The 128,621-nt window shown below is 44.6% G+C and overlaps 13 protein-coding genes and 1 long non-coding RNA gene across 21 annotated transcripts; 5 read left to right on the plus strand and 9 right to left on the minus strand.

The window, feature by feature from the left end:
- Nucleotides 1-4,983: 4,983 nt before the first annotated feature.
- riok1 (RIO kinase 1 (yeast)) lies at nt 4,984-11,048 on the minus strand. 2 transcript variants are annotated; one of them, XM_062403962.1, is made up of 18 exons: nt 10,916-11,048; nt 10,595-10,824; nt 10,126-10,315; nt 9,926-10,016; nt 9,750-9,819; nt 9,627-9,669; nt 9,353-9,445; nt 8,818-8,930; nt 8,458-8,538; nt 7,278-7,364; nt 7,052-7,189; nt 6,692-6,795; nt 6,504-6,610; nt 6,179-6,244; nt 5,882-5,989; nt 5,748-5,801; nt 5,499-5,663; nt 4,984-5,431 (listed from the first exon to the last, which is right to left on the minus strand). In XM_062403962.1, the coding sequence occupies exons 2-18, from the start codon at nt 10,645-10,647 to the stop codon at nt 5,321-5,323; spliced, it is 1,674 nt and encodes a 557-aa protein (XP_062259946.1). In that variant the 5' UTR covers nt 10,648-10,824; nt 10,916-11,048; the 3' UTR covers nt 4,984-5,320. The 2 variants fall into 2 exon arrangements, with proteins under 2 accessions (XP_062259946.1, XP_062259947.1); XM_062403963.1 differs by lacking the exon at nt 10,916-11,048 and having other exon boundaries at nt 10,634-10,810.
- rpp40 (ribonuclease P/MRP 40 subunit) lies at nt 11,049-15,043 on the plus strand. Its single transcript, XM_062403967.1, has 8 exons — nt 11,049-11,178; nt 11,713-11,857; nt 12,375-12,443; nt 12,572-12,667; nt 13,598-13,720; nt 13,797-13,977; nt 14,052-14,186; nt 14,297-15,043. The coding sequence occupies exons 1-8, from the start codon at nt 11,062-11,064 to the stop codon at nt 14,493-14,495; spliced, it is 1,065 nt and encodes a 354-aa protein (XP_062259951.1). The 5' UTR covers nt 11,049-11,061; the 3' UTR covers nt 14,496-15,043.
- cdyl (chromodomain protein, Y-like) lies at nt 15,040-21,914 on the minus strand. Of its 2 annotated transcripts, none has more exons than XM_062403960.1 (7): nt 21,751-21,914; nt 20,007-20,730; nt 19,551-19,798; nt 19,220-19,392; nt 18,929-19,139; nt 16,268-16,411; nt 15,040-16,174 (listed from the first exon to the last, which is right to left on the minus strand). In XM_062403960.1, the coding sequence occupies exons 1-7, from the start codon at nt 21,787-21,789 to the stop codon at nt 16,016-16,018; spliced, it is 1,698 nt and encodes a 565-aa protein (XP_062259944.1). In that variant the 5' UTR covers nt 21,790-21,914; the 3' UTR covers nt 15,040-16,015. The 2 variants fall into 2 exon arrangements, with proteins under 2 accessions (XP_062259944.1, XP_062259945.1); XM_062403961.1 differs by lacking the exon at nt 21,751-21,914 and adding an exon at nt 21,382-21,709 and having other exon boundaries at nt 20,007-21,340.
- Nucleotides 21,915-22,052: 138 nt separating this feature from the next.
- LOC133968122 (protein disulfide-isomerase TMX3-like) lies at nt 22,053-27,752 on the minus strand. Of its 2 annotated transcripts, none has more exons than XM_062403965.1 (16): nt 27,673-27,752; nt 27,085-27,136; nt 26,727-26,769; nt 26,105-26,228; nt 25,663-25,708; nt 25,460-25,540; nt 25,205-25,304; nt 25,045-25,122; nt 24,150-24,216; nt 23,908-24,003; nt 23,410-23,467; nt 23,283-23,336; nt 23,153-23,209; nt 22,901-23,030; nt 22,751-22,819; nt 22,053-22,678 (listed from the first exon to the last, which is right to left on the minus strand). In XM_062403965.1, exons 1-16 carry the CDS (start codon nt 27,704-27,706, stop codon nt 22,508-22,510), a joined length of 1,260 nt encoding a protein of 419 aa, XP_062259949.1. In that variant the 5' UTR covers nt 27,707-27,752; the 3' UTR covers nt 22,053-22,507. The 2 variants fall into 2 exon arrangements, with proteins under 2 accessions (XP_062259949.1, XP_062259948.1); XM_062403964.1 differs by having other exon boundaries at nt 22,055-22,678; nt 23,908-24,006; nt 27,673-27,750.
- Nucleotides 27,753-29,178: 1,426 nt separating this feature from the next.
- On the minus strand, nt 29,179-34,002 carry si:dkey-154p10.3 (zinc finger protein 513). The gene is made up of 8 exons (XM_062403959.1): nt 33,951-34,002; nt 32,854-33,344; nt 32,180-32,759; nt 32,039-32,099; nt 31,715-31,903; nt 30,208-30,341; nt 30,000-30,123; nt 29,179-29,466 (listed from the first exon to the last, which is right to left on the minus strand). Exons 2-8 carry the CDS (start codon nt 33,307-33,309, stop codon nt 29,265-29,267), a joined length of 1,746 nt encoding a protein of 581 aa, XP_062259943.1. The 5' UTR covers nt 33,310-33,344; nt 33,951-34,002; the 3' UTR covers nt 29,179-29,264.
- A 504-nt stretch (nt 34,003-34,506) lies between these two features.
- On the plus strand, nt 34,507-36,400 carry ccr9a (chemokine (C-C motif) receptor 9a). Its single transcript, XM_062403968.1, has 3 exons — nt 34,507-34,572; nt 34,955-35,031; nt 35,157-36,400. Exons 2-3 carry the CDS (start codon nt 34,963-34,965, stop codon nt 36,225-36,227), a joined length of 1,140 nt encoding a protein of 379 aa, XP_062259952.1. The 5' UTR covers nt 34,507-34,572; nt 34,955-34,962; the 3' UTR covers nt 36,228-36,400.
- Nucleotides 36,401-40,791: 4,391 nt separating this feature from the next.
- Nucleotides 40,792-45,022, plus strand: LOC133968125 (inositol monophosphatase 1-like). 2 transcript variants are annotated; one of them, XM_062403970.1, is made up of 10 exons: nt 40,792-41,000; nt 42,807-42,920; nt 43,016-43,149; nt 43,231-43,335; nt 43,436-43,481; nt 43,621-43,729; nt 43,856-43,964; nt 44,287-44,438; nt 44,509-44,652; nt 44,726-45,022. In XM_062403970.1, the coding sequence occupies exons 2-9, from the start codon at nt 42,858-42,860 to the stop codon at nt 44,634-44,636; spliced, it is 846 nt and encodes a 281-aa protein (XP_062259954.1). In that variant the 5' UTR covers nt 40,792-41,000; nt 42,807-42,857; the 3' UTR covers nt 44,637-44,652; nt 44,726-45,022. The 2 variants fall into 2 exon arrangements, with proteins under 2 accessions (XP_062259954.1, XP_062259953.1); XM_062403969.1 differs by having other exon boundaries at nt 40,794-41,000; nt 44,509-44,632.
- Nucleotides 45,023-45,741: 719 nt separating this feature from the next.
- Nucleotides 45,742-52,922, minus strand: si:dkey-181m9.8 (E3 ubiquitin-protein ligase RNF31). Of its 3 annotated transcripts, none has more exons than XM_062403972.1 (19): nt 52,812-52,922; nt 52,551-52,641; nt 52,265-52,330; nt 51,494-51,660; nt 50,674-50,783; nt 50,520-50,566; nt 50,096-50,227; nt 49,710-49,921; nt 49,453-49,635; nt 49,187-49,369; nt 48,964-49,062; nt 48,729-48,818; nt 48,444-48,543; nt 47,978-48,096; nt 47,702-47,815; nt 47,563-47,629; nt 47,403-47,490; nt 47,009-47,177; nt 45,742-46,195 (listed from the first exon to the last, which is right to left on the minus strand). In XM_062403972.1, exons 1-19 carry the CDS (start codon nt 52,854-52,856, stop codon nt 46,067-46,069), a joined length of 2,211 nt encoding a protein of 736 aa, XP_062259956.1. In that variant the 5' UTR covers nt 52,857-52,922; the 3' UTR covers nt 45,742-46,066. The 3 variants fall into 3 exon arrangements, with proteins under 3 accessions (XP_062259956.1, XP_062259955.1, XP_062259957.1); XM_062403971.1 differs by having other exon boundaries at nt 50,665-50,783; XM_062403973.1 differs by having other exon boundaries at nt 50,665-50,783; nt 52,551-52,617; nt 52,812-52,916.
- A 782-nt stretch (nt 52,923-53,704) lies between these two features.
- c14h7orf25 (chromosome 14 C7orf25 homolog) lies at nt 53,705-56,869 on the minus strand. Its single transcript, XM_062404888.1, has 2 exons — nt 56,714-56,869; nt 53,705-55,098 (listed from the first exon to the last, which is right to left on the minus strand). The coding sequence occupies exon 2, from the start codon at nt 55,083-55,085 to the stop codon at nt 53,841-53,843; it is 1,245 nt and encodes a 414-aa protein (XP_062260872.1). The 5' UTR covers nt 55,086-55,098; nt 56,714-56,869; the 3' UTR covers nt 53,705-53,840.
- A 4,247-nt stretch (nt 56,870-61,116) lies between these two features.
- Nucleotides 61,117-68,238, minus strand: dnajc1 (DnaJ (Hsp40) homolog, subfamily C, member 1). Its single transcript, XM_062404658.1, has 12 exons — nt 67,994-68,238; nt 67,220-67,321; nt 67,102-67,148; nt 65,692-65,857; nt 65,517-65,614; nt 65,354-65,447; nt 63,934-64,018; nt 63,609-63,778; nt 63,392-63,511; nt 62,455-62,503; nt 61,554-61,936; nt 61,117-61,460 (listed from the first exon to the last, which is right to left on the minus strand). Exons 1-12 carry the CDS (start codon nt 68,150-68,152, stop codon nt 61,392-61,394), a joined length of 1,542 nt encoding a protein of 513 aa, XP_062260642.1. The 5' UTR covers nt 68,153-68,238; the 3' UTR covers nt 61,117-61,391.
- Nucleotides 68,239-69,773: 1,535 nt separating this feature from the next.
- amph (amphiphysin) lies at nt 69,774-83,297 on the minus strand. Its single transcript, XM_062405237.1, has 22 exons — nt 83,126-83,297; nt 81,174-81,254; nt 80,986-81,040; nt 80,482-80,576; nt 79,840-79,935; nt 79,673-79,780; nt 79,494-79,579; nt 79,127-79,202; nt 78,932-79,014; nt 78,663-78,801; nt 76,390-76,509; nt 76,202-76,285; nt 76,012-76,038; nt 75,802-75,825; nt 75,393-75,629; nt 72,996-73,037; nt 72,489-72,665; nt 72,151-72,195; nt 71,651-71,701; nt 71,127-71,309; nt 70,938-71,039; nt 69,774-70,827 (listed from the first exon to the last, which is right to left on the minus strand). Exons 1-22 carry the CDS (start codon nt 83,192-83,194, stop codon nt 70,723-70,725), a joined length of 2,085 nt encoding a protein of 694 aa, XP_062261221.1. The 5' UTR covers nt 83,195-83,297; the 3' UTR covers nt 69,774-70,722.
- A 1,038-nt stretch (nt 83,298-84,335) lies between these two features.
- On the plus strand, nt 84,336-88,993 carry inhbab (inhibin subunit beta Ab). Its single transcript, XM_062404767.1, has 2 exons — nt 84,336-85,115; nt 87,295-88,993. Exons 1-2 carry the CDS (start codon nt 84,728-84,730, stop codon nt 88,080-88,082), a joined length of 1,176 nt encoding a protein of 391 aa, XP_062260751.1. The 5' UTR covers nt 84,336-84,727; the 3' UTR covers nt 88,083-88,993.
- A 7,352-nt stretch (nt 88,994-96,345) lies between these two features.
- On the plus strand, nt 96,346-97,465 carry mplkip (M-phase specific PLK1 interacting protein). Its single transcript, XM_062405369.1, has 2 exons — nt 96,346-96,754; nt 97,078-97,465. The coding sequence occupies exons 1-2, from the start codon at nt 96,428-96,430 to the stop codon at nt 97,189-97,191; spliced, it is 441 nt and encodes a 146-aa protein (XP_062261353.1). The 5' UTR covers nt 96,346-96,427; the 3' UTR covers nt 97,192-97,465.
- A 9,916-nt stretch (nt 97,466-107,381) lies between these two features.
- LOC133967859 (uncharacterized) lies at nt 107,382-109,365 on the minus strand. Of its 2 annotated transcripts, none has more exons than XR_009924072.1 (3): nt 108,954-109,365; nt 108,230-108,300; nt 107,382-107,512 (listed from the first exon to the last, which is right to left on the minus strand). It is a non-coding gene; the product is annotated as an uncharacterized LOC133967859 (long non-coding RNA). The 2 variants fall into 2 exon arrangements; XR_009924071.1 differs by having other exon boundaries at nt 108,230-108,305.
- Nucleotides 109,366-128,621: the final 19,256 nt, after the last annotated feature.

Genomic DNA, 128,621 nt, shown 5'->3' on the forward strand with positions numbered 1-128,621 from the left:
TGAGTGAAGAATCTAATGGACAAGTGGTTTGTCTGAACTTCTCTTTATAGAACAAACAGCCAATCAGAGCTCATTTCCCGCCTGCTGCCACAAATGCAACCAATAGAAACCAGGCCTGTATCAGAAAGCCCCACCCCCTCACATCTTCCTCACTCTTCATCTACTTTGTGTGTATGTGTCAAATACAACTTTGTGTGTGTGTGTCTATTACAACTTTGTGTGTGTGTGTGTGTCTGTCTAATACAACTTTGTGTGTGTGTTTGTCTAATACAACTTTGTGTGTGTGTGTGTGTGTCTAATACAACTTTGTGTGTGTTTGTGTCTAATACAACTTTGTGTGTGTGTGTGTTTGTGTCTAATGCAACTTTGTGTGTGTGTGTGTGTGTGTGTGTGTCTAATACAACTTTGTGTGTGTCTAATACAACTTTGTGTGTGTGTGTGTGTGTCTATTACAACTTTGTGTGTGTATGTGTGTGTCTAATACAACTTTGTGTGTGTGTGTGTCTAATACAACTTTGTGTGTGTGTGTGTCTAATACAATTTTGTGTGTATAATACAATTTTGTGTGTGTGTCTAATACAACTTTGTTTGTGTGTGTGTGTGTGTGTTTGTGTGTCTAATACAACTTTGTGTGTGTGTGTGTCTATTAAAACTTTATGTGTGTGTGTGTGTGTGTCTAAGACAACTTTGTGTGGGTGTGTGTGTCTAATACAACTTTGTGTGTGTGTGTGTGTGTGTCTAATACAACTTTGTGTGTGTGTCTAATACAACTGTGTATATGTCTAATACAACTTTGTGTGTGTGTGTGTGTCTAATACAACTGTGTGTGTGTCTATTACAACTTTGTGTGTGTGTGTGTCTAATACAACTTTGTGTGTGTGTGGATGTGTGTCTAATACAACTTTGTGTGTGTTTGTCTAATACAACTTTGTTTGTGTGTGTGTGTGTGTGTTTGTGTGTCTAATACAACTTTGTGTGTGTGTGTGTGTCTATTAAAACTTTATGTGTGTGTGTGTCTAATACAACTTTGTGTGGGTGTGTGTGTCTAATACAACTTTGTGTGTGTGTGTCTAATACAACTGTGTGTGTGTCTAATACAACTTTGTGTGTGTGTGTGTGTGTGTGTCTAATACAACTGTGTGTGTGTCTAATACAACTTTGTGTGTGTGTGTCTAATACAACTTTGTGTGTGTGTATGTGTGTCTAATACAACTGTGTGTGTGTCTAATACAACTTTGTGTGTGTGTGTCTAATACAACTTTGTGTGTGTGTGGATGTGTGTCTAATACAACTTTGTGTGTGTGTGTCTAATACAACTGAGTGTGTGTCTAATACAACTTTGTGTGTGTGTGTGTGTCTAATACAACTTTGTGTGTGTGTGTCTAATACAACTGTGTGTGTGTCTAATACAACTTTGTGTGTGTGTGTGTGTCTAATACAAATTGTGTGTTTGTGTGTCTAATACAACTTTGTGTGTGTCTAATACAACTTCGTGTGTGTGTGTGTGTGTCTAATACAGCAGTGTGTTTGTGTATAACCCCAAATCATAATATACATTATCTCAAGGCTCTTTGCAAAGAAGGTCAAGATCTTAAAGGTTATAGAGTATCTAGAACCAGTGTGTGTGTGTGTGTGTGTGTGTGTGTGTGTGTGAGTCAGTATCAGAACAATGTGTGTGTGATAGTCAGAATCTAAACAAACTAAATCTCCAGATTCACCGACACAGCTGATAATCCTCGTATTCTCACGAGAGGTCAGAGGTCAACTCTCATATCCAACATGTCTCAGACGTGTTTCCCAGTTTAATAAGGGTTAGGGTTAAGGGTTAAGGGTTAAGGGTTAGGGTTAAGGGTTAGGGTTAGGGTTAGTGTTCAGAGCAACAACAGTTCATTGATCTCATCTCTGATTCGTCAGTTTGATTCCAAGGAGCTGGTGCAGGCCACACCCCTTCCCTCTTCCACACCTACCTGTGTGAGACAGGACTTCCTGCAGTTGCCTCAAGACAAACTACAGATGAAAGCTGGACATTAACATGAGTGAGCGTGTCACAGCTGCATCCAGATGTGAGAAGACCACAAAACAAGTCAGTGAAACCCTAACCCTAACCCTAACCCACCACCTGTATCTTAGATCCCATTCCTACAAAGCCCCTAATTGAGAGTTCTTTACTGAATACAATCAATCTGTCGTTATCATCAGGATGTACCACAGTCCTTCTCAACCCTAACCCTAGGACAGCGGCCTACAACCTGCGGCTCCGGAGCCGCATGCAGCTCTTCAGCTCCTGTGCAGTGGCTCCTGTGCAGTGACTCCTGTTCAGTGGCTCCTGTTCAGTGGCTCCTGTTCAGTGGCTCCTGTGCAGTGGCTCCTGTGCAGTGGCTCCTGTGCAGTGACTCCTGTTCAGTGGCTCCTGTGCAGTGGCTCCTGTTCAGTGACTCCTGTGCAGTGACTCCTGTGCAGTGGCTCCTGTTCAGTGGCTCCTGTTCAGTGACTCCTGTTCAGTGGCTCCTGTGCAGTGACTCCTGTGCAGTGGCTCCTCTGCAGTGGCTCCTGTTCAGTGACTCCTGTGCAGTGACTCCTGTTCAGTGGCTCCTCTGCAGTGGCTCCTGTTCAGTGACTCCTGTTCAGTGGCTCCTCTGCAGTGGCTCCTGTGCAGTGGCTCCTCTGCAGTGGCTCCTCTGCAGTGGCTCCTGTGCAGTGGCTCCTGTTCAGTGGCTCCTGTTCAGTGGCTCCTGTTCAGTGGCTCCTCTGCAGTGGCTCCTCTGCAGTGGCTCCTGTTCAGTGGCTCCTCTGCAGTGGCTCCTGTGCAGTGGCTCCTGTGCAGTGGCTCCTGTTCAGTGGCTCCTGTTCAGTGGCTCCTGTTCAGTGGCTCCTCTGCAGTGGCTCCTCTGCAGTGACTCCTGTGCAGTGACTCCTGTGCAGTGACTCCTGTTCAGTGGCTCCTGTTCAGTGGCTCCTGTTCAGTGGCTCCTCTGCAGTGGCTCCTGTTCAGTGGCTCCTGTTCAGTGGCTCCTGTTCAGTGGCTCCTGTTCAGTGGCTCCTCTGCAGTGACTCCTGTGCAGTGGCTCCTGTTCAGTGGCTCCTGTTCAGTGCATGTTGCGCATATTTTTCGCGAACGGTGAACTTAACGAATCAGTTCTTTCATATGATGAACGTGAGTGAACGTCACGTTCACGTTCATTTTTTAAATAATCATCGTATCAGGCCGTCATGAAATACCAGGAGCGGGTGAATGTGTGTGTGTGCGCGCTCCCAGATAGTGGACACACACACAGAGCCGGGGCTCCGCCCCCCGTCCTGAGCCCCGCTCACTCGCTCAGAGAGACACAGTGAGATCGGAGCTCGTTCACGTGGAGCAGCCTCTCAGTGACTGACCGGCTGCTTCTCAACAGTGAAACAGTGAAAACACAGAGTTTCTCTGGTCTCAGCTGATCACAGATCAGCGCCTCAGCTTCTTGATCAGAGCAGAAGCTGCAGGTGGTTTGTACCGTGCTTCAGTTTCTGTGTCGGCCTCCAGTCTGACCTGCTCTCACGTTTTGTTTTAATATTTCAGCAACTAAAATATGCGTCACATCCTATTACGTCCCGGCGCGCTTCCCTGCAGGTCGCTAATCTATAGTTCCGACCCCCGGCCTCGGTAAAGAAAAGTCTGGGAGGAAAAAAGAGTTTAATTCTGCGTGGACAGATTAATTTGCTTTCACTGCCACCGATGCTGTCTTACATGTATGCTTGATATGTGGCGAGGAATTAGCAAACAATAAGAAATGTAATGTTGAAAGATATTTCCAGAGCAAGCACACAGCATCTGCTGAAAGGTATCAAGCTGGAGATGAGCAAAAAAAGCTGAGTTCTGTGTTTGATTTATCCAAAGTAGGCCTACACATGTATTTTGTTCTCCAATTCATAAGAGTTTGGTGTTTTTCTATTTTGTAACAGGTAAAAACATCAGTTAAATGTCAACAGTTTTTTTTATTGTCGTTCTATAATTTAATAAATGCAACAAACTGTAGTTTTTATATATATTGTATAACTATGTATATATATATAACTTTATAACCTGTGTTATCAAATATGTTGTGCGGCTCCAGACAGATTTAATTTGGGGGAAGAGGGGGCGAAATGGCTCTTTCAAAGTAAAGGTTGCCTACCCCTGCCCTAGGACCACCTTCTTCCACTTACGTAACATCTCAAACTTCTTGTCTGAGGAAGACTCAGAGGAACGAGTCCAGGTCTCTGTTCCATCCAGACGTGATTATTGTAATTCATGATGTAGCCGAGCGTTTGGTTCTCTTACTCTGTCGGGCCTCCGCTGGCAGAGGACACGAGAGATGGTCGTTGACTCGGGACATCACCCCCGTCACACTTCAGAACTTCTCTCTTCACAGAACCCCTTCCTTTAGAACCCCTTTCAAAACAAGAGTCCAACCAACAACCTGCTTAGAACGGGCAAACGCCTCAGTTCCCCCCCCCCACCAACAGGCAATCAGACTGCTGAACGTCTCATGTCCCCACCGGACACAACTTAGGTCTCTGTGTTTCATTTATTGATTAAATGTTAATTTTTCGATTGTTTTAATGTTGGGTTTGGAAATGACAAAAATAACTTCTAGTCAAACTAAAGTTCAGGTCAAAGCTCTGATTGGCTGACAGAGAAAATCCCTCTGACGACACACACACTTCTGACACTGAAACACAAACAGGCACACACACACTTCTGATACTGAAACACAAACACACACTTCTGATACTGAAACAAAAACACACACAAACTTCTGATACTGAAACACAAACACACACACTTCTGACACTGACACACAAACACACACACTTCTGACACTGACACACAAACACACACACACGCACCACTGAACAGTTAAGATTGTGGGATATGGTGTCGTCTCCATGGTCACTGGGTCGACTCGACACTGATAAAAGAGAAACGACGTCATGTGACATAAAAGAGTTTCTGATAAAAAGTCAGAATCACGAGAACAAAAAGTTTTATTTCATGTTTACGTTGCAGATTCTTTCTATGACCTTTGACCTCGAGTCATTCAGATTCGTGAACCCATCAGATGATTTCAGCAGCAAAAGAAACATCTGATTAAAAGTTATCGATCGTGAATCAGGGTCCGATGTCGACTGACTGAGGAGCAGGTTCACACCTGCTGCAGATGGTGATGTCATCAGGTCGTGGTTCAACCAATCAGAGCTTTCGGCCACATCTGGGTGAGTCAGTGGGCGTTGAGCTGAGACAGAGCTGAGCTGTGATTGGCTGCTTTGTGTTCAGTCGTGTTCATGTTCACTGGGATCGCATCATTCATCTGCTCTTCTTCATCTTGGTGACCTTCTCCTTCCTCTTCTTCACGTGTTTTGGGACCTTGTTTTTTCTTTTTTCTCTCTGAGCTTCTTTCACCGTCTTCTTCTTCTCCTGAAACAAACTCCCCGTTAGTTTCATTTCAAAGACTCAAAGACTCAGAGATACAAGAGTCAAACACCTTTTTGTCCATCGGAGTTTCCTCCTTCTGCTCCTGGCCTGCTGTCTCCCCCTCCTCCTCCTCCTCCTCCTCCTCCTCCTCATCCTCCTCATCCTCCTCATCCTCCTCCTCTTCTGAAGAGGAGGAGGAGGATGATGAATGCTTGTCCTCCAGGAGAGCAGGAACCTGAGCAGACGTAAAACAGTCAGGCTAAACTAAGCTAATGTAAACTAAACTAAGCTAAGCTGACACTAGTGTGAGGGGACGTACCGTCTGAACTCCTGACAGATCTTTCTTCAGTCCAGTGAGAGTCTGATACAAGATCTGAAGAAGAAAAGATCTTCATCACCATCACCATCATCATCCTCATGAGCATCATCATGAAGTGACAGAACCTGACTCACGTTGTCGTGATGGCTGGAAACAGACTCCTCCTCCTTCATCAGCTCCACGTCGCGCTCGTAGTGACTCACGTCCGTCAGCGTGCGGGGGATGTAGGTGTTCTTAAACACCTGAGAGGGGAGAGGTCAAAGGTCACAGACAGGTGGTCATTACTGTAACCACCTGTGGTGGGAGGGCGAATAAGATCACCGCCACATTAACGATGTACATGTGGGAGGAGCTTATTATGAAACTGAGTTTGACACGAGATCTTAGCGGTTGAGCTGATGAATGAAAATCGTTATAAAACATCACGTGACCTCCTCGTTCACTCGGTCCTGATCTGATCTCTGGTCAGACGTCCGGTCAGCTGCAATCTCCATCGCCTGGAGGACACACACACACACACACACACACACACACACACACACACACACACACACACACACACACACACACACACACACACACACACACACACACACACACACACACACACACACACACACACACACACACACACACACACACACACACACACACACACACACACACACACACACACACGTCAAGAGACCGACACACACATTCCTTCTTCACAATGTTACGTGGATGAAGCGGTTTTTGTGCAGGAGGATCTCAGACCTTCTCCAGGTACTGGTCGATGTTGTGGCAGGTGATGGACAGGTCGGTGATGAAGTCAAACAGCTCTCTGACCGTCATCACCGCCACACCGCGCTTCACAAAGAACTCTGGGAAACAGAAGCAGAACCGTCAGTTTCCTTCAGCGAGACATCATCTTCTGAACGAGGAGCGAAAACAGTGAAGGTCACCGTTCACGTTGCTGCAGTCCTTCCTGAGGAACTCCAGAGCGTGAGGATGATCGTGTTCCACCGACTGAGACACGTCGATGATGTAAGCGTCTCCGTCGTGATAACTGGAGACAAGACACAAACCATCTTAGTGGGACATGTTGTCCTAAAGGAGCTGGACCACATTCAGTCCAACTGCCTGGTAATCAGTAAATCTCATCCACACGTTTGTCTCTACATCTGATCAATAAAAAGATCAAAGACGTGTGGAATCTTTTTTATTTTCATGATAAGACTGTGAGAGTCCTAATTCTAGAGACATTTCACAGGAAGTTTTATTTTGAAGAGCTGTGTGTGTCCTCAGGAGGCGTGGTCTCTTACAGCATGTTGAACTCGCTGAGGTCGGCGTGGACGAGTCGAGCTTCTTGAAACATCTTCCTCATGTTCTGTAGAACCTGCAGGTAGAGCTCACGAGCCTTCGACTCCGAAAACGAAGCGTTCTTCAGCAGAGGAGCCGGCCTGATGGTCACAGGATCAGAACATAACTGTCACATGAGTCTGTTTGCACCACTGACCAACAACTGACCAACAACTGACGGGTTCTCACATGTCGTCTTTTCCAATGAAGCTCATCAGCAGCACGTGACTTCTGAGCAGCAGAGGTTCTGGACTCGGGATTCCTGCCGTCTGCAGCCTGGAACACACACACTGTTCGGTTCTACTGGGTTCTATTACACCAGGTTCTGCTGGGTTCTGTTACACCAGGTTCTGCTGGGTTCTATGACACCAGGTCCTTCTGGGTTCTATTACATCAGGTTCTGCTGGGTTCTATTGCACAGGTTCTACTGGGTTCTGTTACACCAGGTTCTGCTGGGTTCTATTACACCAGGTCCTTCTGGGTTCTATTACATCAGGTTCTGCTGGGTTCTATTGCACAGGTTCTACTGGGTTCTATTACACCAGGTTCTGCTGGGTTCTATTACACCAGGTTCTACTGGGTTTTATTACACCAGGTTCTGCGTGGTTATATTACATCAGGTTCTCCTGGGTTCTATTACACCAGGTCCTTCTGGGTTCTATTACATCAGGTTCTGCTGGGTTCTATTGCACAGGTTCTACTGGGTTCTATTACACCAGGTTCTGCTGGGTTCTATTACATCAGGTTCTGCTGGGTTCTATTACACCAGGTTCTGCTGGGTTCTATTGCACAGGTTCTACTGGGTTCTGTTACACCAGGTTCTGCTGGGTTCTATTACACCAGGTCCTTCTGGGTTCTATTACATCAGGTTCTGCTGGGTTCTATTGCACAGGTTCTACTGGGTTCTATTACACCAGGTTCTGCTGGGTTCTATTACACCAGGTTCTACTGGGTTTTATTACACCAGGTTCTGCGTGGTTATATTACATCAGGTTCTCCTGGGTTCTATTACATCAGGTTCTGCTGGGTTATTTTACATCAGGTTCTTCTGGGTTCTTTTACATCAGGTTCTCCTGGGTTATATTACATCAGGTTCTGCTGGGTTATTTTACATCAGGTTCTACTGGCTTATATTACATCAGGTTCTCCTGGGTTCTATTACACCAGGTTCTCCTGGGTTCTATTACACCAGGTTCTACTGGGTTATATAACACCAGGTTCTCCTGGGTTCTATTACACCAGGTTCTACTGGGTTCTATAACACCAGGTTCTGCTGGCCTCTTAACGCTGACATTTGGTTCGGCTGGGTTCTAAATGAAACTATACCCGTGTGTTAATGTGGATTCTACTGTGTTCTACAGGTTCTGACCTGATGAGGTTCCTCATCTCCTTCTCTGCCCAGGTCCTCACCATCTTCCTGGGGTTCCCTTTGCAGTAACCGTGACGGAACCTGGAAGCAACAGAAGAATTTAGAACCCTGTTACTGAACAGAGGGCGCGGTGATATGGCCTAAAACAAATATGTTTGATATATCTCCAACCCCGAACCGAGCGAATCAAAAAAACACAAAGTAAACTTCAACAGTTTCCCATAGTCCATTTTAAAAGTTTATCTTACTCTTGAAATGTAGAAATAAACTTGTCTCAGTTTGTGTTGTGATGCTTGTGTTAACATTCACACAAACAGTCGCACAGATTTCAAAGTGCTTCTTCTTCTGTGGTGGACTCACCTGAACTCTCCACTGACGTATTTGTCTCGGTCTTTGAACAGCAGGATGGACGTCTTGTAGATCTTGATGGCGCGGCGTTCTCCGGCCGACGTGCTGGCGTGATAAACGTTCGCCTGGAAACACAACACCTGTTTGTGACTTCCTGTTCCTGACATTCAACTGATGACCTCACGAGCGACTAGTTGAAAGACCACCATGATGAGAGCTAACATTAGGAAGCTAAGCTAACAGGTTAACTGTCTGTGGCAGACCCTAACCTGGGTGAACATTAACTCAACCCTAATGAAATTCAATGAACTGAGAACGAATGTGAAGGACTGAAGCTATGTCACATGACAGGTTTACAGGTGAGAATAATCCATCGTCCAATCACATTGCAGCTGTGGTCCACCTGATTAGGAAACATTCAGATCATGTGTTGAAGCTGAAATCTGATCAATAAATAATCAATAATAGCAATGACACATTAAAAGTATTCAGAAACGGGATATTTGAAATGTGGAAGTATGATTTTTCTTGATGAGTGACCTCTGACCTCCTTCCCGGTGCTGATGCAGCCGCTGATCTCACAGATCGCTCCACGACTCAGCATCTTGAACAGAATCATCCGAGTCCGCGGATCTAGAACCTGCAGGAGAAGAAGAGGCCATCAGTATTGATTATCGGCTGGTTACTGATCCTTCAGGTCAGAATGTTTCCTTCATTCATCCTGACGTGATCATGGTTTTAAGTGGATTTCAATTTAAAACAAATGACACTATATTTACATTCCCGAAGGCCTTTTCAAAATAAAAGCGTCTGCAGCTCACCTGTTCGACTGTGGCTCGATCTGATTTGTCCTTCACTCTGTACCTGTAGAGAGCAGCCAATCAGATGGTGAGTCAAAGTCACATGACGTGATGAAATCTACGTTCAGATAAAATCGTACGTACGTGTTAGCGTCTTTCTGTTTCTGCATCATCGTCACTTTGTTGATCACCGAGTCTGCGTAGTTCAGTTTATCTGAAACAGTCACAAAGAGATCAGAACAAACTCCTGATCCATATTTATTGATCTTCAGCAACAAACTGATTAATTCAGGTCTGACCAGGAAAACCAATCAAATCACCCAGGTTGATCTTGTGCTCGTACTTCCTTAGAGCTTTGTCTGAGGGCGTCGACGACGGCAGCATCTTATTGGACGGATTCTGTCTGTTGGACTGGAAACACACAACAAAAGAGTCAGAACCAGCAGCTGACCAGCAGCTGCTGGTTCTGACCAGCAGGTCATCAAGCACTTCACTGATCTCAGTGATCAGGTGATCAGACCTGACAGTTCAGAGACATCCTGTTGTATCTCTTGGTCAGATTTCCTCCTGCTGAATGCCATGCCCAATCTTCATCTTCATCTTCATCATAGGCCTCCTCCTCCTCCTCCTCCTCCTCGTCCTGTGGATGTGGCGGCTGCAGAGTGACATCACTGACCTCAGTCCGTACAGCGGGCACCCCGGATTGGTCGCTACAAACCAGAGGGAACAAAAAACAATATGGCTGCCAGGTGAGGAACAATCTTGACCTCTGACCTTAGACCCGGTCAACACATCCAGGATATCTTTCAGTTATGCAGCTGAATTAACAATATTCATCAGGCTTAGTGGTCACGTGGAGCCCTGGTCTACGTTAGACTAACGTGAACAACAGTAACTCTGTCAGTTCAGAGTCAATTAATAAACCGATCGATTAATCAAAGAAACGATCGAACATGTAAACACTTTCATTCCGTAACACGTGATCTCACCTGTTCTCCTCTACGTCATCAAACTGTCCAGGTACACACCCGACCGCCGACATGACGTCACACTGCACAGGTAAGACCACAAGCACGAACTGATTCGGATCCGAGTTGATCCGAAAACCAGAGCAGCGTGTTCGCCTCTTCACTTCCGGGTTTGAACAACTGACTACGCCGAGTAAAGTGGGTGGAACTTCCGGTAACTGTGCAGAATCTCACAGTTGAAATACACGAAACTAAGAAATGACACAAAGTTCAGTGGTTTCCTTTGCTGTTGGTTTAATCTTATTTAAAACATGCTTCGGTTAACGGACATGTTTAACTGACCGTTCGTTTATTTTAGCCTTAAAATCAGCAAGCAGCTTTTAACTTGAAAAGTCCTCTGGTCGTGTCGCATGGTATCCGTTAGCCCTTGTTGTTGTTTAGTGGAAGCTAACTAGCCGTTAGCTCTTGAGTCGGTTGCACGGGGAAAGATGTCTGTGGATGTGTCTCATGCTCCGCGGTCTGTGCTGGTCTGTGATCGATCCTCTTTCCTGGATGAGAAGAACCGGATCAGTTCTCAGCTGCAGCAGCTGCACTTCAACTACAAGGTTAGCATGCTAGCATTGAGCTTCGTTCGTTAACTTGTGCTAACTAGCATTAACTCACATGTCAGTGTGGTGAGTTAGCGTAAACACGTGGTGCTACGAATTTCAAAATAAAAGTCTGGTTAGTCACATTGGTATTCATGAACATCTGAGAGGAAAGTAATTTCTTTCAAAGTTCTTTTAAACCTTGAACCATTAGAGCCACAGTATTTATACTGGTACTCCCCCCCCAAAAACCAGCAGCCTTAAGAACTCTATAATTAAATATCAGAGAAAAGGAAAGAAGAAAGAACCTGAGACGAATAAACATAATTCAACAGCCGCAGATGATCCATAGAACCTCTGTCTGTGTCTGTCTCTCTCTGTCTGTGTCTGTCTCTCTCTCTCTTTCTGTCTGTGTCTGTCTCTCTGTGTCTGTGTCTCTGTCTGTGTCTCTAATCTGATAAAGTTCAATAAGTAGGTGATTTCAATGTGGTCAATGAGTAATCGTGTTAAATAAACATAAGAATTAAAAGTTGTGACTTGTTTGACCTGCAGGTGTCCCTGCTGCTGCCTGAGTGTAGCTCCGCCCCCTCTCACCTGGACTCTGTGTTAAAAAGCTTCAACAGTTTCTACCTCATCAGGAACATGCCCATATATGAACTGCTGGACAAACACTTCCTGGAGACGGCCGTGTACCAGGGTAACACCTCACACACCTGAACACCAGGGGGCATTAGGACCTGTCTCATTCTGTGAAGGAGGCGACCCCTGAACACTAGTGTAAAACAACATGGACGATATGGCACCTCCAAAAAGTGATAATCATTTTGACCGCCCCCTGGTGTCTCGATGCTGTATTGGTCATGAACCTGCTCCTCCTTGTTAGCAGATGGGACACGGACCAATCTACAAAAATAGTCGCTAAATAAATGTTTGTCGAAAAATGTCACCTCAGGACGTTCTTATCTCACGGAGGTTTGTTCAAATGTTTCTGACCAGTTTGGTTTGAATTTGTTATTTGATATGAAAACAGGCTGAGACATAATGATTGACAGCTGACACTGACTGGTCTCTTCTGTTGAATAATACTGCTCAGACAGTAATAACTCTGATTGTTATTGACGGGTTAGGGTTAGGGTTAGATGTCGTCCATCTTTGCAGTTGGTGGTTCTCATATTTTTACACGTGGCTGACATGTTTCTGTATTTGTGTTTCAGGAAGTGTGTCCGGTCTCTCGCACAGAACCAGGATTGATGAAGATAACTGTGTTGCTCTGATGCCGAATGGTAAAAACTGATGAAATCATTCCCACAACATATCGTACATTTGATCTGTAGGAGTTTTAGATTGATTGATTGATTGATTGTGTTGTGTTTGTGTGCGTCTGTTTGTTTGTGTGCATGTGTGTGTGCAGGTCGTCTGTGTCTCTCACTGGACAAACATTCCTTCCAGGTCTTGGGAGTCGAGGGGAAACCATCGAAGTTCAACCACAAAACAAAGAACAGATTCGGTCTGTTCAGGTCACAAAAATATTCATAATAATAATTTATTAATGATTGTATATTATTTACAAATGAAAAGGGTTAGGGTTAACCCAAGCAGCCTCCTCACTACTTTCATGTGCAGCATGTTCAGGACTGAACACCTGAAACCAGGTGAAGACATTGTTCAAGTATCTCGTCTGGACATTGAACAATGTAACTCTCAAACCATCTTGAACAGTAATGCTGCCTGGATGTTTTTACATTCATGATATTCTCACATATTGAGTATTGTTTTACTAACTGGTCGCTCTCTGGTGTATCAACATTCAAACCAAAACACTTTACAAGAAAGACATCAAAAATCCATCTTTATGTTCATTGTACCAATTGTTTCAAAGGATAATCTATACAGTTATGAGTCATAATTTGTTTAAAAATATGCTTTTATATTTATATATATATATAAATAAAAGCATGGTGATAGGCCTGGTGGCATGTCACTCAAAGTGCAGTCAGCCAATCAGAGGAGTGGATCAAGAAGCAGGTCTGCAGCTCCAGAGAGGACGGACAGAGGACATGGACACACTGCAGCAGTTTGTCGCCTTTAGACACTGATTCATAATCTCAGGGACCAACACCTCACATTAAATCCCAAAGTGTAAAATGAAATGATTGACAAAAGGCTGAGTGGTATTGGCACCAGGGCACCACTAGAGGGGGCTGTGAGGTGACCTACACATCTCAAAGCAGGACTGTAATCGAAGGCCGATCTTTAACTCATATTTATATTCGCTACCTGTCTCGGGACTACAGCTGTAAATTAGCAGTCATGCTAGAATCTGGCATGTTTACATGTGATGTTCTTAGACTCATGTTTACTAACATGCTCTGTCCTCATCAAATAGATACAATGGAATAATAATAATATATGTATAATATTTGTTTGTGTGTTATAGTCGTATCCGTGGATCTGACAGACAGCAGCATGGCTCCTGGTGGGCGGGGCTACGTCAGACTCCTCACAGGTCTGAGGTCACGACTTCACCTGAGGACCGACTTCCTGCTGTCACTTCATCCAGGTCAGTGACATCATTAGCTGCTGCCCTGTAGGCAACACTGTATTTCACCCATAACCCACAGCTGTCGGTCCTGCAGGGGGTGGAGCCTCTCTGCAGCACCTCCTGTCTCGTTACGATTGGTCGGAGCACAGACCTGAGATCAGCAGTCGGGTCCTGACACACCTGTCCTGTCCCGCCCTGCTGTCCTCTGACCCGCAGCCAGGGGACGCTCACAGTTTCCTGGAGTGGCTTGGAGCCGTGGACGCCGACATCAGCTGGTGACGCCCCGTCTCTTTGAAAGCTGCTCTGTGAACTTCCGCAGGAAGACGTGAACTTGTCTTCTGTGTTTCAGCGAGAACTCGTCCAGCAGCTTCATGTCCTCGTTGGTGTGTCCGGAGCCGAAGACAATGCTGGATGAAGCTCTGAGCGTCTCTGTCTGTGGACTGCTGCGTCCTCAGGACGTCCACCGGCTCGTCCAGGAGCTCAGGTGACACTTTTTTCCTGGTTGTCGTGAATCATGGATCTGTGAAGACGGGCGTCTGACATGAGGACGTACTGTTTCTTTAACTGCAGTTCTTTTCCCCCCCGGTCCTGCAGGCGTCACCTGGAGCAGCCGGGCCCGGCGCCCTGGGCGTCTCTGGCGGTTCACGGTTTCGTGGACAGTCCTGTATCTTGGGGGGACGGCGAGCACGGAGTCCTGATAGGAGGAGAGAACTTCTACAACCTGCTGATGTTCCACGACCACACTTACCACCTCCACCTGGCTACAGGGTCACATGACCCCTGTCCTCAGTGATGACGTCATCTGCCTCGATCCTTTAGCTTTAATCAGGTTTCGTTGTATAAACTTGTTTCTCTTCAACTTAACAACTTATTTAAGATAAAATTGTTTAGAAACAATATAAAACAATCGGAGGTTAAAACAAGTTAAATTGAAATATTTTTTTTTTTAGATTTTTGAAACTGAACTTTGGTTTAAATATAACAATTATAAATAGCAGCTCTGCTTTGATATCTATGTTTGTTTATGAAGGTATCTGTCTGAGTCCGAGACATTTTTTTACTGATTGATTTGAGACGTTTTCTGATATTTATTATTCGCGTTAATAACTCGCTCACAGAATGAGTTCATCTGTGAGCTAAAGATCAATTAGTACAATGACGTTTTTATTCTTCATGACTCATCAGCTGATAAATTATCTAGACACTTAGTTATTTGTCAGTAAATCTATTTCCAGTATTTTCAGTTTTGTGTTTTTCTGCAGTGATAAGAATCAGCTGATCGTTATTTACTTGAGTTTTATCATTTGATCCTTTCAAAATAAAATAACATTCATCACTTCAGACTGAACAGTTTTTTATTTCACTGCTTCAGTTGTGTTTGTATAAAAGCTTGTCCAATGACTTATAAAAATTCCTTGTTATTGTTTGTGCGGCTGGTATTTGTAATGTCAGCACAAATCAAACCTGGTTCACAAAGAGTTTAAAGGAGCAGTTCAACATTTAAGTAAATCCTCTGCTGAGCTGTTTCCAGATGGATGAGCCAGTGAGTGTATTTCAGCTTAACTTGTTGTTATGACTGTTTTCTGTGTGTAGATTACCTGTTATGAATCTACAGCAGTTTCCAATTTGAAGGTTGAACTGCTCCTTTAAAGTTATTCGTTTAAACTAAGTCATAATCTTTGACGTGTGACAGAATGGATCACAAGGCCGACAGGCCACGCCCACATTGCATCAACACAGGTTTCTTTACCCATGATTCAGCACTTTTACTGTGTGACAGTGAGCAGGAGTTAAACCTGTCATGTCCTGATGGGAGAGCTGCAGGACACTGAGGTCAAAGGTCAGTGTTAATGTCTTGCTCCTGCACGGAGACGGTCCTGTTGTCTGTTGTAGTTCAGTTTCATATCGGAATGAACAGCGTTAGCCTAGCTTAGCATTAACACTGGAAGCAGAAAGTAGTGTGTGTTATTTCCTTAGCCCTAAATAATCGAATGCAAAAAATCAGCTGTTTAGTCAGAAAGTCATAGAAACACAGGTTTGTGTTTCACCAGATGACTTCTGTCCAGTTCACACTGATTCAATGTGTTAGACCCAGAGGACTGAAACACGTCATTCTTCTATCCTGGGTTTAAAATGAAGAGCCATGCTAACAGTGTCCCCCTGCTTCCAGGCTTTGTGCTAAGCTAGGCTAAAAACATTCGGCTGAAACCATAACTTAGAGTTGAACATTAAACAAACATTCAGCCTTTCCCGCCGAGTCACTGCATCCAACTCAGAAGTGCTGAGTCACAGGTCCAGGTGGTGGGGGAGGTTCTAGCAGAGCTCGGTTCTCCGCTGCAGGAACTGCAGGATGGAGTCTGTTCCCTGTGATGATCCCCACACTCTCTTCAGGGCTTCACACTCACGCTCGTTAGCTTGCTCCAGAGCACTGCGGCTGGTGTTCCTCATCAGGGCTTTGGACTCCTTCAGAACCTGCAGACCAGGAACCAGCAGAGCCACAGCGTGAAGGAGAGGAGTGGATGTGTATTTGTGTGTATTAGTTTGTATTTGTGTTTATTGACTGACCAGCGAGTCGACTGACACCAGTTCTTTGATCCTCAGCATCACTTCCTGTGTGAAGGTTCCCGGCCACAGAACCTGAGACACCAAACCTTTACAACACGCCTCCTGAGCCGTCAACTTCCTGCCACTCAGCAACAGCTCGTTAGCCTGGAACACAGCCGACCATTAACGTGTGAGGGTGAGAGGAGCGGAGGGGTGAGAGAGAGTGAGTGGAGTGATGGGGTGAGAGAAAGTGAGTGGAGAGATGGGGTGAGAGAGGGTGAGTGGAGCGATGGAGTGAGAGAGGGTGAGTGGAGCGATGGGGTGAGAGAGAGTGAGTGGAGTGATGGGGTGAGAGAGGGTGAGTGGAGCGATGGAGTGAGAGAGGGTGAGTGGAGCGATGGGGTGAGAGAGAGTGAGTGGAGCAATGGGGTGAGAGAGGGTGAGTGAAGCGATGGGGTGAGAGAGAGGGAGTGGAGAGATGGGGTGAGTGGAGCGATGGGGTGAGAGAGAGTGAGTGGAGTGATGGGGTGAGAGAGGGTGAGAGGAGCGGAGGGGTGAGAGAGTGTGAGTGGAGCGATGGAGTGAGAGGGTGAGTGGAGCGATGGAGTGAGAGAGTGTGAGTGGAGTGATGGGGTGAGAGAGGGTGAGAGGAGCGGAGGGGTGAGAGAGGGTGAGGGGAGCGATGGAGTGAGAGAAAGTGAGTGGAGAGATGGGGGGAGAGAGGGTGAGTGAAGCGATGGGGTGAGAGAGAGTGAGTGAAGCAATGGGGTGAGAGAGAGTGAGTGGAGCGATGGGTTGAGAGAGGGAGTGAGAGGGTGAGTGAAGCGATGGGGTGAGTGAGGGTGAGTGGAGCGATGGGGTGAGAGAGAGTGAGTGGAGTGATGGGGTGAGAGAAAGTGAGTGGAGAGATGGGGTGAGAGAGGGTGAGGGGAGCGATGGAGTGAGATAGAGTGAGTGGAGCAATGGGGTGAGAGAGGGTGAGTGAAGCGATGGGGTGAGAGAGAGTGAGTGGAGAGATGGGGTGAGTGGAGCGATGGGGTGAGAGAGAGTGAGTGGAGTGATGGGGTGAGAGAGGGTGAGAGGAGCGATGGGGTGAGAGAGAGTGAGTGGAGAGATGGGGTGAGTGGAGCGATGGGGTGAGAGAGAGTGAGTGAAGCGATGGGGTGAGAGAGGGTGAGTGGAGCGATGGAGTGAGAGGGTGAGTGGAGCGATGGAGTGAGAGAGTGTGAGTGGAGTGATGGGGTGAGAGAGAGTGAGTGGAGAGATGGGGTGAGTGGAGCGATGGGGTGAGAGAGAGTGAGTGAAGCGATGGGGTGAGAGAGGGTGAGTGGAGCGATGGAGTGAGAGGGTGAGTGGAGCGATGGAGTGAGAGAGTGTGAGTGGAGTGATGGGGTGAGAGAGGGTGAGAGGAGCGGAGGGGTGAGAGAGGGTGAGGGGAGCGATGGAGTGAGAGAAAGTGAGTGGAGAGATGGGGGGAGAGAGGGTGAGTGAAGCGATGGGGTGAGAGAGAGTGAGTGAAGCAATGGGGTGAGAGAGAGTGAGTGGAGCGATGGGTTGAGAGAGGGAGTGAGAGGGTGAGTGAAGCGATGGGGTGAGTGAGGGTTAGTGAAGCGATGGGGTGAGAGAGGGAGTGAGAGGGTGAGTGAGGGTTAGTGAAGCGATGGGGTGAGAGAGGGTTAGTGAAGCGATGGGTTGAGAGAGGGAGTGAGAGGGTGAGTGAAGCGATGGGGTGAGTGAGGGTTAGTGAAGCGATGGGGTGAGAGAGGGTGAGGGGAGCGATGGAGTGAGAGAGGGAGAGAGAGGGTGAGTGAAGCGATGGGGTGAGTGAGGGTTAGTGAAGCGATGGGGTGAGAGAGGGTGAGGGGAGCGATGGAGTGAGAGAGGGAGAGAGAGGGTGAGTGAAGCGATGGGGTGAGTGAGGGTTAGTGAAGCGATGGGGTGAGAGAGGGTGAGGGGAGCGATGGAGTGAGAGAGGGTGAGTGGAGCGATGGGGTGAGAGAGGGAGAGAGAGGGTGAGTGAAGCGATGGGGTGAGAGAGGGAGTGAGAGGGTGAGTGAAGCGATGGGGTGAGAGAGGGGGTGAGGGGAGCGATGGAGTGAGAGAGGGAGAGAGAGGGTGAGTGAAGCGATGGGGTGAGTGAGGGTTAGTGAAGCGATGGGGTGAGAGAGGGTGAGGGGAGTGATGGAGTGAGATAGAGTGAGTGGAGCGATGGGGTGAGAGAGGGAGAGAGAGGGTGAGTGAAGCGATGGGGTGAGTGAGGGTTAGTGAAGCGATGGGGTGAGAGAGGGTGAGGGGAGCGATGGAGTGAGATAGAGTGAGTGGAGCGATGGGGTGAGAGAGGGAGAGAGAGGGTGAGTGAAGCGATGGGGTGAGAGAGGGTGAGGGGAGCGATGGAGTGAGATAGAGTGAGTGGAGCGATGGGGTGAGAGAGGGAGAGAGAGGGTGAGTGAAGCGATGGGGTGAGAGAGGGAGTGAGAGGGTGAGTGAAGCGATGGGGTGAGAGAGGGAGAGAGAGGGTGAGTGAAGCGATGGGGTGAGAGAGGGAGTGAGAGGGTGAGTGAAGTGATGGGGTGAGAGAGGCGGTGAGAGGGTGAGTGATAGTCAAATCAAATGAAGTGGTGAAGTGAATGAAGGTAGCTTCAGTCATGAGGGGAGTGAGGGTCACTGCAGAGGGAGACTGACCGAGGCCAGGCCCATGATGCGGGGGAAGGTGAAGGATGAGCAGGCGTCGGGCGTCTGGCCGTAGGATGTGTAGGGCGTCTGGAACCAGGCTTTCTCATTGGCCCACACCACATCACAGAGTGGCAAGATGGCAGCACCGAGGCCGAGCGCTGGCCCGTTCACTGCCGCTACGATCGGCTTCCTGAACTGGATGAAGGTGTTGACAAAGGTCCTGGAGTGGAGGGAGCGGACGTCAGAGATCGACACCTCTACCGGATGACAGGGTCACATTGTGACCTCAGTGAGCCTCACCTGATAGTTTCAGCCATTTTGATGCTCTCCTTCTTCCGGTCGTCCGTCAGCCGTCTGATGAAATACAGGAAGTCCAGGCCGCAGCAGAAGACGGCGCCGACAGCGCTGACCAGCACCAGCTTACTGTCATCTGACGCTGCAGTGGCCATGGCGCTCTGGATCTCCTTCATCACCTGATGAAGACAAGGAGAGACAACACGACCACCATGACACGTGGAGTTTAAACTGGAAGTTTGGACTTGTGATTTTAGAATTGAGGATGGCATGGTCACATCACACACTCATAGGTTAGAAGAGGATATCTGTTATTAGGATGGGGGCATGATCCCACCTCAGGGTTGAGCGTGTTGTTCTCAGAGCTCTTGGTGGAAAGCAGGATGTGGGTGAAGCCGTCCTGTTTCTTCACCACGATGTCCCGGTACCGGTAAGCACTCTCTGTCTGCCGCACACTGAACCGCAGGCGTTTGTCGAACGCCGAGCGTTGCTCCAGACGACGCTTCCCCGACACACTGGTTGCCCCGGCAGCACCACTCTGCCCAGCGGACATCCCACTGGCAGCGGCAGCCTCGATGATGTCACCTGGAAGAACCGACAGGTGGTCAGTGGTCTTCATTCACACGTCAGACCATGGTTCATTTATAAACAACAGGTTCTTCATATAAGTTCATTAAAGTCGTTTTGAACATATTTCTGTGACTAAGATTAAGATTTAGATTTCTGAGATGGCCAAACAAGCTAATTTGATAGCCAATCAGAATCATGCACACTATGTGACCTTGGACCTCACCTGTGCCACTGAGGGACCGCATGGCAGCAGGTGTGACGGGGACCCGGGGGGGGGGCAGAGGGTTTTGGCAGCGGGGTCTGGTCCCCATGCGGGCCCTCTCTTCTCCAGGCCCAAGCTGGACTCCGGACGGTTTCTCCAGAAGAGCGACCTCAGGTGGGACCTGGTGAGCTTCTTGAGGTCCGGCCTCCAGACTGTGAGCCGCCTCACTAGGAGACTCCTCCGAGTCCAGGCGGCTGTTCATCGGACTCTTAGGAACCAAGATCTTGATGCCAGTCTTGGAGAGATCCACGCTGCGGCGAGCCGAGCAGACCGGAGCCACCGACATCAGGCCACTGCTGAACCGGTCAGCCAGCAGGGGCTGGCGAGAGCCACCAGAGGCCGGACTGGTCAGTCCAGCGGGAGGCAGGTGAGCTGGACTCACCTGGTTACAGTCGGCAGTTAAAACTACACTGATGTCACTGCGACCTGTGGCGGTGACTGGCGGCCTGAAGACTGGTCTGTGGGCAGAGATGTAGTGGAGGCTCGAGCTTCGGGTGGAGCGCATCAACATACTGTCTTTTTCCCGCACTGCATTTTGACGGTTGAACTCATGGACGTGGATCATACAGGCGGACAGGTGACTCTCGGGCTCCCAGGTGTCCTCCTCTGAACCGTAACCTCTCCACCTAACCAGGTACTCCAACTTCATCTTCTTGTTCTTCCTCTTATCGATGATCCTCTCCACCTGCAGGAGGCGCCGCAGCACAGTTCATTCAAATCAACCAAAACAACAGAAGAAAAAAGATCATTAAAATCAATTATCATCAATAATCTTCAAATGGTCCTGGTGTGCCGTGGGATTTGAGAGAAATGTACAATATTATCATTGTGACACTACAACGGGGCTTCGAAGCTGTGACCCCTAACCCGAACATGTGTCTGCTGTGTCTCTGTGTTTGATTTAGTAACTCAACCTGACTCACCCAGCTAACACCAGCTAACACCCAACTGTCACCCAGCTAACACCCAGCTAATAACAGCTAACAGCAGCTAACACCTAGCTAACACCAGCTAACACCCAGCTACCACCAAGCTAACAGCAACTAAACCCCTACCAACCCCCAGCTAACACCAGCTACCACCGAGCTAACAACAGCAAACACCCAGCTGTCCCCCAGCTAACACCCAGCTAACACCCAACTGTCACCCAGCTAACAACAGCTAACACCTAGCTAACAACAGCTAACAACAGCTAACAACAGCTAACACCCAGCTAAGACTCAACATTCACCCAGCTAATAACAGCTAACCCTCAGCTAACACCCAACTGTCACCCAGCTAACAACAGCTAACACCTAGCTAACAACAGCTAACAACAGCTAACAACAGCTAACACCCAGCTAAGACTCAACATTCACCCAGCTAATAACAGCTAACCCTCAGCTAACACCCAACTGTCACCCAGCTAACAACAGCTAACACCCAGCTAACACCCAACTAAGACTCAACATTCACCCAGCTAATAACAGCTAACACTCGGCTAACAACAGCTAAAACCAGCTACTTCCAGAAGCTAACTGTGGCGATGAGCTAACTCGATCAGTTATGTTTATCTCTAGCTAGTCAATGAACACGTTAACCAGCTGCTAACTGCCCTGTTAATTTAACTAACCAGTGAGTTACTTCCTTTGAGTTCCCCACTTTAACATTAACTCTGAAAGCTACCGCTAGCTAAGATTAGCATTAAAGTATTAGCTCGCGTCACCTCGTAGAACTCCTCCGTAGCCATGGAGACTGTGCGCATGCACGAGCAGCTTCCAGAAGCGAACTCAGGTGCGCACGAGCACGAGACAGAGATGCGCGTCGAGCTCCGTGTGTGCGCGTCCTCCGGGTCCAAGTTTAGCTGTTAGCTGTTAGCTAACCAGCAGCTCCACGACACATCCGGTCTGACTCTCATCTACAAATTAAAAGACCCAGACCGCTGCTCGGTAATGTTTAAACTGAATGAGATTATTTTCACTGTAATCAATGGAATGTTTATTCATTTCTAAAGATTCCAGGTTTTCTTCTTTTAAGTTGTTGAAACCGTTAAATAATTGAATCATTACAATCTGACACACACTTGAATTGATCAATTCAGAAGAAAATTCAGAAAAAGTTATTCAACATCTTAATACATTTTACACTTGAATTAAACATGTTTAAAAAGTTCAGCGTGGTTCAAGATATTATTCTCTAAACATGTTAAAGGTCTTTCAGGTTGGCTGGACTCTGAGTGGACCGTTCCATTAGTGATGTCATGACTTCAGGTACATCCAGGTGTTTAATTGTTTACCTGATTTTACATTATTACATTTCAAAGTAAGAGAGAATGTTTAAAAATCTAATTTCTTCTCCTTCTTTTGTAATTCATTAAAGGTAAAAAGACAAATCACTTTTCAAAACGTTTCTCAGACTTGGACAAATTGATAAGAAACAGGTTTGATTTTATTGGACAGAGACGTTTCAGCTCCTCCCCCTCGTCAGTCAGACTTCTTGCTGGTCACTGTTTTGCTTCGTTGTGATGCGTCTTCGTCTTCGTCTTCATCGGTGTTGGCTCGGGCTTTACAGCACAGGTAGCAGAAGAAGGTGGCGATGGCGAACGGGAAGGCGAGTACGAAGAAGCAAAGCAGAGGAGACTTGCCATACAGCGACTGGACAGACAGAGGACACAAAGGTCAGAGGTCAGAAGACAGGTAGACAGGACTGATGATGTCCCCAGTTACCTGTAGCAGGAGTTTTGAGTCATAGACGGAGCGTGTGACACGTTGGACGACCCCGTTTCCTCCCTGACACTGGAGACACAGGACAAACAGATGTTTCAGAACACAATGTCTCGTGGAGTCTTCTCCATGTGGGAGCTGCTCCAGACTGACCTGGATGCTGCCGTCCAGAACCCCGTTCAGGAAGTCCAGGAGTTGGCGCTCCGTGTCCACGGGGCCTTGTGGCAGGAAGTAACCATCGTTGGACAAATTAACCACGACAAACGACGGCATGACCACGTCCCTGAGGACAAAGACAGAATCAAACCGTGATACTGAAACGGGGTGCACCCCCCTTCCTCTAACGATCTTCCTCATTAAGTAGCGTGGAGTCCGGTTTGGACGTTAACCCCGTCACCGACTCACTTCATCATCAGGCCGTTGATGTACTCGTTTTCCTCCATGAAACCAAAGGAGAAGTTTCTAAAACACAGACACACTATCAGCTTTCATTGTGTATTCTCTGCTCAGTGATTTCTCTAAATGAAAGACTGACCTGCTGTAGGCGTCTCTGTAATCTGCAGCCACTTTCTCCATGAGAACTTTGTACCTGAACGGGGGAATCAGAGGCGTCACAGGAAGTTCACAGCGGTTTACCTGATGGACAATCGTTGGAGGTTTACCTCACACTCCTTTCACACATGTTCTTCTCCTCCAGCAGCACCAGCGACACCAGTTTACCTGCAGGGGTCAGGGGAGGTCACTTCACCTGGTCAGAATAACAGCCTCAAATAGCAGTTCCTCTAACGTCCACCAGGTGCTGCTGTGATCCAACTTCTACTATACTGAGGTTTTCATAAATTACGTTGCTGTTGACTATCTCCAGTGGGGTATTCCATCAAAGGGGCTAAATGCTAATCCTAGCTGACTTGGATGAGTCGAGCTAATTTCAACGGCTTACGTTCCTTCCTGTGCAGTCACCATAGTAAAGTTATTAAACAGCTTCACAGCCACAGTCTGACTCTAGATCTGACTTTTCATTTACCAAATGGAAACATGTCGGCTGTGGAGGAAGATTAACAGCACGTGTGAGTTTGTAATAACTTCTTCTGATACTAATGCTGACATTGAGCTGACTGGAGGTCTGCCGGTCTGTGCTGACATCACACAGCAGTGGTTACCTGTCTCTCCCATGGCGTACAGAGTGTAGCTGTCGATCTTGGAGAAGTTTGGGAAACGCTCTCTGTTGATCCACAGCCTCAGTTCTCCGTCACGTTCTTCTGAAATCACATCTCACCACTCAGGTCACATGACTCCTCACTGAGCGACACGTCAGATGATGGGTTCTTTATATTTGGATCTTTTCTAGATGGAGTCTGTTGTCATGTCAGCAGGTAGAGAACCGGAGTGTTTTCAGACTTACCGCTGTAGGTGAAGTAGGTTCCATCTTTAAATAGAACCACGGCCGGCAGAGACGTCAGAGCGATGACCTATGATACAGATTGACTTTAATAACTCATAAGTCCAGATGTGAAGACAGATGTTCTGCACTTTCCTCCTGTACAGCTGAAGATGTTCAACCATTTGTAAAAGTATCAAACATCATCAGGTATCGATGGATTCGATAGAACCCTACAGTCTTTGATCTTCGGTTTTTTAGCTCTATTCTACGATGTTCTCCTAGGGCCTCATTTATAACTGGACGCACAAAACGGAGCCTGAAACCTGCGAACGCCACTTCTCACAAACTTTGAGATCTGTGAAAACAAACTGGACGGGGGAGCATGTGAACTTGCCTCCATCTTGATTTAAATATTTTTTATTTCCGGTTCTTTCCCTCGTCTTCACTCTCACTCACTGTGTCACAGCAGCAGAGGATCAGTGTGTTTCTTTATTAGTGACATCACTGCTGTCCCATGAAGTGGCTCTTCAGCTCCACCTCACTAACAAACCCGTCATGTCAGAGTCAGAAGGTTTCACTTCCTCTTCTCATCGCTTGACACTGTGACTCCGTCAGGACTCACGGTGGAATCCCATTGGTCAGCAGCATCATTTAATACTCGTGCCGTGCTTTGCATTGACCAATTATGGTGTAAAGTGGGCGTGTGGAGGGCGGAGTTAGAGGCAGATCCACGAGGGAGTGTTCCCAGGTGGACTTTGATTTATTAAGTGAAGCTCTCATTTATCTATCAGGATTTGTGCGTACGCCATTTCCGGCTCTTAGTAAGTTTAGTTTGAATCCCACGGCCTGTTTTACAAATGAGACCCCAGATCTCTGTCTGTTCTACTGTGTTCTCCGGTTCCTTCAGTCATGAGACCTTTGGTAGAACGTCTCTGGCAGCGGAGAAGAAGTTGGTGTGAACGATCAGTTGTTCTGCAGCAGCCGAGAAGTTCCCCTGAAAAACGACAGAGGTCAGGGTGTGTGTGAGAGTGAGTTTGTGTGTGTATGTGTTTGATAGTGTGTGATAGTGTGTCTACCTTCAGTTGTGATGTGGCTCCTACATACACAAACATGACATCATGGCGGCTCATTGCGTGTTGGAAAAGCTGCAGACTGTTCAGGGATCGAACAAAGGGCCTGAACAAGACACACACACACACTGATAAACATAAATACACTCACTCACACACACCCACACGCACACGCACACGCACACACTGATAAACATAAGTACACACACACACTGATAAACATAAATACACTCACTCACACACACGCACACACCCACTCACCCTGAGACTCGATGTGTAAACTCCATTATTCCATCTTTTGTTCTTTTTCCATTATAAACATATTTCACGTTTTTCTTCCACCTAAAAAAAAAACATCAATTCACACATGACCTCATCTGGATTATTGATTATTGATCTGTATAAATAATCGTTCAGCCTCTTCTGATTGGCTGGTGTGCAGTGATGTCACAGCGAGGACTCACATGATGATGGCTGGATAACCTCTGACCCTGAACTCTTTTGCCAAACCTGGAAGAAAACACAAGCTCAGCTGTGACCTCTGACCCCGCCCACCTTTAATGTAACAGCTGATTAAACATCATGAAATAAACACAAATTAATACTGATGTTTCCATGGATAGAAGGAAACAGGTCAGAGCAGAAAGTTCATGAACATATTTTTTCAGTTTTATTTATTATCAGAGTGAACCTCCAGACAGTCGCCACGACAACAGGAAAGACCTTTCAGAATAAGACGGAGTCAAATGAGGTCACAAGTTAAGTCATGTGAGACGAGTCACATGGTGACGCACTTCCTGTCCATTTAATTTACCTTGGGCTCTAATGAGCGGAGATCATTTCAGTATATTTGAGTTATTGTTTCACTGTGTGAGTCAGGTGACAGTTTTTGATGCTAGAACTGACCGGTGTTGGCGGTGGCGTCTGATTTGCCGACATTGACCGGAGAACCCAGACTCTTCAGTTCTGATCCGATCTGATGCCAAACAGGATCCAGCTGTTTACAGAAGGAACACCAGGGGGCGTAGAACTGCACAGAGAACAACACAACGTTATCACAATCGCTTTGCACAGACAGTGTCGGGGTCAACAGAGATGACCTCATCTTAACAATATACGGTATAAATCATCGTTAAAAATATTGATCTGACAAAAGGTTATTGATTATTGAATATCGGGGGTTGGGGTGCAGTTGTGTGTCACCTGCATATGACAGTTGTGTGCGTGTGTGTGTGTGTGGAGGATGTGTCTCCTGGGAATAAGAGGTGTTGGAACCCTGAGGAACACCGGGATGCTACAGTGGCTACGCTTAAGGTTCTGTCTGGTAAATAAGAATGAAACATGTTTTAAACCTTTTTGCTTCTGATTTCACTGAAGAGGAGATCAAGATCATGTGACCATGTGGTTACTCAGATAACCTCCAGCTCACATGTCCAGTCTCTGACTCTCTCTCCTCAGATCAAATGATTTTACAAATCAACATAGAGCTTTTTCTTTGCTGAATCTAAAACAATAAATGCATTCGTACTTTGATCAGCCAGATGTCGTCGTCTCCTCTGGTCTTCATGAAGCTGTCAAACACAATCAGATTATTTATTGATCTGATTATTCACAAGCAGCAGATCAAAGATGATCAGCAGCTGTAGGAAGCTCATGAGAAACTAAACAGTTCACAGTGAAAACAAAGATCCATTCAGTAGCTTTTGATTACATGAACTTCATCAACAGAATTTTCACTGCGACAAAATCAAATAGAAAACATTTATGATTCATAACTGGACGGACTGAACCAGCTGAGGATCATGTGACACATCAAAAGCTCCAGATCAGCTTGTAAATGGATCCAGACAATATTTATAAAAGGTAAAGTAAAGATTTGTACTTACGAATCGTCCAGCTCCTCCACGAAGGACGACACCACTGACGCACACAGCAGCACTGACGACAACAAACACAAATAAGCAACACAAACTTCCAGCTCTAACTCACACTGACTCACTTTTAAATACGCGCTTTTATTCATATTACAAAGTCTTCACCAGCAGGTGGCGCTCTTAACTGTTCAAACTGAAACTGAAGCTGTTGAGGAGCATATAAGACGTTGAAGCAAGTGAGGAAGTCCATCTTGAGTTTCATCAAACCAACTAGAAACGTGACCAGTGGGTCATGTGACTCAAAGCACAGTGTGAGAGGGACTCGGTGTCAGTGGTTCAGATTGAGTAGAGACTCGGTGTCAGTGATTCAGTGTCAGTGGTTCAGATTGAGTAGAGACTCGGTGTCAGTGGTTCAGATTGAGTAGAGACTCGGTGTCAGTGATTCAGTGTCAGTGGTTCAGATTGAGTAGAGACTCGGTGTCAGTGGTTCAGTGTCAGTGGTTCAGATTGAGTAGAGACTCGGTGTCAGTGGTTCAGATTGAGTAGAGACTCGGTGTCAGTGATTCAGTGTCAGTGGTTCAGATTGAGTAGAGAACGTACCTGAGAGCAGGACCGAGCTCCTTGTGTCCAACATGTCGACTGATTAGCGGAGATTAGCGGCACAGAGTTTATCTGCTAGCTGCTGACAGACGGAGGACGCTGCTAATCTGATGGATTAACAGCTTCAGGCCTCTCAGGCTTTATTGTCAGCAGCTGTGCATTCACAACAATAGAGTCCACAGAGACGCTCAACAATATAAAATACACTTTAACGTCAATAAGCAAAACATGACATGACGTTTTCTTTCTGTCTTATCAATTCCTCCCATCACAACCACTTCCTGCAGGCCTCTAGGGTTAGGGCTAGCAGCAGAGGCTTCCCCTCCATCAGCCCCCCCGCTGACTTTGACTCGGCGAGCAGAATGCAGCTGGAGCTGAAAGACGAGCAGCGGGACGTAGAGGCCAATGGCAGCCCGGTACCCTGGGTGAGGAGGATGGGGTCGTGGAGGGCGGAGGGCGATGACAGCAGGGATGGAGTTCATGTATGGAGTCAGCAGGTGTCACTCTGAGGTGGCTGTCAAATCCACCACAGAGTATGGCGACCAGAAGATGATGAAGAGCAGGATCACTCCCAAAGCCACTTTAACCACTCGCCACTCGCTGAGCAGACGCTCGTTCTCCCTCTTCGTCTCGAAACAGTTCGACTGCAAAGCAGCAGCCAGCGATGAGGGCGAGCGGGATTCAAACTACAAGCAGCGGTGAAGTCGTGAAGCTCATGTAGTCCGAGCTGCAGGATGTCCGCAGGCCTTCGGTGCTCCGGCCAAAGAATATCGGCGAACTCAAGGCTAGAGAGTACAACCACACCCCCGCCAGCACTGCCAACATCTGCCAACGACTTACCCCACCCAGCAGGGGGAGCAGCCGCCATGGCGAGACAGCGGTCTACTGCAGGGTCATCAGTGGCATCATGGAGGAGAAGCCATCTAGTCATCTACTGCGTAGAGGTTGCCTGCCATGTCACAAGAATTCAACTGCTCCGACGACGCTGTCATTGGTGCATGTGACAATACCCTTTGAATTACTTTGATTTTGCTTTATTTGTTTATTTCATTACCTTTATTTGCTGCTTCTGCTTAGTGTTTAGATTGTAGTGTTGTATTTTATTGCTGCGTACCAGGAGCTCAGTACTTAGTTTCATTCTCTAAGTACCTCATGGTTTGAAATGACAATACGTCTTCTTGAATCTTGAATATTTATTAAATCAGTTAATACTTGAACCGGCTCAGTAGACTCCAGTCACTGAGGAACCTTCCATCTCAGTGTCTTTCTCTGTCTCAGTTCTTAAGGTCAAATTAATGTGATCTGGTCAATAAAGCCTTTTCAAAACTGATTTTCTAAATAAAGGTCATGTTGATAAGTTAGTTTTAAGGGTAAATTAAGAGATAACAGGGGCTGCTCATCAGACCAGCTGAGAGGTAATAATCCTGAAGCTCAGCAGAATGATGTCATCATCACCCCCGCAGCCGGGAGGAGTTACAACACGAGTCAGTCCGACTCACACACTGATACAGTTCTTACATTTTATTTTCGTTATCAATAAAAACTTCTTTAAAGTGCGACTGTGACATCATCAGTGTAGTTCAGCCCACAAGCTAAGAGTCCATTAAGAGCGTTGAGCCACCGGTGAGTTCACAGAGCGGCGTGCTGCGGGGGGGGGGGGGGGGGGGGTGGTGCCTGCGAACATGTCTGAGCAGCAACTGACGGTCCGGGCTCGAGTACACACACTGTCGACATGGAAACGCCTCGCCTGTGTGGTGACGGCGAGCATGGAGGTCCAAACTCTTCTTCTGGATGCTGAGGAGGACACACAACCTGTTACTCTGGTGATCACAGTGTGTGTTACCTGCTGGAGTCACAGTGTGTGTTTGTGTGTGTTACCTGCTGGAGTCACAGTGTGTGTTTGTGTGTGTTACCTGCTGTAGTCACAGTGTGTGTTTGTGTGTGTTACCTGCTGTAGTCACAGTGTGTGTTTGTGTGTGTTACCTGCTGTAGTCACAGTGTGTGTTTGTGTGTGTTACCTACTGTAGTCACAGTGTGTGTTTGTGTGTGTTACCTGCTGTAGTCACAGTGTGTGTGTGTGTGTTACCTTCTGTAGTCACAGTGTGTGTTTGTGTGTGTTACCTGCTGTAGTCACAGTGTGTGTGTGTGTGTTACCTGCTGTAGTCACAGTGTGTGTGTGTGTGTTACCTTCTGTAGTCACAGTGTGTGTTTGTGTGTGTTACCTGCTGTAGTCACAGTGTGTGTTTGTGTGTGTTACCTGCTGTAGTCACAGTGTGTGTTTGTGTGTGTTACCTGCTGTAGTCACAGTGTGTGTTTGTGTGTGTTACCTGCTGTAGTCACAGTGTGTACATCTGTGTGGTTTCTCTTGACTGTGTGTTCGACTGTGTCTGATCAGCGAGCTGCGGTCGATGGAGGCGTACGGACACACACCACACCTGTACGGCTTCTCACCTGACAAGACACAACACACACTCATCAACTTACCGCCGCCAGATGTCTGGGTGTGTGTTCCCTGTGTGCTCAGGTGTGTGTTACCTGTGTGTGTCCTCAGGTGCTGCAGCAGCGAGGCCCTCAGGCGGCTGCTGTATGAACAGTGTGGACAGCTGAAGGGTCTCTCTCCTCCGTGGACGCCCAGGTGACGCCTCAGCGTCAGTCGAGAGGAGAACTTCCTGTAGATCAAACAACACCTGGATTAACGCTGCAGCTAGTCTTTGTAATTTTGTGCTTTATTGTTTATGTTGGTTTAGAAAATGGCGTAAGCAATAAAAATACAGATTCATAAAATGTGTGCACGCACACCTGAATGATCCCTTTTTAAATCAGCCCACCACGAAGCGTCTGTGGATCTGCCTCATGCCCCGCCCTCTACACGCCCACATTCAACCATAAACTGTCAATGCAAAGCACCTCATGACTATACAATTAGTCTGCTGACAACAGTACTTACACAGTAATCTGATTACTTCACACCAGTGAATCCTAACCTCCACTCATTATTTGGCAATAGAGGTTTGAAGGTGAACACATTTTATGTATTTTTGTAAGTGATCTCCAGCGTAAAGGTGTTTGCTGCATGAGCACAATTAAGGCTGTTGGTATTAATGTTAAAGTTCGGTGATGACACCTCAGGAGCCGAATGGAGTCGTTTGTTTTTTTCGTTTGGTCACCAGTTACTTCAATTGTATTAGATTCTGCTCTTACACGGTTTACCCCTGAGACTCCATCACTGTGGTGAGTAAGTTATTAGGGAATTCTCATTTTTTGATGAAGTATCCCTTTAAGAACATATCGAGGATTATAGGATTTATGTCTGATTTAGAAAACGTGTCCATGTAATTAGCTTCAGCTGACTTACAAAATCGTAATGGTGCGTTCAAAGGTCTCAGCTAATTCAAAATGCTGCAGCTCGAGTTCTCACCAGCACCAAGGGAGTGGATCATATTACTCCAGGTCTGAGATCTTTACACTGGATCCCTGTCTGTCAAAGAATTGACTCAAAAATCGTTTTGTTGGTTTACAAAGCACTGAGACCTTTAGAGGATCTAAACCTTTAGAGGATCTCACGTGAACCATCCAGACCCATCAGGTCTCTGATCTGCTCTCGGCCTCCAGAGTCAAAAATAAACAGTGAGAAGCAGCGTTCAGTTTTCAAGATTCACGTTTGTGTAACAAGCTCCAGAGAATTGCAGGGCAGCTGCAAATCTTAGTTCTTTTAAATCAATGCTAAAAATGTTGCCACAGCCTCATACCATTACTAACTCTTAGTTAGTTTCACTCTTTTATTCCTAATTGATCTATTCATTCTTTTATTCTGTATGTAACTCCCCACGCTCTGCTTCGAATCCTCTCTGAATAAACATGTGTTAGGGTCCAGCTTTCGTTTGTCTAATTAAATCTGTTGTGTCAGTCAGTTGCTGATCATAAACTTATCATTAACTTGCCTTGTTTTTATATTATTCATTATGAGTCTTTGTATTTGCACCACAGAGGAGCAGCAGGCTTTCTTAAGTGTGGGCTGGGGGGTTGTGGGTAATGTAGTCACCTGTGACACAGTGAGCAGCAGAACCCCGTCTCCTTAGCCTCCACTTTTTCTTCTTCTTTCTTTTTCTTTCTCCTGGTCTTCTTCTTCTTGCTGGTGGTGGCGCTCTGCAGTGAGCCAGTATGTCGCCTGCCAGTCGGACCAGGAACCATCACACTCAGGCTGCTTTCTGATTGGCTGCCAGCTGTCTGTCTGTGTCGCACAAACATCTTAATGTTAACGGACATTCTGACATTAGATGATTTTGATACTGAAGTGAACATTAATTTAAGAGGGTCATCAGAAAAATGTCAATAAAGTTTTTGTGGCAGTTCCTCGGGCATCCACCTGTCAGTAAGCTCCGCCTCCTTGCCTACTGCTTGTCCTATCACTCGGCTCTTCCATCTGCCTGCAAGAATCAACGAGTCGTTGATTACTGATCATTTTAATATTGATGACTGATTATTGATCATCAGAAGACGAACTGACCTGAACAGTTATTGTGGCGATGAGCGTTTTGTGATGCAAGATTCCTGAACGTCCTCAGACAGACAGAACCCGCCGCCTCCTCCGACTCCTCTTCCTCCTCCTCCTCCTCCTCCGCCCTCGGTACTTTCCTGTGGTGGCTCCTCCAATGGGGTTCTAGGTCATTCCAGCTGTTGGCCGTCCAACTGCAGTGGACGCAGCTGAAGCCGCCTGATGCTCGGTGAGACTGCATGTGAACGTCCAGGAGCCGCTTGGACGAAAGCATCAGAGGACACAGGAGACATGGCAGCACAGTCCTCATCTGTTCACCGTTTGTCTTGCACTGCTTCCTGTCGTCCCGGGACGCACAGGGGGGGCGCTCTGGGGGAGGTAGGTGTTGGGTTGGGGAAGGAGGGGGAGGATGTTTGGCGGCTGAGATACGACAAAGTCCGAGAGTCATGAGGTGAGCAGACTGAGCCATCTCCTCCTTAGTGGCGGGGGGATTGATGTGACAAGACAGATCCACTGAGCCCCCCTGCAGATGGAAGATGGACTCCGCCCCCTCCTTCTCCTCCCCCTCTTCCTCCTCAAACAGCGTACTGACCTAATGAGGAGAAGAGACACATACGTCTCACACATCCAACTGTCCTGTGTGCGAGTGTGTGTCTGTGTGTGTGTGTGTGTCTCAGGTGTGTCACCTCACAGGTGTGTGCGACCTGCAGCCCTCCCTCCGTGCTGATGTCACAGGTGGGTGGGCTCATGTTGTCCAGCATGTTGTAGAGCAGGAAGTCCTCGTCCTCGTTGCTCTGCTTCGAGTGTCCGTTCAGGTCCAGCTGATAGGGCGATGCCCCCTGCCGGAGCCCCGCCTCATCTCCACCCTCAACCCCATCCCCTTCATCAGCCTCCCCCAGATAGGCGAGGACGGGGGGGCGGTGCCTCTGCAGCAGGTGGCTGTTGATGGCAGGCTTGAGGCCGCAGGTGAACTGACAGAGTTTACACCGATACAGCTCCACCAGGAAGGACTCCACCAGCCCCCCCGCCTCCCCCGACAGACCCTCCACCTCCCCACAGTACAGACTGGAGATCACAGCCCCACCCACTACCTGCAGAGGCACAGGGCTGATGTCACGGAACCTCTGCTTCACTGATGACATCACCACGACATCAGCAGGTTTCAGCCCGCGATCCTCTGATTGGACAGAAGAAGCAGAAACATCAGATATACAAAACATGCTCACATCAAATTATTTAAATCTCAGTTTCATCTCCAAACAACACATCAAGCAAATATTAGTTCAAGAATAAAAACTGTATAACTCCTCTTCCTTCCGCAGAGACGACCACAGACAGTAAGAAATAATTCCAAAGATATACACAATAGAAGTGCTTCTTTTCAATCTGCAATTTGACCAACATACGGTTTTTGTTCATCATAATATGAATTCAATATCCAGTATTAGCTTACTCTAGCATTTGTACTTACTGACCCTTTATTTAAGTATTAGTTTCTCTGTCGAAAGTAACTTTGCTTATCTTATTCTCGATTCTATACAAATGACTGTGTTTGTGTTTGTGTAACTAGATTCACTTCACTCATGTTTCTCTAAAACGTGTAACGATTCAACAACAGCAGAATGAGCACGACAGGAAACGGAGCTAACGGAGCTAACAGCTAACGGAGCTAGCGGCTAACAGAGCTAAAGGGGCTAACGGTGAAATGAAGAAGCAGCTGCAGCACTAACGTTAAACGTTAAACGTTAACACGAGATATAATTAAACACGTTCACAAACTCACCTAAAGAGACAATATTTACTTCCTCTACTTCTTCTTCTACGGTCTGAAAGGAAACGTGGTATCTCTCTACCGCCACCTACAGGCGATAGATTAGAAGGACAGGAGAGGTTAAAATAATACATTTCTGATTCCAGTTCATGGTTAAATCAATCAAAAATACATTATTAATTAAGAAACAAACTGAAACTGAATTAACCTCTGTTTCTTATTGTGTATTGATGATAAGTGTCTGTCAGCGACTGGAGGTCAGTCACAGCATCAATCAATAAATCATCAGTAAAAACTCAGGAGACCTTAAAGTGTGTCTGTGTCTTTAATAACACCTGAATAACACTTGGATAACACTTGGATAACTCTTTTATAGTTTATTAATAACAAATGAATAACTCATCAATAACTAATAAATAAAACCTTAACTCATCACTTGTGTCTTGTTTCACGTTCAGCTGTAAGTTAAGGGAGAAGTCAGGAAACCTTTAACCTACTTTATCTCTTCATTAAGGTCTTCTAATTCTGACCCCTCCCCCTGAGGCTGTAACTTCCTGTTTGTCTCATCTCTGAACTCTGTGGTTTAACTGGCACCAAGTCAACGACAACCACGCTGACAGACGAAGGGACGGCTGTGAGTTCTGTTTATCCCTCTGTCTGTAACTGTCTGTCACTCTGTCTGCAACTGTCTGTCACTCTGTCTGTAACTGTCTGTTACTATGTCTGTAACTGTCTGTCACTCTGTCTGTAACTGTCTGTCACTCTGTCTGCAACTGTCTGGGTCTCTGTCTGTAACTGTCTGTTACTATGTCTGTAACTGTCTGTCACTCTGTCTGTAACTGTCTGTCACTCTGTCTGTAACTGTCTGTAACTGATCCGGTATTTTGGATGAATGATGAGTATCTTCTCTTATCACACAACAGCTGTTCATCATCTGTTCATCATCAGGAACATGAAGTTCACCTCCACCTTCAAACTGTTAAACTTGTTTGATTGATTGATTGATTCCTGTGAAGGTCACTGAATGATCCACATGAATCTGACGCATGACCTCATGGATGACTTCATGAACATCACAAGATTCACCACAAACGTAAGAAACGATCGGTTCAGTTAGTTATTGATAATGTTGGAGTTTGATGAGGTCATTGATTGGTTTGACCAATAAATGGTCAACATGCAGCAGCTGAGTTCACGTGTTTCATCTCTTCCAATTAGGAACCATCCTCGTTCACCACTGATGGCGACTACGAGTACGAGGACCTGATGTGTGACCGCGCCCCGGTGCGGAGCTTCAGGCGCCTGTTGGAGCCGCCGCTCTTCTGGATGATCACCCTGGTGGGCGGAGCCGGGAACCTGGCTGTGGTGTGGATGTACCTGAACCTCCGGCAGCGACTGAAAACCATGTCAGATGTGTACCTGCTGAACCTGGCCGTGGCCGACCTGCTGTTCCTGGTCACGCTGCCGCTGTGGGCGGCCGAGGCATCACACGGCTGGAATTTTGGCCGTGCCCTCTGCAAGGTGAACTCCGCCCTCTACAAGGTCAACCTGTTCAGCAGCATGCTGCTGCTAACATGCATCAGTGTTGACCGCTACGTGGTCATCGTACAGACCACCAAGGCACACAACTCACAGCTGGAGCGCCGGCGCCACAGTCGGCTGGTGTGTGTGGGGGTGTGGCTTCTGGCCCTGCTGCTGGCCACTCCTGAGCTTGTGTTTGCCAACACGGTTAACGTGGACTCTCAGCCGTACTGCAGAATGGTGTACCCCCCTTCTCTGGGCAACCGCACTAAGATCCTGGTGCTGTCCATACTGGTGAGCATGGGGTTCTTCTTACCCTTCATCATCATGGCGTTCTGCTACAGCGTCATTGTCGCCAAGCTGATCAATACCCGAAACTTCCAAAAGCACAAGGCCATGCGCGTCATACTGGTTGTGGTGGTAGTGTTCATCATGTCCCAGCTGCCCTACAATGGCGTACTGGTCATGATGGCGACGCAGGCCTCCAACATGACCATGACGGACTGCGAGGTCGTGAAGCGTTTCGACATTGTGGGACATGTGCTGAAGAGTCTGGCCTACCTGCACGCCTGCCTCAATCCCTTCCTCTATGCGTTTGTGGGCGTTCGATTCCGCCGCGACGTCCTGCAGCTCCTGCGCCTCGGGAGCAGCCGCTGCCTGCGACTGGTCAACAAGCCTCCACTGAGGGAGGCCAGCAGGAGTCCGCTGAGCTCCACTCGAGCCTCGGTGATGTCAGACAGCGACACCTCGCAGGTGCTGTCACTGTGACCATGTGACCTCCACTTCACACCTGAGCTGCCACAGACACCCTCTCATCACTCTCCATCATTTGATCCTGTTTTACTTCAAGCTGTTTAAAATAATTGAAACTTTTGTCTTTCCTGAATATTTCCAGGACTTTCTCAGAATTAGTTTGTTGATGAAATAAATGATAAACAAAGTGACCTGCAGCTAGGTTTGTTTTCTTCTCATAGTGACTTTAAAGTAGCTTTATTGTCAATTTCTTAACATGTTCAGAACACACAAGGAATCGATACAACGTTTCCTACTCTCCCACAGTGAGACATATAAAGTGCACAGGCACAACAGAAGACACAAGACATTTCTTAATACTAAGTGAACATACAGAATTTTTTAAGTACAGCAGCATAAGGTTCTCTAAAAGTGTAAACGTAGTGATTTAAGTGATAAAGTGCAAACAGTACAAGAAGTACAAGAGACAGTTTGCTGCAGAGTCCTGAGTGTTTTTAGTTGTTTTTGGGGGGGGGGGTTAAGCCTCCAGTCAGACTAGAGGTATGGCTGGGGGGAGTGAGGGGAGAGAATTTAGCTTCCTGACAGCTTGGTGTATGAAACTATTTCCGAGTCTGGTGGTGCGGCAAAGGAGGCTCCTGTACCTTCTTCCAGAGGAGGCTGAACAGACCGTGTGCGGGGGGGCTGGTGTCACTCACGATCGAGGTGGCTTTCCGGGTGAGGCGGGTGGTGTAAGTGTCTTGCACGGAAGGGAGTGGGGCACCAATGATCTTACCAGCTGTGTTGACTATGCGTTGCAGTCTCTTCCTGCTGTGTGCAGTGCAGCTACCCCCCCACACAGTGATGCAGCTGGACAGGATGCTTTCAATGGTGCCCCCCCCCCCCCCGGTAGAATGTGTTCAGGATGGGTGTGGGAGCTCTCGCTTTCTTGAGTTTGCGGAGGAAGTAGAGGCGTCGCTGGGCTTTCTTCACCAGTGATGCAGAGTTGGTGGCCCAGGAGAGGTCCTCGCTGATGTGCACCCCCAGGACTTTGGTGCTGCTCACTCGCTCCACAGCAGCACCATCGATGGTCAGTGGGGGGTGCTCAGTGAGGCTTTTACTGAAGTCGACCACCATCTCCTTTGTCTTGCTGACATTCAGCAGGAGGTTGTGGTCTCTGCACCAGGTGGTCAAGAGGTTGACCTCCTTCCTGTAGTGGGTCTCATCGTTCTTGGTGATGAGACCCACCAGAGTTGTGTCGTCCGCAAACTTCACCATGTGGTTTGTGCTGAAGGTTGATGTGCAGTCGTGATTCAGCAGGGTGAAGAGCAGGGGACTGAGCACACATCCTTGTGGGGCCCCTGTGCTGAGTGTCATGCTGCTCGAGGTGTTGTTGCCGACCCGTACTGCTTGTGGCCTCTCACTGAGGAAGTCCAGAATCCAGTTGTGAAGGGAGGTGTTGAGTCCCAGCTGGTCCAGTTTACAGATGAGTTGTTGTGGGATTATGGTGTTAAACGCTGAACTAAAGTCTATGAAAAGCATTCTCACATGTGAGTCTGCATTTTCCAGGTGGGTGAGGGCTGGGTGGAGAGCAGAGCAGATTGCGTCCTCTGTGAAACGTTTAGCCCGATATGCGAACTGAAAGGGGTCCAGGGTGGGGGGGAGGATGGACTTGATGTGAGACATGACTAGCCGTTCAAAGCACTTCATAACGATGGGGGTCAGTGCCACAGGGCGATAGTCATTGAAGCAGGATGGAGCCGGTTTCTTTGGCACAGGTATGATGATGGAGGTCTTGAGATGTGATGGAACAGCAGCCTGACTCAGAAGTGTTGAAGATATCTGTGAAGATGTCTTTAAGCTCCTCTGATCAGTCCCTCAGTACACGGCCTGGAATGTTGTCTGGGCCTGTTGCTTTCCTGGGGTTGATAGTGGAGAGTGCCCTCTTCACACTTTCGGCAGACAGGCACAGAACCTGGTCGTGGGGGGGGGGGGGGGGGGGGGGGGGGGAGTTTTCTGTGGGCTTGTGTTGTTTGTTGCTTCGAACCGTGCAAAGAAGCTGTTGAGGTCGTTGAGCAGAGAGATGTTGTCGTCGCAGGTCTGTGATGCAGGTTTGTAATCCGTGATGGTCTGGATGCCCTGCCACAGGCTGCGCGTGTCTCTGCTGTCCTTGAAGTGGCTGGTGATCTTTTTGGAGTAGTCCTGTTTTGCTCTTCCGATGCCACGGGACAGGCTGGCTCTCGCTGTTCTCAAGCCGATCCTATCCCCGGCTCTGAAGGCTTTGTCTCTGGCCCTCAGCAGCCGATGGACAGCTCCTGTCAGCCATGGCTTCTTGTTAGCCCGAGTGATGATCTTTGTGTGGGTCACATCATCTGAGCATTTGCGGATGTAGGAGAGAACAGTATCTGTAAGCTCCTCATTGTCTATGTGGTTGTTGTATGTAGCCGCTTGCTTGAACATATCCCAGTCTGTTGTCGCAAGACAGTCCTGGAGAGCACACCTTGATCCATCCGGCCACACTGTAATCTCTTTCCGGACCGGTCTTTCCACTTTCACTCTGGGCATATATGCTGGCATTAGCATGACAGTGATGTGGTCGGAAAGTCCGATGTGGGGGAGGAGGGAGGCCTTGTATGCTCTTTTGTGTGCGGTATAAACCAGGTCCAAGGTGTTTTTCTCCCTTGTTGGAAAATTAACATGCTGATGAAGTTTTGGTAAGACGGTTTTAAGATCAGCATGATTAAAATCTCCAGTGATGATTATAAATCCATCTGGGTGTGCTGTCTTTAACAGGAAGTGAATCTCATGATGGACATAAAGAGAAGCAACGTGACTGAATAATCTCATGTGTAACTCTCAGTGCGGCTAAAAGATGACAGATGCTCATGTGTAAATAGTTTCACTGGATGTTTTGGTTCATGAAGACGAGTTTGTTCATGTGAGCGTGAGAAGCAGGAGGAAGTTGATCACACTGGTTTCTTCACTTCCTCCTCACATCCTGTTTATGTTTTCACTCTGTTCTGTAAAAACATCTCAATGTTTGTATTCATTTTGATTCACATGTTTTTATTCAAATGTGTGAAAAATATCAAATGAAGGATTTTTTTCTATTTCTAATATAAAAACCTTTTAGAAAAATCCAAAGTGGTTAAACAATGGAGTCACTGTATCATTAGAGACTGCAGACACATTACACACATTACACACATTACACACAGTTTTCACCCTAATCAACAGTTTCATATTGAATCATATTAATATGTCTTTGTTAACCGGCTGCGTACCACAAGCTTTCAAAGTAGCTGTAATTAAACCTGTGTTTAAAAGCCCACTCTACATCCAGAGGTTTCAACTGATTGGACCCACATTAAACCTTCATGTCCTCAGATGATGGACTTGTCTCTGTCCTGGTCCTGTTGGATCTTAGTTCAGCATCTGACCCCACAGATCATAGCATTCTGTTACAGAGACTGGAACCACATGTTGGGACCAGAGGAACATTGGACTGGTTTAAATCATATTTATCACATAGATTTCAGTTCATGTTAACACTGACTCCTCCATGCACACGCAGGTTGGTCATGGAGCTCCACAGGGTTCTGTCCCAGGACCGATGCTCTTCACCTTATATCTGCTCCTTTAGGCCACATCCTCAGAAAGCCCCTCGTCCACGTCCACTGTGACGCAGACGACACCCAGCTGTACATATATGAAGCTGATGAATCGAATCACTTAGTCCAACTTCACGTCTCAAGAACATCCAGGTCTGGATGACCCACAACTTCTTACTTAATTCAGACCAAATTGAGGTCGTTGTAATTGTCCCTTCACATCTCAGAAGACACTGTGGGACCAGCTAGTCCCCTTGGTGTTAGTTGGTCCCCCAGCTCCACTGTGAGGAACCTGAGGAAGGACCAGGACATGTGACCCACATATAGAACAGAAGTCTCTAGAACAGCTTTCTTCCACCTTGTCTCAGACAAGATGTCCTGAGCTGGTGCTCTGCTTTGAACAGAAACCTCCTGATGAATGACACTCCAGATGAGTTCTGTATAAAGTCACACTCCACAGAATCAAACACTGACCTATGGACTTGAAGGATAACTCATGGACTCAGTTTGGATTAAAAATCAATCGATAGCGTTTAATGGAGACGTGGACTCAGAGGAAAATGTCCACAGTAATTCTTAGACCCGTCCTCATCATCTGAACTTTAATATCCTGGGGTCAGGGCGACTGCGGTCGAGCGACAAGTGACATGCAGAGGGCAGGTGTTCTGGAGGGTTGTGCCTTCCTGCCAAGGACGGTGAAACTAGATAACACAACTGCTCACTAACTTGAGAACAATTAATGTTCATAGAACTTTAATCAGTAAAACTCTGGTCTCTTACATTTCCAAGTGAGTTATACAATAAACTGTGTGACCTCCACTCACCAGCCTGCATGACCCTAAACAAATATTAACTTGATCATCTATCTATCTCTCTCTCTCGCTCTCTCTCTCCCTCTCTTTCGCTCTCTCTCTCTCTTTCTCTCTCTCTCTCTCTCTCTCTCTACACACACACACAACAGACAAATAACAGACACACATGGAACATATAAACCGATAACCTGATAATTTGATAAACAGCCTTAGTCCTTTACTTTAAGGTTCGATTCTTTGGTTTATTATTGATTATTGAATGAGTTGTTTCTACCGGAAGCGGCCGGAGATGTAGTTTCACTGAGGGACCTGCGAGAGGCAGCATCACTGTGCTGCGGCTCCACAGCTGAAGAAGAAGAAACCCGGAAGCGGAAGGTCAGCGGCTTGTTGTGAGTAAAGCTTCTCTGAACTCGACTCTTTCTTATTTAACGCGTCTGATCGAGAATCAATAATAAACCAATCTCCCACAGATGTTATGTTTCTGTCTGTGACTGAAAAACGACGGAACATGAGAACTTATCTTTTCTCATCAGTTTTTAAAATGTATTGAACATAACTTTTAACAATACATGAATATGATTCATAGATTTTCATCTATAAATAAATTCATGAAAATGATTTCAGTGCAGGAGACCTATTAAATTAAAAGCTGAGGAGATAGGTCCTCACAGAAGAAACGTTTTACAGATTCAAAAAACTATTTAATATATCATTTACTAATCAAAGGAGAGTTGACCATTTCTTCAAGTACTACAATGAATATGGTAAATACCCATCAAACTGTAATAATCACTATATGAGACATCATGAAACAGCAAGCCTTCAACCTTAAGTGAGATACAATTATTTTATATATATCCAAAATCTCTTCCTTACAGGGCGAGAGAAAAACAGGTGCCTTCCGACAGGCTGCACAGGAAAGAGAAACCCTACAGACTATTAGTGGGTTTCTCTGACCTTTATTGTTATTACACTTTTTTCTTTTAAATTCAAATCATTAATCATAAACTTCAAAGCTTTTTATATACATCTAATATAAAATTTACCCCAAAAAAACATCTCGTCCAGAAGGTTCCCTTTGCAGTCCAGTACATCATTTACAAACAAATCCAACAAACTCTTGAACATATAAACGATTTTAGATTATTAAAATAAATACTTTCTCCCACTGAAAGTTCAACTTTAATGTGTAATTTGTCTGGTGTGTGACCATGAAGTGTATATATATATATATATGCACTTTATGGTCATACATAGATACATAGAAGCTTTCTGGTTATATACACATAACAAAATATGATTCATTTCTGAAACGGCCATAAACCAATGTCCACTATCATTACCTTTGTGATTAATATCATTACCCGGAAATCATCACACCAGCCAAATAAGATGTTCCATGAAAATTCCTGAGTCAGTGAGTCTCTTGCAGAAAAACCCAATTTCCCTTTTGCTTCTCAGAATCAGAATTATTTTTATTGCAGTAAAGAAAGATTTCCTTGTGTTTCACATGATTTTCAATCCTCTAGGTTTTAAAGATATGAAAGAAAACATGATAGAAGTCAATAATCTCTAGAAATGTGTATAAAGGATATTTTAAGGATTTGCAGGACTGAGTAACTTGACCAGACATGTTAAGTGCAATAACCGTCAGGGGGAAGGACCAGTCAAACCAGAATCTTCCCAGAAATGCTGTCATTAGGAATTGGATCATGATTTGCGTCTGTGTGTAGATGGAAGCATCGGCCTTCCTTCCCAGGCCATGGACTGGTTCTCATGTCGACCGGCCAGCTGCAGATTCCACAACATGCTCTCATGTGCATTTCTTTTTGAAGATCCCCGACCTTTTCTTGAAGAACAACGATTTCCTCCTCATTTCTATTTCTCGTATATCTTCGTGGTCACATGTTCTGGAGAGCTGCCAGGTTACAGTCGTGGTCAAACATACTATTCAGTCGTCTTGGTTCTAACAACAATCATTAACTTAATAAATGTACTTACACGTGCTTCATGATGCAAGAATTTACTTTACAAGAAGTTTATCACAACTTTTAATCGGAGCCTGCAAAATAGCTGCTACTCACTTCCATCTTGGAACCCCCCCCCCCCCCATTTCTCATCAAATGTTTCACTTCTGTTTGTCCTGAGACAGGAAGTGACATCATCTCTGACTCTGACATTTCCTGTTCCTTTAGCTTTTTCTTCACTGGTCGAAAACAGGAAGTGGCATCTTGTTAAATAAAAAAATGTCCAACCTCTGGCAAAACGCCATGGACCATGCTGTCGCCATCGCACGGAAATCTGGAGAGGTCATTTAATGTTTTTTAAATATTTGTTGTTATATTATCTTTCATCAGATCAGACAGAGATTGTTGATCTTTGTATTGATCTGTGTTTTGATCAGGTGGTACGCGAGGCTCTGCGTGACGACAGGAAGGTGATGACGAAGAGTTCATCCATCGACCTTGTGACGAAGACGGACCAGAAGGTCGAGCATCTCATCATCCAATCAGTGAGGGAGAAATTCCCCTCACACAGGTAGAACCCCCCCCCCCCCCCCCCCCATAGCGTGTGACTGGAAGCTTGAATAATTACACAGATCGACTTTGTGTGTGTCAGGTTCATAGGGGAGGAGTCAGTGGCGGCAGGTGAAACATGTGACCTGACAGACAGTCCCACCTGGATCATCGACCCCATCGATGGGACGACCAACTTTGTTCATGCGTCAGTTCGTTGATGAAACAGTTTAATGGCATCATGATGTTCAGTGACTGTCACTGTGACACCGCTCCCTGACCTTTGATGACCTTCTTGTTTCTGACAGTTTCCCTTTTGTTGCTGTTTCCATCGGCTTCTACGTCAACAAGCAGGTAAGAGGTCGACTCAGTGCTGCCATCTACAGGAGCACAGCAGAGAGTCAGTCTGGTTCTGTGTAGTTCAGATGTTCTAGTACATTCTGTCTGAAGGTTCTCTGTGGTTCTACTGCTCTGTGTCTCTCCTCTCTGACAGAGTGAGTTTGCGGTTGTGTACAGTTGTCTGGAAGACAAGATGTTCACTGCGAGGAGAGGGGGGGGAGCGTTCTGTAACGGAGAGCCGCTGCAGGTTTCTGATCAGGAAGGTCTGTAATCATTAATATGTCCACATCAATAACATGGTGATGACACCTGTCAGATAAATGACACGTCATGATGCTCTGATCCAATCAGAGACAAGAATCCGACTCTTGGCGTGTTTTGTTTCTCAGACGTTCGTCAGTCGATCATCGCCACCGAGTTCGGATCCAACAGAGACGTCGAGGCTGTCGACAAAATCTTCTCCAGTCTGAGGAACATCCTGTGTCTCCCTGTGCAGGGGTAACACACAACAGACACACACCTGACACACAGACCTGGAACATACACACACCTGAGACAAACGCCTGAGGCACATACCATACCCACACACTTGACACACACTTGACAGATGCTTGTGTAACACACACCTGTAACACACACATCTGGAACATACACACATCTGGAACATACCCACACCTGAGGCACACACCATACCCACACACTTGACACACACCTGGAACACACACTTGACAGATGCTTGTGTAACACACACACCTGTAACACACACACTTGTAACACACATACAAACTTTCCGATCAGTCACAGTTTACACATGTTCCAGGGTTCGCAGCGCAGGCACCGCAGCCATCAACATGTGTCTGGTGGCGTCTGGTTGTGCGGAGGCATATTACGAGATCGGCGTCCACGTGTGGGACATCGCTGCCGCCTCGCTGATCGTCTCTGAGGCCGGAGGAGTCCTGATGGACGTGGATGGTAAATATGGAAGGTGGTGGCAGGTGGAGGTTGGAGCTGCAGACGCTGAGTGTCTCTGATCTTTGTTCAGGAGGAGCCGTGGACCTGATGTCCAGAAGAATCGTTGCTGCTAACAACAGAACCATCGCTGAGAACCTCGTCAAGGAGATCGAGTCCTTCAGTCCAACCAGAGACGACACTCCACCTCCACAAGTGTGAGGAGCTGCAGTGCATTGTGGGTTATACAACATATTTAATGTCACTTGGTTTGTGATGTGTAAAGTTTGTCCGATATTATTAATCATTAGGAATCATTATTGATCGGCCATGACGAAGTAGAGGGCAGCAGTCCAACACGTTCATGAAGTGAAACCTGCTCCTGATGGTTCACGTGGTGGACACGTCTCTGCTGCAGGTCGTTGTGGTCATCGTCTCCTGAGTTGCTCTCCTCATCTTGTCACCGTGTTTGTCCTCACGTTAATATTCACTTCAGCTTTTTTTGTCTTTTCTGGTTTCCAGTGGAAGGGTTTTCTGTTTGTGGAATTTCTGAACTTAGAACTTTTGCTGTAAGTACCTTTGCTGTTATTAAAGGTCACCTTTTGTTATTTCCTTTTACCTGGCTGCTTCTTTTGGGTCGTCCTGATTTCCTCATTCATCACACAAAAATCATGAGGTAGCATTGGAGTAAGTGAGCAGCCGACCACTCAGCTGATCCTCAATCAGCACAGACAAGCAGTCTAAGGCAGAGAGGGCAGAAGCAGATGTAAAGAGCAATCAAATCACTTTCCAGTTTAAACTGCCCTATTTAAATATGTTTAACATAATTTAATGAGATAATATTGGTACAATGCTCATGGGCTACCGTCAGCACCTGTGAACGTTCAATATATAGATATATATAGATATATCTATATAAAATGAGACTTCCGGTGGAACTGTGGTAAATCAAGAGATTTCTTTACAAAAACAACTAAAACAAGAAATAAACCGGATGAATGATCTCAGTCCGACCTGATGTACAGATTCAGCAGCAAGTGATGAAGACGAGTTAACACCTGCTCTTGTTCTGAGGAACAGACGTGACAACTGGATGTGGTGTTCAAGGTCCCATATTTTAAACCATCAGACAGTGGTTCTCAACTGGTCTGGTTCGGGGCCCACCATCACCCCTTAATGACCCAAACCGAGGAAAATTTAAACTTCTCAAATTTATTTCATGAAAAGATGGAGCAGTCTGAAACTGAGACAGAATATCACAGTGTAAGACTTTCACTATTTACCCATCGTGGTTTTCATGGAGACTGGAAGATGAATGATGCTTAAAGATATTTATTATATCCTTTATTGAAACAGTGCAGGAGAATAAAAACACACAAATGTTGGTCAAATGTTAACAAATGCTTAGTGTTAACCACACTGTGTACTGAGAAGCTCGTTAGCAGCATTAGCATATTAGAACTTGTCTCTACTCATTAACATTTAACTTGTTGAGGTTAATGTCACTTCTAGACTCTGATTGGCTACTTGAATTTCTTTGGCCCTCGGGTGTGTTTCTATGAACTCCAGTAAGCCAATCATAAGCCACAGAGGGAAGCTGACAGGGGACGTCACCAATGATCAGTGGTTGCTTGGGTGACAGAGCACTGGCTTTAATGGAGTGGCGTGCTGGGAGGGGGCGGACCTCCAGTGGTCACAGCAGAGGTCAGAGGGTGAAGGTCGTGGTGGAGTTTCAGTGGTGAGCGTGGTTGCTTCCTGAGAGGAACTTGATTCGTTAGAGTCTAAAGAACAGAGAAAATCCTACTCAGTGATTGGCTGAAAGTAACAATAACAAATGACAAACTAAAACCAGACACATGAAAATTCACGTTTCTGTTAAATACTTAACTCAAACATTAAGGGGTTTCTGTCACTTCACAACTTTTACACTGTAAGAGTCTGGAATTAAATTAAAACCCCTGAACAGAGTAACTCCAGTTCTACTGACTAACCCTAATCCTAACCCAGTTCTACTGACTAACCCTAACCCTAACCCAGTTCTACTGACTAACCCTAACCCAGTTCTACTGACTAACCCTAACCCATTCACCTCCACAACAACTTATCACAGCCGGGCTCAAGGCCGGACAGATTAGAGAAGTCCTCACATGAGTTTAAACTCAAAAAAAGTTTATTAACAAATGAAAAGGAAATTTAAATATAGAAATCAAATTACAACCAAAACGCCACAGTGTGGGGGGGGGGGGTGAAGTGTTTGATTGAAAAACACAACCCACCTCCATCCGGCTCCTGTGATGTCATCAAGTGTTTATACTAAATGTCTCTGATAGGCTCCTTCATACTCACACCTACTGGATGTGAACATGTTACTGGAACTTGTAACGCCGCTTTGAGTTGAACTTGAACGTCGCTCTTGAGGACACTTGATGACACCACAGGAGCCGGATTGTGGCATGTTGTGTTTTCTGTCTGTTGCTTTATTACGACTGAAGAAGAAGTGTTGAGTCGATAATGAGGGAATTTCATATTTCGGGTGAACAACCCTTAAGGACAGTTTAAGGGTTTGTGTTTATGACGACTATTCAGCCACTGACCAGACGCAGGCGGTGAGCGTACAGCGGCTCCAGCTCCTCTGGTCTCCGAGTCGGCACAGCGACATGATGGCGGTGCAGCTCTGCTGTCATCTCTGCCACATTAAAGAGGACGGCCGGGTCGGCACCGCGACACTGGATCAACTCCACCAAATGCTCCTTATAGTGCAACCTGCCAGAAGAGACGGGGGAGACAGACTGACCGACCCGACCAAGTTCTTCACATGGGAAGAAGCACTGACACCTGCTGGAAGAGTCTAGACCCATGTTCTCCTATGATCTGATAGGTCAGTAGTTGTTGCAGTTTGTGGATCTTATCTTGGCCGTGACCTGCTTCAGCATCAGTCACCATGGTGGTTTACTCCCCCATAGTTTGTTGGTGATAGTTTGGTCTTACCGGCAGTATCCTCTGTATTCAGCAGCTCGTCCACATGGCTTCTCCCGCAGGCCGCCGTGGTCCCTCAGCTCCAAAACCAAACACACTCCTGAAAACCAACCAAGATGTTAAAAAGATGAAGGGAACCCAGTTCACACCTGAGAAGCAGAAGAGACGTCACCTGTCACACCGCTGTCAGAGGAGCTGCCATTGGCTGCTTCAAACCAGGTCGGAGACACTCTGTAATACTGTGAGAAAAGAAGCACAGTTCACGTCCACAACAAGGGACAGGTCCGTCCAACAGGGTGAGGGCTGCTGACCTGCAGCAGCAGCTGAAGGCGGCTCACGCTCCAGTCCCTCAGGTGGTACAGACAGTCTCTGGGGTGGTGGGCATGAAGACCTTTGTTCCCACAGTCCACAGAGAAACCACAGACCTGAAATCAAAAGAACATCATATCCAAGGGATTTTTCTGGAGCAAGTTCTTTAAGGTGCACCTTAAGTGAAAGTTCTGAAGAGCAACTCCGTTTTATTAATTCTTCCAAATAATTGAACTGGACAGATCAACAGTAGAACCAGTAGAACCAGTAGAACTCACCGCTCCCTGGCTGAACGTCCGACTGCAGCTTCCACAGAACTGATGCTGACACTGACTGCAGGTGAAGTGAAGGCAACCTCCTCTAGACAAACTGAAGACACAGAGACACCCAGGACACTCTATACACACACACACACACACACACACACACACACACACATTGACATAATGCATTCCCTTACCCTTAACCATCAAAACTAAATACTTACCTAACCCTAACACCAAGTCTTAACCCTCAAACAGCCTTTTGAATCTGTGAGGACCAGACAAAATGTCCTCACAACGTTGGTATAGATGAACACACAAACACACTCCCTCTCTCCAAGTGTTTGGTAAGAGCCGTTGGGACAGTTTATGTTCTGGTTCTTAATGATCTTTAAAGGTCAGTGACAGCTTTGGGCTCTGGGGTCCCAGGGGCCTCAGGGGCCTCAGGGGCCTGAGGGGCCTCAGGGACCCGGGTTCGTACCGATGCTGTTGGAGCTGAGCAGTGTGGCGTCTTCTGACTTGTTCTGCTGCTGCCACAGTCTGAACTGATCACATGACCGACCCTGATGATGACGGGACCACTGGGGAACAAACAAACGTGTCACTATGAGTCACAGTGATGTCACTATGTTATCACAGTAAGTCCTAGTGATGTCATAGAGTCACAATGATGTCACGATGAGTCACAGAGATGGCTGCAAACCCGTCTGTTTTGTATCAGTACAGTGTGTGTGTGTGTGTGTGTGTGTGTGTGTGTGTGTCTTACAGGGGATCTACACTGAGAGCAGGTACTCTTCTTACAGTTGGGACAGTCCATCCTCAGTCGCTCAGCTTCATGAAGTATACCGAACGAACACTGTAACACACACACACACACACACAATCAGTGCATGTGAACATAGGAGGACATCTTTGATCTGTCTGTCCACTATAACTGAAAACTGGGTCCCCACACAAAAGGAAGTTTTGTTTGTTTATTTATTATAAATCCAGGAATTTACGTGAGAACACCAGCAGAAATTCTTCATCTCCTGAAGAGCTCGATCTCTGAGTTTCCTCTGGAAGAGTTCATGAACCTGAGGAGACAGGAAGTGACGGATCTACACAAACAAACAAACACACAAACAATCAAAATATACAAGAAAACTGAAAGACTTTCATTTTTGACAACTGTTTTCAACGGATTAAATAAATCGGCATCAGCGGAGCATGTGACCTGGTCACCTGAGTGTCCAGAAGGTTGAAGTATTCCATGGACTCTACCATCGCGCCCTGTCCTTTGACCTCCGGTCTGCCACACTGAGGACAAACCAGCTGGTCGACGCTTCGCTCTTTAATAGCCGCTGAGAAAAAGGTTTTGAAACAAGTCTGACACAGGAAGCAGGAGCAGTGAGTCATGGTGATGATCTGCAGAAAATAAAGGGAAGAGGAACTTGACAGAAGAAAACTTCTGAATCAGAAAAGATCACCTGAGGCGTCCATGGTCTCACCTTGCTAAATGTCACTTGGTCTTGGCAGATGGGGCAGCAGTGAGTCAGGAACCTGAGAGCTGATGGCAGGTCTCTGTTGAGTCGGACCGCCTCTATGACATCACTGGGCCTGAAGCTACGTCCCTCCATCCTCATTAGAGACAGGAAGATGTCCGCCTGGTCTGGTGGAAGATGGTCCACCATCTGAAGAGGGACAGAGAACTGAGACTAACTGGGACCAAAACATGAGATGGATTTAGACCTACAGTCGTCCTCACCTTGATGTGGCCCCCTCCAACTGCTACGTCGCGCTGACTCTGAGGAAACGTGTACTGATGACGTCCAGGTTGTGGCCCAGAGCCCGCCCCCTGCTTGTCCCTACCTGCCTCTGATTTGACAATCCTTTCAGGTGAGTCACTCTGTTGGTCTCTACTTGACTCGTCCAGTCTCAGAGCCCCCATCATCCCGCTGAGGGGCTCATGAGGGAGACCTGCAGGAACCAAAACCAAGTGAAGTAAAGTCAGTTTCATTCCAGTTGGGTTCTGTGGTTCGATTCCCGAGTCCTCCAGGCCGTGTGTGTCTGACAGAGAGGTTCGTCTGGTGTGGTTCATGCGTACCTCAGCTCAGTCAGCTTGTTAACCTGAGCTCACATGTCCAGTCTCACCTGGGAAGGTGGCGCTCAGCAGGAGGTTGCTGCGATTAGAGGAGGAAGGAGGAGCACTGAAGTCGATCCCCAGCAGCTCCTCAGTGTACGACTTCCTCACCCTCATCTCCCTGCTCTGCTCCCATTGGCTGGCTGAAACACAGGGGGAGGAGCTTCATTACATTACATATCATTTGGCGGACACTTTTATCGAAAGCGACTTGGTGTATTCATCATCTATGAGGGGCCATTTAGGGGTTCAGTATCTTGCCCAAGGACACTTCGGCATGCAGATGGAGAAGAGTGAGGATTGAACCCCGACCTTCTGGTTGGAGGACCAACACTCTGCCGCCCCTCTTCATCACGTAACAAACATGCATGATACAGTTAGCATGTTAAAAAGGTCATATTAAGCTCAGATATGATTATCTCAACAGAAGTTTACCTTTCTGTGCAGACAGAAGGGGGGGGGTGATGGAGGTATGGTTGAGACTGCAGGAAGAGGACACAGAGCATTAAAAACTTGATAACGATAAGAATAATATTTAACATTAACATTATATTTCATCAACATCACATGTGGTGATAACCTGTGTGACCTTCCATCTGCAAGGGGCAGGGCTTTCTCGGGACACCTGGCATAAAGGGGTGTGTCGACTTGGAAGGCCCGCCTCATCTCTGACATGAGCAGTGATAGGTTGGACACACCCTGACAGGAAGTGACATCAACATTAGCAAAAAAGACAAGTTATTTGTAACATAGGAAATATTGATTCAAATTTGAAAATAAGAGCTTATAAGTAGGGCTGAGTCCACGCGGGATGATTCATCTGTGGAATTAAAGGGATCATTTTTTTAACACATTAACGCATTAATAGAATGATCCGCTCCATGTAACGCCCCCCCCCCCCCCCCTTGCTCAGAGACAATGAAAAAAGAGCAAAGGCTAAGATGCCATATTGTTTAGGATGAAGGTTCTTTAATAAATAAAATGTCCTAAATAATATCATCAACTGTTTGCTCAGAGGCAAAGCAAAGAGACAGCCACATTTAATTATGGTGTGGAATGTTTCAGTTTGATTTGATTAATTTTTCTCAATAACCCTAACCCTATTCTAAAATCATTTGGAATTGTCCTCAATAAAAAAAACATTAATCACAGCCACCCTGGGATTAGTCTGATTAATAATTATAATCGTTTTACAGCCCTACTAATAAGAGATCCATTAAAGAACCAGAGAAGAACCTAAGATAAAAGGTTGCAACTGGAGGGAAGACTTGTCTGTTTCCCAGGTCCAGAATAGAACCTCAAATTCAAGAGGACGGACTCTGTCCTGGCCCTGGTTTAGTGGACCAGCAGCAGTGACAGGATCTGGACAGTTGTAACCAGGTGGACTGAGCATGCTAACTGGGACTTACAAGTGTCCAGTTCTTGAGTTCGGTCAGACTGATGTTGCCGGAGGCGTCCACACAGCGACAGGACGGGTTAATCAGCATGGTGACGGATGGACAGACATAACAGCGAGGACGGGACGCTGGATGGGTCTCATGAAGCCAGATGCATACTGGGATATTATACTCACCTCCTGTAGAGTTAACAAAACCAGACTGATCCAGACCAGACTGCAAACAGCACACATAGAGTCTTGTACTTCTATCTTAATGGGAACAATAATAGGCATAATGTATTTGCCAGCCCCTAACCTTAACCCAACTGAATGCCTAACTCTAGACTAAACCTAATTCTTACCAACTCTTAACCCCAAATAGCCGATTGAAAAAGTGCGGACTGTTCAAATATGTCCTCACCTGGTAGGGTCTGTGCTCAAAAGAGTCCTCACAATGATATAAGTAGTATAAGTATACACACACAGTGTTAGAATATTATAAAAAACTACCAATCTCTTTATTCTGTAACTGTTATATTTATTCAAGTGTTATTTGCTTTAAATTGTCTTTATCTTTTACAAATAAAGGTTCTTCTGGAAATCTTCTGTCTCAGAATAAATAACACGTCTGCTCTAAGGTTATGTGGATCTGACTTACGTCACGTCGGAATCTCCAACATGTTGGTACAAGTGCTCACATTCTTATGTCAAGTTAGCATCTTTCAAATCTTGATTTGCTCATACCCCAGAGGTACATATGAGGTCATAGTCCAGGTCAGACCAGGTCACCTGGTGGTCTCACCTTCATAGTGGACGGGAAGTGTCCCGGCCAGGTAAACCAGCTTCTTCTTGTCTTTGTTTGGAAAACCTGTGAAGACCAACACAGGCTACATTAATCAATAATATTTGATAAACAGATTTATTATTTTGATTTATAAGTTATACAATCTGATCCAGATCGTTGTGGATCAGACCCAAGGCCACCAGGAACCACCAAGACCCGATTCTGAAGACCTGTGGTGTACAGTCTGTCAACGTGCTTTTATTGTGAAACATACAGGAAGTACAGGGATCATTTTCATACTTACAATAAAAATCCACATAAAGTCGAAGATCAGAGTAAAGGGTTCGAACCCGCTGCAGATCGATCACAGTCTGTTCGGGAAACACGTATTTACACTGAGGGACAGATAGGTCACTGTTAGCATCAAGCTAGCCCTGACAGCTATGAATGGGTCATAAAGGATAGTCAGGGTTAGGGTTAGAGTCCCTGTTAGCTGCACATGCTAACCAGGTAGCAGCAGCTGGAGTGATGAACTCAGATTAGAAACTGAAAGTTAGAGACTCACCTCCATCAGAGTCCGCAGCTCGTCCTCTGCTTTCACTCGAGACATGTCCTGCTCCACAAACACCTGCTAACATGCTAAAAGGCTAGCAGGCTAACAGCTGTAGGCTCTCATGTAAAGACAACACATCCACATGAGCTTCCAGCTTTTCAAATTAAAAGACCAATCTGGATTCGAGTGATGGTACAAATAAATCATTTAAAACACAATAAAATATCATTCATTAAGCTTCAATGTGAAAGTTTCTCTTCTTTTTAAAATTCCCTTGAACCATGACATCATGTTCTTAGAGGATCTGAGGAGCTGGTGTGGTTCAAGTATCTGAGGAGGACCAGGGTCTTCAGAGACCCACAAGATCCTCTGAGCTCCTCTGATGAGCTTCTGAAAGATCTAACTTCTCCTCAGAGGATGAACCTCTGTCAGCTGCTGGAGCCCAACAGAACCAGCCTGACCAGTAGAGTGCTCCCAGTCCCACAGACTGCAGCTGCTTCACTGGTTTCCTGTTCACTGGCTGATGAACAGAAACTCAATCTACATTCATCAGACACATTAAAGTCTTTTCTTTAGTTTCTATTGATCTTTGTGGTTTTCTACTTATGTTCATTTAGCACCTGACTTGTTTTCAAACCTCACTGTACATGTGTGTACTGATATGAAACACAGTGGAAACAGTGTTGTAAAGATATGAAGATCAGCCGACTTGCTTCTTCACTGCCCCCCCCCCCCCCCCTTCATATCCAGAAGAAAAGCTGAGTTAGCTGAACAGATTAAACCAGCATCATGTGACCACTTAGCCTGATTGTCAGGTGGAGTTCAGCTGGATAACTGGTCCAGGTTCATGTTTCAGGTTCATGTTAGAACATCTGACATCATGTGAAAGAATAGCAGGCAGTGACTGTGTTTTATTAATGCTTTATTGATAAGTGAATATAGATAATTAATTCATGAACACAAATACAAGTCATCTGATCAGATTCATATTATTTAACTGAACTCAAACTCAAATCAGTCCCTTCACAGGAAGTCTCTGGTTCAGATGGGTGTGGCCCTCCACTCCTTGCCCTCCGTCAGGGCACGTGGTTGGTGGACGAACACGCTGTATCGGACGCCCTGATTGGCTGCTGCCCTTACAAATCGGCTGTTTGCCGTCATGGTAACGGCTCTCAGTGAGTCTCCAGTCCCAAAGATGGTGAGCGAGCGCTGGTTGACCTTGGCACTGGGTGTGAGACGCAGAGTTTGCTCTGATGGCTGGTCATCCACCAGGTGAAGGCGGGCCAGCAACTTCTCAGCGCGCTCCTTCTCGCCCGGCCCCCCCAGCGTGTCCAGGATCAGCTGGAAGTCAGAAACAGCCGCGCGGCAGGCGAACAGCTCCTTTCCTGACATGAAGCTGTCGAGCTGCGGCAGCACCTGCAGGCAGCGCTCCTGAGCAGCCTGCTCCGTCAGCACTGGCTCTCTGAAGGTGAAGTGACAGTGGCCGTGGCTCAGTGACGACACATAGGTAATGAGTGTGGTGATGTCCAGGTTCACCCGCTGACACTCCTCCACCTGCACCTTGACAGGAAATGCCAGGCTGGCCACCACTGTGCCGCGGTCAACACGGGTCAGCTCACACGCCTCCATTTCCTCCTCATGGTCTTCTTCTGCTGCCTCCCCATCATCCTCCTCAGCCTCTTCTTCTGTGCCTTCTTCTATCGCCACTGAATTGACAGCAACAATGTCCCCACGCACAGAGACACCCATGTCCCCGAGTCGGTCCGCCATAGGGCAGGAGACGCCGTTGTAAAAGGCAAAAACGATCTGGGGGTCTCGGTAATGGACAGGCTGCTGACGACTGGCTTGCAGAAAGTCCTCTGCCTGCCTGATGATGCTCTTGTCTCCATACTGACCCCGCCCCTGCCAGATGTTGTGTAGAGCCTCCGCCTTCCTACCCACAGCCTTCACCCAGGTGTGTCCCCCATTCGCTACCACGTCCACCACTAGCGTCTGGCGGCAGCCAAAGGTATCCTGGTAAGTGAAGACATGCAGCAGAGCCGCCACGTCCTCCAGACTCTCGGCTGACTCAACGATGGCTGTCAGGTGAGTCAGGTTGGTGCTGTGCAGGTGAGACTCTTTTACCTGCAGCTCTCCGGCCTCCACCCGGCGCAGGAAGCGCAGCTCGGCTCGCAGTTTACCACAGAGCTTCTGGTGACCCTCCACACCCGGACAAAGCTGCTCTGCCCGCTGGAGCAACACCTGAGCAGAGCCGATCCTCTCCTGTACTGCCAGCTGCATGGACATGACAGCATCCCACCTGAGGAGACACAGTGACACAGGATCATCCATTAGATTCAACTGGTTGTTAAAACTGTAAAACCCTCTCAAATCATTCACTTTCCATGAAGTTACAAACTGGTTATTCTCACGAGACTGGACTATTGTAATTCATTATTATCAGGCTCCAGCAGTAAGTCATTAAAGACTCTACAGCTTGTCCAAAATGCTGCAGCACGTGTCCTGAAGACAACCAGGACCAGAGGCCACATGTCTCCTGTGTTAGCTTCACTACACTGGCTTCCAGTCAAGGCCCTTAATAATATGGCTCCATTTTACCTTAAAGAGCTGTTAGTACCTTATCAACCCACTAGAGCACTCCGCTCCCAGAATTCAAGCCTACTTGTCGTCCCTAAAGTTTCTAAAAGTAGAGGAGGAGCCAGAGCTTCAGCCATCAAGCCCCTCGGCTGTGGAATCATCTACCACTTTCAGTTCGGGAGGCAGACACCATCTGTTCGTTTAAGAGTAGACTCAAAACTTTTTGATAAAGCTTATAGTTAGAGCTAATTAGTGCGGCAGAACATTACTTGTTCTATGTTTTAAACTAGGAAGCATTTAGTCTAAAAAGGCATAGAGGTATTGATGTCTGATCTACTGAGTGGGTCACATGGTTTTCATCGTACTACCATACAAACCAGTAGCCAGTCAGATTTACCTTGAGCCTCAGTGTAGCCTCAAGTTCAGCCTGTATCATTGTTTCATTGATTACAAGACAAACACACCTGATGGTGCAAAGTGAATTTATGACCCATGACACACGGAGCTTCTCTCTCCAGCTTCTCCTTCCTCTTCTTCATCCCTATCACATCGAAGTAATTCATATCTCATCAGTACATGTTTAAGATTTGACCTCTTCCCCGAGTCCCTTTGCTTTATCGCCCGCAGATCCAGGGCCTCTGTGGCCGCACCATGGATTACGATTTGTGGATCACGTGTCGGAGGTCACGGTGGTGGATCCAGTTTGGTGGATTCTTTATCATTGGCATCAGTTAATGGTGGTGGACGACCGAGGTGGCAGCTGATGATGGATCCTAACTGGTGGCAGTGGACAATGACTGTGGACTATAGTGGATCAGATCTGGATGGTGGATCATGGTCTTGCTGGTTGCGGAACACAGACTATGATGCAGCAGGACTGATTGACATATCGTATTGAAGTTATCCTTCAAGATGTCTACCCTCATCAATGCTGCTGACAACTTTAATTCTGATGATGTTTCCTTCACTGGACATCTGTTGACTTGTGTCCGTCCTGGTAGACGGGTCCTCACATGGGACCGAGCTTTATTCACTGGTCACTTAGTTTCTCGTTAGTTTGACTCTTGTTGAGTTAAGAACAGGAAGTTGATCCTTGTTAACATCGGTGAGACAAACTGGGAATATGAGAAAAACTGGGAATATGAGACTAATAACATGTGATTGATTGAATCAGTTTAAACAAACCGACTCATTACTAGAGAGAGAGTGAATCACAGTTCGACTGTTAGCTCTGATGCTAACTGTTGTCACTGTGACGTCACTCAGCCCCTCGGCAGTTACGTTACTTCGATCAGAATCAAGTTAAAACATTCGTAAATCACGTGAAGTACACTCACAGCAGTTGTGACGTGTGAGCCTTAACCCGCGGGTCCTCTCCAGGTGTGCTAGCAGCTAACGGCTAACAGCTAACGGCTAACCGCTAAAGCTAGCTGACGCTTCATCTGCACCGCTGACAGGGAGGAAGAGATTCCGGGAGGATTTTCAAAATAAGAGCACCCCTTCCTGTGACGTTTTCTGACTGTTCGAACTGAAACTTAATTAATGTGGAAGTTAAAGAATTTGAAGTAACAGACATTTGCTCAAGTTAGAGTGAAAATCAAAGTGCGAATGTATAAATGAACATTAACTTTCAGTAAAATAAATGAAGGATTTAAGCAGGTCATTTTGTTTCCATTTATATTTAGCTTTTTCAAAAAAGGTGTGTTGGACTGTCTGATCCTCTGATGTCATCAGCAGGAGCGGAGTTAAAACAGAGACGTCATTGGTTCTCGTAGCGTCAGAGACGAGAACAACGATCTCAGCTTAAATTTTTTAATTGCACATTAAAACCCTCCTGTTTTTGAACAGAGACAACGAAGTTGACTGAGGACTCTGTTTTATCCAAAAATCAAACCGTGACGTGAAAGAAGAAAATTCTCCATTTCTTTATAGAGAAACATTTTTATTAATCCGCACATTAGAAAATAGAAAATAAGACAAACACGAGATGACAGAAACAAAGAGAAACCAAGAGCTCTGTTGGTGGTCAAAATTATATATACTCACAATCGTTTATGTATTAAATAATCACGAATGATATATATAGTAATAAAATATGAGGTAAGTTGTTGATATTGTTCCTGTATAAGCCCTTTTTTCAAAAAGAGGGTTCAGTTCATAACACATTAAATTTATGGGTATACAGAAAACATCTGAATTCTTACAATATAAATATAAGAAGCATTCAGCCAATCAGAGCTTAGCTGTGCCGTCACATAGGCAGCCCTAATGCAAAGTGGATTTTCTTACCAAGTAACCTTTATTTTATCTTTTTTATTAGCCAAATATAACTTCATTTCTTTTGTTTATATATATATATAAATATATCAACAAGCAAAGGCAGAGGCAGCAGGATACAGAGAGGTTCTCCTTCACTGACCAGGAGTGGTCAGTTGGACCAAGCCCCAAACTGGGAGATGTTGGTGGATGTGGGCCAGCGGCTCCCAGTCCCATCCCATATTAGATAGATAGTAAGATAGATGGATATTTTATTAGTCCCATGGGAAATTTAGATCATCCAGTAGCTTATACACCTAAACACATCACTGACATACACTACCGTTCAAAAGTTTGGGGTCACTTAGAAATTTCCTTATTCGAAGAAGCTGGAACAACAGTTTGCAGCTAACGACCTCTTGTCAGTCTGGAAAGGCCTTCGAGTGATCACCAGCTGCAAGACCAAATCCCCCCACTCCGTGGAGGATCTCCAACTCGTGAACGACCTCAATGAGTTTTACTGCAGATTCGAAAGACGATGGACCAGTTCTATCCCGACCCCTCACTCTCAACCTCCCCACACAGCCATCACACCTCTTCTTTCCAGCCTGGACAAAGACACTAGCCCCCCCCCCCCCCCCCCCCCATCACACCTCTCTCAATTCAGGAGAGAGATGTAAACAAGCTACTGAAGAGACTGAACCCCCGTAAGGCAGCTGGACCAGACGCTGTCTCCCCCTCCACACTGAGGCACTGTGCGGATCAGCTGTCTCCAGTATTCACGGACATCTTCAACACCTCCCTGGCTGAATGTGTTGTACCCGCCTGCCTCAAAACATCCACCATCATCCCCGTTCCCATGAAGCAGAGGATCACAGGCCTTAATGACTACAGACCAGTCGCCCTGACCTCCTTAGTGATGAAGACCTTTGAGAGCCTCGTGCTGAACCACCTCAAGACCATAACCAACCACCTCCTCGACCCGCTGCAGTTTGCCTACAGAGCCAACAGGTCCGTAGACGACGCAGTCCACATGGGACTCCACTTCATCCTCCAGCACCTCGACTCCCCTGGCACCTACGCCAGGATCCTGTTTGTGGACTAATAGGATTAATCTCCAATGGGGACGAGGCCGCCTACAGAGAGGAAGTAAACTGTAGAGATGGTAGCAGACTTCAGGAGGAGCCCAGCTCAACCCCCCCCCCCCCCCTCACCATGTGCAACTCCCCAGTTAAACCAGTGGAGTCTTTCAGATTCCTGGGGACGATCATTGCACAGGACCTGAGATGGGCGGAGAACATCACCTCCATCATCAAGAAGGCCCAGCAGAGGATGTTCTTCCTGCGGCAACTGAGGAAATTCAACATGCCGCAGAAAGTGATGTTTGAGTTCTACACAGCCATCATGGAGTCCATCCTCACCTCATCCATCACCGTCTGGTTCGCTGCCTCCACTGCCAAGGACAAGGGCAGACTGCAGCGGATCATCCGGTCAGCTGAGAAGGTCATCGGCTGTGACCTGCCGGCTCTCATAGACCTGTTCCACTCCAGGACCAGTAAGAGAGCAGGCAAGATCATCGCTGATCCTTCCCATCCCGGTCTCCACCTGTTCCAGAGACTCCGTACAGAAAAAGGTTCCGGGCCATCGGGACTAAAACCTTGCGTCGCCTTTACAGTTTTTTCCCCATGGCAGTGGGGCTCACAAACAAGCCCCCTGCATCACACTGACTCTGCATCACACTGACTCTGTCCCCCCCAGCACATAATTTATACTTGATATATTAGTGGCACTATCACCAATCTCTTAGCACCGCACGTGCCCATAACTAGCATCTGCTGGTCACGAACATCCATTACATCAACTGGTGGTAGGCATTAATTAGTCAGAACGTTCATTACATATTCTCCATCTTGTCCTTTACTTAAAAGGGAAGGTGATGAGTTTAAAAAGGCAAAGAGGTAACGCTGTCTAATCTACTGAGCGGCCACATGGTCTTCATAATACTTCCATAGTGCTGCCATACAAGCCAGGAGCCTGTCAGATTTACCTTTAGCCTCAGCTAACTATCAAGTTCGGCCTTTATCATTGATTACAAGCCCAAAACAGTTGGTGGGGCCAAGGTACACTGTTACGTACCCAACATCTGCTGGTGACCACTAACACATGCGAGCATCTACTGGTAGTTGGTAATCTAAATTGTGCAGAAGATCTCCAAACGTACAAGGGATTTCAAAATCTCATCCTGTTTTCTCAATACAATAAGTTAATGGGAAATGGAAACGTCTGAAGCAAGTTTCACAAGAGCGGCAGCTGCAAGCCAATTGTTAATTCTGGACTTGCAGATTCCATTAGGTTTAAACCAGGAGAATTGTTTTAAACTTCTTCATATATCTTCTAAACTATAGTCCTGAAATTAGACATTTAGGCTGAAAACACAGTGTAAATGATCGTTTCCTTTGGAATTTGAATGTCAGGGATTATGGGCACTTGATGACATCACAGGGGCAGATATCGAGACATGTTATGTTTTTTCTGTTGTTTTATTACAGCTGAATAATCTGTCACCTGATCCTTCAACTGTAATGGATTCTACTGCCTAACCCAACCCTGCTGCAGGAAGGAGCGACCTGCGATACCTCAGAGGGTCAATCAGTCTATTGCTGAAGGAGCTGCCCAGTGCTGTGATGGTGTCCTGCGGGGGTGGGACTGGTTTTCCATCAGAGGACAGCTTCATCCTCCTTTGTCCCACCACCTCCAATGGCTCAAGGGTTGGTGAAGCCTAACCCAGGGCTGCAATACATATATTGAAAATTTGTCATCATTGCAATATCAAAATTCGCTATAAACATATCGTAAAAGACTTCTTAGATTCTGATAAATGTTGATCCATACACCCATGCTCTGCATTTCCATATTTTGGCCAATCAGATGAGCCCTGCTGCTCTGGATTATAAGCTAAAAGGTATTCAGATCATTTAGGGGTTCTTCCATCAGTTTGGGATTCTGGGAACAAGAGAACAATACGAGACTAGAGAGAAAGAAAAATCTCTATGAGTGGTGGATTGCATAGCTTATTTATGACCTGGGGAAACGTAACACACAAAATAACTTCTCCTGGTACAAACACGTATGAAAAGACTCAAATGATCACAGTGGATTGAGTGGAGCTCGGCATGGCTCCCTGTGTCGCCCCAGACCTGGTGGCCTGTGGCCGGGCGTCCTCTCTTCTGGAGCTCTCTGTTGTTCCTACGTCACCAGGTGAACTTCTTTAAATAAAACCAAGGAATGGAAATAAAACTTTTCTTTATATTTCATTGTCTATAGCAGTGGAACCAAAGCAGAACGCCTTTGACACTGTGTACTTAGGCATTTGTTATTTTATCACAAGTTGTTCACACACACACACGCGCACGCGCACGCGCACACGCACACACACACACACACACAATCATAGCGACAAGCAGACAAATCAAACTACAGGAAATAATAAATACTGTTTATTGATGGACAGTTGATTGACAGCATGCTGAATGGAGCTAAGGCACATGAAGCTGTGAGGTGGGAGGTCAGGTGACTTCAACCTTGTCACCTGCTTCCCTTTTTTAATTTTGATTTTTTAAAACCACACCTGAGCAGGTGAGACATCAAACATATACAAAAACTGAATTGTGATTGTGTCCACTCAGAGGGCAGCTCCCCTACGGAGACAAACACTGACAGGTCACATGGTTCACCAGGTTGATGGGAGATCAGGGCTCATCAGCTCTTGGCCTGTTTCCTCTTCTGAACCAGCTCAGCCAACATCTTGTAACGGATCATACACTCCTCCTGAAAGTAAACAACCGTTCATAAGGCAAACGAAAATGATGGTAAACAGATGATGATGGTAAATATGTAGACTTGCTTTCTGTCAGTTCTCACCTTGGTTTTCCCAGGAACCACCCTGGCAATGCGGTCCCAGCGTTCTATGGTTCCACGGGGAAACTGTTGCAGAGCAAGTTCCAGTAGTCTTTGCTGGTTCTGAGTCCAAGCGGCAGGATCCGCCCTGTCTCTGTTCTCCTGAGGCTCTGGCTCATCCTCTTCTTCCACAGCCGCAGGGTCGAAATCTCTTTGCCGACGACTTTTGACCTTCATCCCTCCCCCGTCAGCAGAGGACTTCCTGTTCCTCTGGCGCACAGCCAGAGCTTCCTCTACATCCTGCTCTTCCTCACAGGCCCCACCCACCCTCTGAGTCATCACACTGTCAGCAACAGTAATTACCCTCGCAGGAAGAGGGCTCTTCAGCTCAGACAGCTTCACCAGACCTGAAACAGAGAGAACGCCAGATCCCTGAACCGAGAGTAGAACCTGAAACTACTAGGTGGATCCTGACCCTGGTGGATCCTGATCATGGACTATGATCACAACAAGACTGCTTGATATATAATATTTCTCCTCAGATACTTGACCATTACTGACAATAATCCATCAGGTCATTGACCTTCAGTTCTGCTTCAAAGTGTTTATTCTAATCAAAGCTGTAAAGACTCTGATCTCTCTGATGTCCTCTGTGACACGGGACATCTGTTGGACTAGTGTCCGTCCTGGAAGACGGATCCTCACATGTCTCTGAGGTTTCTACCTTCTTCACCTGTTAAAGGTTTTAATAGTTTGACTCTTGCTGAAGAACAGAGGACGTCTCACCTTGTTAAAGACGATGAGACAAACTGAGATTTGTGAATATGAGACTATACATATACAATTTCTGGTAATGTCAGTGGAACCACATAATGACAATAGAGATCTGTCAGGAGAACCCGCTATTATAACAGCAAATGTTTACCTGAGGTGTGGCTCACATTGTCTTTCACCTGTTTCACCTTGGTCGTCACCTGTTGAAGAAAACAGATTATTTAGGTTCCTGATGTATCAAGTGTCTGTATCAAGTCAGTCAGTCAGTCAGTCAGTCAGTCAGTCAGTCAGTCAGTCAGTCAGTCAGTCAGTGTCTTCAGAGCAATGAGTGTGGAGGTCTGAGAGGATTGTGTGTTTGTTGTAAAGTCTGCGTGTTGTCGCAGCTCAGGATCAGACACATGTTCTTTAAAGCCGGAGTCAGGAGGAAATTATTGGTCCATCAACGGTACCGTGAGTGTCCTGAACATATTTTACATAGGAACCCTGTTGTTATTAAAGAAACACGGATGCTTCTCTTTCCTCAGTTGATGGTTTATGAAGATCAACAGTAAAACCCGGAACAGACTATTTTTGTCTGTATCTGTTTGAACTGAACTGTATTCGGTTTGCGGGGACGAAACAGGCTGTAAATATACAGATTGAAACAGACACACACACAACGTCACTTCCTGTGTGTGTCTGCTGCAGCCGGCTGCTCCACCTCTCACTGAACCATGAGGAGGATCTGATGCTGAACGAGTCTGTGCAGAAAACCTGCCGCTGAGTTGTTCAGCTGTGAAACACAAACTCTGGAGAACAATTCCTCAGATTTCACCTGGAGCTCACGTCTGAAAAAGTGTCTCAGACTAACTATGACAGCTTCTGTCAGAGACAAGACCCTGGCTGACCCTGACCCTAACCCTAAATGTGTTCAGTGGACTTGGAGTCCCTCAGTCCTTGTACCAAACTCAATCGGGTGTCATTCAATCCTCCTAAAAACACAAAAGCTGATAAAACTGATATCAGTTCTTATGGGTGTGTCCTCAACACTGACTCAGTACAATGTGTGGATCAAACCGATTTTAAAATTTAAAAAACTAGTTTCTTACTTCAGATACTGATCGTCCCAGTTCATGTGCGATCTTCTCCCATCGACCTGGCGTTCCTCCTGGAAATTTAACCATCAACCTGCTGAGGAGACTGAGCTCGTCCTCCGTCCAGTCTGCAGCCTAAGGTCACAGTCACAAACATAATGATAGTCCACTACGGTCCTGTTGGTAGTCTGAGGACATTATATTAACTGATTAATAATCAATAACATCACACCTTCTTCCTAGTGCCTCTGCTGTCCTGCAGCCAGACGTCCATCTGGTCTTCGATCTCCTCAATGGACGAGGTCTGGTCATAGCTCTGGTAGTTCAGGTTCTCAGATGATGGCTTGTAAACTGGAAACTCTTTTGGCTCCTTTGGCTTCTTGACCTTTGGTCTCCTCTCTCCTGAAGAAGCAGCAATGGACAGGAGATGAAAGTTTAACCAGAGGCAAAGGTTCATTATTGAGAAGGCGATCGGGTGCAATTGATACATTTGGAAAGAACATTGAGTCTGTGAGAAACTATGGCAGCCTGGAGTGAAATGATATAAAAGTGTTTACTGGTCACAGCTTCGTGTTCGGCTTCAGCTTCTTCTCTCTGCTCCTGTTTCATCTGCTGATAGTCCTCATAGAACTTCTTCACCTCCTGAAACAAAGAGACCAGGGCTTCGGTTATAGAACAGTGTGCAGGATTCAGACTAAACGTGTATGTGAGCACTGTTCCCTTTAGAAACCACCCTCCACCTGGAAATGTGCGTTCCTGGATCTGCCTCATAATTCTGCCCTCTATGGTCAAAGCATATATTGAATATAAAATTAGGCTGCTGACCAATAGAAATTACAGCATCAAGCGATGAGAAGAAGCAGCTCTACTTCTCTGACAGGGACATCGAGGGGCTTGTGAGTGAAGTGGAAGAGGAAAAGAAGAAACACTGAGTGGTTTCACTGCTGCTGCATTAATGCAGAATATGACAGAAAGGACAGTGGCTGAACTAAAACTGTCAGATTGGAAGGTGAAGACAAAAAGAGAATTGCTTCATACGGTCAGAATCTGAGGGGAATTGTCATTTCGGCCGCGACATATTAATCATCCAAAATGGAGATAGTGACCTCTTCTAAGTGCCTGGGTGTTCACCTGAACAATAAACTGGATTGGACTGATCATACCAGTGCACTGTTTAAGAAGAGCCCGCACAGATTTGATCTGCTCAGGAGACTGAGGTCTTTTGGACTACAGGGGGCCTCCTGAAGAACGTTTATGACTGTGGTGGCATCTCCCGTCTTCTTTGGAATAGTTTGCTGTGGCAGCAGCATTTCAACTGCTGACAGGAAGAGACTGGACAGACGGATTCGGAGGGCCAGCTCGGTCCCGGGCTATCCCCTTAACCCAGTGGAGGTAGTTGGACAGGGGAGGATGAAGCGGTCTTCTCTGATGGACAACCAGTCCCATCCCCTGCAGGACACCATCACAGCCCTGGGAATCTCCCTCACCTTCAGTGGGCGAGGAGAGCAGGTTGTTTCTTCCTGCAGCAGAGAGACTGAACAACCAGCTCTGCTCACAGTCATTTATTCATCTGTCTGTGCAATATCAACAGTTCATGTGTAATTCCTTCCCAGTAAATATTCTAACCCTATTTGTTCCTGTCTTTACACTGTATATACTGGTTTAACTACGTTCATATTTTGTTATATTTCTATATTCCTTAAGGTATTGCATGTTACTTGGTACTTGCTGATGTCTTGAATCTTGCTGCTGTAATCTCCACAGCAGGATTAATAAAGGATCATCTGATCCTTGCATCACCATTTCCCCGTACTCATGGGTCAGAGCTAGAGTCCCTTCAACATTTGTGTGAGATGGGGTGTGCGTACACAATGAGTAATTAAAGATGCGTCCGCAACGGTTACAAATTCTGAGACCAGGACCAGGTCGGACAACACTCCACCTTCTTACATGGTTCATAATAGCTTTCAATCCTACCTGCACAGTCTGAGGCAGATTTTTGACAGACAGGTATATCCAGATGCTGAGCTTCAGAGGGAGGATGTCCTGCCAATGAGGTCGGTCGTGAACCCTGAAATAAATAAACATTAAAAAATAACACAAATCCGGAAGTCATGTGGAGATGATGGCATAGATGTACCTGTTGATCCGATCCTGGCCGATACACCTGAGCTCCTCTGCTGGTCTGGAGCTCAGCTTTTTCTTCTTCTCTTTTTTCTTCTTACTCAACAGCTCGTCCTTGAAATAAGGAAGATTAATCACTAGGTCACATGACATGTACTGTTTTGAGGCTCTGCTCTGATTGGCTGTCTCACCAGCTGTTTCTCCAGGTAGATGGACCAGATGACCGCGTAGTGTCCAATAGTGAGGATCATGAAGAGGAGGAAGCCCAGTTCAGAGTTACTCATCTTTCTCACTCGTCTGTAGTAGAAGACTGGCTGCCGCCAGTCAGGAAGCCCGTTCACCAGGATGTCATCATATCTGTCCAGGCATAGCACAGGTACAGTTTAGATACAGGTACACTACAGCTATAGAACAGTAACTCTAAAGATACAGGCACGGTAAAAGTACAATTCAGATACTGGTACAGTACAGAACAAAACATTCCTTCTATGTAACATCTTAGACAAAAACGACTGATGGTGACAAACTCTTGAGCATCTCTCTGCTGACTCGTCCCGAAGACAGACATGACTTGACTCTGTCTTGGATAATGATGGGCGGCTGTGGCTGAAGTGTAGAGCGGTTGTCTTCAGGCCGGAACTCTTGTCATACAAGTCAAGTCTGACTTTTACCTCAAGTCTTTTATTACCTCTTACAACTACAGTAGAGGGTTAGGGTCGGTTATTTGACAATCTTAAAGGTCAGAGATGTTTACTTCAGCACTAGAAGGATAAGCGTTGTCTTCCAGACAATCTTTCAGACTGTCATGGATCTGTTTTACCACAGTTACCACTGTTAGGTATGTGGGGGGGTGGACAGGAAGTTGTGATACACTTAACATTACCTGTACCGGGAGTTGTATTCTGTTAATGAAGCTGAACACTCGCTCCTCACTCCTATAATCAGTAAAAACTGATTATCACACAGACCCCCACTAAGACTGAAGAAGTCAAATAACTGACAAGAAGCAGAAAAGTCAAAAGCAGTAGAAATGTCTGTTGGTCAGTTTTCTGATTAAGACCCGCGTCAACATTGGAAGGACGGCTTGGATCGTACGAGCTGGTTTTAACTATATTTCCAGAATCTACTGTAAGAGGAATTAGCAAGACTTAAGGTAAAAGTCAGACTTGACATGTATGACGAGTTCCGGCCTGAAGACAACAAAATCTTGTCTTACGATCACAGCGCCCCCTGATGGCAACAGGAAATGTCTTGTTTTGTACTTGTCTTACACTTGGATGTACTCCTCATAGTGTGATGAAATATTGTGAAAACTGAGTTTTCTTTGAATTGTGTGTCTGTGGATTCGCCATGACACAAGAAGTCGTTATAAGTCCACTGTACATTGTTCAAACAGCGACAAAGTTCTCACATATGATCAGAGTCCCGGCCTAAACAGATCCATATATCAATATTAACTCAGCAACATAGCGGCACCTGCTGGAAGTCACATTTGAATACTTGAACACACAATGTGCTCAGAGAAGCCCAGGTACATGTTAGCCTGACTCTGGGCTGTGATTGGCTGAGAGTGGACTGTGATGTGAGCAGGTCAGACTCACTTGCGTCTTCGCTCCTCGTCCTTTAGGACTTCATAGATAGCGACGAGCTGAAAACAGAGGCAGAGGCTCAATGTGATTGGTCGACAGCTGCATATTCGTGTTGGTATTTTGTCCTCACCTGTCTGAACTGAGTCTCAGCATCTTCGTCTTTGTTCTTATCCGGATGCAGCGTGAGAGACATCCGGCGATACGCCTTCTTTACCTCTACTGCTGAGGCGTCCTAAGAGACAGACAGGCAAGGGGAGGTCAGACAGATGAGGGGAGGACATACAGATGAGGGGAGGACAGGACAGATGAGGGGAGGACATACAGATGAGGGGAGGACATACAGATGAGGGGAGGAAATACAGATGAGGGGAGGACATACAGATGAGGGGAGGACAGGACAGATGAGGGGAGGACAGGACAGATGAGGGGAGGACATAGAGATGAGGGGAGGACATACAGATGAGGGGAGGACAGACAGATGAGGGGAGGACAGGACAGATGAGGGGAGGACAAACAATTGAGGGGAAGACAGGAAAGATGAGGGGAAGACAGACAGATGAAGGGAGGACATACAGATGAGGGGAGGACATACAGATGAAGGGAGGACATACAGATGAGGCGAGGACATACAGATGAGGGGAGGACAAACAGATGAGGGGAAGACAGGAAAGATGAGCGGAAGACAGACAGATGAAGGGAGGACAGACAGATGAGGGGAGGACAAACTCCTCGTGACTCCACTGCTGTTCTGTTAGTATCAGGTGTTAGCATCAAACTGAACTGGAGTCACTGGTCTGATTAGCTCACGATGCTAAATAGCTTAGCCTCAGCTGTTCGCATGAGAGCCTGAACCCTTCCGTACGGTTACCAAGATGACAGTTAGCAGTTAGCCGTTAGTACAGACCTGGGCCAGGGACAGGAACTGGTAGAAGGTCTGTGGGATCTCCTCCACCAGGTCCAGCAGTTCCAAATCCGCCTCCCAAGCAGTCAGAGGGGGGACCGCGGAGAGCAGCAGGGTCAGGCAGACCAGCAGGGACCCGCACGGACCCGCACAGACCCCCATCACTCTGAAACCGTCACAGACACACAACACGAACACTGCTCGGTCCGTGGAGCCAACTCAGAGATCACCGACCCGGAATTACCCTCAATCACTTCCGGGTTACTACACTTTCTTTGACGTGTTAATGCAACGGCCATTGGTGACTATACTGCCCCCCCCGACCAACTGTTGTCATCACGTTCAGCTCTGTCCTCAGGTCTGATGGTGATGATGATGAAGAAGGTGAAGATGATGAAGAAGGTGATGATGAAGAAGATGATGATGGTGATGATGATGAAGATGATGATGAAGAAGGTGATTCATTCATGCATTCACAGACTGAAAAAATTCCCATTTAGGGTTGCTTTTATTTTGAAATCACTCCAACATGCTAAGCTTTTATTTTGAAGTCCCTCTAATGCACTTAGACTTAATGCTTGAAGGAAGTGGGGGTAGGGTTGCAAAATTCCGGGAATATTCAAAGTTGGAAACTTTCCATGGTATTTAACGTGAATAAACAGGAATGTGGGTAATTTATACTAACTGTATTTACCTTGTCATATACAGAGATAAATATAAACATTTTGTTTTGTCATAGGCTGATTTGAGCCCTGAGGAAACTTTGGGCACTTGACTATATGCTTGACTATATGCTTCTGGATCTGTGTTGTTCTTAACATAGGTCTTTATACAGTATTCATAAATGTACACAGCCTTTCCTTCTACATTGGCTGAGATGAAATGTCTCCACACATGAGCTAGTGCACGTGGAAGTGTTCTGTAGAATAAGATGAGAAGAAAGCTTGTAAAAAAACACTAAAGCAATACCAGAGATATAAATAGTTGGCCAGTTGGAATCGTCTTTAAAAATATTTTACAATTGATGGATAAATGAATAGAAAGAGGCTAGATGAACAGATGAACAATCCTCAATCAGCATGTTAATATATTTTCCAGTAATATCATTGAAACTTACCTGACTAGTCCTGCACACTACAGCAGGCCTCAATACATCTGCTGTAGAGTGAAGGATGCTGGGAATTATCTGTGCATGTGATGGAGAAATGCACAGTGGAGGTTCAACGTGCAGCGTGTGCTGCATTCCATCTTTTAAATAGAGTTCTGAATGATGTTTTTATTGCTCAGTGCTTAATTTTTTTTAATTTTTTTTTTTTCAAAATTCCAGAGCTTAATATTCCCGTGGAAAGTTTCTGGAAAGTGTCCGCCCCTTTGCAACACTAAGTGGGGGCTAGTTTGAGCGTCCAGCTCCCTCTTCGTTCACTCAGCATCTTTACGCCAGTCAGCTCAGTTTTGACATCAACATGCAGAACTGGGATCAAAGGGGTTCATACCAGTGACTCTCCAGCTCCTCACACGTCTCCCTGCTGGTCTCACTCCAGTGAAGAGTTGACGAACCCAAAACCCAGCAGCTGTCCAATGGTGGCCTGTGCGTTACAATCGTGTGTCCAACCAGCTTCTGATATTCACACCTCAGCCCTTCCCTTGGCTGTCACTCCAAAGTCCTGTCTGCATGAGGACCCTCTGCTGAATGCACAGAGGTGATATCTAGTTATAATGTAATGTAATACACAACCAGCCCTAGAGGCCAGTTCTGCAAAGTAATTGGCCCAAAACAAACCGCGATACCTTGATGACTGTCATTTATTCATCCTGACATCCATGTTGGGGAATGTACATCACAGAAAGATCTACATGGAGGATTCACTCACGTAGCTTGACATTGAATTTGCTGACCTACAGAAAAGTTTGAATATGGAAACCAATGATACCAATAGGATTTGTTAATACCTTCCCTCTCATCTTACACCTATAAATAGATAAGATTTTCTTAATATTTTTATAAACATGTTTTTCAAGATTTGCCAGTTTCAGACATACAGTATCATAATAGTGGTGAGATTCTTTATTGTTATTATATCTTTAAATAATTTAATAAAATATTAATATCATGCTTGATGTGCAATGTTTGTTGGTCCATAATCAATAATATATTTCTAAGTAGAAAAAAAAAACACAGCAATGACCGTACATCAGTAAATCAATTACCACATAAGCAACAGAAAGATCACAGACTTGAACAGCACTGAAAGAAAACAACAACTCGTTAGGTTCACTTTACACTTAGACATTTAAATAGATTATGTCACTAAACTTTCTGATATATTCAACAGCCGAGAATAAAATCAGTGCAACAAACTTATGTAAAGAAGGTGCACTTCTTCTTTTCGTTGCTTTTCTTCAGACACATTTTTTTTCCTTTTGTTGGTAAAATATCGGACTCATTATATTTCTTAAAATAAAATGTGAGTTCCAGCAAAAGCAGACAATACTATCACACCATGCTTTTTAATTTACACTTCTGCTGAGAGAATAGAACTAGTATTTAGTACAACGAGTTTTACTTTCAGAATGACAAAGAGTTGTATCTATCAGAGAAAGCCTTATGTGATCCAGCACACAGCTGCAGGACGATTTGAGTTTCTCAGGAGAGGTCCTGGCCACATGCTGAACTGCTTGGACACGAACGTATCAAATTTCTTCTCATTTTCTCGACCTGCTATAAAATCGTCTTACTCCAGACGCTGGGTGAAGTTTTCAGGGAACAGTCCTTTTTGAGCAGCAGCCCCGAGTGTTAACCATTCACTTTCTTTGAACCCTGTGAGCCAGCCGGCGTCCTGCAACAACAGCAACACAGAGGCTCAGCAATCAGTTGGGTTCACTGTTGATATTCATTCATTCCTTCAAACCGCCCGATGGACGTTAACACATCACTGGTGGTTCTTACCTGATCCTCTACTGAGGCTGTTGGAACCACCAACACCACATCACCTCTCCTCAGTTCAAGCTCATCTGAATTTGCAGCATCAAAGTCGTGCATCGTCTCCACCTACAGGGGAAACCAGGAACAACAGGTGAGATGTCTGATGACAAGAGGAAAACTCAGAGCTAAAAGGTTTCTCCAACAATCAATTACCTTGTAAAGAAAATCTCCAGGATGACTCGAGGTGGCACCGGATGGACTCATGTGTTTGATGGACTGGTTGTGATCATCGTGGTCACTGGGGACAGTGGGAGAGATGATGTCAGCGTCGCGGTCGTCATCACCTTCGTTACTGGAGGCAGGTTCAATCACCACTGAGGGGATGGGCATATTCTCCTGCAGAGGACAACAAAACTCCCATAATAATCTTCTTTCAAAGAAACAAATCATTTATTAAATCTGCTCAGTGTTTCGGGGAATTTCATTCCTTATTTTCAGCAAAAGAAGAAACGCACAAAGGAAACGGATTAAACTGTTGGTGATAAAAAATGAGGAACTCTAAAAAGTTTAAATGAAATTTTACTGTATCTTTAAAATACAAATTACATTTGCATCACTTCATGTATAAATGTACCAAAAAATTGAAATACCAAAGAAAACCTGTGCACGTTATGAACATAAACTAAATATAATGTGTCAGATCATAAAATACATCACAAAACAATGACAATAGTTACCGATGAAGCTGCTTCACCTGGAGGTGTTGTTGCTTCTTCAGCTTCAGGAATCTGTTGAAAGAAATAATTATACAATTATAATAACAACAATATAATAATACTAATTTAGATTTTGTAATATTAGATACTTAAAACACATAGCACATTGTGGCCTGTATTTTAGACAAACAAAATAAACTTAAAATAAATATTCTAAAAATAATTAATGAAATATATATTTAATTCATATTATAAAATACAATAAACAAGAGTTCAGTGTTGTGACTTAGTTTGTGTTTACAGTGATCTTTTCATTCAGGATTTATCATCACATCTTTAACAACAACATTAAACACTGATTCATAATGAATGATTATTAAGTGAGGCCACGTTAAGTCTCACAGCATCAAACTATCCATCTTACAGATTAAAGAAAAGTGAGTACATCTAATTTATATAAATAATAAACTATCAGACGTCTGTAAAAAATGACAGAATAGAAAGCAGAGAAAAAAAGAAACCTTGTGTACTTTGATGTTGTCAGAGCTCGAAGAAGCAACAGTCGACTTTAAGAAGAAAAACATAATTAGTCCTCAAACACTGTGAAGGTACAAAACCAGAAGTGACTGAGCTGCAGGGAACACAACACTGAGGATGAGGATCATAATGATGAAGATAAAGATGATTATGATGATGGTGAAGATTATGAAGTTGAAGATCTTGATAATGATGATGATGATAACGATGATGATAACGATTATGATGCTAAAGATCTTGATGATGATGAAGATGATGATGAAAATAAGGGTGAAGATGATGAAGATCATAATGATGATGAAGAGAATGATGAAGAACTCACTGCAGGCTTCTCCTCCTCTGGACTTCCAGAATGATCTGTTTCTTCCTCACCAGCAGGGGGAGTTGAAAGTGCCTCCACGTCTCCAGCAGGAGGCGCTGCAGGTTCGTCCACTTCCTCCGCTGGTTCTAACGCGGAAGCAGCTTGAATGTCGGAGGCCTCAGGAGCCTGATCGTTGCTCTTTCACAAAACAAGATGGTGGTTAGCATGAGTGTTAGCGTTAGCATTAAGCCTGACTTTGATTTCTGACGCAATCATTTAAAAAAAAGGCTCAAACAAGCAAAGCTCACGTTAACTTCTTCATGTCAGAAACTTTTAACATGAATTTAAAGTTTTATTAAAAAAGCGTTCAAGAGTTACTGTGCAAAATGACTGTGATCTGAAGCTTCTCATGAGATATTACAAACTACAGCTCAAACTAAAATGTGTAAATTGAAATATTATTCAATTTACAAATTTCAAACACATCGATAAAACAATTCACATTAAATGTTTATAATGAAAACTCACCATCTTATCAAAATGAGCAAAGAATGACGGGTTTGACAAATCCTTCAGCCAGCAGGAAGTAAACCAGAGAGGAAGAAATGTTCATAAATCACAAAACACAAACATGAACCAGAACAGAACAATTTCAGAACGTGAAAACATGAGGGAGAAGGACATTAATACTAAAAACAGTCATCCTCATTATTATTATCTCTACTGTTTCTAATCCAACTTTGATCTGACCCAAAACAAATCTCTGTAAGAATGAAGTTAAACTGAAATTAAATAAAATATAACTCAGACTGAAACTTAAGTGAAAACAATGAATATCACATTTAACTTAAAAATAATTCAATATGATGACTGAACTAACAGTTGTTAAAAGAAAAACTATTCATCTCATGTCAAATATACATTTTGATGTTTGCAGAAAATAGATGTTATTTAAACGTTAGAGATAAAACATTTCTACATGAAAACGGATGAGAGGGCAAAGCGAGCGGAGAGTTCAGGGATCCAGGTTTTTACCAAAACTACTTTCGCTCTATTGGTTTGTGTTGGAAGGTAGAAGGTGGGACAAGGGTTTGACTGATTTCTAATCTGTGCTAAGCTACCACTCTAAAGACGGGAGGAGTCATGTACCTCTTCCTTTTCTGTATCTAGCTCTTGATACAACTTTCCAAATCTCCGGTTTGCAGCCTCGTCTTCGGACATGTCTGAATGTTCCGGTTCTTTGTGATTTCTGGCAAAGTTTACAGCTTTAATTCCTTCAGCTGCTCCAGAAGAATCGAAGCCTCTGATGTCACTAATTTTCTGCCAGGATGTGGTTTTGGAGGCGGGACCCTCAGTCCCCGAAGAAGAACCTGGGAAACTGTTGGCAAAAGGGTCTGAATCCCACCCACTCCCCTCCCCAGTGACCTTATTCCCACCTCCCCCTGACCTCTCAACAAATGGATCAAATTCAAATCCATCCTCCTCGTTTCCACACTTAGTTTTACCAAGGAACTCTGAATCAAACACTCCTCCTCCCTGTGTTTCAGCAACAGGTTCCGAATCAAACGCACCTCCTCCCTGTGTTTCAGCAAAAGGTTCCGAATCAAACGCAGCTCCTCCCTGTGTTTCAGCAAAAGGATCCGAATCAAACGCACCTCCTCCTTTTATTTCAGCAAAAGGATCTGAATCAAACGCACCTCCTCCTTTTGTTTCAGTTGAGGGAACTAAATCAAACGCACCTCTTGTCTGTGTTTCAGCAAAAGGATCTGAATCAAACGCACCTCCTCCTTTTGTTTCAGCAAAAGGATCTGAATCAAACGCACCTCCTCCTTTTGTTTCAGTTGAGGGAACTAAATCAAACGCACCTCCTCTCTGTGTTTCAGCAAAAGGATCTGAATCAAACGCACCTCCTCCTTTTGTTTCAGCAAAAGGATCTGAATCAAACGCACCTCCTCCTTTTGTTTCAAATGAGGGAACTAAATCAAACGCACCTCCTCCCTTTGTTTCGGCAAAAGGATCTGAATCAAACGCACCTCCTCTCTGTGTTTCGGCAAAAGGATCCAAATCAAACGCACCTCCTCTCTGTGTTTCAGCTGAGGGAACTAAATCAAACGCACCTCCTCCCTTTGTTCCGGCAAAAGGATCCGAATCAAACGCACCTCCTCTCTGTGTTTCGGCAAAAGGATCCGAATCAAACGCACCTCCTCCCTGTGTTTCAGCTGAGGGAACTAAATCAAACGCACCTCCTCCCTTTGTTTCGGCAAAAGGATCTGAATCAAACGCACCTCCTCTCTGTGTTTCGGCAAAAGGATCCAAATCAAACGCACCTCTTCCCTGTGTTTCAGCTGAGGGAACTAAATCAAACGCACCTCCTCCCTTCGTTTCGGCAAAAGGATCCGAATCAAACGCACCTCCTCCTTTTGTTTCAGCTGAGGGAACTAAATCAAACGCACCTCCTCCCTGTGTTTCAGCTGAGGGAACTAAATCAAACGCACCTCCCGTATCAGAAAGGTCTCTGTGAACTGATGTGAGTTTGTCTTCTATTAAATAATCTCTCGTCATGTTGCTCACTGGTGAAGCTTCTTGTCTCCACCCATCGGAGTCAAACAGTGGGTGGTGATCATTTGTAAGTTCATCATCAGCACTCCCCCAGCCTCCCCCCTGACCTCCATCCCCCCACTCCTCAGCAGTCTCGTACTCGGACCCAGAATTTTCTGGAGACCTGGACCACTTCTCTCCTCTGTCCTCTGTGCTGTCCTTAATCTGTTCTCCGAGCTCGTTGGTGAATACCAGCCCTGGGGTGGACTTCCTGCGTTCCTCCAGCTCTGATATGCCCCCCCCAACATCTTTCTGACCTGTCTCCTCCTCATCACCTCGGACTGCAGTGGTAAGGTTGGGCTTAGTTTGAGAGTCCCACTTTCTAACCTCTTTTTCAGTTGCTGTAGCTGCCTCACTGTCCTGAGGAGGTGTGGCTGTATCTCCACCCGCCTGCCAGCCATCTGCCTGGTGCAGGTCCTGAGCCCCACCCTCTGCCTCGCCCTCCGTCTCGTCAGGTTCTACAGCAGCGGCTCCAGGGGCCTCGGCACTCGAAGGGGTTTCTCCATTTGCTGTCACCGAACCAAAGTCAGCAGACCAGTCGGCGACGAAGCCGCCATCTGCAGCCTGCGCCAGAAAATCAACAAAGGTTCAAGTTTGAAACTGATCTGAAGCCAGAGTGAAGACTGAAAGAGATTCTGTTAAGTTACAGTTTTCATCACAGAGACAATTTAAAAATCATCAGGGAATTCATCAGGTTCCTTCTACCATGGAGACGTCATCATGTGTGAATACTTACAGGCTGAGCAGCTTGAGAGTTTCCCTTTGAAAAGATAGAAAATGATCAAATGTTAAAATCTGTTGACTTTAATCTTTTATTCTGAGGAAATTATTCATATGTAAAGTTTCTTGACTTTTAAAACACAATAATAATCTGAGTGTAAATTTACAGGATGAAGACAATGATTGTGAATATGAATAAAGAAATGACCCAAATGCAGTAACTCACCGACCACATGTCCCAAGGTACAGCCGTCTGAAAGAGCACATGTTGTTAGTGCAGCACATATTTTGTACAGATCAGTGTTTTTGAATAATGTGGATTTTCACTCTATAAAAACTCTTTTACACGGTAACTTAAGGATATTTGTCACCAGTCAGTTAACAGTAAGAAGACTGAAGCATGTGAGTTGATGAACCTGTGGTATCGGTGAAACACTGTCATCCGGCTGAAAAGCATCGAAGTCCAGGTCCAGAAGAGATTCTCCAGGTCGTTCATTGGGCTGCGGACACATCCAAACAAAACCAGGCTAACAGGCTTAGAAATCCCAGTGAGCACATCACAGCAGATAGAGTTAACAAACACAGAGTCAGTGAGGCCTCTGACCTGCGATGGTGAAGGTGCAGGTAAAAATTCTCCTCCAAACAGGTCGATGATCTGCTCCTCCGCCACCTCCTTGGTTGGTGTGGCCTTTGGGGGTGGAGGAACCGGGGGTCCCTTTTTAAACTGTCAGAGGAAACAAGGAGTTAATTCAAAAATGTATCAAACAGAACTTCTTAACTTTTAATGAAAGATTTCACTGGACGTCTGGATGAAGCCACATGTGGACAAAACACAAACAATGATATAGTTCACTGCGCTATGGAACTTTACACAACACTTCATTTGACAGAGGTGTAATAGAGTTACACAATACCATCTCATTTTCTTCTTAGATTTACAGAAACTCTGGATTCTCTGGTTATTATTATGGCCGTCAGTTTTTATGAGAGGATGAATTAGCCGAAAACAATCGAAGCCAAGCTAGAATTCCAAGTTTATGATTCAAATTTCTATGTCGGAAGAAATCAATTCTTTTATAAGCCTCATTTTCAGCAAATCAATTCTTCATTCCAATCAATAAGTGCATTATTATATCAATCAGAGATGTGACACTGTAGGTCATGAAATCTAAAGAAGTATTTTACTATTCGGACATTGACATTTCATTTCTAACAGATGTGATGATATCACAGGACACGAGCTTCAAACATGACATTTAATTATTGACCAACCAATAAACAAGAGAAAGTTCAAAGTTTAACTTTTGGAAGTGTCATTGAATTAAAATAAAATTTAAATGATATTTTAAGGAACTGATGGTAGAGTCCTTGTTAAATTAATTATTACAACACACAGACAATATCTGAGGAAAATGTTTGACCAACAGTCAAGATAAACAGAATAAATCATTTGAAATGTAAATAAAGTCTCTGATTTAGAGATAAGAAAACTCTGAGTTTAACCATAGCAACAACTAGGGTTAGGGTTAGTTATAAGAAACTGCAGCGTGTGGACTGAGCCTAACCCTACTCCATGGAGCCCACCTGCCTGGTATCAACAGACCGGCCTGCAGGAGGCGCTGTGATGGTGTGGGGGGGTTTTCTAGCATCAGTTCTCAATCAATCACCATTCAACCAAGCTTTGAATGATAATGTCTTTCTGAGAGTTGTTGCTGAACATGTTCATTACTTCCTGCAGAATAATGATCCAGACGTAAACTGAACCAAACTATACGAACACAGCGTGTTTGAGTGACGCCTCTTTAAGTAACATGTAACATGTGACATGGTTACTTACCATGAACACATGAAGAGGATGGAGACACATGAACAGGACAGAGACATGTTACAGGTCAGTGGGATAAAAACTGAAATGCTTCAGTTCATTTAATATTCTGATGTGTTAAACCACAAACACATGAACATCTACAACAATGAGGAAAGGTTCTACTGGTTCTAACTCATTGTTCTGGTGATGGATGACATCTTTTTAAAACACTGGTTCCCAACACAGATTCCGACTGCAAGGGCCCTGTGTGTGTGTGTGTGTGTGTGTGTGTGGGGGGGGTCTATCTTCTGAAGAAACCGTCTTCGATCGTTTTTAATGAGAGTCAGGAACGTGCTGAGGCTCAGGAGGGTTTTGTGTCACACCTCTTTTTGTCAGGGGCTGGAACCATCGAAGGAACTTTCATACTGAACGTTTACTGAACTGTTCACTAACTCTTTTAGGGTGAAGAATTCCAGAGATCTGACACAGACTTGTTCTTCACAGAGAGACTGAACACTTTGAAATGAGACATTGTCTATCTCACCACTTTTTCTGTTGCAGTGTTGCATCGTGGGAGTTAACAAAACCACACTCCACATCTAGTGATTTTTAGTTTGAAGCCAGACATTTTAACAACTGTCACAATAATAGTTTTATAGCGTAAAAAGTGATTCACAACACGCTGAATGAAAACTGGGAACCAGTGTTGAAGACGAACGTCAGATCTCATGACCTGAACTCTCAGTAGAAATCAGGAACTATTCTACTGTCAGGTCTCAAATCTACTGTATATAACAAAATTATATCTTATATAATATGTTATATATTCACACAATGCTCACATTTAAAGACATGACAACAAAATCTAATTTTAAAGTCACATATCCACTCACCAAGTAACAGACAAAAGTTTGCAGCAAAGAAAGTCACAGAAAGTTAATTTGAACATTATTATGAAACTGTTGTTTTTATCCTATATTTATAAATCACTTTATATTTATGATCATTCTTATCTATACACTGACAGTCATGACTAACATCTGCCTGAGACCAGTCTGGATAAGATCTACCTGTGTTGGGGATTTTGGACGCGGTGGTCCAGGTGAGGCAGGACGGAGCATGTGATTGGAGCTGGATTCTGGACTCTCAAGGGGACTCTCGTCTTCTGGTGGTGACGGGGTTCTAGCAAGTCGTAATGGTCCTGAATCACTAGTGGACAAAACAGAAACCACATGATCACATGTATTCTGATTGGCTGCCTAGTGTCAGATGGTATAATCATACAATCTCATATAAGATTCAAAGTAAAGTGATTCCCGGGGTGAAAGGTCAAACTGACCTCGGGGCTCCTTGGATGGTAAACATCTTGTCAGAATGCTGTTCGCCCAGTTTGGTCATAACTTCATACAGCTGCCTGCACACCTGGACAGGGACATTCAATCAAACATTATGTCTTCGTGGACAGAGGAGAGCGGATCAGATTTTTTTTGATTGGTTTAATTTGTTAATGTTGTAGAAACTAGATTTGACTCACAAGGGAGATTTCTCTGTGAAACTTTGCCTCCAGACGCGTCACACTCTTGTAAGTGCTGATGTAGAAGCCGACTCGGCTGAAAGGGAAATATCATGTGTCATTGAAGCCAGATCACTTGAACAGTATAAAATAAGCAGATTCTACATGCAACGCTGGAATGTTGTGAGAAAACCTTGAGAACAATTGAAAGCACAGAAGTCAAAAGTGTTTGGGTTAGTTAAGGTTTATAAGTGAAGCTTCCTCTGAGTCCTTCAGTCTCTGAAGAGGATGGTCCTCTACTGCTCAGGTCTCTTCAGAGACTGAATCTAGGAGCTGTCTGAACACAACAGTGACTCAGCTGCAGCATCTTGGTTATTTAGGACCTCACCTGTCCCAGAGGGTCGGCAGTTCATCCTGCAGACCCACATCCAGCTCATCAAACACCTTCTGAGACTTTTTCAGCTCGTCTTCTGCCTGAGAACAAAAATAGTGTCTCTTCACATCCAGACTCAAAGCATGTGACTGTGTCCTTTAACTTCTGAAGCCCACCGTGTTTCGTGGACTCACCTTCATCATCTTGCGGTCGTTCTTCATTCCAGACGTCTGCAGAGTCTCAACGTGGTGACGAGCACTGTCGAAGTCAATCAGTTTCCTGCTTCTCTTGGCCACACGAGTCTGAAACATCCATTTTTAGTTTTCATTCTTTGGTTAAAAGTTAAAAGTGTTTTCGTTACCTTTAGGTCTGGAAACTGTTGCAGGTATCCATCTAGGTTCAGCAGCGTCGAGTCCACCAGTTTGTTATGGAAGTCTTCCCACAATGCATCACAGTCCTGCAGGAAACAAAGCCACTCGTGACGTCACAGCGTGTAAGAAGCCAGGGGTCAACATCCTGATCTGTCTGTCCCTGCAGGTCATGTCCCACTGGGAAAAAGTCTCCATGTTACAGAGTTCAACACTATAGCTGCTTACAGACATGAACTGAACTCTGGAAATTATCCACATTTCCTCTGGAGAAAGTGAATGTGTGAAGAGTGAACCAATTCTCTGGACTTTATCAACAGGTCATGTCTGGAAGTGGCTTATGTGTCACACCTGGGCAAGCTGTAGTCCCTGAGTATGCAATAAAATAATAAAAGCATTGAAAATGCATACAAATATAAAAGTGGTGGAAACTACAAAGAGGGCCTGTTGAGGTGTGAACGATACATGAACAAGAGAGCAGCTGCCAACTTGAGCAGAATAACACGTAAGACAACAGATAACGCAAATACAACTGAACTCTCATCTCACACCTGGACACACACTATCGTCTGTCTCACACAGAGCAGCGTGCCTGTGTGGAGTGTGAATGTGTGACTTGTCTTTACGACTCTAACCTTCCCGATGGTCATCACGTCGTCTTTCCCATGCCAGTCTGGTTCGTAGACTTCATGCAGGGACTGCGTCAGGTTGATGGACGCCTGCTGCATTCCTGCAGGACACAAACACCTTCACTGACCCCTGGTCCCCACAGAGACATGATAACCTCAAACTAACACACATGAGGTCCACAGAAATTGCTGAGGAGAACCTGTGAGAACCTGGGAGAACCTGTGAGCAGGTGAACTGAGAATTCGATCAAAGGTAACAACTTATTCTATTTTTTATTGATGAATAAAAAACATTTGTTTTGGATCATATCCTGAATATAAACTTTAACACATTTTCGTTATTTGTTTTTTATTCATGTGTCTTGTAGATACATACCATTATCTAATAATTTATAATAATAATATAAACAATGACAATAATAATGAAAACTACAAAACTATCATCATTAAAAAAATGATTTATGATATTGTTAGATATATTTTAAGTAAAAATAACTGAAACTTTTTCACCTTTAATAGACGACATGTAGGATTTCATCTCCCTCTGCAGCCGAGAACCTTCAGACTAACACACACACACACACACACACACACACACACACACACAGGGTTAGGTGAGTATCAGTGTCACTCTTCCTCTTCCTCTTCCTCATGGCTTCACCACCAGCCTGAGTTTGAGTGATGATGTCATCTCTCACCTCCTGTCTCCTGAAGTTAATCACCACTTGTTCAAACTGTTCATCTTTGGTCTCGTCTGCTTTGCCCAGTTTCTGCAGTACCTGAGAAAAAAATATCAAATAACGCTCTTTAAATAAAATCAATAACTGATGATTATTGTTATTCTTGTCAATCTCCTTCTCCTTCTTATTCAGATTTACAAACATCACAGACTTTCTGTAGACTAGAAAAGGTTCCCACAAACATTCATGCACGAATGTTTGTTGGATCATTAAACGATGAGTGTTCTAAAAATGTAAGTCGCTTTGGATAAAAAGCGTCAGCTAAATGACATGTAATGTAATAATGTAATGTAATCAATATGGAGCTGCTCCGCATTTAATATGATGTTATGATGTTGTTATAAAAACTCGACTCCAAACCAACCTAACTTTAAAGGTCATTTCAGAAAAAGGCTTTCAGTGACTGACCAATCAGGGCAGGTTTAGCTTTTTGGCGCTAATAGCTAGACCAAGCATTTCAGATCGAGGCTCTGCTTGAGACAGATCATGTGTGTTTGAATATCACAAGTTAAAATGAATCTGTTTCTATCACATCACTGCTCACTGATGACACCATGTGTTAACTATTTAATAAAGTGTTGTGTGTCTGGATGAGACCAAATGATCAACCTGCTGAGCTTGTACTGAAAGCAGATCAGTGAAGGGACAGATTATGGAAACTAATTTTATTAATATTAAAATCCTATTTCTTCTTTATTTACTTATAGGTGATGGTTAAATGTTCTGTCAGTACAAACTGTCCACATCATTTTTAGGACAAAGTTTGAATTTGACTTCAATGATTCATATATCACTGCTCTACATATCTTTTCTTACAAAGTTGACTCTCGAGAAAAGAGTGAGATTCTCTCAGCACGACTCTGGAGCTCATGATTTTTCATCAAGGTCAAATAAACTTCAGCCGAAGTCTGGACCAACCAGAAGCAGATCCTAGTTCAGCACCATGGACAGCTCTGACAGAGCGAGGTAATGTAAGATGCAGATCTGATGATGATGTTGTGTACTATCAGTTCATCATGTTTGTTGTTCACTGGACACGTGACCGAGAAGAAACCAGATGATCATGTGATGATTCACATCTGGATCATGAGGATAAAACAGCTGTTCTGTTTTTATATATTAATTGTGAGAAGGCATTGTCTCCTTTCCTTTCATGAGGATGGTTGATGTTTCCTCGGCCAAAGGAGAGAAGTTAGGAAGCATTGAGCCTCCTTTCCTTTCATGAAGGATGGTTGATGTTTCCTCGGCTAAAGGAGAGAAGTTAGGAAGCATTGAGCCTCCTTTCCTCCTCAGTAGTTTGTCCTGGCTCTAGTGGAGGGTTCAGGACAGAGGATTCTCACCTTGTTAAAGCCGATCACACAAACTGTGATTTGTGAGTATGGGCTGTACAGATGACATTTGATTGATTGACTGATTCAGAGAATTGAAAAGATGTTATGATGAAACAGTTCAGGTCATTTCACTCAGAAGGTCCAGAAGGAAACGATCAGACTTTTTAATGCAGCCAGAAAACTTCATCACCCTTCATGGCGAACGTGTCTAATTTCATCTCACACATCATCCGAGAACCTTCAGACTAACAAACACACACAATCTCACGCACACGCGCACACACACACACACAAACACACACAGCGTTAATCCTTCGCCAGCTTCAGCCAATCAAAGTGATCCGTCCGTTTCCAATGATTGTATTGTTTTTATGATTGCTCGAAGATATGCTGACGTCTTGTTCATGCGAATCAATATCTGATAATCAAAAATGGATAACTACGTCATCCTGATCACATCAACACGAGAGAACAGCTGATTTTCAGAGAGAGAGAGACGCTGCACAGGCCGCAGCCAGCTCCACCTCCCCCCGTCCTCCATCCGTCCTCCATCCACCCTCCATCATCCTCCTCTCTTACCTTCTCTTGTGCGCGGTTAAGACGTTTCTGCACGTTTTTGGCGAATATTCCTGTTTTTATTTCCGCCATAATGACCGCAAAGAGAGAGAGAGAGAGAGAGAGAGAGAGCGTGAGAGAGAGCGAGAGAAAGGCGGATTAACAGAGAGAGCGGCTGACAGGGGGGAGGGGTCTGTGCGTGTGTGCGCGTGCATCAAGTGGGACACCTTCTACTTCCTGTTGCGTCACTGAGTCACAACATGTCCAGTCACTCCTTTCTACACGTAAATAAGATATGAAGTTTAATAAGAACATTCAGGAGGATTTACCTCGAAAGTTGTTCTTCCTTTACAAATCTATAATCTAAAGAAATTTATTAAAAATATATTTGTACACATTCATTAAAAACACAATCTAAAGAATTTTCCAGCTGAAAAATCTTCCCGATTTATTTCCTCAACAAAAAAACGTCCTGTTTGTGTGTTTACCTGAATTCTACTGTCAGGTAAACATCAGCAGCTGCTCAGAGTCTCATAAGGACAAGGAATCATCATCATCATCATCACCATCATCATCATCATCATCATCATCATCATCATCATCATCTGTAATATGTTCAATTCATATCATTTATTTTTAGTTTAAACCATCCCCAATCCTAATATAGATTATATTGATAATAGCATTTCTTTCTGCTGAGTTTATATTTTTATTCATCTTAACATTTAAAGCAGAAGCTGTAAGATCTGACTTCAACCACCAGAGGGCCTACTAATGTCACTGTGTGTGAGTGTGTGTGTGTGTGTGCGTGTGTCTGTGGGTCTGTGTGTATGTGTGTGCACGCGAAAGATCCATCTGCTCTGTTCACTGTTTTTAACAGAAAATCTTGGTTCAGTCTAAAAATTAATTCACAGTTTCTGCTCCACGTGAGGTGATGATGACACTGAGTTGAGTCAGCAGTGTGTGTTTGTGTGTCTGTGGGGGTGTGTGTATGTGTGTGTGGTATGAGAATCAGGGACACTCTTCTCCCTCCTCTTCTGTCGTGATGTTCATTCAGGAGGAAACACCGCAAACAGTTTACTCACTGTGTGTGTGTGTGTGTGTGTGTGTGTGTGTGTGTGTGTGTGACTCATAGGGAAATACCTCTGTGGACAGAGGGTGGGATTAAACAGACTGAGAGGTATAATTACAGTAACTTAGCAGAGAGAGGGAAAGAGTGACCTCGCACCGGACACCAGGACCATAGCGAACCAGTCTGAGACCAGGACCAGAACCACCTTTACCACAACCCCAAGGACTAGAACCACCAGGACAAGATAGAAACGACAGAAGCTCAGAGAACTAGATTTAGGAACAGATCTGCAACAATCAACTAATCAGGAGCTGACTGAGGACCAGAACCAGAACCTGAGACTCATTTACAGTTTAAGGTCTTTAACAGTTTCTTGCAGAACTCTGTTTCTGTTCTTTGTTTCCACTTTTTAAATCATCAGAGACTTGACTGATTCAACTGATATTGGACTCCGCTGAGTCACTGAGGATTCGATCTAAGGGATTCAGTGAGTCTCTTTAGCAGGGACGGACATTCAGTCTGCTGTTTCCACTGACTCTGAGTCAGAGCCTGTCATGTCTTCTCTGTTCTTCTTTGTGGCTGTCATCTTCCTTGTGGATTCCTCTCCGGCGGTCTCTCCGGCTCCTGAGGTGGATTTGGTGTCCTCCAGTGACTGTCCGTCCTGCTCTTTGTCTCTAACGAAGAGGAACATCTCTTCATCAGGAGGAGAGAGTGACGTGGTGAAGGCGGTGAAGCGTCACATTCTCAACATGCTGCACCTGAGCACCCGACCCAACCTTACGCAGCCGGTCCCTCGTGTCGCGCTGCTCAACGCCATCAAGAAGCTGCACGTGGGCCATGTGACCAAAGACGGCAGCATTGAGATCCAGGAGGAGGGCTGGGCACCTGGGGCTCCAACACCACCTGAACCTCCATCGGAAATCATCATTTTCGCAGAGCCCGGTGAGTCTGACAGCCAATCATAAACCTTCAGGTCATCTTTCAAATCACACCAGTACAGCGGAACAGGTTTACAGTTAGTTATTTACTATTCATTCTGTCTGTTGACCTTCACCTGCTAACATTTTTTGGGGGATGAACTTCAAGTCATTGACAAAATTGATTGACAGCCAGTGAACCTGTAAATCTGAGTCAGTAGAAACAGAAGAAACAGTAAAACAGTCGAACTTGGGCCTGAAAATTGTGTTGATACTGAACAGACCTCGGAAATAGTCAACAAGTAATGCATGAAAATAATAAAAGCTGCTCAATAATCCATTCAAACATAAGACACCTGTCAACAATACAAAGAATCCATCAAATCTGTGCGAGAAAACTAAATCTGGTTCATGCTTCACTACAGATAAACCAGGGTGAACACAAACGGTTCTAACTCCCCCCGCACCATAGACTGCTGGTAACAAGCTGTATACACAATGTACAGCACAAAAACTATACAAAGAAATGTGAGAGTATTTTGTAGAAATGTTTGCTGAGGGATTAATAATCACAAGGAATAAGTTTGTGATCACACAGATTGTTTACTGTATTTCATGAATCAAAATTGATCAATAATGGTTTTATCTTTTGTACCTTTCTTCTGCAGTTAAATCTATGACTGTTACATCTTGTTACTGTTCAGAGTTCAAATGTGTTGGGGGTGGGGGTGGGGGGGGAATGCTTGAATCTAATTCAATAGATTTTTTTGATACTGAAGGTGGCATCTTCTAATCCGTCATAAAGGTTCTTAGGGTAATATAAGGTTTGTGAGACAGAGCCTGTGCTTCTCTCTTTTCATTCTTTCTTTCATCTGTTCAGACCTGAACACATCTGGTGCACATTTTAATGATTATCATTAGCTGAAGTTTAGTGGAACAGCTTTTAATCTTCTCATGTTATTGTGAATGTGAACAAGTCGTGACCAATCACTGTCCTGTCACTGGTTTGCTTACATAAATGTACATAAAAGCTTCGTGCTATAAATAGTTGTCTGTTCTGAAAAGTTCTTTAATTAAAAGCTTTGCCGACAGTAACGAGGCGGGGGGGGGGGGTTCGAATACCGCGTGGTCTGAGGCCGTGAATAATTTCATTCAGATGAATCTGGGCCTCGGTAATTAAACGCAGGGGTGGGGGGGGGGGGGGGGGGGATACTAGTGTCCTTGTTCCCTGAAATCAGGCCTCTTCTTTTTTTAGTGTCTCAGCTCATGAGTATTAGAGTATATTTAGAGGCAGCAGCCCAGTTCACTGCACTATTGTTAATGACATTTTCTTTGTTCAGTCAAATGAAAGGAAGCTCAGACAGAGGGTCAAAGGTCATTGATGTTGATAAATGTTGTTTAATTCAAGAGAAGATCAGAGTTGGATTGTTTCAAACTAGTGGTGCACCAATCGGTAGCGGCTGATATTCAACTCGTTGACTGACTTCGGCGCATCGGTAATAAACTTCACTTTCCCCAATGTCATTGGTATTTGTGGTAAAACCACTGAGCATGTGCCGCGGCTGGGGGAGCAGTCGCCCTCCGCTCCACGCCGCCGGAGGCTCGGTGTGCGGCCCGCCTCAAGGTTTTTGGGGGGGGAGGTCCTCGTCCGGTGGCGCCTCGCGGCGTCGCTGGTGCGGGGGCTTTCTTTCTCTTGGACCGCGGGGTGGTGTCCGTCGGAGGGGACCGGGTACGGCGGTGGGCCGCGGCGACTCTGGCCGTTCATGATCTGATTGAATTTGTGCTCATTGAAAGATAAGAGTGATATCGGGCTGAAATAATTTAAATAGTGCTTTTTAAATAATGATTTAATTATTTTGAATAACAACCAAATCAAAATAAATAAACATCGGTATCGGCCAAGCATTTCCGTATCGGTGCATCCCTATTTCAAACTTAAACCCAGTTTTGTTCTCCGTAAGTCTGACTGAGCTAAGAGGTCAAGTGAATATTTCAACAACTGTTTCATTGAAAAGTTTTCACAGTGTAGGGACACGTAGAAACCAGTTCAACCCTAAACTAATGCAGCACTAACCATTTAGATCATGTCTTTGATTTTACACATTAACTTTAATGTTCATAGTCATGAATAAAGAGCCTCATGCTGATGAATAAAGTTAATTCCTGCTAATATGTTACCAGGCTAACTGTGTTGTCTGGTGCAGGTGACTCTCAGAACATGATGACCTTTGACATCTCGAAGGAGGGCAGTGGCTCAGCGGTGGCGGAGCAGGCCAATGTCTGGATCTTTCTGAAAATGTCAAAGGGAAACCGAGTGAAGCGCAAAGTGTTGCTGCGGCTGCTACAGCATGACCACGACAAAGACACGGAGCAGGAGTGTGTTTCAGAGAAGATGGTGGACACCCGTCGTAGCGGCTGGCACACTCTCTCCATCCCTCACATCGTTCAGAGCCTGTTGGATGGCGGCAGCCGCTCCCTCAGCCTGAGGGTTTCCTGTCCGCTGTGTGTCGAGGCTGGAGTCTCACCTGTCCTGATGCCTGCCAACAGCGAGCGAGCAGGAGGTCGAGACCAGTCTCATCGACCGTTCCTCATGGTGGCTCTCCGAGCCCAGGAGGAGGCCACGCAGCGACGAGTCAAACGAAGTCTGGAGTGTGATGGAAAAATACGTGTTTGCTGTAAAAGACAGTTCTTTGTGAACTTTAAAGACATTGGCTGGAACGACTGGATTATTGCTCCATCAGGTTATCATGCCAACTACTGTGAAGGCGACTGTCCGAACCACATGGTGAGCCTCAGCAGCTCCTCGCTCTCCTTCCACTCAACGGTCATCAATCATTATCGCATGAGAGGCTTTGGTCCGTTTCAAAATATCAAGTCCTGCTGCGTGCCAATGAGGCTGCGCGCCATGTCCATGCTTTACTACAGCGAGGAGCAGAAAATCATCAAGAAGGACATTCAGAACATGATCGTGGACGAGTGCGGCTGCTCGTAAACATGACGTTAGAAACACTCTGAAGACAAACACATCACATCAGCACTTTCACATAAAAGATTGTTAAAAAAACTATTTATGTTTAGTGATGACATTGTTTTTCTTATTATGAGAAACTGTTTTCCACATTGGAACAACCCGAAAATATTATGCAACAAATGTGTCCTGTCTTCATACTTGGTTTGTCCGATGTTTTTCATGTTTTATATTGTCATAGAAAATGTGAGGGAATTCTTTTTGTTGATGATGAATTGATGACTGCTTCAACTTGTCTAAAAAAATCTCTACTGTTACTTGAAGAAATGTTGTTAAACCAGCTGTTGGAGCCAAACATAACTCTTAAATATTATTGTTATTATTATTATAATTATTATTTTTGAAAAGTAGAGATTCCTTCAAATGTTGTATCAGCTACGAAGTGAGAAGGTTAAGACGAGAGCCAAAGACAGATGATGCTGAAGATGAAGAAGATACATTTTTCTGAAATATAAACAAAAACGTCAGTCAGTGAACGAGTGTGTCGGTTAAGAAATGTGAGAAAGTAAACGAGTGTGATTCCATTTTACGACTGTGAATCAGATAATGTGTGTTAGTTGTTTAATGAATGTAAGTCCGTTAACAAGTGTGAGTCATTTAATGTGTGTTAGTCTGCTAACGAGTGTTAGTCACAAGTCTGAGTTGGTAAACACGTGTGAGTAAGGTAATGAGTGGGATCAGTTAAAGTGTGTGACTCAGTTCATCATTAATCAGCAACTTTGAGAGCTTTGAAAAATGCTATATAAATACGATGAATTATTATTATAATTTTTAAAATAACTGTCCGTTTTTATCGTTTCTTCCAGATTTAAAAAAACAACTGAATTATCAAATCGTATAACTCTTTCTTTGTATGACCCTGTTGTTCTTCTGTGGTGATGTGGGCCTTGTGGTAAATAAACATTTAAAAACATTAAGCCTGGTAGAATCAAAATGTTTTAACAGTCAATATTTTTTCATTTCATCAAATGGGAAATAACTGAACAATCTGATGATGTAATGATATGAATGATGTCAATGTAAATTAGCATTGGTGAGGAAACCACATGGTTTGATCCTCAACATCTGAAGATTCACGTGAATCTGAGTAACATGAGAATTACCTACTACAGGTAACATTTAAATAAATACAGCCTATAACTTCCTCTTGCCAGCAGGTGGCACTATGATTGTGATTCAAAATGAGCCAGTCAGTGGACGTCTTCGGGGCAAGACTCTCATCAGATGTGTGACGCTTGGTGAAGATCTGAATATGTGGGGTCCTTTTTACAATACTTTAAATCTTCATGCACAGCGATCTCAATTTGCCACGCTTCTTTGTGAAAACCTGCAAAATTCACAGGAAGGCATCAACAAGCTCTTCAGGCTGTTCTGATTTGGTCAATGTCCTTGGAGGAGGACATGAAAGTGTTAAAGTATTTGTTTCCTTTTGCCAATAGGTGGCATTGTGGTTGAAGGTTAACTCTTTATCCTGTCTGGCATGCTATCAAGACTAATTGTTATATGAAATCATTATCAGTGAAAGTTGATTTGAATTTCAGGTGGGCTAGGGTTAGAGTTAGCTGCGTTCAGGAGGTAGAGTTGGTTGTCCATAAGGTGAAGGCTGGTGGTCCATTCCAACCTTCCCCAGAACAGTGTGACAATGTGTAAAGAAGCCGGGCGTCAGGGGCCGATGATCAGGAGCCAGTGGGAGGGGCCGGTTTGGACCAAATGAGAGGATGGTTGGCAGAAAATGTCACAAGGTCGAAGGAAGATGTTAAAGAGAGGCTGTAAGGGGTTAGGAAAGGAGGACCACTGTGCATACAACATCCAACTTCATTTACACTCTGCATTCTTTTTAATACATTTATATCATAAGATATGTAGAGAGTGTTTACTTTGCTGTTTATGTAAAGCTAAAGTATAGTTTACTGTCGAAAAAAGGATGAATTTAAACTTAGTTGTGATCTCACTTTAATCTCGAGCAGTTCATTCATTTTGGAGCACCACTGCATATGGCTGCCTCACACAGCAGCTCTGTGCCCCACTTTGACCCGAACCCTCCACAAAGCAAGAGCTGCATACTTTCCACATTAATAGAAGAAAATGAAAAATTAAATTTCCTTTCAGTTCTGCAGCTGACAGAGAGTCACACCTACACCGAACCCAGTATTCCTCCATCCCTGTAGAGCGATATCTTTATGATCTTTTTTAAGGATAAAACCTTAATTATTAGAAATAAAATCAACCATCTCCTACCCTCAATTGGCACTAATACCCTCCCAACAGAGATCTCAGAAACGGCTGAGAATCCTACCCATTACTTAGACAGCTTCTCTCTGATCACCTGTGATCAGTTTACCAAATTAATCTCAGGTTCTAAACCAACAACCTGTATCTTAGATACCATTCCTACAAAATTACTGAAAGAAATTCTGCCCCTAATTGAGAGTTTGTTACTGAACACAATCAATCTGTCATTATCATCAGGATGAACCACAGTCCTTAAAAACTAGCAGCGATCAATCAACCTTGATCCTTTGTTTGGTTTGCTGCACTAACAAACACGCATCACACGACATTCTCACTCATCCACACACTTCTGAGACAACTGATGCCCTTCATACTTACACACCTCACTAGTTAATGAATAGGAAGTGAGAGTGCAGGTGAATAAATTACTTTTGATTGACAGATCTGTGTGTGATCTCCCTTTTTGTTGCCAGCCTTGAGCCAGGTGGTAACAGTATCAATAAAAACAAAGCAGTGTCATCAATTAACTGAAGTTCACGTCTCAAGGACATAAAAACCTTCTCTTATTAAACTCAGATAAAGATAACTTGGCCCTAAACACCTCAGAGACACATTATCTAGTGATGGAGCTATGCTTGAGGACATTGCTGTTATCTTTAATCCTGATTTGTCCTTTGATCTCATTTATAACACATTTCTAGGACCAACTTCTTCCTCTTACGTAACATCTCAAACATCAGGTCTCAAAAAGACTCAGAAGAACGAGTCCAGGTCTTTGTTCCATCCAGACGTGATTATTGTAATTCCTTATTATCAGGCTCCAGCAGGAAGTCGTTAAAGACTCTGCAGTTTGTCCTCAATGCTGCAGCACGTGTCCTGAAGACAACCAGGGACAGAGACCACATGTCTCCTGTGTTAGCTTCACTACACTGACTTCCTGTTACATTGAGAATCTAAAATCCTCCTCCTGTCCTTCATTAATAATATGTCAGCTTCAAACCTTAAAGAGCTCATCGTGCCTTATCACCACTAGAGCCCTGAGCTCCCAGAATTCAGGCTGTTGTCCTTAAAGTCTCTAGAGGAGGAGGAGGAGGAGGAGGAGGAGGAGGAGGAGGAGAAGCAGGAGGAGCTTCAGCATCAAGCTCCTCTCCTGTGGAATCATCTCAGCCTCAGTTCTGGAGGCCGACTCCCTCTGTACGTTGGAGATTCAAACCGTCCTTTAGGATAAAGTTGTAGTTGGAGCTGGTCCAGGTTTGTCTTAGATCTCAGTTCTGCTGCTGCAGGTCTAGAAGGTCGAGGTCACGTGACACTCTTTTAATTTTTCTTTTTTCTCACATTAAAGGTTCAGTGTGTAGAATGTAATGACATCTAGTGGTGACGTTTCAGGTTGCAGCTGATACTCCTCATCTCACCGTCCCCTTTCAAACACTAAGTAGAACCTGTGCAGAACAATGTGACTGTGTCCAACTGGATCCTGATGTGGATCACAGACTGTGATCATGGACCATAGATCATGGTGGTGGATCCTGATCTATGGTCCATGATCACAACAAGACTTCTGGATACACAACATGTCTCCTCACATCTTCTACCATCAGTGAGGGGAACTCCTCAGTTCATCTGCTCCTTCATCTCCATCAGACTTTATGTATAAACCCTTTAAGCTTGAAGTTACAAACTGTTTCCTAGGATCCTCACATGTGACTCTCTGAGCTTTATTCACTACTCATAAAGTTTCTCTGTAGTTTGACTCTTGTTGAGTTAAGAACAGGAATTTGCTTCTTGTTAACATCTATGAGACAAACTGGGAATATTAGAATATACAAATAGAATGTGACTGATTGATTGATTGATTGATTGAACGCAGGACAATCCTCCCTCCACCTCTTCTGATGTCCCCATTGTCCCCTCAGTTTTAATATCAGTTTAATCTCTTTCGTATCATCTTTTAAATTAATTTTAAATAAAAAAATATATAAATCAGACAAAATGAGTGAAGTGACGTTGATAAAATAAAAGTATTGATAAATGTTAATGTGTGTTTGTGGTTCCCTTCATCTCGTCACTGAAGAAGTAGTGTTTTAGTTTGTGTGACGGATGCGCTGGTGTGAAGAGAAACGTGATGAGAGGAGTTTTCATATGAATCAGAGAGAAGGATCTATTTTTTGCAAGCAGACACGTCAGTGCTGAGGGAAGGCCTGATCACCTCGACACCACCTCCACCACAAACTGTGACTCTTCATCACACCCACAGTTCAGTCGTCAGGACGACCAACTACTCATCTGTGTCAGTGACGTGACATCATCACACAGAAAGACTAAATGTTCATTCATATGAAAATATTTAAATTTTTAAAGAAAAAGTGACAGAAAATGATTTAAAATAATATAATATATGTGTTCAACTTTATAATCTCCATCATTAGTTTCAGATTGTATTCAGAGCGACGTCATCAGGAAGAGGAATAGTTCACATGTTCATCACTGTCTGTGTGTGTGTGTGTGTGTGTGAACTCTCTGTCTTAATAAACAGCGGCCCTCAGCGGACACACTGATACGTTACAAGGCAAGTTCTGACTCACAATATAAAACAACGTGTTAGCAGAAGAGACTGCTGGGCAGCATTGGTGTCATTACCCACCCTAACCACTAACCCTCCTCCGACAGAAGAGCAGATATTCTGTATGAAATCTACGAGACACTGTTCAGATGAAATTAAACTGAAGTCAGGTTTATGTGGATCCCAGCTCACTGGGAATCAAGGGCAATGAAATGGTAGATTCACCTACTTCAAACCAGTAGAGAGTTATGGAGATAGGCAGTCATTAGGAGCAACATCATGACTGAATGGAAAAAATGACCCAGAGGTAAAGGATCATCTATATCAAATAAAGCTAAAAGTTGGAGGAATGAAACATACTTTACAGCATCAGAGAGCAAACAGTCATATGAAGGTTAAGATCAGGACTCACAGGATTAAACAGAGTAATGGATTTAATATCATCAATAACTGTGTGAATGTGGCTCAGAGGAGGGGCCACCTGCCATTAACCAAAAAAGAAGATGAAGAACAAGAAGAAGAAGAAGAAGAAGGATATGAAGAAAAAGAAGAAGAAGAGGCTGGCCTGCCAATTAGAGGTGCGCAGGAGGAGTGGACGGAGGCCACAACTGGGCTGTGAATGGTCAGGAGATGGCAGAAGGAAGTGACGGATCAGGAGGTGAGATGGAAATTGAAATCGATGGCAGGAGTGATGATGTTTAGTGTAGTGCCGAAGACCAAAGGTCCTATAGTCGACCACAACGTTAAAATAAATTTAACGAAATCGTCAGTGAAAGTGGAAGCGATTAGGATAATAGTGTAAAAGAAGCAGCAAGACGGCGAGAAGAATATAAAGTGATATCAAACAGTCTCAAGAGGGAACGTCGTGTGGTGAGTGGAACCCAGGTCAATTTACTAAATCTCTAAATAAACTGCTGAATGAGATTAAAGGGGCCAGGATATTGAGAAATAGTGCATTGACGGTGTCATGTACACAACAAGGTAAAGCTATAAGATTGACTAAGACAGAAAAGTGCAGTGTTCACTGCAGGAAGAAAAACAACTTGTAAGAGGAGTCATATTGGGAATACCAACAGTACATAAAAGGGCTGGAACAGAGGAAGACTTGGATTTACCTTTCAGTAATTTTGAATTGAAGTGAGCCATTTCTAATGCACAACAAGCATGCCCAGGGAAAGATGAAGTATGTTCCAGGATGTTAGATAATATGAATGATGGCACACTTGAAGCAGTGTTAAGATTATTTAATAAGATATTGGATACAGGGCAAATCCCAAAAAGTTGGAAGCAGTCAGTAATAGTCCAAATAAAACTATGGAACGGATGGTTATGAAGAGGTTAACACATCACCCAGAGAGCAAAAACTTAATATCAAGATATCCAAGTGGATTTAGGAAAGGACTACAATGGACTCTGTTTTATGTCTACAATCAGTAATCAAAAAATCCCAAAGTAATAAAGAAATGGTTATTGCTGTGTTGCTAGATTTTGAAAGAGCATATGATATGCTATGGAAAGAGGAGCACCTTATCAAAATTCATGAATTAGGCATGAAGGGTAAATTGTTCAACTGGGTGTCAAATTTCCTATTTGGAAGAACAATAGAAGTTAGAGTGGGCACAGATTATTCCGACAAATATGCAGTACAAAATGGAACCCCACAAGGTAGTGTATGTAGTCCAATAAACTTTAATTTAATGATTATTGAGCAAAGCATAGGGAAATCACTCATTGCAGATGATGCAGCACTCTCGGTTAGGGGCTGAAATTTGGAGTAGGGGAGAGCGGGGTAATGTGAGACCCCCTGTATCTAGGCAACGGAATACATTTGTGGTCATGTGACCATTATGCTTTAAAGCCCCTCCCATTCCCCTCTGGCCATGAAGGAGAAGTTGGTGCTGGTGCTGTGGAAAGTATGTTTTTTCACAAAAATGTGTTTTTTACATGTAAAAGTAAATTTTCTTGCTTTGAACTTAATCAACTGTTGTGTCAAAACAAATTGAATCAGGTAGAAAAACTTATATCATACATGTTGATGAACTTCCAACATATAAAACCATGTGATTGATGCTAGCTGAAGATTAGCCTGAATTGATAAGAGATGTTGTTTTTCTAAAATTGTGGCTTCGGGGTAAAGTGGGACACTGTCCCACACACTGTCCCACTTTACCCCACCATGAAGCACAAGTTAAGTTTAGTGTAAAACATATTTTAGTGTTATATTAAAATACATACGTTTTATTTTTAAATGTCATAAACATTGTAGAAAAGCCATCATGCCAACAAACTACACCAGGAAGACAACCTGGGGCCAAACACCCCTCACAGAGATGGAGAGTGCAGCCGCTGAGGTCATGAAGGAAAGAAGTCCTTAAGAAAAGCTGGAAGGGATTGAAATATTGACAAGACAACCCTCAAAAGATTCATAAAGAAAAAGAGAGGGGGAAAGTAAAATCAGAAGCCTGGGGTGCAGTAGCTGAGGTAAAGAGAATATTCACAGATGAGATGGAGGAGGAGCCAAAGACTGGAAACAACTAGCTGACCAGTTCCATGGCCTTGCTCCAGTTAAGTGTGACGTGAACTAGGATTTGAATATGCAGAGAAAAACAATATCCCTGTCCTGCCAATCCCCATGATTCTGTTACTAGTCCGATATTAGTGGTTGTCAATCTAGCTGTCGGGATTTTAACTATTACAACATGTGTTATTATGGTAGTTTTAAAGTGGAAAAAGTAAGTGGACCACTTTACCCTGTAGCTGGGGTGAAGTGGGACACAAGACCACTTTTTAAAAACAATCATATTTTCACTGCCCTTCGTCCTGAAGACATTCTGATCATTTCCATTGCTAGAAAACATCCTGAATTAATTGGAAATGTGTAAATTTTACAGATATATAATTTTAGCTCGCCTAGAGGGGAGAAAATGAAAAAAACGCAAACCGTCATTAAAACGAATGGCAATCGACAATCAGGTACCACTAAGCAAAGCAGAAATAAAAACAATCATTAAAGAATACACTCACAAAACATGGCAAGAATACTGGGATTTAAACAACACAGGAAGACATGTATGCACTGTTGAGAGGAGCAGAAGAGAGAAAGTCATTACCTGTCTGAGTCATACAGGATTAGACGACACACTTCATAAAATAGACAAACTGTCACTCATGTACTATTAGAATGTAAAGAATAAAGAAAAGAATTAAAATCGTAATTCAATGACGAAATGCAAAATATACATAATCACTATTAAGACAACTATTTAAGATCAACAGGATTTAAGGAAAGAATGTAATTTAAGGTTCTTGTAGTTTCTTTTTATATATGATCGTTTGTTTACTGCCAACCTACTGATCCACCCTCCAGAACAGCCAATAAACACCTGAAGAAGAAAAAGAGGCCGCTGGGTGTCGCTGCAGCGACAAGGAGGAGAGCGTATTTACTTCCGGTTCCGGTTTGTTTCCTTGGCGGTTCCCCTTCTCTTCCGAATCTCCGGTTCTTTTTCCGCCTCAAAAAATGAACCGTGGCCCGTTCAGACCTCAGCGGAGTCCAGGAGCTCCGCGGCCGGCTGGAAGGTTCCCCTCCCCCGGCTCCAGCTGGGGTTTCCCCGGAGCTCGCTCCCCGTACGGAGGCTCCGGACATCGAGGAGCATCCCCCCGGGGCTGTGGCGCTTACTCCCCGGGTTCCCCGGTATACTCTCCGGGTTCCGGTCGAGGATACTGGGACGGTCCTCCCGGGGGGTTCGGCAGCGGATCCCGGTGCTTCCCAGGACAGATGCGGAGCAGAGGCGACGGTTTCCGGCGGCCACAGTCCTTCAGTCCCGGTTCAGCTCAGAAGTTCCAGGTGAGTTTAAGAGCTGCAGTGGGTTAACTAACCTGGTGAAGCGGTGCTCAGCTGGTCCTGGGTCAGTGGATGTAAGGGTTAACTGTTAACTGTTAAAGAGGATGTGCACGTTGATTCTGATACAAGGAGATTAAAGAAAGTTAAACAATTTAATATGAAAAACTGACAGTGAACAAACTGATGTAAACATATAAATGACAGAGTGGCTCATCCTATGCATGCATTAATGTGTTAAAAATGAATTCTTTAATTCCACAAATTAATCATCCTGCGTTCACTTCAGTGAAATGATCAACGACTGATTTGGTGGTTTGTGTTTTCAGTCTTCAGGTGCGTCGGTGGAAAAATATTTCAGTCCATCGATGGTTCAAGATCCATGGAGACATCTGCAACCACTGACAACAACAGATGCAGCACACAACAGACACACAACATGACACAATTAACTTGACAACGCACATATCAGTCACTACATGATGATGACAACATACACAACAGGAAGAGGAACAACAGATGTTCTGACAGGAAAGAAATAAACATCAGGTGGTGTTGTTGGTTGTGCATATGTGTTATTTTGTTTTTGTTTTCTCTACTTCAGGATTGATTTTAATTTAGGATCATTGCCTTGACTGTTTTCTAAATGAACACATTTAACCAAATGTTTTAATCAGTTTGTAAAAAGGTTCTAAAATTAAAAACTTTTAAACTAGAGTTTGTCCCTCTGTTTTATTTCGAAACATAATTAATGTGTGACGGAGCCCACTTGCAAGTCTCTAGAGACAAAGTCAAACAATTGTCTCTCTGTAAATTTAATCCAGCATCTGCAGATGGACTGACAGTACACATCAGCTGGATGACATGTATAAATGCGGAATCTGTGGTCAAAACTTCACAAAAGCGTTTATACTTCCTGAGGAGACTCAAGAAGTTTGGCATGGCTGCAAAAACATTAACAAACTTCTACAGGTGCACCATTGAGAGCATCCTCTCAAGCTGCACTACTGCCTGGTTTGGTAGCTGCTCCGCTGCTGATCACAAGGCCCTGCAGAGGCTGGTGAAGACAGCGGAGCATCACCGGCTGCCATCTCCCTTCAGTGCAACTCACCTACAACACAAGATGTCTGAGAAAAGCACTGAAGATCATCAAGGACCACAGCCAGCTGTGGACTTCTCACAGCGTTACCGGAGCATCGAGCACGGACTACCAGACTCACAAACAGCTTCTACCCCCCCCCCCCCCCAGGTCATCAAGCTTCTGAACAATCAACACTGACCCCCTTAACAGTCACCATGGACATTCTGCTCCCACACTCATACAAATACACTTACTACACATATATTCATTTTATTTAATATTCCCCACTTCTTCACCCTGTAAACTGCTGCTTCATTTGGACTTTTATCTGCCTATGTAATACCTATATTCATATTATTTAATTTAATATTACCCAGTCCTTCACCCTGTAAACTGCTACTTCATTTGACTTTGACTTGACTATGTTATATGTATACATATATTCATATTCATATTATTTAATTTAATATTCCATTCACCCTGTAAACTACTGCTTCACTTGAATACATTATATGTTATGATGTGATGTTATATGTTATGTTAGATAAAATGTTTTTTTTTCTATCCTCTGAATAGTCACCATGTACATTCTGCTTCCCGAATCATACAAATACTTACTTCACATATACTTATCTTATTTAATATTCCCCACTTCTTCACCCTGAAAACTGTTAGTTCATTTGAATTTATTTGACTATGTTATATGTTATACATATATTCATATTATTTTATTTAATATTCCCCACTCCTTCACCCTGTAAACTGCTGCTTCATTTAACTTTGACTTTAATTTGACTGTTATATGTTATACATATATTCATATTACTTAATTTAATATTCACTTGACTGTGTTATATGTTACAATGTTATGTTTGTTCATTTTGTAAAGTCGCCTAGTGCGTAGATGTTTGCCTGCCATGTCATAAGAATTTCACTGCTCCGATGACGCTGTCATTGGCAGAGGTGTGGACTCGAGTCATGAATTTGATGACTTTAGACTCGACTTGACAAAATGTAAAGAGACTTGCGACTCGACTTGGACTTCAACATCAATGACTCGTGACTTTACTTGGATTTGAGCCTTTTGACTTGATAAGACTTGCTCCTGTCCCCAAAACACAAATATTAAAAAGTATGTTATTAAGGAACGCTCTGAATCTTTCATCGTGTTTGTGTGCGTCTGTGTGTGTGTGCAGCGCCGCCGCTCCCAAAACGCGCACTACGCGCTGTGCGTCGGGCACCAAATCCTGAGGGGGCACCAAAAAAAAGCAACTGAAAAATTATCATAGTTATAATAATTATGTAGCCGAGCGTTTGGTTGTATCATAAGTCCGGCTTCAGCCGACAAAGGACACGAGAGCAGGTCATGCGCTCGTGACAGCACACCCGTTTATTCTCCGTTCATTTTACAACTTCACTCATCACAGCACCCACTTCCTTTAAAACCCCCTTTCAAAATAAGAGTCACTAACAACAACCCACTTAAAACCGGAAATACAAATCAACCCTCAACAATAACGTCATTAAATAAATTAGCTTATAATTATAATGCTGATATTATTTCAGTATAGAAATATTAGGTACCTTTTAGCCATGTATATCACAAAAAAGGCAGAACAAGAGATGTATTAAATTGCTCAAAAAAAGTTAAAGAACATTGACTATTATTGATGATTATTTAACGTAATCATAGAGGAGTTATGCTTAGGGCACCAAAATGGCTCGCAGCGGCACTTGGTGGAATCATACTACGTCCCCATCGTGCACAAATGACTGACAGACCTTTGGCCAATTTGGTCTTTTGCAAATGCAATGCAGCAAAGGGCCCTGACATATAAAAAGCACAACCCTGTTCATTATTATGTTCAAGTATTTGTTATGTTTCTCACATGTACACACACACACAGACAATATGAGGTGAGATAAATGAGATGAGATCAACACAGGACAGGACAGAAACTGCTGTGGAACTAGTTAAAATGCAAAATACAATGTTAGCACTTTTGTTCAAATAATTACAGTTGCACTTGTTTTTCAAATGTGTTCATTCTGTAGGAGTGGTTTAAAATATAGAATATTCTTGCAAAATATGAGTTAAATGTTAAAAATGACTGGTTAATAGTGCAATAGGGAAATGCAATGTTGGCACAATTTTTTTCCTGCAATTTCAATTGCACGTGTTTTAATAAATAAATACAGATTTTAAAAGCATACATGATCTGTGTAAATATATTATTAATCAGTGATCAAAAGGACTCGAAAAGACTCGAAACTCAAACTGCAGGACTTGTACTTGACTTGGGACTTGACTCGGGACTTGAGGGCAAAGACTTGAGACTTACTTGGGACTTGCAAAAAAATGACTTGGTCCCACCTCTGGTCATTGGTGCATTTGACAATAAACTTTGATTTGATATGAAATGAGAGAACAGAGATGAGAGTTGTGTTCTACTGATGTCTTAGACATTAGGAGAACACAACCCACTATCCTGCCTTCATGTCTCTGTGGAAGACCCCAGATGTGAGATCCCAACGATTTGCAAAGAGACACCATAAAGTAATTGTCTCTGAGAAATAGATTGTAAAGCTAAAGTTTCACTTTTAGATGTACAATCTGGTCAATCTTCCACATACACGTCTGCTCATACAACATCACTACCACAAATGACAATTTCCATTGCAAGATAAAAAACGGACCGGAAGAAAGAATCCAACTCAATGTGGGTGACGTGACTTGACCGGTCGTGAGCAGTGAGAAATGGAGGGGGGGAGAGAGAGACGAGGAACAGTTATGTAACCATCATGTTCAAGCTCTGACGGACGGGTGAAAATGAAAACAATAAGAGTGACTAGCATGGGATCTAGAGCCTTCAGTCGCCCCGAGCTTCTACGACCCTCGGAAGGGGTTGAACGAACAATGCAAAAAAATCGGAGGAGATATTCTTTTTTTTTAATATATATATGTTTATTAGTTTTCAAACAGGTAATACAACACAAAACAAAACAAAAATAAGACAAACATTTGGCTCACACACATATTCAAATCAGTACAGGCAGAAGATTCAGGGGTCACGTCCTATACAAGTAAGAACAAATTAAAAACAGATAAGTAAAATAAAAGTACACAGGAGTAAATCAATTAAATGGTAAAACAGAGTGCCTCTTTTGAGGCAGAGCATTCTGATCTATGATACAAACCCTCTTGTGAGAATGGTGGAAACATTCAGACCAACATATGACAGAAAGGGTTCCCATGATTTACGAAAGGCATCATCATTGCTGTGAAGTTTACATGTCAAATGGTCCAACACAACATATTCAAATACAACCCTTTGCCACTGAGCCTTAGATGGAGCTTTATCTGGGGAGAGCGTGGCCTAGGGGATAGAGCGGGTGCTCTGCAACAAGAAGGTTGCCGGTTCGAATCCCACTCTATCCCATCTGCATGCCTAAGTGTCCTTGGCAAGATACTGAACCCCTAGATGGCCCCTCATAAAATGATGAGTGTTCTAAAAAAAAAAATGTAAGTCGCTTTGGATAAAAGCGTCAGCTAAATGACATGTAATGTAATGTAATCTGTGATCCAATTCAAAAGAATACACTTTCTAGCACAAAAAGTAAGTGTCTGATAAAGTCTTCTTTTAAATTTGTCAGTGATGGACATGTCAGATATACCAAGTAGCAGGTAGAAAGGGTTATTATTACTGTTAATAGACAGAATCTTATTAATTTCCTGCCCTGTGAGCTGCCAAAAATGCTGTATTTTTATACAATCCCACAAACAATGTGTCAGACCACCAGATTCTATCTTACACTTGGGGCACAGTGGAGATGTATTAGGGTTGTATTTATGACGCTGAGAGGGAGAGATATGAACCCTGTGTACGAGCCTCAGTTGCATAGCTCTCACTCGGTTACAGATATTCAGTATTTTAGAACTTTTCCAAGCATCATTCCAGTCATTATCTGTTATCCTAACATTAAGTTGTCTTTCCCATAAGCCCTTCAGACAGGAGGTGTTGGTGATGTTATACTCCTTAAGGATATTATAGAATAGGCTAATAGAACTGCCAAATTTTTGCAAAAAGAGCTGCCTCTCTAGGCGTGAGATATCCTGACACTGAAGGATTGAGGTATCCTTCGTGACAAAATCTCTCACTTGCAAATATCGAAAGAAATCCTGTTTTGGAACATCATATTTCGTTTTCAACTGACTAAAAGACATCATGGTAGAGCCTTCCAATAGTTTGTGTAAAGTAGATATTCTTTTATTTTCCCAAATCAGAAAGTTATTGTCCATTAGTCCAGGGGGAAAGTCAGGATTGTCACATACTGGAGTGAATACAGATGTGAATCGAGATCTGCCCTCTTATTTTACATTACATTACATTACATTACATTAAGGGTTAGGGTTAGGGATAAAAGCACATTGGAGAAGGAGATATTCTTGAATAACTTTTTTTCTGAAGGTCGTAGAGACTTGGAAAGTGGTTTCTATTGAAGTAATGTGGGTCCTGCGGAACGATTGGTGCCATCCCCGACCTAACCCTGACCTTCGGAAGGGGTCGAAGTAGCAAATGGGCGAAAACCCGAGGAGATATTCTTGAATAACTTTTTTTGTGAAGGTCGTAGAGACTGGGAGAGGGCATTTGTTTCCAGCAAGTGGGGTATTGCGCATCGATTGGTTCCATTTTCGAGCTTCTACGACCTTCGGAAGGGGTCGAACGCCCAAATCCCCAAAAGTGGGAGGGGCTAGTTGGGAATTTCTGATTTCTGGTGGAATTTGTGTCGATCTTACCTGCATTCTTACCTTTCAGTTGTTGAATGAGGAGGGGCATCCTGATGTGTGTCCAGACCACTGCCTCCTTGGCCCCCCATGATTGGGCCCCCAGAAGAGCTCCTGTGCCCCATACACCGCATGGCCCAAGCGACTGATTTTGGATTTCTCAATCATGATTTGTGGCTAATGAGCTGCTGTTTGATCTGTGGGGAACTTGTATTGTGTGTGAGTTCACCTTGGTCATGGTTTTTCCTGAATTTAGGATTTTGAATTTGATGTGATCAAATGATATTTCTGAGGAGAATTCTCTGTTGGGATGGTGAATATCCTCTAATTTTGAGTTTTGGTGTCTTCTATGCCGAGATATTTGAGAGAAACGGGATTGTAATTAGGCACCCTCATTAGCATAGCCTGCTGAGGAGATATTCTTGAATAACTTTTGTTGTGAAGGTCGTAGAGACTTGGAAAGGGCGTCTGTCTCTACCAAACGGGGTACTGCGGATCGATTGGTACCATCCCCGAGCTTCTAGGACCTTGGGAAGGGGTCGAACGAGCGAATCTCAAAAGTGGGCGGGGTTAGGTTTAGGCAAGGGGTCGAGTGGTCGAATTTGGTTTTAAACTGTAGTTTTAATTTAATCCCTATTTTATTCGTTTTTTGTAAGTTAGGTTAGTTTGTTTTTTTTAACAAAAGTAATTTTTTATTTGGTAGGCTTTGGTTTTCTTTTTTGTTCTTGTCCTGCATTGAAGTTTTAAGGATTTGTTTTGATTTAATGTTTTTCTTTTTTTTGTATTGTTTTGTAAAAATCAATTTGGACTATTTTTGGTCATTTTCTGTTTTTCTAAATCTATATAAAAGGTGACACATCATCAGTAGTGCACCTCAGGGTCATTGGGTGTTTCGGCCATTACCACCAGACACCCTCTCCCAAGGATGGCCCCGCTGAGGTTGATCAAACCCTAGGGTTAAGTGGTTAGGTTTAGGCGTAGGGTTGAGTGGTTAGGGTTAGGTATAGGTATAGGGTTAGGTTTTCAGGTATTAGGTTAGGTTTAGGGCTGGGGTTAAGTGGTTAGGTTAGGGTTAGGGTTGAATGGTTAGGGTAAGGATTAAATCCAGATAAGTAGAATTAAATGGGTTAGGGTTAGGGTTAGGGTTAGGGTTAGGTTTGGGTTAGGGTTAGGGTTAGGGTTAGGGTTAGGGTTAGGGTTAGGTTTGGGTTAGGGTTGGGGTTTAGGATTCAGGGGTTTGATTTTTGTGGCACTGGCCTACTGACCTATTTCGTTCAAACCGGTTGGAAATTTGATAGTGTGGTGATAGTCAGGTTGGTAGAGTACAGCTCCACCATCCCGGGGACCAGGGTTCAATCCCCAGGCAGAGCACAACAGTCAGGACCATGGGGCAGAGAAAGGGGCAGGTCAGGATACTCTACGGGCCTGTCGCAACTGGATGGTGTCATCATTCAGGCCCGTAGGCACAATGGTGTTCATTTTATGGATCCATAATTTTTCTGCCCTCTTTCTCTGCCCAACAGTCCATTGGTCGTTGCTCTCCAAACCTGAGATTATTAGTTTATTGGTGGGGTGTTGCTGGAAATGTTTTACCAGGTGGGTGGTTAATTTGCCTTCCCCAATGTTATACATATGTTGCTTGAGGCGTGTAAGTACTGAATGTTTAGTCTCTCCTATATAATGTTTATGGCAGGTGGTGCATGTGATAATGTATATTACGTTACTAGTATTAAGGGAGAATGTGCCGAGTGTCGGAAATGCTGTTGTGCTGTGGGGGTTGGATATGAATTTTCTATTTTTGTAATGTGTATTATATTGTATTTGAATGGGGGGTCTATTGTCTGTATATTTGGATTTGATAAGAAGGCTATGGAGACTTTGATTTTTTCTATATGCGGAAATTGTCTGGTGGTTATGGAAGGCCGGATGTATTGTTTTGGTATGGGAGAAGTTTTGTTTAATGAGGTTATGGAGTCTGGTTGTTTGATGAGAGAATGTAGATATGAATGGAATTAATATGGGTTTGATTTCAGGGTTATTGGGAGGATGATTGGTTGTGGTCCCGGAGAGAGGGTTGGGGTTAGGGTTAGGGTTAGGGCCTAGGTTAGGGTTAGGGTTAGGATTAGGGTTTAGGTTCTGGGTTGAGTTAGGGTTAGGGTTAGGGTTAGTAGGGTTAATAGGGTTAGGGTTAGGGTTAGGGTTAGGGTTAGGATTGGGGCCTAGGTTAGGGTTAGGGTTAGGGTTCTGGGTTGGGTTAGGATTAGGATTGGGGCCTAGGTTAGAGTTAGTAGGGTTAGTATGGTTAGGGTTTAAACTAGGGAGATAGGTGGATTTTATTGTTGGGGGCCCTGTGGTTGGGGGTCCCTCCGAGACCGGAGACTGGGGTGGAGCGTCTGGGTTGTTGGAGCGAGTGAGAGCGAGAGAGGCCAAAGTGCTATTTTTGATGTGGCGGAGGAACCGTTTTGAATAGCCCCTGTGTCTGAGTGCGGAGAAAAGGAGTGAAATGGATATATGTAGGTCTATGGATGTAGAAGATAATCTATAAAAACGGATGATTTGTGATTTTATTATGCCTTTAAACGTGTGCTTCGGGTGATAGCTTTTTTTATGGAGGAGTGCATGTGTGTCCGTAGTTTTGAAATATACTTTGGTGAGTAATTTGGTGAAAGCCGAATTAGGGGGATGTTCAAAAAAAACCGTTGTATCCAGAAAATTAACTTGAGCCGGGTCTATGATATATTTTACTTTGATAGATGGGTGATGGTTATTGAGTGTGTTAATGAAGTCGGAAAATAAAGTGATGTCATGATGCCAGATTCCAAATATGTCGTCTAAAAATCGGAGGTAGAGAAGTGGTTGAAGGGTGCATTTGGCCAATGCCTCACGTTCCCACTCGCTCATATAGATGTTTGCGTACGATGGAGCATACCTTTGGCCCATGGCTGTTCCATGAATTTGGAGATAATGTTTGTTATTGAAAGTAAAATCGTTGTTATTGAGGCAGATGTTAAGAAGCTCAATGATTTGTTTGTCCGGTCTATTGGTGTCAGGATAACTATTAAAGATGGATGTTATTGCTTTGATTCCTATGTTGGTATTAATATTGGTGTATAAACTGTCTATGTCTATTGTAAATAAAAATGAGTGATTTGGAACAACCATGGGTCGGATGAGATCTAAGAAATGATACGTGTCTTTAATGTATGCCGGATGTTTGTTGGAAAGGGGTCCAAGAAAATGTTCTATATATTCAGAAATGTGATAAGAAGTGCTGTTGCAATCGGAAACTATTGGTCTACCGGGGGGAACTTCATAGGGTATGGTCCAGGTTTGTGGTTCTTTGTGTATTTTGGGGAGTAGATAGAAGAGTCTAGGGCGGGGGTGATCGGGGCCAAATAGGTAATGTTTTTGCTTATGGGTGATGATTTTTTTGTCATATAAGTTTTGAATAATATTACGGAGAAGTGGTTGAGTTTGGTTTTGTAAATCCGATTGAATGAGTTTGTAGTGTGTGGTGTTTGATAATAATCTGTTTGCCTCCAGTAAATATTGTTGTCTGTCCATTATAACTATCTTTGATCCTTTATCTGCCGGTTTTATTATTATATTGGGATTTTTGATGAGTTGATCTAAGGCCCTGCGTTCCGGCCCCGAAAGGTTGTCCGCAACGTCCCCAGCGGGCCGGTAATAACGCAGGGCCTGTTTGTTCTTTTGCAACAGGGTTATGGTATTTTTGTGTGATTGTTCTATGGTAGGTTCCCAGCTGGATTTGTTGGTGAAGGGTATCTGTATGTGTTGAGGTTTGTCGAAAAAGTGGCTGATGATTTTTAGGCGTCTATTGTACTGATGCAGGTCCCTATGAAGTTCCTCCCAGTCAAAGTTTGTTGGGCGTGGAATGAATGAAAGACCCCTTTCCAATAACTGGATTTGTTCTATGGTTGGGGTGAATAGTGTGGATAGGTTGAGAATGTTTGATGTAGAGCTCCACCCCAAGTCAGGTGCGGGGTCAGTTAGGGGCGTTGTGTTAGGGTCTGTGTTGGGTGGGACTGTGTTTAAGCCCGGCTTGGGTTTGGATGTATTTGTAAATTTAATTGTTGTAGCCAGTATTCAAAAATGTGTGTAGCAGTAGCAGGTTTCCAGTGTATATTGTCCTTTTCTGTAAAAAAAGTGTCGTGGGGGATTTCAGCTAAAAATGGGAAGTAAGTGGCTATAGTATTGTTAATGTATTTAAGGTTGTGCTGTTGTTTAATAGTGAGATTAGCGGAAAAATTAATAATGGGAAAGTAAATGTCGGCAATGGGGAAGGCAAGTTGGGCCTGTTTGTATAATGATTTTAATTGTTTGCAAGAAGTCTGCCTGGGGTCCTGATCTTTATTATTGATACCGACTGAGAGGATTAGAATTTTCACTTCTTGGCTGGGAATGGCTTTCTCACAAAGTTTGAGAAAGTGGTACATATTGGCCCCCGGGTAACTGTCTAGCTGTATTGTGGGGTGGTTGTAAGGGGGGATTCGGTTTATGTTAGAATCCCCCAGTACCAGGACTGGTTTGCGGACTTTGATAAACCAGTCCTGGATTTTCCTGTTGGGTCTAGAAATGTGATATGTGGGTTTGAATTTACCTGCTGCGGTGGAGTTGGACTGCAGAGGACTGAATGGAGAGGAGGCGGAACAGGGTCCTGAGGGGCTGTCGTCGGGGGGTGAAGGTGTGCCGGAGTCCGGAGTGGCACAACCGGGAGGTGGAGTTCCTGGGCGAAGTTGTTGAGAGGAGGTCTCAGATACGGTGTGGTTGGCTACATTAGCCTTTATTAAGCCGCTCATCATGTTTAGTGATCCTCCTGTTAATACGACCAGGGCTCCTGGTTCTCCCATTGTGCCAGTCCGGGCACCGGCAACACCTAGGGGAGAGGAAGGGGGAGAGGAAATGGTGTCATGAATCAAAGAACATGCATCAGAGTTGTTCTGAATGATAGGTGATACTGGTGATACTGCGTTGTGAGTGTCTGGTAACCGGTGGATCTGGGCCTCTGTCTTCTGCGTCTGTCTGTTAGGTCTTGGTTCCACGCTGGTGGTTTGTAAGTCTGGGATGTTTGGGGATGGTAGTGTGGCTGAGGTGTTTGATCTGGTCAATTTTTGTAGAACAGGGGAGAGTTGGGGGTCGGCTGTTATCATTCCTGTCTCCTGGGGGACCGGTTTGGGTCCCCAGGAGACCTTTTTGACCCTTAATAGAGAGGGGGTGGAGATGTTTGAGTCTGCAAGGGCTTGTCTAGGCTCCTTGGTGTGACTGGGGGAAGTCTGTTGTGGGTGAGCCCTCTGTGGCTGTAGAGGGCTCTTCTTGAATATGGGCTGGGGGGGTAGTAAGTCCAGTGGTGTGTTATTTTGTGGTCTTGGCATAGGCGGATCAAATAATGTGTGTTGGTGTAATGGGGTCCTGGTTTGGGGGAGGGGGAAAGTCTTGTGTCTGAAAGTCGGGTGTGGGCCATATTGAGTACGTCGAGAAGATTGTGGTTGTTGAGTGTCCATGGCAGGTACTGTCCGGGGTTGGGTAGGGGTGGGGAGGAGGGGTGTACGATATTGTCGAGTCCTGTGTGGCTGGGATGTCAGTGGGAACTTACTGGAGGCTGGCAGTGGTGGAAATTCGTCCTCGTCGGATAATTCCGGGATGGTGGAGAGGGAACTCCCCAACCTGCTCTTGTGTGTGGAAAGAGGTTTTTGTTTGTTAATCATGTTGCGGTGTTGTGTGTGTCTGTTCAATGCATGTTCGGTGGCTGTAATTGTGTCTGGCCTGAAGCGTTGCCCGTATCTCCTTCTAGCCCAACCAATGGCTATCTGTAGTGCTGTAGTGTTATGTGTTGTCTGGCTGAGAGTATGTATGGTGTTGGCGTAGGGTTCTTGTAATATAGTCATGTTTGTTTTCATCCAGTGTGTTGTATTGTTTTGTATTTTGTGTCGTGTGGTGTCAGAGGGTGTGGCTGGTTTGATGAATTCTGATAGTCTGTTGACCTGCCTCATCATTCCTGGTGGAAAGGTGTTAGTTGCAAGTGAGTGATCGGTTGTATGTTTATGGTGTATGGCCTGAATTAAACGGAATAGTTTTTTGGCTGCGGCTCGAGTTTCCGGGTCAGGTGCATGATTGAGTATGTGGGTGGGTGTTGTGTCTGTGTATGTGGTCCTGGGTGTAATGTTGTATTTGTTTTGTGGTGTTGAATGCGTGTTAATTGACATCAGTGGTGGTAGTGTTGTGTGCATGAGCTGTGGTCTGAGCCCTTGGCCACTCGACGCTACGGTCTTAGCTCTGTTAAAAAACATATTTTGATAATCACTGGTGGGGGTTCTTACCCTGGCAGCGTCGGTGAAGGTCTCATGGAGGTCCAACAGTGGTCTGGTTGATCTGCTCCTGGCCGTCCTTTGCCGAGCTGGGGTGCTGGATTGTTCGGTGAGGTTTTACCAGCTGTGCTCCAGCGAGATGGTCTTTGGCCTCTGGTGCCCTGGTGCCTGGTGGGGACACTGATACAAAAAAGAGGAGCTCCGGTGTGCTCGTCCCAGTGCGAGATAGAGTTTGTCCGGGAGGTCTCCAGAATGTTATTAAAAGTGTTTAACCCACAGAAAAAATGCACCAAAAAGCATGGGTCCAGATATAGTCCCCTGTCACAGTTTCTTAAAAAAAGGGGGGGAGGAGATCTCAAAAAAGTTTTTGAGAGGAGCAAGTAATCTCCATCTCAAAAGCAAAAAAGGAGGAGAGGAGGTCCTTTTTGCGATATAAAACTGTGTTTTTTGGAGGAAGACAAGGCCTCGGGCAGAAGCCCCCCAGGATGATCAAAAATTCTAACTTTTAAATAATTAAAAACAAACAATCTCAATAGTTAAAAAGCAAAAAGCTGCTTTAAAACAAGAGATAAAAGATAAAAGATAAAAAGAGTCTAAGGTGACGTACCGTAGAGTGGTTTTAAAATCCCTGACGTTTCGCAGTGGTTGTTGCTTCTTCAGAGGAGGCTGTTAGGGTTAGGGTTAGGGTTAGGGTTAGGGTTAGGGTTAGGGTTAGGGTTAGGGTTAGGGTTGGGTTAGGGTTAGAGTTCAGGGTTCATGAGTATGGTTTATTTGCACTGGCCTATTGATCTTAAAGTGGTGGCACGGTTGGAGGAGCTCCGCTCCCTCTAACGGGGGACCAGGGTATGATCCCCAGGCAGAGCACGTCTGCAAGGACCATGGGACAGAGAAAGGATGAATACGGTTGCTGCCTGGGTTGGAGTATTTGTTGGGCGTCATTCTGTCTAAATTTTATGGAGGAAAATTAAATTAAAAAACTAAGTAAACCTGGTTGGGGATTAATTTTATCTATGAAGGTGGTATTTTAATACTGGAGTAACATAGACTAATGAAAAATGGGGATTTATGGAAACAAAATTGTAAAATGAATAATGGTGTAGTGGCAGAGATGACGCCCCTGGCCCAGAGAATCCTAGTTCGATTCCCCCCGAGGCATGTGTGTTAAAGTGGTGCCTTGGGGGGCCTGAGTGGACCCAGGCAGCACGGCTGGTTGTAGAGGGAAAAAAAACAAAAGGGGGGAGGGGGAAAGGGGAAAACACGGGGGAGTTGATAAGGAAGACTACATGAGAGGGAAATTTAAACTGATTGTCGGGTGGGTGTCCTATGAGTGTACTTAATTGTCATTGAGGCCTGTTGGCGTGATTGTACCTAATTTAAAAATCCATAATTTTTCTGTCCTCTTTCTCTGCCCAATGGTCCAATGGTCTTCTGATTCTAGACCAGAGATTATAAGATTATTGACGGAGTGGAGCTGAAAATGGTTAATGAGGGGGGTGGTTAACTTGCCTTCCCCAATGTTATATATGTGTTGTTTTAATCGGGTGAGTATGGAGTGTTTTGTTTCCCCGATATAATGTTTATTGCAGGTGGTGCATGTAATGATGTAAATGACGTTGGTGGTGTGGAGTGTAAATGTACCTAATGTGGGGAATGCTGTATTGCTGTGAGGGTTTGAAATAAATTTTCTGTTTTTATAGTGTGTGTGGTATTGTGTTTGTGTTGGTGGTTTGTTATCAGAGTATTTTGACCTTATTAGTAAACTGTGGAGGTTTTTGTTTTTCCTGTAAGCTGATATGATGACGTGATTTTGGAAAGCCGGCTGTAGGGTTTGAGTATGAATGAAGTTCTGTTTGATGATGTTATGTAAACCTTTGATTCTATGTGAGAAGGTAGATATGAATGGTACCGGGACACGGGGTGGAGCAATCCGGGGAATGGAGCGAGTGGGAGCGAGAGACGCCAAAGTGCTGGTCTTGATATGGCGGAGGAAGCGTTTGGAGTAGCCCCTAGACCTGAGACTACAAAATAGAATGGAGATGGAAGAATGCAGGTCTATTACACGGGATGATATTCTGTGAAAACGGATGATTTGAGATTTAATAATGCCTTTAAATGTGTGTTTCGGATGATAGCTAGTTTTATGAAGAAGGGCGTGTGTGTCTGTTGTTTTAAAGTAAACTTTGGTAAGTAGTTGTGAGTATGACAAGTTTTTTGACCGGTCAAAAAAAACAGTTGTATCTAAGGGTTAGGGTTAGGGTTAGGGTTAGGGTTAGGGTTAGGGTTAGGGTTAGGGTTAGGTTTGGGTTAGGTTTAGGGTTTAGGGTTCAGGGTTTTGATTTTTGTGGCACTGGCCTACTGACCTATTTCGTTCAAACCGGTTGGGAATTTGACAGTGTGGTGATAGTCAGGTTGGTAGAGTACAGCTCCACCATCCCGGGGACCAGGGTTCAATCCCCAGGCAGAGCACAGCAGTCAGGACCGCGGGGCAGAGAAAGGGGCAAGTCAGGACACTCCCCGGGCCTGTCGCAACTGGATGGTGTCATCATTCAGCCCCGTAGGCACAATGGTGTTCATTTTATGGATCCATAATTTTTCTGCCCTCTTTCTCTGCCCAACAGTCCATTGGTCGCTGCTCTCCAAACCTGAGATTAGGGTTAGGGTTAGGGTTAGGGTTAGGGTTAGGGTTAGGGTTAGGGTTAGGGTTAGGGTTAGGGTTAGGGTTGGGGTTTAGGATTCAGGGGTTTGATTTTTGTGGCACTGGCCTACTGACCTATTTCGTTCAAACCGGTTGGAAATTTGACAGTGTGGTGATAGTCAGGTTGGTAGAGTACAGCTCCACCATCCCGGGGACCAGGGTTCAATCCCCAGGCAGAGCACAACAGTCAGGACCATGGGGCAGAGAAAGGGGCAGGTCAGGATACTCTACGGGCCTGTCGCAACTGGATGGTGTCATCATTCAGGCCCGTAGGCACAATGGTGTTCATTTTATGGATCCATAATTTTTCTGCCCTCTTTCTCTGCCCAACAGTCCATTGGTCGTTGCTCTCCAAACCTGAGATTATTAGTTTATTGGTGGGGTGTTGCTGGAAATGTTTGACCAGGTGGGTGGTTAATTTGCCTTCCCCAATGCTATACATATGTTGTTTGAGGCGTGTAAGTATTGTATGTTTCGTCTCTCCTATATAGTGTTTATGGCAAGTGGTGCATGTGATAATGTATATTACGTTAGTAGTGTTAAGGGAGAATGTGCCGAGTGTTGGAAATGCTGTGGTGCTGTGGGGGTTGGATATAAATTTTCTATTTTTGTAATGTGTAATATATTGTATTTGAATGGGGGGTCTATTGTCTGTAAATTTGGATTTTATGAGGAGGCTATGGAGACTTTGATTTTTTCTATATGCTGAAATTGTGTTGTGGTTATGGAAGGCCGGATGTATTGTTTGGGTGTGGGAGAAGTTTTGTTTAATGAGGTTATGGAGTCTGGTTGTTTGATGAGAGAATGTAGATATGAATGGAATTAATATGGGTTTGATTTCCAGGTTATTGGGAGGATGATTGGTTGTGGTCTCGGAGAGAGGGTTAGGGTTATGGTTAGGGTTAGGGCCTAGGTTAGGGTTAGGGTTAGGGTTTAGGTACTGGGTTGAGTTAGGTTTAGGATTGGGGCCTAGGTTAGGGTTAGTAGGGTTAATAGGGTTAGGGTTAGGGTTTAGGAACTGGGTTGGGTTAGGGTTAGGATTGGGGCCTAGGTTAGGGTTAGGGTTTAGGTTCTGGGTTGGGTTAGGATTAGGATTGGGGCCTAGGTTAGGGTTAGTAGGGTTAGTAGGGTTAGGGTTAGGGCTTAAACTAGGGAGATAGGTGGATTTTATTGTTGGGGGCCCTGTGGTTGGGAGTCCCTCCGAGACCGGAGGCTGGGGTGGAGCATCTGTGTTGTTGGAGCGAGTGAGGGCGAGGGAGGCCAAAGTATTATTTTTAATGTGGCGGAGGAATCGTTTAGAGTAGCCCCTGTGTCTGAGTGCGGAGAATAGAATTGCAATTGATTCGTGAAGATCTGAGGGTGTCGAAGATAGTCTATAGAAACGGATGATTTGTGATTTTATTAAGCCTTTAAATGTATGTTTCGGATGGTAACTTTTTTTATGTAGTAGTGCGTGTGTATCAGTAGTTTTGAAAAAGACTTTAGTGAGAAGTTTGTGAGGAGCCGAATTAATGGAATTATCAAAAAAAACTGTAGTGTCCAGGAAATTAACATGAGAGGGGTCTATGGTGTATTTTACTTTTATAGATGGGTGGTGGTTATTGAGTGTGTTGATAAAATCAGAAAATAAAGTGATGTCGTGGTGCCAAATGCCAAATATGTCGTCTAAAAAACGGAGATAAAGAAGTGGTTGTCGGGTGCATTTGGCCAATGCCTCTCGCTCCCACTCGCTCATATAAATGTTCGCATATGATGGCGCGTATCTCTGACCCATGGCTGTTCCGTGAATTTGGAGGTATTGTTTGTTATTAAATGTAAAATCATTATTGTTGAGGCAAATGTTGAGGAGTTCAATTATCTGTTTGTCCGGTCTATTAATGTCGGGATATTTATTAAAGATGGATGTAATCGCTTTAATGCCTATGTTTGTGTTAATGTTAGTGTATAAGCTGTCTATATCTATTGTAAATAAAAATGACTGATTTGGAACAACCATGGGTCGGATGAGGTCTATGAAGTGATATGTATCTTTTATGTAGGCCGGGTGTTTGTTGGAAAGGGGTCCAAGGAAATATTCTATATATTCTGATATATGGTAAGATGTGCTGTTGCAGTCGGAAACTATTGGTCTACCGGGGGGAACTTCATAGGGTATGGTCCAGGTTTGGGGTTCTTTATGTACTTTTGGAAGTAGATAAAAAAGTCTAGGTCGTGGGTGATCGGGGCCAAATAGATAGTGTTTTTGTTTGTGTGTGATGATTTTTTGGTCATATAGATTTTGGATAATATTTCTGAGGAGGGGTTGAGTTTGATTTTGTTGGTCAGATTGGATGAGTTTGTAATGTGTAGTGTTGGATAATAATCTATTTGCCTCCAGTAAATATTGCTGTCTGTCCATTATAACTGTTTTTGATCCTTTGTCAGCTGGTTTTATAATTATATTTGGATTTTTGATGAGTTGTTCTAAGGCCCTGCGCTCCGGCCCCGAGAGGTTGTCTGCCACGTCCCCAGGGGGCCGGTACTGACGCAGGGCCTGTTTGTTCTTTTGCAACAGGGTTATGGTATTTTTGTGTGACTGTTCTATAGTGGGTTCCCAGCTGGATTTATTGGTGAAGGGTATCTGTATGTGTTGTGGTTTATTGAAAAAGTGGCTGATAATTTTGAGGCGTCTATTGTATTGATGTAGGTCCCTATGAAGTTCCTCCCAGTCAAAATGTGTAGGGCGTGGAATGAATGAAAGACCCCTTTCCAATATCTGAATTTGTTCTGCGGTTGGGGTGAATAGTGTAGATAGATTGAGGATATTTGATGTGGAGCTCCACCCCAAATCAGGTGCGGGGTCAGTAAGGGGCGTTATGTTAAGATGTAAGTTGGATGGGACTGTATTTAAGCCCGGTTTGGGTTTTGATGTGATTGTAAATTTAATTGTTGCAACCAGTATTCAAAAATGCGTGTGGCAGTGGCCGGTTTCCAGTGTATATTATCTTGCTCTGTAAAAAAAGTGTCGTGAGGTATTTCGGCTAAAAATGGAAAGTAAGTGGCTATGGTATTGTTAATATATTTAAGGTTGTGTTGCTGTTTACTAGTGAGGTTGGCAGAAAAATTAATAATGGGGAAGTAAATGTCAGCATTGGGGAAGGCAAGTTGGGCCTGTTTGTATAGTGCTTTGAGCTGTTTGCAAGAGGTCTGCCTGGGGTCCTGATCTTTGTTATTAATACCAATTGAGAGGACGACAATTTTAACATCTGGAATGGGGATGGCTTTCTCACACAGTTTAAGAAAATGGTACATATTGGCCCCCGGGTAACTGTCAAGTTGTATTGTGGGATGGTTGTGAGGGGGGATTCGATTTATGTTGGAATCCCCCAGTACCAGGACTGGTTTGCGGCCTTTGATGAACCAGTCCTGGATTTTGCGGTTGGGTCTGGAGATGTGATATGTGGTCTTAAATTTACCTGCTGCGTTGGAGTCGGACTGCAGAGGACTGAATGGAGAGGAGGTGGCACAGGGTCCTGGGGAGCTGTCGTCGGGGGGTGAAGGTGTGTCGGAGTCCGGAGTGGCACAACCGGGAGGCGGAGTCCCCGGGCGCAGTTGTTGAGAGGAGGTCTCAGATACGGTGTTGTGGGCTACATTAGCCTTTATTACGCCGCTCATCATGTGTGATGACCCTCCTGCTAATGCGGTCGGGGCTCCTTCTTGTCCAATCGTGCCAGTCCGGGCACCGGCAACACCTAGGGGAGAGGAAGGGGGAGAAGAAATGATGTCAGGAACCAAGGAAAACGCATCAGATTCTGTGATGTTGTTGAGCGGGTCCGGTAGCTGGTGGATTTGGGCCTCTATCTGTTGTGTGTGTCTGTTTGGCCTTGATTGTATATTAGTAGTCGGTAAGTCTGGGGTGTTTGGGGATGGTAGTGTCACTGAAGTGTTGGGTCTGGTGAATTTCTGTCGGACGGGGGAAGGGTGGGGATCGGATGTTATTCCTCCCGTCTCCTGAGGGACCTGTTTGGGTCCCCAGGAGACTGTTTTTACCTTTGATAGGGAGGGGGTGGGGATGTTTGATTCTTCAGGGGCTAGTTTAAGCTCCCTGGGTTAGGGTTAGGGTTAGGGTTAGGGTTAGGGTTAGGGTTAGGTTTGGGTTAGGTTTAGGGTTTAGGGTTTAGGGTTTTGATTTTTGTGGCACTGGCCTACTGACCTATTTCGTTCAAACCGGTTGGGAATTTGACAGTGTGGTGATAGTCAGGTTGGTAGAGTACAGCTCCACCATCCCGGGGACCAGGGTTCAATCCCCAGGCAGAGCACAGCAGTCAGGACCGTGGGGCAGAGAAAGGGGCAAGTCAGGACACTCCCCGGGCCTGTCGCAACTGGATGGTGTCATCATTCAGCCCCGTAGGCACAATGGTGTTCATTTTATGGATCCATAATTTTTCTGCCCTCTTTCTCTGCCCAACAGTCCATTGGTCGCTGCTCTCCAAACCTGAGATTATTAGTTTATTGGTGGGGTGTTGCTGGAAATGTTTGACCAGGTGGGTGGTTAATTTGCCTTCCCCAATGTTATACATATGTTGCTTGAGGCGTGTAAGTATTGTATGTTTAGTCTCTCCTATATAGTGTTTATGGCAGGTGGTGCATGTGATGATGTATATTACGTTACTAGTATTAAGGGAGAATGTGCCGAGTGTTGGAAATGCTGTTGTGCTGTGGGGATTGAATATGAATTTTCTATTTTTGTAATGTGTATTATATTGTATTTGAATGGGGGGTCTATTGTCAGTATATTTAGATTTTATAAGAAGGCTATGGAGATTTTTATTTTTTCTATAGGCGGAAATTGTGTTATGGTTATGGAAAGCCGGATGTATTGTTTGGGTGTGGGAGAAGTTTTGTTTAATAAGGTTATGGAGTCTGGTTGTTTGATGAGAGAATGTAGATATGAATGGAATTAATACGGGTTTGATTTCAGGGTTATTGGGAGGATGATTGGTTGTGGTCTCGGAGAGAGGGTTAGGGTTATGGTTAGGGTTAGGGCCTAGGTTAGGGTTAGGGTTAGGATTAGGGTTTAGGTTCTGGGTTGAGTTAGGGTTAGGGTTAGTAGGGTTAATAGGGTTAGGGTTAGGATTGGGGCCTAGGTTAGGGTTAGGGTTTAGGTTCTGGGTTGGGTTAGGATTAGGATTGGGGCCTAGGTTAGGGTTAGTAGGGTTAGTAGGGTTAGGGTTAGGGCTTAAACTAGGGAGATAGGTGGATGTTATTGTTGGGGGCCCTGTGGTTGGGAGTCCCTCCGAGACCGGAGACTGGGGTGGAGCGTCTGGGTTGTTGGAGCGAGTGAGAGCGAGAGAGGCCAAAGTGCTATTTTTAATGTGGCGGAGGAACCGTTTAGAGTAGCCCCTGTGTCTGAGTGCGGAGAATAGAATTGCAATTGATTCGTGAAGGTCTGAGGGTGTCGAAGATAGTCTATAGAAGGGTTAGGGTTAGGGTTAGGGTTAGGGTTAGGGTTAGGGTTAGGGTTAGGGTTAGGGTTAGGTTTGGGTTAGGGTTGGGGTTTAGGATTCAGGGGTTTGATTTTTGTGGCACTGGCCTACTGACCTATTTCGTTCAAACCGGTTGGAAATTTGACAATGTGGTGATAGTCAGGTTGGTAGAGTACAGCTCCACCATCCCGGGGACCAGGGTTCAATCCCCAGGCAGAGCACAACAGTCAGGACCATGGGGCAGAGAAAGGGGCAGGTCAGGATACTCTACGGGCCTGTCGCAACTGGATGGTGTCATCATTCAGGCCCGTAGGCACAATGGTGTTCATTTTATGGATCCATAATTTTTCTGCCCTCTTTCTCTGCCCAACAGTCCATTGGTCGTTGCTCTCCAAACCTGAGATTATTAGTTTATTGGTGGGGTGTTGCTGGAAATGTTTGACCAGGTGGGTGGTTAATTTGCCTTCCCCAATGCTATACATATGTTGTTTGAGGCGTGTAAGTATTGTATGTTTCGTCTCTCCTATATAGTGTTTATGGCAAGTGGTGCATGTGATAATGTATATTACGTTAGTAGTGTTAAGGGAGAATGTGCCGAGTGTTGGAAATGCTGTGGTGCTGTGGGGGTTGGATATAAATTTTCTATTTTTGTAATGTGTAATATATTGTATTTGAATGGGGGGTCTATTGTCTGTAAATTTGGATTTTATGAGGAGGCTATGGAGACTTTGATTTTTTCTATATGCTGAAATTGTGTTGTGGTTATGGAAGGCCGGATGTATTGTTTGGGTGTGGGAGAAGTTTTGTTTAATGAGGTTATGGAGTCTGGTTGTTTGATGAGAGAATGTAGATATGAATGGAATTAATATGGGTTTGATTTCCAGGTTATTGGGAGGATGATTGGTTGTGGTCTCGGAGAGAGGGTTAGGGTTATGGTTAGGGTTAGGGCCTAGGTTAGGGTTAGGGTTAGGGTTTAGGTACTGGGTTGAGTTAGGTTTAGGATTGGGGCCTAGGTTAGGGTTAGTAGGGTTAATAGGGTTAGGGTTAGGGTTTAGGAACTGGGTTGGGTTAGGGTTAGGATTGGGGCCTAGGTTAGGGTTAGGGTTTAGGTTCTGGGTTGGGTTAGGATTAGGATTGGGGCCTAGGTTAGGGTTAGTAGGGTTAGTAGGGTTAGGGTTAGGGCTTAAACTAGGGAGATAGGTGGATTTTATTGTTGGGGGCCCTGTGGTTGGGAGTCCCTCCGAGACCGGAGGCTGGGGTGGAGCATCTGTGTTGTTGGAGCGAGTGAGGGCGAGGGAGGCCAAAGTATTATTTTTAATGTGGCGGAGGAATCGTTTAGAGTAGCCCCTGTGTCTGAGTGCGGAGAATAGAATTGCAATTGATTCGTGAAGATCTGAGGGTGTCGAAGATAGTCTATAGAAACGGATGATTTGTGATTTTATTAAGCCTTTAAATGTATGTTTCGGATGGTAACTTTTTTTATGTAGTAGTGCGTGTGTATCAGTAGTTTTGAAAAAGACTTTAGTGAGAAGTTTGTGAGGAGCCGAATTAATGGAATTATCAAAAAAAACTGTAGTGTCCAGGAAATTAACATGAGAGGGGTCTATGGTGTATTTTACTTTTATAGATGGGTGGTGGTTATTGAGTGTGTTGATAAAATCAGAAAATAAAGTGATGTCGTGGTGCCAAATGCCAAATATGTCGTCTAAAAAACGGAGATAAAGAAGTGGTTGTCGGGTGCATTTGGCCAATGCCTCTCGCTCCCACTCGCTCATATAAATGTTCGCATATGATGGCGCGTATCTCTGACCCATGGCTGTTCCGTGAATTTGGAGGTATTGTTTGTTATTAAATGTAAAATCATTATTGTTGAGGCAAATGTTGAGGAGTTCAATTATCTGTTTGTCCGGTCTATTAATGTCGGGATATTTATTAAAGATGGATGTAATCGCTTTAATGCCTATGTTTGTGTTAATGTTAGTGTATAAGCTGTCTATATCTATTGTAAATAAAAATGACTGATTTGGAACAACCATGGGTCGGATGAGGTCTATGAAGTGATATGTATCTTTTATGTAGGCCGGGTGTTTGTTGGAGAGGGGTCCAAGGAAATATTCTATATATTCTGATATATGGTAAGATGTGCTGTTGCAGTCGGAAACTATTGGTCTACCGGGGGGAACTTCATAGGGTATGGTCCAGGTTTGGGGTTCTTTATGTACTTTTGGAAGTAGATAAAAAAGTCTAGGTCGTGGGTGATCGGGGCCAAATAGATAGTGTTTTTGTTTGTGTGTGATGATTTTTTGGTCATATAGATTTTGGATAATATTTCTGAGGAGGGGTTGAGTTTGATTTTGTTGGTCAGATTGGATGAGTTTGTAATGTGTAGTGTTGGATAATAATCTATTTGCCTCCAGTAAATATTGCTGTCTGTCCATTATAACTGTTTTTGATCCTTTGTCAGCTGGTTTTATAATTATATTTGGATTTTTGATGAGTTGTTCTAAGGCCCTGCGCTCCGGCCCCGAGAGGTTGTCTGCCACGTCCCCAGGGGGCCGGTACTGACGCAGGGCCTGTTTGTTCTTTTGCAACAGGGTTATGGTATTTTTGTGTGACTGTTCTATAGTGGGTTCCCAGCTGGATTTATTGGTGAAGGGTATCTGTATGTGTTGTGGTTTATTGAAAAAGTGGCTGATAATTTTGAGGCGTCTATTGTATTGATGTAGGTCCCTATGAAGTTCCTCCCAGTCAAAATGTGTAGGGCGTGGAATGAATGAAAGACCCCTTTCCAATATCTGAATTTGTTCTGCGGTTGGGGTGAATAGTGTAGATAGATTGAGGATATTTGATGTGGAGCTCCACCCCAAATCAGGTGCGGGGTCAGTAAGGGGCGTTATGTTAAGATGTAAGTTGGATGGGACTGTATTTAAGCCCGGTTTGGGTTTTGATGTGATTGTAAATTTAATTGTTGCAACCAGTATTCAAAAATGCGTGTGGCAGTGGCCGGTTTCCAGTGTATATTATCTTGCTCTGTAAAAAAAGTGTCGTGAGGTATTTCGGCTAAAAATGGAAAGTAAGTGGCTATGGTATTGTTAATATATTTAAGGTTGTGTTGCTGTTTACTAGTGAGGTTGGCAGAAAAATTAATAATGGGGAAGTAAATGTCAGCATTGGGGAAGGCAAGTTGGGCCTGTTTGTATAGTGCTTTGAGCTGTTTGCAAGAGGTCTGCCTGGGGTCCTGATCTTTGTTATTAATACCAATTGAGAGGACGACAATTTTAACATCTGGAATGGGGATGGCTTTCTCACACAGTTTAAGAAAATGGTACATATTGGCCCCCGGGTAACTGTCAAGTTGTATTGTGGGATGGTTGTGAGGGGGGATTCGATTTATGTTGGAATCCCCCAGTACCAGGACTGGTTTGCGGCCTTTGATGAACCAGTCCTGGATTTTGCGGTTGGGTCTGGAGATGTGATATGTGGTCTTAAATTTACCTGCTGCGTTGGAGTCGGACTGCAGAGGACTGAATGGAGAGGAGGTGGCACAGGGTCCTGGGGAGCTGTCGTCGGGGGGTGAAGGTGTGTCGGAGTCCGGAGTGGCACAACCGGGAGGCGGAGTCCCCGGGCGCAGTTGTTGAGAGGAGGTCTCAGATACGGTGTTGTGGGCTACATTAGCCTTTATTACGCCGCTCATCATGTGTGATGACCCTCCTGCTAATGCGGTCGGGGCTCCTTCTTGTCCAATCGTGCCAGTCCGGGCACCGGCAACACCTAGGGGAGAGGAAGGGGGAGAAGAAATGATGTCAGGAACCAAGGAAAACGCATCAGATTCTGTGATGTTGTTGAGCGGGTCCGGTAGCTGGTGGATTTGGGCCTCTATCTGTTGTGTGTGTCTGTTTGGCCTTGATTGTATATTAGTAGTCGGTAAGTCTGGGGTGTTTGGGGATGGTAGTGTCACTGAAGTGTTGGGTCTGGTGAATTTCTGTCGGACGGGGGAAGGGTGGGGATCGGATGTTATTCCTCCCGTCTCCTGAGGGACCTGTTTGGGTCCCCAGGAGACTGTTTTTACCTTTGATAGGGAGGGGGTGGGGATGTTTGATTCTTCAGGGGCTAGTTTAAGCTCCCTGGGTTAGGGTTAGGGTTAGGGTTAGGGTTAGGGTTAGGTTTGGGTTAGGGTTGGGGTTTAGGATTCAGGGGTTTGATTTTTGTGGCACTGGCCTACTGACCTATTTCGTTCAAACCGGTTGGAAATTTGATAGTGTGGTGATAGTCAGGTTGGTAGAGTACAGCTCCACCATCCCGGGGACCAGGGTTCAATCCCCAGGCAGAGCACAACAGTCAGGACCATGGGGCAGAGAAAGGGGCAGGTCAGGATACTCTACGGGCCTGTCGCAACTGGATGGTGTCATCATTCAGGCCCGTAGGCACAATGGTGTTCATTTTATGGATCCATAATTTTTCTGCCCTCTTTCTCTGCCCAACAGTCCATTGGTCGCTGCTCTCCAAACCTGAGATTATTAGTTTATTGGTGGGGTGTTGCTGGAAATGTTTTACCAGGTGGGTGGTTAATTTGCCTTCCCCAATGTTATACATATGTTGCTTGAGGCGTGTAAGTATTGAATGTTTAGTCTCTCCTATATAATGTTTATGGCAGGTGGTGCATGTGATAATGTATATTACGTTACTAGTATTAAGGGAGAATGTGCCGAGTGTCGGAAATGCTGTTGTGCTGTGGGGGTTGGATATGAATTTTCTATTTTTGTAATGTGTATTATATTGTATTTGAATGGGGGGTCTATTGTCTGTATATTTGGATTTGATAAGAAGGCTATGGAGACTTTGATTTTTTCTATATGCGGAAATTGGTCCGCATATAGACCAAAGGGTTAGGGTTAGGGTTAGGGTTAGGGTTAGGGTTAGGGTTAGGGTTAGGGTTAGGGTTAGGGTTAGGGTTAGGTTTGGGTTAGGGTTGGGGTTTAGGATTCAGGGGTTTGATTTTTGTGGCACTGGCCTACTGACCTATTTCGTTCAAACCGGTTGGAAATTTGATAGTGTGGTGATAGTCAGGTTGGTAGAGTACAGCTCCACCATCCCGGGGACCAGGGTTCAATCCCCAGGCAGAGCACAACAGTCAGGACCATGGGGCAGAGAAAGGGGCAGGTCAGGATACTCTACGGGCCTGTCGCAACTGGATGGTGTCATCATTCAGGCCCGTAGGCACAATGGTGTTCATTTTATGGATCCATAATTTTTCTGCCCTCTTTCTCTGCCCAACAGTCCATTGGTCGTTGCTCTCCAAACCTGAGATTATTAGTTTATTGGTGGGGTGTTGCTGGAAATGTTTTACCAGGTGGGTGGTTAATTTGCCTTCCCCAATGTTATACATATGTTGCTTGAGGCGTGTAAGTATTGAATGTTTAGTCTCTCCTATATAATGTTTATGGCAGGTGGTGCATGTGATAATGTATATTATGTTACTAGTATTAAGGGAGAATGTGCCGAGTGTCGGAAATGCTGTTGTGCTGTGGGGGTTGGATATGAATTTTCTATTTTTGTAATGTGTATTATATTGTATTTGAATGGGGGGTCTATTGTCTGTATATTTGGATTTGATAAGAAGGCTATGGAGACTTTGATTTTTTCTATATGCGGAAATTGTCTGGTGGTTATGGAAGGACGGATGTATTGTTTTGGTATGGGAGAAGTTTTGTTTAATGAGGTTATGGAGTCTGGTTGTTTGATGAGAGAATGTAGATATGAATGGAATTAATATGGGTTTGATTTCAGGGTTATTGGGAGGATGATTGGTTGTGGTCTCGGAGAGAGGGTTGGGGTTAGGGTTAGGGTTAGGGCCTAGGTTAGGGTTAGGGTTAGGATTAGGGTTTAGGTTCTGGGTTGAGTTAGGGTTAGGGTTAGGGTTAGTAGGGTTAATAGGGTTAGGGTTAGGGTTAGGGTTAGGATTGGGGCCTAGGTTAGGGTTAGGGTTAGGGTTCTGGGTTGGGTTAGGATTAGGATTGGGGCCTAGGTTAGAGTTAGTAGGGTTAGTATGGTTAGGGTTTAAACTAGGGAGATAGGTGGATTTTATTGTTGGGGGCCCTGTGGTTGGGGGTCCCTCCGAGACCGGAGACTGGGGTGGAGCGTCTGGGTTGTTGGAGCGAGTGAGAGCGAGAGAGGCCAAAGTGCTATTTTTGATGTGGCGGAGGAACCGTTTTGAATAGCCCCTGTGTCTGAGTGCGGAGAAAAGGAGTGAAATGGATATATGTAGGTCTATGGATGTAGAAGATAATCTATAAAAACGGATGATTTGTGATTTTATTATGCCTTTAAACGTGTGCTTCGGGTGATAGCTTTTTTTATGGAGGAGTGCATGTGTGTCCGTAGTTTTGAAATATACTTTGGTGAGTAATTTGGTGAAAGCCGAATTAGGGGGATGTTCAAAAAAAACCGTTGTATCCAGAAAATTAACTTGAGCCGGGTCTATGATATATTTTACTTTGATAGATGGGTGATGGTTATTGAGTGTGTTAATGAAGTCGGAAAATAAAGTGATGTCATGATGCCAGATTCCAAATATGTCGTCTAAAAATCGGAGGTAGAGAAGTGGTTGAAGGGTGCATTTGGCCAATGCCTCTCGTTCCCACTCGCTCATATAGATGTTTGCGTACGATGGAGCATACCTTTGGCCCATGGCTGTTCCATGAATTTGGAGATAATGTTTGTTATTGAAAGTAAAATCGTTGTTATTGAGGCAGATGTTAAGAAGCTCAATGATTTGTTTGTCCGGTCTATTGGTGTCAGGATAACTATTAAAGATGGATGTTATTGCTTTGATTCCTATGTTGGTATTAATATTGGTGTATAAACTGTCTATGTCTATTGTAAATAAAAATGAGTGATTTGGAACAACCATGGGTCGGATGAGATCTAAGAAATGATACGTGTCTTTAATGTATGCCGGATGTTTGTTGGAAAGGGGTCCAAGAAAATGTTCTATATATTCAGAAATGTGATAAGAAGTGCTGTTGCAATCGGAAACTATTGGTCTACCGGGGGGAACTTCATAGGGTATGGTCCAGGTTTGTGGTTCTTTGTGTATTTTGGGGAGTAGATAGAAGAGTCTAGGGCGGGGGTGATCGGGGCCAAATAGGTAATGTTTTTGCTTATGGGTGATGATTTTTTTGTCATATAAGTTTTGAATAATATTACGGAGAAGTGGTTGAGTTTGGTTTTGTAAATCCGATTGAATGAGTTTGTAGTGTGTGGTGTTTGATAATAATCTGTTTGCCTCCAGTAAATATTGTTGTCTGTCCATTATAACTATCTTTGATCCTTTATCTGCCGGTTTTATTATTATATTGGGATTTTTGATGAGTTGATCTAAGGCCCTGCGTTCCGGCCCCGAAAGGTTGTCCGCAACGTCCCCAGCGGGCCGGTAATAACGCAGGGCCTGTTTGTTCTTTTGCAACAGGGTTATGGTATTTTTGTGTGATTGTTCTATGGTAGGTTCCCAGCTGGATTTGTTGGTGAAGGGTATCTGTATGTGTTGAGGTTTGTCGAAAAAGTGGCTGATGATTTTTAGGCGTCTATTGTACTGATGCAGGTCCCTATGAAGTTCCTCCCAGTCAAAGTGTGTTGGGCGTGGAATGAATGAAAGACCCCTTTCCAATAACTGGATTTGTTCTATGGTTGGGGTGAATAGTGTGGATAGGTTGAGAATGTTTGATGTAGAGCTCCACCCCAAGTCAGGTGCGGGGTCAGTTAGAGGCGTTGTGTTAGGGTCTGTGTTGGGTGGGACTGTGTTTAAGCCCGGCTTGGGTTTGGATGTATTTGTAAATTTAATTGTTGTAGCCAGTATTCAAAAATGTGTGTAGCAGTAGCAGGTTTCCAGTGTATATTGTCCTTTTCTGTAAAAAAAGTGTCGTGGGGGATTTCAGCTAAAAATGGGAAGTAAGTGGCTATAGTATTGTTAATGTATTTAAGGTTGTGCTGTTGTTTAATAGTGAGATTAGCGGAAAAATTAATAATGGGAAAGTAAATGTCGGCAATGGGGAAGGCAAGTTGGGCCTGTTTGTATAATGATTTTAATTGTTTGCAAGAGGTCTGCCTGGGGTCCTGATCTTTATTATTGATACCGACTGAGAGGATTAGAATTTTCACTTCTTGGTTGGGAATGGCTTTCTCACAAAGTTTGAGAAAGTGGTACATATTGGCCCCCGGGTAACTGTCTAGCTGTATTGTGGGGTGGTTGTAAGGGGGGATTCGGTTTATGTTAGAATCCCCCAGTACCAGGACTGGTTTGCGGACTTTGATAAACCAGTCCTGGATTTTCCTGTTGGGTCTAGAAATGTGATATGTGGGTTTGAATTTACCTGCTGCGGTGGAGTTGGACTGCAGAGGACTGAATGGAGAGGAGGCGGAACAGGGTCCTGAGGGGCTGTCGTCGGGGGGTGAAGGTGTGCCGGAGTCCGGAGTGGCACAACCGGGAGGTGGAGTTCCTGGGCGAAGTTGTTGAGAGGAGGTCTCAGATACGGTGTGGTTGGCTACATTAGCCTTTATTAAGCCGCTCATCATGTTTAGTGATCCTCCTGTTAATACGACCAGGGCTCCTGGTTCTCCCATTGTGCCAGTCCGGGCACCGGCAACACCTAGGGGAGAGGAAGGGGGAGAGGAAATGGTGTCATAAATCAAAGAACATGCATCAGAGTTGTTCTGAATGATAGGTGATACTGGTGATACTGCGTTGTGAGTGTCTGGTAACCGGTGGATCTGGGCCTCTGTCTTCTGCGTCTGTCTGTTAGGTCTTGGTTCCACGCTGGTGGTTTGTAAGTCTGGGATGTTTAGGGATGGTAGTGTGGCTGAGGTGTTTGATCTGGTCAATTTTTGTAGAACAGGGGAGAGTTGGGGGTCGGCTGTTATCATTCCTGTCTCCTGGGGGACCGGTTTGGGTCCCCAGGAGACCTTTTTGACCCTTAATAGAGAGGGGGTGGAGATGTTTGAGTCTGCAAGGGCTTGTCTAGGCTCCTTGGTGTGACTGGGGGAAGTCTGTTGTGGGTGAGCCCTCTGTGGCTGTAGAGGGCTCTTCTTGAATATGGGCTGGGGGGGTAGTAAGTCCAGTGGTGTGTTATTTTGTGGTCTTGGCATAGGCGGATCAAATAATGTGTGTTGGTGTAATGGGGTCCTGGTTTGGGGGAGGGGGAAAGTCTTGTGTCTGAAAGTCGGGTGTGGGCCATATTGAGTACGTCGAGAAGATTGTGGTTGTTGAGTGTCCATGGCAGGTACTGTCCGGGGTTGGGTAGGGGTGGGGAGGAGGGGTGTACGATATTGTCGAGTCCTGTGTGGCTGGGATGTCAGTGGGAACTTACTGGAGGCTGGCAGTGGTGGAAATTCGTCCTCGTCGGATAATTCCGGGATGGTGGAGAGGGAACTCCCCAACCTGCTCTTGTGTGTGGAAAGAGGTTTTTGTTTGTTAATCATGTTGCGGTGTTGTGTGTGTCTGTTCAATGCATGTTCGGTGGCTGTAATTGTGTCTGGCCTGAAGCGTTGCCCGTATCTCCTTCTAGCCCAACCAATGGCTATCTGTAGTGCTGTAGTGTTATGTGTTGTCTGGCTGAGAGTATGTATGGTGTTGGCGTAGTGTTCTTGTAATATAGTCATGTTTGTTTTCATCCAGTGTGTTGTATTGTTTTGTATTTTGTGTCGTGTGGTGTCAGAGGGTGTGGCTGGTTTGATGAATTCTGATAGTCTGTTGACCTGCCTCATCATTCCTGGTGGAAAGGTGTTAGTTGCAAGTGAGTGATCGGTTGTATGTTTATGGTGTATGGCCTGAATAGGGTTAGGGTTAGGGTTAGGGTTAGGGTTAGGGTTAGGGTTAGGGTTAGGGTTAGGGTTAGGGTTAGGGTTAGGGTTAGGGTTAGGGTTAGGTTTGGGTTAGGGTTGGGGTTTAGGATTCAGGGGTTTGATTTTTGTGGCACTGGCCTACTGACCTATTTCGTTCAAACCGGTTGGAAATTTGACAGTGTGGTGATAGTCAGGTTGGTAGAGTACAGCTCCACCATCCCGGGGACCAGGGTTCAATCCCCAGGCAGAGCACAACAGTCAGGACCATGGGGCAGAGAAAGGGGCAGGTCAGGATACTCTACGGGCCTGTCGCAACTGGATGGTGTCATCATTCAGGCCCGTAGGCACAATGGTGTTCATTTTATGGATCCATAATTTTTCTGCCCTCTTTCTCTGCCCAACAGTCCATTGGTCGTTGCTCTCCAAACCTGAGATTATTAGTTTATTGGTGGGGTGTTGCTGGAAATGTTTGACCAGGTGGGTGGTTAATTTGCCTTCCCCAATGCTATACATATGTTGTTTGAGGCGTGTAAGTATTGTATGTTTCGTCTCTCCTATATAGTGTTTATGGCAAGTGGTGCATGTGATAATGTATATTACGTTAGTAGTGTTAAGGGAGAATGTGCCGAGTGTTGGAAATGCTGTGGTGCTGTGGGGGTTGGATATAAATTTTCTATTTTTGTAATGTGTAATATATTGTATTTGAATGGGGGGTCTATTGTCTGTAAATTTGGATTTTATGAGGAGGCTATGGAGACTTTGATTTTTTCTATATGCTGAAATTGTGTTGTGGTTATGGAAGGCCGGATGTATTGTTTGGGTGTAGGAGAAGTTTTGTTTAATGAGGTTATGGAGTCTGGTTGTTTGATGAGAGAATGTAGATATGAATGGAATTAATATGGGTTTGATTTCCAGGTTATGGGGAGGATGATTGGTTGTGGTCTCGGAGAGAGGGTTAGGGTTATGGTTAGGGTTAGGGTTTAGGTACTGGGTTGAGTTAGGTTTAGGATTGGGGCCTAGGTTAGGGTTAGTAGGGTTAATAGGGTTAGGGTTAGGGTTTAGGAACTGGGTTGGGTTAGGGTTAGGATTGGGGCCTAGGTTAGGGTTAGGGTTAGGGTTCTGGGTTGGGTTAGGATTAGGATTGGGGCCTAGGTTAGAGTTAGTAGGGTTAGTATGGTTAGGGTTAGGGTTTAAACTAGGGAGATAGGTGGATTTTATTGTTGGGGGCCCTGTGGTTGGGAGTCCCTCCGAGACCGGAGACTGGGGTGGAGCGTCTGGGTTGTTGGAGCGAGTGAGAGCGAGAGAGGCCAAAGTGCTATTTTTGATGTGGCGGAGGAACCGTTTTGAATAGCCCCTGTGTCTGAGTGCGGAGAAAAGGAGTGAAATGGATATATGTAGGTCTATGGATGTAGAAGATAATCTATAAAAACGGATGATTTGTGATTTTATTATGCCTTTAAACGTGTGCTTCGGGTGATAGCTTTTTTTATGGAGAAGTGCATGTGTGTCCGTAGTTTTGAAATATACTTTGGTGAGTAATTTGGTGAAAGCCGAATTAGGGGGATGTTCAAAAAAAACCGTTGTATCCAGAAAATTAACTTGAGCCGGGTCTATGATATATTTTACTTTGATAGATGGGTGATGGTTATTGAGTGTGTTAATGAAGTCGGAAAATAAAGTGAT

This window comes from Platichthys flesus, chromosome 14, assembly GCF_949316205.1.
Source record: "Platichthys flesus chromosome 14, fPlaFle2.1, whole genome shotgun sequence".
Taxonomy (NCBI): Eukaryota; Metazoa; Chordata; class Actinopteri; order Pleuronectiformes; family Pleuronectidae; genus Platichthys; species Platichthys flesus.

Bases quoted from the DNA above. Each gene is read 5' to 3' on its own strand.
- riok1 (XM_062403962.1), bottom strand. From the start codon at position 10,647: ATGTCGGCGGTCGGGTGTGTACCTGGACAGTTTGATGACGTAGAGGAG. The intron at 9,670-9,749 runs GTACGTACGATT...TGCTCTCTACAG, and splicing joins AAACAGAAAGACGCTAACAC to GTACAGAGTGAAGGACAAAT. The intron at 7,365-8,457 runs GTCAGAACCTGT...TGTGTGTTCCAG, and splicing joins GAGATGAGGAACCTCATCAG to GCTGCAGACGGCAGGAATCC.
- rpp40 (XM_062403967.1), top strand. From the start codon at position 11,062: ATGTCTGTGGATGTGTCTCATGCTCCGCGGTCTGTGCTGGTCTGTGAT. The intron at 11,858-12,374 runs GTAACACCTCAC...TTTGTGTTTCAG, and splicing joins GGAGACGGCCGTGTACCAGG to GAAGTGTGTCCGGTCTCTCG. The intron at 12,444-12,571 runs GTAAAAACTGAT...GTGTGTGTGCAG, and splicing joins TGTTGCTCTGATGCCGAATG to GTCGTCTGTGTCTCTCACTG.
- cdyl (XM_062403960.1), bottom strand. From the start codon at position 21,789: ATGCGCACAGTCTCCATGGCTACGGAGGAGTTCTACGAG. The intron at 20,731-21,750 runs GTGACGCGAGCT...CGCCTCCTGCAG, and splicing joins CTACGGAGGAGTTCTACGAG to GTGGAGAGGATCATCGATAA. The intron at 19,140-19,219 runs GTGAGGCTCACT...CCTCCACTCCAG, and splicing joins AAAATGGCTGAAACTATCAG to GACCTTTGTCAACACCTTCA.
- LOC133968122 (XM_062403964.1), bottom strand. From the start codon at position 27,706: ATGTTGGACACAAGGAGCTCGGTCCTGCTCTCAG. The intron at 23,210-23,282 runs GTCAGTCTTTCA...TCTGTGTTTTAG, and splicing joins TACAGAGACGCCTACAGCAG to AAACTTCTCCTTTGGTTTCA. The intron at 22,679-22,750 runs GTAACTGGGGAC...CTGTCTGTCCAG, and splicing joins ACTCAAAACTCCTGCTACAG to TCGCTGTATGGCAAGTCTCC.
- si:dkey-154p10.3 (XM_062403959.1), bottom strand. From the start codon at position 33,309: ATGTCATCAGTGAAGCAGAGGTTCCGTGACATCAGCCCTGTGCCTCTG. The intron at 30,124-30,207 runs GTAACACACACC...GTGTCTTGTCAG, and splicing joins GCACCTGAGGACACACACAG to GTGAGAAGCCGTACAGGTGT. The intron at 29,467-29,999 runs GTAACACACACA...TGTCCTCCTCAG, and splicing joins ACACACTGTGACTACAGCAG to CATCCAGAAGAAGAGTTTGG.
- ccr9a (XM_062403968.1), top strand. From the start codon at position 34,963: ATGATCCACATGAATCTGACGCATGACCTCATGGATGACTTCATGAAC. The intron at 35,032-35,156 runs GTAAGAAACGAT...TCTTCCAATTAG, and splicing joins TCACAAGATTCACCACAAAC to GAACCATCCTCGTTCACCAC.
- LOC133968125 (XM_062403969.1), top strand. From the start codon at position 42,858: ATGTCCAACCTCTGGCAAAACGCCATGGACCATGCTGTCGCCATCGCA. The intron at 42,921-43,015 runs GTCATTTAATGT...TGTTTTGATCAG, and splicing joins TCGCACGGAAATCTGGAGAG to GTGGTACGCGAGGCTCTGCG. The intron at 43,150-43,230 runs GTAGAACCCCCC...TGTGTGTGTCAG, and splicing joins GAGAAATTCCCCTCACACAG to GTTCATAGGGGAGGAGTCAG.
- si:dkey-181m9.8 (XM_062403971.1), bottom strand. From the start codon at position 52,856: ATGTCTCGAGTGAAAGCAGAGGACGAGCTGCGGACTCTGATGGAG. The intron at 52,331-52,550 runs GTAAGTATGAAA...TGGTCTTCACAG, and splicing joins ACTTTATGTGGATTTTTATT to GTTTTCCAAACAAAGACAAG. The intron at 47,491-47,562 runs GTGACGTCTCTT...GTTGGTTTTCAG, and splicing joins CTCTGACAGCGGTGTGACAG to GAGTGTGTTTGGTTTTGGAG.
- c14h7orf25 (XM_062404888.1), bottom strand. From the start codon at position 55,085: ATGTCCATGCAGCTGGCAGTACAGGAGAGGATCGGCTCTGCTCAGGTG.
- dnajc1 (XM_062404658.1), bottom strand. From the start codon at position 68,152: ATGGGGGTCTGTGCGGGTCCGTGCGGGTCCCTGCTGGTCTGCCTGACC. The intron at 65,615-65,691 runs GTGAGACAGCCA...CCTTATTTCAAG, and splicing joins TCTACCTGGAGAAACAGCTG to GACGAGCTGTTGAGTAAGAA. The intron at 61,461-61,553 runs GTGAGAACTGAC...GTTTACTTTCAG, and splicing joins TGGTTCCTGGGAAAACCAAG to GAGGAGTGTATGATCCGTTA.
- amph (XM_062405237.1), bottom strand. From the start codon at position 83,194: ATGGCGGAAATAAAAACAGGAATATTCGCCAAAAACGTGCAGAAACGT. The intron at 81,255-83,125 runs GTAAGAGAGGAG...TTTTTTTCTCAG, and splicing joins TTAACCGCGCACAAGAGAAG to GTACTGCAGAAACTGGGCAA. The intron at 72,196-72,488 runs GTGAGTTCTTCA...TTCTTCTTAAAG, and splicing joins CAGAGGAGGAGAAGCCTGCA to TCGACTGTTGCTTCTTCGAG.
- inhbab (XM_062404767.1), top strand. From the start codon at position 84,728: ATGTCTTCTCTGTTCTTCTTTGTGGCTGTCATCTTCCTTGTGGATTCC. The intron at 85,116-87,294 runs GTGAGTCTGACA...TGTCTGGTGCAG, and splicing joins CATCATTTTCGCAGAGCCCG to GTGACTCTCAGAACATGATG.
- mplkip (XM_062405369.1), top strand. From the start codon at position 96,428: ATGAACCGTGGCCCGTTCAGACCTCAGCGGAGTCCAGGAGCTCCGCGG. The intron at 96,755-97,077 runs GTGAGTTTAAGA...TTGTGTTTTCAG, and splicing joins GTTCAGCTCAGAAGTTCCAG to TCTTCAGGTGCGTCGGTGGA.